The sequence below is a fragment of the Schistocerca serialis genome, chromosome 2 (assembly GCF_023864345.2).
Source record: "Schistocerca serialis cubense isolate TAMUIC-IGC-003099 chromosome 2, iqSchSeri2.2, whole genome shotgun sequence".
NCBI lineage: Eukaryota > Metazoa > Arthropoda > Insecta > Orthoptera > Acrididae > Schistocerca > Schistocerca serialis.
In genome coordinates, this window is record NC_064639.1 from 979,243,856 (window position 1) to 979,388,034 (window position 144,179).

The 144,179-nt window shown below is 45.6% G+C and overlaps 1 protein-coding gene across 1 annotated transcript; it reads left to right on the top strand.

The window, feature by feature from the left end:
• Nucleotides 1-22,980: 22,980 nt before the first annotated feature.
• Nucleotides 22,981-75,569, top strand: LOC126456566 (uncharacterized). Its single transcript, XM_050092312.1, has 6 exons — nt 22,981-23,118; nt 34,632-34,698; nt 37,163-37,472; nt 43,833-44,279; nt 69,669-69,938; nt 75,176-75,569. Exons 1-6 carry the CDS (start codon nt 22,981-22,983, stop codon nt 75,567-75,569), a joined length of 1,626 nt encoding a protein of 541 aa, XP_049948269.1.
• The last annotated feature ends 68,610 nt before the right edge of the window (nt 75,570-144,179 follow it).

Here is a 144,179-nt window from a genome sequence, read left to right on the forward strand (position 1 = left end):
TAGTTGACTTACACCTTCTAGAGCACGTTGGGTGGCATGGGATACATGCGGACGTGCATTGTCCTGTTGGAACAGCAAGTTCCCTTGCCGGTCTAGGAATGGTAGAACGATGGGTTCGATGACGGTTTGGATGTACCGTGCACTATTCAGTGTCCCCTCGACGATCACCAGTGGTGTACAGCCAGTGTAGGAGATCGCTCCCCACACCATGATGCCGGGTGTTGGCCCTGTGTGCCTCGGTCGTATGCAGTCCTGATTGTGGCGCTCACCTGCACGGCGCCAAACACGCATACGACCATCATTGGCACCAAGGCAGAAGCGACTCTCATCGCTGAAGACGACACGTCTCCATTCGTCCCTCCATTCACGCCTGTCGCGACACCACTGGAGGCGGGCTGCACGATGTTGGGGCGTGAGCGGAAGACGGCCTAACGGTGTGCGGGACCGTAGCCCAGCTTCATGGAGACGGTTGCGAATGGTCCTCGCCGATACCCCAGGAGCAACAGTGTCCCTAATTTGCTGGGAAGTGGCGGTGCGGTCCCCTACGGCACTGCGTAGGATCCTACGGTCTTGGCGTGCATCCGTGCGTCGCTGCGGTCCGGTCCCAGGTCGACGGGCACGTGCACCTTCCGCCGACCACTGGCGACAACATCGATGTACTGTGGAGACCTCACGCCCCACGTGTTGAGCAATTCGGCGGTACGTCCACCCGGCCTCCCGCATGCCCACTATACGCCCTCGCTCAAAGTCCGTCAACTGCACATACGGTTCACGTCCACGCTGTCGCGGCATGGTACCAGTGTTAAAGACTGCGATGGAGCTCCGTATGCCACGGCAAACTGGCTGACACTGACGGCGGCGGTGCACAAATGCTGCGCAGCTAGCGCCATTCGACGGCCAGCACCGCGGTTCCTGGTGTGTCCGCTGTGCCGTGCGTGTGATCATTGCTTGTACAGCCCTCTCGCAGTGTCCGGAGCAAGTATGGTGGGTCTGACACACCGGTGTCAATGTGTTCTTTTTTCCATTTCCAGGAGTGTACATGAGGAATCGCGCCACGAAGTCCGAGTACACGAATGTTTCTTCACCTTGTATGCCAAGCCCGGGATTCGAACCAGGTTCTCCCACGTACTAGGCAGATAGGTAGAAGTGCTGTTCACCACGCCACCCTTTGCTCAACTGCAGGAGCTACTCTAGTCTGTGGAGTCGTGCAAATCCACTGTGCCAGGGTGGCGTAGTGGCCAGCACTTCTACATATTTGCCTAGTAAGCGGGAGACCCGGGTTCGAATCCTGGCCATAGTGCAAACTTTCATTCGTCGCTTCAGTCTGTATATATACGACTCGGTACCAGTTTCACTCGTGTCAAAGAACTGAATAAGTATACAATTAGTTACTCTATCCTACACTTGAAGCCGGCCGAGGTGGCCGATCGGTTCTAGGCGCTACAGTCTGGAACCGCGAGACCGCTACGGTCTCAGGTTCGAATCCTGCCTCGGGTATGGATGTGTGTGATGTCCTTAGGTTAGTTAGGTTTAAGTAGTTCTAAGTTCTAGGGGACTGATGACCTCAGCAATTAAGTCCCATAGTGCTCAGAGCCATTTGAACCTACACTTGAAATAAAAGCTCTGTAAAGGGTCGTATTTTGTTAGAAGGTTGATTGATCTACAACCACTTATTCTTCAAAACAGTAATATTCCCTCACCTATAAAACGAGTGCCCTTAAAATAAGTTGGATGCATTTTGTTTGAAATTTTGTGACTTTTAGGATACAACTACTGTTTGATCGTACGATAAAAGTTGTCTTAACATTAAAGTCATTTTTTACATCAGAGAAACTTTGTGGTCAGGAGGAGAGGTTAGTTGCAACTGAGGGCGTTTTTGTGTATCATACAATTCAGCACAATCATAGTTTCAGATCTATGGACTGTACACCGAAGCTTCTTCAAGCGATATTAGAACCTAAAATTTGCTTGTGCACGTACAAAAACAGAGGCAATAATTGAGAATGTTTTAGCTCCTCATGCATTAGATATGTTGCGACGTGATTTAGAAAAAAGTTACATTTATTTCACTTCTAACTGATGCATCTAACCACAAAGAGATTAAGGTCTTTCCTATCCTCGTCAGATATTTTGATTACAAAACTGGTGTAAAAGTAAGATTATTACAATTAAAATCGTTGCCTGGGGAAATATCTACTATTGTGAGTGGCTATTTAACAGACTGCCTCAGAAAAAAACAGCCTGGAAGAAAAAGTTGTTGGACTGTGTGCTGATAACACTAATTGCAATTTTGGAGGTGCTGAAAGAAAAGGTCAGAATAATGTTTTTGCTAAACTGCAAGTGGAACTCGGTCATAGAGTGATAGGGGTTGGTTGTGCTGCTCATATATTGCATAATACTGTTCGAGCAGCTACTGATATTTTGCCCATAGATATAGAAATGGTAGTTTCCAAAATATTTCTGTATTTCAAATCATACACTGTGAGAGTTGAAACTCTGAAGGACATTTGCGGCTTTGTTGAAACAGATTTTGCAATGATTTCGGGCTATGCTCAAACAAGATGGTTAACACTGTTGCCTGTTGTTGGGCGAGTTATCAAAATGTTTAAACCACTAGAATCATTCTTCCGATCTGAAAAAAAGTGTCAATTGTTACTTCAAAACTTCTTTCAAAACCCTTTGTCTGAAGTATGGCGATACTTTGTTCACAGTCAGGCTTCATCATTTCATGAAGCAGTTAAAAAAGTTGAAGGACAGACAGTCACTGTATTTGAAGTGGCTGATCGTATTAGTAAGTTGAAAACACATTTGAAACTTCCCCTTAGAACAATTATACAAGACTGTCCTTCAACTGACACACAATATTTTGTTAGCGCAACGCAATCTGACTTTCAAAATTCCCTACAAAAGAATGGCCCTGACTAACATTAAACTATACCTTTCACAAATCACTTACCTCACAAAAATCTTCGCTGCTCAAGCTACTGCAATACAGCGAGCGCCACTACTGCCAGCTAAATAAAAGATTCAAACTATGGAAGGCACTAACTACTGATAGGGATAGTTAGCAAATGAAAGATATTAATAGAGAACAAACAATGTATTTACCTTAATATCATCACAAGTCATAATATATATATCAGTTCATGACAAATTGCAAAACTCCGCCATCTCTCTCCCCACATCCACCGCTGCTGGCGGCTCACCTCCAACTGCCTTCGTCTTCACTGTCATTTCTCAGTTTACTTTGGAGCCTAGTATTACGTTTTTCACACGCCATTATTGTCACAGTATTTCACACGACAGCCAGTGATTGTCATACAGAGGTGGCGTTACCAATAAAAAACCTAAACAGCCTACTTACATAGCCCCCATGCTCCCCACAAAAATTTTTGGGCACTGGCCAATACAGATTTGCAGTCTGTGTCTGCTTTGCATTGTTGTAATACTCGCCATTGTAGTGTTAGGCAGCTGGCTGTGAACAGCGCGTAGCGTTGCGCAGTTGGAGGTGAGCCGCCAGCAGTGGTGGATGTGGGGAGAGAGATGGCGGAGGTTTGCAATTTGTCATGAACTGATATATATATTATGACTTGTGATGATATTAAGGTAAATACATTGTTTGTTCTCTATTAATATGTTTCATTTGCTAACTATCCCTATCAGTAGTTAGTGCCTTTAGTAGTTTGAATCTTTTATTTAGCTGGCAGTAGTGGCGCTTGCTGTATTGCAGTAGCTTGAGCAGCGGAGATTTTTGTGAGGTAAGTGATTTGCGAAAGGTATAGTTTAACGTTAGTCAGGGCCATTCTTTAGTAGGGAATTTTGAAAGTCAGATTGCGTTGCGCTAAAAACATTGTGTGTCAGGTTAAGCACAGTCGTGTATAAATTGTTCAAAGGGGACGTTGCACATTGCTGTCCAAAACTGAAGACCACTTCCTTCCCTCAAGATTTAAAACAATTCTTGAAACTCTTCAAACACAGGTAGGTCTGCTTCCAGCAGAGGTAAAGAGTTTTCATGGTGCTGTATTATTTTTCTATGAAACTGCTCTATCCTACTTAAAGAAACTGGACTGAATAAAGTTTCCAGAACTTGGACTGCTACAATTGGGTTACCTTGAATCAAATACCTGCATGGGATGACATTGAAAGAACTTCTACTCTAGTTAGCGAAACTGTGCCTTATGTTCAGTTGGCAGAAAAATGTAATGTCTGATGAGTATGTCAGTGTCAAACAGTTTGTAACTACAGAGAAAATCATTGAATGGACTGCTAACAACACTGATCCAGGTCGAAGATGGATTGAGATGATTTCTCATTTCAGCCAGAACCATGTGCCATTCTTAAATGTACTCAAGCTAGTGGAGTTACTTTTCTGCCTTTCTGGCACTAATGCTGCTACTGAAAGGGTATATAGACAAGTGACTACACACAGTTGACTGTAGAAACCATGAAAGCAATCTTAGTAAGTAGAATAAATGATCATGAAACTTGTGTTGAGTTTTTTCATAAGTTGTTGAAAAATACAGACTTGATACAGAAAATTAACAGCACTGATAAATACAGTTGCCCTGATCACACTCATTCATCTTAGAAGGGCTCAAATGAAATGACGTTGTTTCTTTTTTACTTAACCACTCATGCCTTGCATGATACATTGAAGAGCTCTTTACAAGGTTTCCCGGGAGGAACGCTCAATATTCGGGGATATGACAGGACTGATCAGTCGAAGAAAAAAGTCTAGTAAACATGGAATCTAAAATGCATATCTTAAACACTATGAGCACTTCATCTCTGGTACTGTGAAACAAATTTTTTTCATTGCAAGCGCTTTGCTCTCAGTATTTTGGGAAGAAACGGTGTGCACCAAAACGAGAAAAAATGCATACCTGAGGAGCTATGGACATTGATTCAGTAGAAGAGATGTGTTTCACATAGCGAAGGTGATATAAAGTTCCCGTAACTCATAGGTTATGCATTTTTAGAGTACGTGTTTACCAGACAATTTGTGCTTCTTTTGATCCATACCATCTTTCCCCAAAATTTGTAAGGCAAAGAGGTTGCAGTAGAAAAGATTTGTTTCGGAGCAGCAGTATCAAAAATGAAGAAGTGCTCATAGCTGTTAAGGTAATTTTAGAGCTCATGTATATTAGACTTTTTGTCTCAAATGAGCATTGCTGTCATATCCCTGGGGAAGCAGTCAAAGCATCCAGAGGTAAGCCATCTCCTTTGACCGTGATCAGTGTTAATCAAGAAATGGAAAAGACTGTTAGATTCAAACTACCCTGCAAATTGCTCTTTCAAAACTAAGCCTATTAAGATAATATCATCTGAATAAAGCCACATCAAATGACTTATCACGGAAGAATGCAACCTGCAATCACAGCATTAACCAATGACTGGTCTATATGAACTGCCCACCTGCTTATAGCGGTTTGTTTAATTTCAGAATATGTATGTGATGTGAGTACTATTACTGTGTTATCACAACCAGACATCCGTGATTATTGTGGAATTACTGCGTCTGTTTCACTTGCCTCACCTGTTTGTTTCCCCTAAGAAAGTGACGTTTCGCTGTATTTTGGGAACTTCCTTCTTCCTGAGAACACTCTGTATTTCATTAGCGCTGGTTTTTTTCCCCCTGAGCCTTCAACTGATCGAGCCCTGGAGTCCTTGCATTCATGGTTCTGTTTCAATAGGCCTATCCTCAATGTCAAAAAAACAAACTGTGTACAAATCAGCACGAACTCCGCTGCAGAGTGAAAATCTCATTTTGGAAACTGTATACAATTTGGAAAGTTGACTTAAAATCAAGATCTCTGTCTGGTACTGGGCGGAAATGAGTTAGAAAGGGTGCGATTGACAAAACTTGGTGCTAGAATGGCTTATTTTGGTTACTTCCGGTATCTTGTAGGTTATGGGATGGTTTTATCGGCAGATTTGACAGTCGATGAAATCAAATTTTTATGTTACAGGAAAGGGCCATTCGAACCTTGTCACACAGCTCTGTTAGGGCTCACAGCAAGCTCCCATAAAAAAATATGTGTTTGCTTTCTGTACCGAGTTTGTACATATACAGGTAAGTGTTGATAACAGGAACTAGACTTAGTAGTAGCAGTAGTAGTAGTAACTTTATTCATCCATAGATCTCTTTTTACAAGGATATGGGACACATCAAAGTGTTTTCAAATTTAAATCAATTTAAAATAAACTAATTCGTATGCACATTTATATACAGACTTCTACTTAGAAACAATCATTAGATTTACTCCTTATATTAAATACTTTTTTACAAATAACTTATTAAATAATGCAATCCCACACTGTTCACTTATATCTCACTGTCAGTGATGCACACACTATACACACATTGTTTCACAACACTTCACTGACTACACACACACACACACACACACACACACACACACACACACACACACACACACAATCCCACACAGAAAGTGGTGATCTCTGGGCCATTTTCTGTACTGCAACTTCCCATTTGCTATACTGAAAAACTGAGTCAGCATCCCTCCATAATGAGTGAGATGTTGAGTTCTGAAAGAGGAAGTGGTGTTAGTATTGTGCTATGCGTAGCTTGGGGGTAAATATTTCTAGAAAAGAAGAAAAAGAAAGAAAACATAAAGCGAAGGTGTTATGTGGAATGTTGGATTTTTTATAATCATTATTATTATTATTATTTATTTGTATAACATTTTTATCAAACCCCTACTCTGTTTTAGGTACGTAATCCTTCAATGTATAAAATGTATTGCATAACAGGTACTTTTTAGTGCCTTTTTAAATAAGTGTATTTTGCAATTTTTTTAAATCTCTTTTGTTAATTTATTGTACCGTTTTATTCCTTGGTAGAAAATGTTGTTTCAAGTTTTATATTTATTTTTTCTTGGTAAATGTAAGTTGAGTTTATCTCTTGTTGCATGGTCATGGACAGAGCTGTTTGTGCAGTAATTAGCAATGTTATTTTTGATGTGTACAACTGACTGGTAAATGAATTCACAGGGAGCAGCTAAAATCTCCAGTGTTTTGAAGAAATGTCAACAATGAGCTCGACTAGTATTTTGTTATTATTCTTATGGCTCTTTTCTGGAGTTTGAAAATTGTGTTCATATTTTGGACATTTGTTTCCCAAAAAAGAATGTCATAGCTAAGAACTGAGTGTACATACAGGGTGTTTCAAAAATGACCGGTATATTTGAAACGGCAATAAAAACTAAACGAGCAGCGATAGAAATACACCGTTTGTTGCAATATGCTTAGGACAACAGTACATTTTCAGGCGGACAAACTTTCGAAATTACAGTAGTTACAATTTTCAACAACAGATGGCGCTGCAAGTGATGTGAAAGATATAGAAGACAACGCAGTCTGTGGGTGCGCCATTCTGTACGTCGTCTTTCTGCTGTAAGCGTGTGCTGTTCACAACGTGCAAGTGCGCTGTAGACAACATGGTTTATTCCTTAGAACAGAGGATTTTTCTGGTGTTGGAATTCCACCGCCTAGAACACAGTGTTGTTGCAACAAGACGAAGTTTTCAACGGAGGTTTAATGTAACCAAAGGACCGAAAAGCGATACAATACAGGATCTGTTTGAAAAATTTCAACGGACTGGGAACGTGACGGATGAACGTGCTGGAAAGGTAGGGCGACCGCGTACGGCAACCACAGAGGGCAACGCGCAGCTAGTGCAGCAGGTGATCCAACAGCGGCCTCGGGTTTCCGTTCGCCGTGTTGCAGCTGCGGTCCAATTGACGCCAACGTCCACGTATCGTCTCATGCGGCAGAGTTTACACCTCTATCCATACAAACTTCAAACGCGGCAACCCCTCAGTGCCGCGACCATTGCTGCACGAGAGACATTCGCTAACGATATAGTGCACAGGATTGATGACGGCGATATGCATGTGGGCAGCATTTGGTTTACTGACAAAGCTTATTTTTAACTGGACGGCTTCATCAATAAACAGAACTGGCGCATATGGGGAACCGAAAAGCCCCATGTTGCAGTCCCATCGTCCCTGCATCCTCAAAAAGTACTGGTCTGGGCCGCCATTTCTTCCAAAGGAATCATTGGCCCATTTTTCAGATCCGAAACGATTACTGCATCACGCTATCTGGACATTCTTTGTGAATTTGTGGCGGTACAAACTGCCTTAGATGACACTGCGAACACCTCGTGGTTTATGCAAGATGGTGCCCGGCCACATCGCACGGCCAACGTCTTTAATTTCCTGAATGAATATTTCGATGATCGTGTGATTGCTTTGGGCTATCCGAAACATACAGGAGGCGGCGTGGATTGGCCTCCCTATTCGCCAGACATGAACCCCTGTGACTTCTTTCTGTGGGGACACTTGAAAGACCAGGTGTACCGCCAGAATCCAGAAACAATTGAACAGCTGAAGCAGTACATCTCGTCTGCATGTGAAGCCATTCCGCCAGACACGTTGTCAAAGGTTTCGGGTAATTTCATTCAGAGACTACGCCATATTATTGCTACGCATGGTGGATATGTGGAAAATATCGTACTATAGAGTTTCCCAGACCGCAGCGCCATCTGTTGTTGAAAATTGTAACTACTGTAATTTCGAAAGTTTGTCTGCCTGAAAATGTACTGTTGTCTCAAGCATATTGCAACAAACGGTGTATTTCTATCGCTGCTCGTTTAGTTTTTATTGCTGTTTCAAATATACCGCTCATTTTTGAAACACCTTGTATGAATAACATGTAAGTAAAGGACACCGCGTGTTACACATTGATGATAGGTTTCTAAGGGCATAACGTGTTGATGACATTCTGTTTGCAAGTCTTCAACTGAGAATCAATATTCATTCCCAGAAATTTTGCATTTATTACACCGTCTATGGAGGTGCCATCTACATTTAATTTAACATTGTCATTTTTCTTCTTCAAACTGAAATTCATGGCATTAGTTTTCTTTATGTTCAATGTCACTTTATTGCTTACTGACCAATCATAAATTTCCTTAAGAGTTTCATTTGCTTTCTCGGGAAGGAGTTCTCTTGTTTTTTCAGTGACTAGAATATGGCTGTCACCAGCGAAGAGAATTTTTTCACCATGAGTAACACTACTGGAAAAGTCATTGATGCATATCAGGAACAGTATTGGTCCTAATATGCTACTTTGGGGAACCCCTATATTAATATATTTTGGTTCTGATAAGTGTTTTAGTAAATGTTTCGATCTATTTGAAGTATGTGTTATCTCTACTCTTTGTTCCCTATCTGTTAGGTATGATCGAAACCAGTCATTGGCTACCCCTATTATTCCTAATGCTTCTAAATTATTTAATAGAATCTTGTGGTCGACAGTATCAACGCCTTAGAAAGATCCAAAAATATGCCTGTGACACACTCATCTTTATCAAGAGCATCAAGTACAACTTTTGTGAATTCACTATGGCTGACTGTCTTTTTGCCACTTCGGAAACCAAACTGCGATTCGCTTAAAAGATTGTATTTATTTAGGTAATTCATTAATCTGTCTTTCATAATTGCTTCTATTATTTTTGAGAATGGCGACAGCAGGCAAATGGGCTGGTAATTTTCTATGTCTTCAGTATTATCTTCTTTAAGCAAAGTACAACTCTTGCCTGTTATAGCTGTTCTGGAAATGTCCCTGATGTGAAGGATTCATTTATTATATTTGTTAGGGTCCTTGTATAATCCCTATGCATTATTTCAGTACACACATTGGTACTTCATCTAAGCCTACTGTCTTCTTATTTTTTAGTTTTTGAACAGTTTTGTTGACTTCAGTCTCTGTGGTTGGAAGTAACATCATTGTATTTAGTGCAACAGTATCTACGGGTGTTATATTTGTGTGAGAGAATTTTTGCTGTAACTTCTTTGCCATATTTGAAAATGCTCATTTACATAGTTTGCTAAGTGTTGTGGATCATTTATTACCTTATCCCTCTCGCTTAGCAGTATGTTATTCTGCATTTATTTGTCTCTCCCTGGTTTCTTTTTTATATCGTCCCAAACTTCTTCGCTTTTGTTCTCTGCATTATACAGGGCTATTACAAATGATTGAAGCGATTTCATAAATTCACTGTAGCTCCATTCATTGACATATGGTCACGACACACTACAGATACGTAGAAAAACTCATAAAGTTTTGTTCGGCCGAAGCCGCACTACAGGTTTCTGCCGCCAGAGCGCTCGAGAGCGCAGTGAGACAAAATCGCGACAGGAGCCGAGAAAGCGTATGTCGTGCTTGAAATGCAATCACATCAGTTAGTCATAACAGTACAACGACACTTCAGGACGAAGTTCAACAAAGATCCACCAACTGCTAACTCCATTCGGCGATGGTATCTTCTGGATGCCTCTGTAAGAGGAAATCAACGGGTCGGCCTGCAGTGAGCGAAGAAACGGTTGAACGCGTGCGGGCAAGTTTCACGCGTAGCCCGCGGAAGTCGACGAATAAAGCAAGCAGGGAGCTAAACGTACCACAGCCGACGGTTTGGAAAATCTTACGGAAAAGGCTAAAGCAGAAGCCTTACCGTTTACAATTGCTACAAGCCCTGACACCCGATGACAAAGTCAAACGCTTTGAACTTTCGGCGCGGTTGCAACAGCTCATGGAAGAGGATGTGTTCAGTGCGAAACTTGTTTTCAGTGATGAAGCAACATTTTTCCTTAATGGTGAAGTGAACAGACACAATGTGCGAATCTGGGCAGTAGAGAATCCTCACGCATTCGTGTAGCAAATTCGCAATTCACCAAAAGTTAACGTGTTTTGTGCAATCTCACAGTTTAAAGTTTACGGCTCCTTTTTCTTCTGCACAGGACACGTGTATCTGGAAATGCTGGAAAATTGGCTCATGCCACAACTGGAGACCGACAGCGCCGACTTCATCTTTCAACAGGATGGTGCTCCACCGCACTTCCATCATGATGTTCGGCATTTCTTAAACAGGAGATTGGAAAACCGATGGATCGGTCGTGGTGGAGATCATGATCAGCAATTCATGTCATGGCCTCCACGCTCTCCCGACTTAACCCCATGCGATTTCTTTCTGTGGGGTTATGTGAAAGATTCAGTGTTTAAATCTCCTCTACCAAGAAACGTGCCAGAACTGCGAGCTCGCATCAACGATGCTTTCGAACTCATTGATGGGGACATGCTGCGCCGAGTGTGGGAGGAACTTGATTATCGGCTTGATGTCTGCCGAATCACTAAAGGGGCACATATCGAACATTTGTGAGTGCCTAAAAAAACTTTTTGAGTTTTTGTATGTGTGTGCAAAGCATTGTGAAAATATCTCAAATAATAAAGTTATTGTAGAGCTGTGAAATCGCTGCAATCATTTGTAATAACCCTGTATATTATTTTGTCATTAAAAGAGTTTTTTGCAGCAGTCAGCACCTTCCTATAGATCTTTTTGTATCTATGATAGAAATTTAAGGATTCTGGATCATTTATTTTTTATTTATTGCATCTTTGGATAGAGGATTGTTAAGTCTGTGAAATGCCCCATTTCACTCTTTGCAAAGGTTTTTTTTTCTTTGTAACATTTGGTATATGTGATATTTGAGGTGTTAAAATCTGTCTTGTGAATGATTGTTTCAGTATTTTTTAAAGTGCTGGAGACACTCTTTAGACAGGGGAACTTATTGTCTGAATTTATCCTAAAAAAGACCTACTTTTCTTGCCTATGACAACAGGTAGTTGACCATGTGTGGCCCGAGACCATAGCTATAATACTCGCAAGTGTGGGTCCCTCAATACAGAAACAGCTAGTACAACCCCACCCAGACATGTGAGACGTTCTTTATGAGGCTCTGAAACACCACACGAAGAGGTTGTAGTAGGAAATGGCTTTTAGAGCGGAGTTAAAATCATGTCTTGATGATAAGTGTTTCTAAAGTGTAAAAATGATATGTCAGTCTTCAGGATGAATATGCATTCATTCACTGTTGAGTGCTTTTGATTCCATTAACCAATGTACCGTCTTTGCTACTGGTTTCTGTTTCCTCTGTTTCAGATGCAGTGTGCTCCACCTTCTTTGAGAAGGAATCTGGAGCCAGCCAAATTTGATCTATGTATTGTTGGTAAATTTTCGCGTGTCCGTGCGTTATACGTTTCACAGTGCTGTGTAATGTGTTGGTGTGTTTTTGTCTTTGTCAGGTGTCTTTTATGTCAAAGTTTCATGTTTTTCTACATAATTAATTTAATTATTGTACATGCTGTTCTTTTCAGTAATGTTGTGTAATGCTTTCTAGTGTTACACTTTTTCAGTAGTGTTATTATTTCCAAAATTTCTTGTTCGTTGATTTACTTCTTGTGCATGTTGGAGTTTTTGTAGACTATGTATTTGTGATTTCCCTCCCAATCACGTACCGAGTGAGGTGGCTATTCCAGTCTTAATACATTGGACTCGTATGCAGGAGGTCCGCGGTTTATTCCCTGTAGGACTATCCTGACTTGGGTTTTCCATGGTTTCCACAAGTTTCTAACGTGAATGTCGGGATGGCTTCTTGGATTAGGCCATAGCCGACTTTTTGCCCAATCCTTGCCTAAACCTATCTTACTTCTTTAACGTTTCATATATGTATAAACTACTTCTGTAAATATCTGACTTGTCTGATAGTCTTGTACTAAATGGTCTGTGGACGAATAAATAAATAAACGTACAACACAGTAGGGACACATTCTACAACCTAACTGAACATGACTTCGAACAGCACATCGAGGAAGCTTGTCGCTCTCTGGCATTAGCGACTTTACATGTTGTGTGGTCGTTTACAAGGCGCATTGAGTTGTGCATTGTGAGACATGGGCATTCGTTAGAACACCTCACTTAAATGAACATTCCACGATCAGAGCGTCCATCTCCACGTACAGCATTTCCAATTTACCCCTGAAATTGTGAACATTTCTAACTCCCTAACGAAAATTGATAAAAATTTCATTTAAATTGATTTGTACCCATTTGGTTTAAATACATCAGTCACGTCATGGAAAAAATAAGTTTTTTTTCAAAAATTTGTGACTCGTTGCTATGACTCTCCATGAGATAACTTGTTAAACTATGTTCATAACTGTTTAGAAGGAATAATGTTTCTTGCGTTTATCCATCTAAATAAATATTCGTTTTATTTTTTGTTTTGTAAGTTACAGAACTAAATGTGACGCGTCACCAGCGATTCACGATTACACGGTAGAGGACTGTAGACCTCTATGGCCGGCCACCGGCGCAGCGAGGTCCTCTGACTGTGTGGCGTGCTAGTCCTGCCCCAGTGTCCAGAGCCGTAGGTGTTCCCTGAGTCGCAGACTTCGAGCCTCCGCGTGCCGGTGAGTACGTGGGCATGGCGGCACACTGTTGCCGTCACTTTGCTGCGCCGTCTCGTGTACTTGCGGGAACCATGCAAGAGCTCGGAAATATATTGTGAATCGTTTGGGAGTCTCCACTGCCGAGAATCTCGCTGGGTTGGATATGATCTACGCTTCCGAACTCATAACACCACTCCAAAACATTTTGGGTTACGTGAGGTTAAGCTCCTCCGTCATTACGAATAAATGTCAGGTCACTCATATTGCGTAGAGTTCGGGTTAGAGTTGATAATTTGATTGAGAATATAAGCCAACCGTGACCATAATGAAATAAAAAACGTAGCAACAGACTGACCGTTGCCTGAACGTCGAGCTTTGAGCCATATCCAACGTACTTTGTTATAAAAACTGAAACTGCAGGTGAATTCAGAAGACTTACATTAGTTAACGGACAAGTCTGATCTAGTGCATATACCGACGCGACCGATCCCACCCGTCGACTTTGACCCGTGACGTGAGGCTGTTGTGGTGTTTCGTCACTACGGCGCGGAATTTAGTTTGTGAGAGTGGCGTGTTTATAGGTGTTGTTTTGATGCGATCCATGGTGCTGTCTGGTGGATGTTAGGTGATGTTTTGGGTTTAGTTTGCGAGTGTGGCGTCTTGGGTGACAATTTGTAAATTGCTTTTTTTTATGTCTTTAGTAGGTATGGATATGACTGACAGGATCAAGTTTTCGGTTGTCGGCTATGATTGGGGACAGTACGTTGTCTAATAAAATTTCTTCAACTATTCGGATTTTTGGATGAAGTCTAAACCACGATTCCAATATGGCGCATATAAAGTCGTTACGTAAACATTATGAGGACGAAAATACATCGAAAAACACACATAGGTTCCACAAAATGCCTAATGATACTAAAGGGACAAGCCCGGGAAATATGGGGTTTTTGGGTGGGGACAAGCTAAATTTAAACAAATTTAGTCACCCATCCCCATACAAAACCACGCAAAACGACGAAAAAACCGACATTACAAAACTCCCCAAATAAAACTAAACACAATATCAGGAATCGGACACTTCCCTTGACCTTACATAAACTACGAAAAATGTAAGTGGTTGTCCACCAGATAACTTTGACCGAAACGGTAGTCAACTCTCGATAAGGGAGGTCGTATAAACCTGTTTATCCATGTCAAACCACGAATCTGAATTTCTATTGCCTTTCCTTATTGACAAATAGTTCTTGGTTCTTAGAATCTGTAGTCTTTTACCAGACTACACATTTTATTCGATGGTTGGTAACCTGCCTCATGATTTACCAACAGGAGATGTTTTACGTGTGCTGTGGCGGTTATTAGGTTCTTCGGGCTTTCTGTTTAATACGCTTTGCACGTCCAGTTGGTGTTGGGCCCAGTAAGTCTCGAACTGGCAACCAGTATGTGGTTCGTCCGTTCCGCGAGAGACGTCAGAGCGTCTTGCAGCCACACCACACCAATCCTCCTCCCAACCCTCCGACAAGACGTTATTAAGGGGTATATTACGCAGTCGTAATTAATGAACGTAACCAGCACAGGTGAACAGGTTCTTCTGTACTTTCCAGTAATTTCCAAGCAGTATCAATGACATCAAAAACGGTTTTTTTCACGCCCAAAGGGTAGGGACGATTATTTTGAGTTTTTTCCAACATAAAAGTATTTTAAGCCCATCCATTATCGTATAAAATTCATATCGCGATTTTCGACAAAGCGGCGACAAAGATAAACTTTTCTCAGCAGTCTTACCTGAGGTATCTAATGAACAAACTGATTTCATAGTACCTCTGCACTGTTTATCTACTTTCCCATGGATTAGAAGCAATGCGACGTTGCCCAATAAATCATAGATATGGTGGGTGGGAGGAAGAGGGGAGGAGAGCGTAACGGAAATGTTCGACACGCGCTCCGACCGACAAATTGGACGTGTAGGCCTGTTGAATGACCGACCGACTTCCCTTGTTGGGATGTCGGGCGGGAGGGACGACGTGACGACCGAGCCCTTGCACCTCCACACCCACTTCTCACGAAGTGTGGCACGACAAACTGCAAATTGTGTGCCAACCGGCCGACAAAATTCTTTAATCAAGCTGCGGGTGACCACTGTTCTAAGAAACATAACATGGGGCGAGGCGATGTAACTTTGACAAAGTTCCTAAAAAACTAAGATAGATGTTTGGAACAAAGAGTAAGATATTTTATGAACAATCCGTCGACCTTCTGTAGTTCAGTTTTTAGGTTTTTGTGCCGATACTTACCTGAAATAAACTAGAAACTGAAACAGACAAGTCAGATATATTTCCCGATGTGTGTCGGGAGTAAATCCCGATGACGGGAATACTGTCAACGGATCCTAGTTCATAAAATACTTGCTTCATTGTTATAACTGCTAAAGTCCAGCTTATATGTCTTCTCATACGAAAAGCAAAATGTGGGATTTTTAGTTCTAACAGTTGCTAAATATTTAATTTCTTATGTATCTGTTACTAGGTGATGAGCACCACGATAATTTGTAGCATTTATTTGAAATGAGTTTCTTCAATGTACAGGGCATCCTTTATGCTATGTACATAGTTTAAATGAATATCTTTTATTTATTCTGCTTTATCGTTTTCCTCAGGCAACTATAAATAACGTTGCAGTTTTCAGGACTCATTTTACATGCCTTTGGGTATACAACAGCTTTGAGTTGGAGTCCTCTTAACTTTTTCCAGTGGCTGGAAACCGTAATGCAGCTAAGAACGTTTTTCGTTAAGGATAGTTTTTCAGCAGCTCCGATATGGATGGTTCGTTCAATCTTGGGTAATTAACGAAAATAGACTCCCAGCTCCTAAAGTAATAGATCGTGAATGAACTTCTTTCCTTGCATTGACCACTTCTTTGCCCACGCCTTCCTCTAGATCGTTTTCTTTTGGGGATTGTTACCTCGAAAACGACCAAGGCAATCCCCAGGTTTTTGTTGTGTATAAGCAAAGGGACGGTGCGTAAGTAAAAATTATCAACATACCGTAATAAGCAAAGGGCCTCTGGAACGTAAACAACGCACAAAGGATAAACAAATAGCAGCAAGAGAGCGGTGCTGTAGTCGCGGAGTGCGATCGGTCGGGTCGCATGTGGGCTGCCTCGTAATTGGTCGGTCGGCCGATAACAACCGCGTGTGTATGGATGGACCTTCAGACAAGCCCTAGTTGAGAGAGGAGCGCAGCGAATGTTTAAATCCGTTTGTTGCCGTCTCGTGATGTTGTGCGTGGTCGTGTTGTCACGTGTAATACATTAGCCGTGAGTCATTATCAATAACCAGCGTTACTTTCATGGCCGCGCACGCAGTGGGTCTCAGTGAAAATTAGATTTCAGAATATTCGTTACTATAAGTAGTCTGACAACCTTTGCCGCGAGAACGTAAAGTTAGACACTGCCGATATGCCAAAGTGACGTCGCAACCTGTAGTTAGACATGGATGTTGGCGTAACTGTTCATGGCGTACCCCTCAAGTCTAGAAATTTAAAATTGACTTGGTTGAAAGTTGGAGAGGTCTCTTTAATACTGTAGAACGCATCACTACGTCCCCGTTGAAAAGCCCCTTTTTCCCCACTAATATTTTAAATTTTGGAATTAGTTTATATGCTTTAATAGCTTGAACCATCCCCTGAAAAAACGTTCCTTCTGGGTTCAGATCCCCTGATCACAGTCCAGTAGTTACCCTGTTGAGTCACTCGTTAAAACTGATGGCTTCTGCCATGCTCTTCACTTTCGCTGCGAGATACTTCAAGGCCGCCACATTTCAAAACTCCGTTTCGTTCAACGCACTCTTTGCCTTTGCAAGTTTCTAGTACATTCTTTTCATTCGCGTAAACATCCAACCTATGCTTAGAGGTACATGTACAGGTTATCCTGATACCAACACAAAACAGCGTCTTCACACTCCTTTGCGGAGAAACTTCTCATAAGTATCAAAATTTGTTATCCAATTTACTGTAGATCGAGCAGATAATTCTTTGGAATACTAAATGTGGCCACGAGCTGTAAAACGGATCAAAACGTTTCACGTGTTAGGAAATTGATACGCAAGCAGATGCAGTAAAACTGCTTTGGGTCCTGGCTCCTTTTTGCATCCACTCCTTGCGCTTCTAGTAAATAACGAACCACATGAAGTTAAAATAACATCACGTTAAAACGTATAAATTTAGGACGATGGTAAATTACGGCAAATCAGCAACTAATCTCATATTTACCAGAGCCATTGGATCTTTACCTGCGCAGAGACTAAATTTCATATAAACATCCCGAAAGTAGAAGTTAACAGTTCTGTAGTACCTAACTTTATGTACACAATTGAAAGGAACTAGACAGGTCAAGCAATGCGGTGTGGATCTGCACGAACGTCATTCAGTTAAGACTGAATTGTGGGGTGACGAAGTCTCGTGCTTCGTATAAAGTTGGAATTACATCCAAAATAAGGGCCCTGGCACGATTGCGAGCTGTGTGCGAACTGTTCACCCGAAATCGATAGCAGAGCGAGAGGAATAAGGTTGTATTTCGGTCTGGGCTATAAACGACGTTTCAGTTGGGCGAAATGTCAACGCTCTACTGATTAGCTTCTGACAAGGTCGGCGCCTCATTAGAATGAGTGTGTATACTATGAACCACACCAAGTGTTCGTATGTTTTCATTTGCTGCGTCGGGGAAACACGTTGTCACCGGTTTCGAATTTCCTAGCGGCGTCAGTAACAATGATAAAATTTTGCATTGGCTTGCGGCTGCAGAAAGTTAAGGCAGATTAATGCTATCTGCACGCAGATTTCCTTCAACTTTCATAGCAGGCGCTAGTTGGTTTGCGCCGTCGTATCTTTTATTTCTCCCTCAGGTGCACAGCTTTCAGTACATCTGCCGAGAGAGGTGGCGCAGTGGCTAGCACACTGGACTCTCATTCGATAGGACGACGGTTGAAACACTCAACCGTCGATCCTGATTTAGGTTTTCCGTTATTTCCCTCAATCGCTTGGGCGCTTATGTCCTTAGATGTTTTCCTCCCTAAAGCCCCCTCCCCAAAAAACCCTCACTCTCTTCAGGCAAATGCCGGGATGGTTCCTTTGAAAGTGCACGGCCGACTTTCTTCCCAATCGTTCCTAATCACACAGTTTGGTCCCCTTCCCCCAAACAAACCTTCATCTACCTATATACGACACCAAACGGTGCGTGGCGGACGGTACGTTGTGCCGTTACTAGTCATTTCCCTGTTCCAGTCGCAAACAGAGCGAGGGAAAACTATCTACATGACTCCGTAAGAGCCGTAATTTATCTTCGTGTTTCTTAAGCGAATTGTACATTGGCGGCAGTAGGAACGTTCTGCAGTCAGGTTAAAATGACGATTCTCTAAACTGTAATAGCTTCTAGGTTTGTGCTTAAAATCAGCAGTCAATGGACTATCTAAATTATTTTACCAATCTTAAGGCGTGGTACAGTTTTAGCAGACGAAACTCCTGTGCCATCCCTTTACATTGCAATTCATGTTTATTTTTAGGACCTACCCCGTTTCTTATCACGCACTTTCAAACGTGCAGTTGATCCATAGTCAAAATTTATTGCTGTAGGAGTCTTTCTCCATGCTTGCCTTTGTCAGAAGTTACGAAGTCATTGTAAGTACATAAATGTTGGAAGTTAGCAGGGACACGTCCATTCATTTATAGAGTATATAAAGACTTGGTTAATAGGGAAGTTACCACGACACCCTGAAATTTAAATTCGGGGAAATAGTTACGTTCTCTTTAGACCATAAGTTTCCGTAAACCAGTAAAGAGCAGTTTAACTGGACTATTCAGGATAGCCGGCCGAAGTGGCCATACGGTTAAAGGCGCTGCAGTCCGGAACCGCAAGACCGCTACGGTCGCAGGTTCGAATCCTGCCTCGGGCATGGATGTTCGTGATGTCCTTAGGTTAGTTAGGTTTAACTACACTGCTGGCCACCGTAAATGCAACACCAAGAAAGACAAGAGGTAGCACAACAAAATTTATTTTGTAGATAACATGTTGACAAAGTATCAAATGATTAAGTTTACAGACGTCTGTGACATGTGGTTCCTGCCAGAATCAGTAGCCAGAGTAGCCGCCATTGTTGATCACCGCTGCCACACGTCTCGGCATTGAGTCAAAGAGACGTTGGATGTGTTTTTGTGGTACAGCAGCTTAAGCAGCTTCCACACGTTGCCAAAGATCATCTGGTGTGGCAGCTGGGGATGTAATCTGGGTCACTCGTTGAGCAACCATGGACCACATGTTTTCTATCGGCGAAAGATCCGGAGAGCGAGCCGACCAGAGAAGCAATTCAATCTGGTTATTGACGAAGAACCTTTGGACAATGCGTGCCACGTGTGGTCGCGCATTATCCTGTTGAAATATGGCTGTGGCTGAGCCCTGAAGGTAAGGAAGGACAACTGGCTCCAGCACCTCGGATATGTAGCGCCGGCTATTTAAAGTACCGGCAATGCGTACTAGAGGCGTGCGAGTAATATCCAATACCGCCCCATACCATAATACCCGGTGCAAGACCAGTGTGGCGGTGCATAATGCAGCTGTCCAGCATCCTCTCTCCACGGTGTCTCCACACTCGAATCCGACCATCGTGGTGCTGCAGACAGAAGCGTGCCTCGTCAGTAAAGACAACGTCATTCCATTCTGCCGTCCAAATCCGTCTATCACACCATTGGCGACGGAGACGTCTGTGGTTCTGCGTCAATGGTAGACGAAGCAATGGACGTCTTGCGGACAGACCACTCTGCTGTAAACGGCGTCGAATGGTACGCGCAGACACTGGATGATGCGTTACAGACGCAATGTGCTGTGCTATGGTTCGGGATGTCACTGAGCGATCCGTCACTACCATGCGCACAATTTGCCTATCAGCACGTGCAGTGGTGCACCGAGGTGAATGCGATCGACCACGTCGGTCCGTCGTACCCTCCTGCATCCAACCGTCACATATCCGCATTACAGTTGTTTGGTTTCCTCCAACACGACTAGCGATTTCTCTGTATGATGATCCACAATCTCGGTAAGCCACTGTCCTTCCTCTGTCGAACTCGGATACTTGATCAAAAGATGTTCGCTGTTGTCTACGAGACATAACTGATCGTCTTGTGAAACAACCACAAGGTAAACACACGTGCCGAACGTACACTCGTCGAAATCGCCAAGCCTTAAATGGCGCTATGAGGTGGCGCCACAGGCGCGCGTGATGTGCGTCTGCGCTGAAATTCTAATCAGTTGCATATCTCATCGCTGCAAACTGGTGTAAATTTCACTTGATTCGGATGCTTCCTTCAGGGTGTTGCATTTACGGTGGCCAGCAGTGTAGTTCTAAGTTCTAGGGGACTAATGACCTCAGCAGTTGAGTCCCATAGTGCTCAGAGCCATTTGAACCATTTTTATTCAGGATATTAACCACCGTAGACATGTGAGCGTTGTTCTTCAGGAAGTCTCATTATGCTAGGCAGAGTGCCAAATCATGCGTAATGGTGCTTGGCTTCCGCCTTGTGACAGTCAACCAAAAAATTCGAAAAATCTTTGTAGAATGACAGTTACTATTAGGCGAAAGCTACAGTCCAGCAATGTCTCTGCTTGGAGCAGCGAGATAATAAAAGGCCAGTGAGACGAAATTTATCATAGCGATAGTGTCTTCTGTTTCCGCTGGGAGGTAGCTCGATATTTTAATTAACTAGTAGTTTAGTTTTACCAAGAGAAGGCGCCAGAAACGGCCGCAACAGAGCTCGCTTGCTGAGACTCTGCGTTCGCATTCGCGATGGTTGGGCATTTCATATTTCCAGCCATCCAGATTTGTCTTCCTAAATTAAAGGGAGTGCTGGAGTAGACAGTAGAACCACCTCCCCCCCCTTCCCCCCCGACACACACAGCTTTTGTCTCCAACGATCTCGCGTTGACAATACGTTAAACCTTGACCATAATGCCTCCTCGGCTTCATTACTTCATCAATCATAAAATGAAGAGCCGTAAATAATACAGTAAGTTCGAATAATAAGTGTAGTCTCATATTCGAGCGTTTGGGGTTTTTTAACTGCACATGGTTTAATTACTGTGATGGGGTTACTCAGGAGCAGCAGCTTTGAGAACGGAAGAGAACTTTCCAAATCGGAAATACGTGAAGTGCTATCATTGTCAATGTATAGTGTTAACCCCGAATCATGGTCGGTCTTCAGGGATGTGATTGGAACGATCATAAGGAAAAAATCTAGTACATACGGCTTGTAAAATGCGTGCATGAAGAGCTATGAGAATCTTCGCTAATGCGAAACAGCTTGCACTGAACAAGTTCTCATAGCTCTTGCGGACTTGCAGCAGCTGGCGTGGTAATACAGTGACGTATTGTCCGAAAAAAGCGCACAAATATTCAGTGGGATGTGGAAATGCCAAAATGGCGTACAGTTTGGCAACTTCCTTTAATATTCAGAAATGTAAACCTTTGCGCTTCACAGCATTAAAAGTATCATGGTTACGACGTCGGATAGCAACGGGAATCGTCTGACTCGTGCAAACACCTAGCTATAACCATTTGTGCAGATACGAAATGGGACGATCACATACGCTCGCTTGTAGATAAAGCAGGTGGCAGACATCTGTTTTTGGTTGAACACTAGGGAAATGCGATCAGTTTACAAGAGGCTACTCACCGTAGAATATTGCTGAAGTGTGTGGGATGCACGAGACAAGACTAACAGGGGCCACAGAACACACAAGTCCACGAATGGTCGTTGATTTGTTTCTCCAGCGGGAATGTCAGATGCTGAAAGAATTGGTCTGGCAAACGCTTGTCGATAGATAATCCTGAGGAAAACTGCTTCCCAACTTCAGGAAACATTTTAGTAACGACGCTAGGAATATAGCACCACCCTCTTGAGAAGACTCCAGTAGAGGCCACGAGGACGAGGTTAGACTAATTTCAGTGCAGACAGAGGCGTTTAAACATTCTTCCCGCGCCCAATGCGTGACTGAGAAAGGCAGGAGCTACAGTAACTGGTGCAGCGGGAAGTGCCCTCTGGTCAGCACTGCTCTTCAGCTCATCAAATGTGGAACCAAACTGGGCCCAGTGTGCCTTGTGTCAAACTGTCTGCTGTAGCAGTTACACGCCTTCACCAATCCTACATTAAATTACGGTGAAATGTAACAAGAGCTGTTTAAATTTGTGGAAGTCGTGCAATTCTGTAGTACCACCTCGATGCGATGTTGAAAATAGACGTAAAGTTGTGAGAAAGTAAGTTACAAGGAGTGGGGTTGGTAGTGTGCTTTACACACAGTTCCTTTATTGTAACGGAACATATCATCACAGCTGTATTTCCAGTATTGTTTTTGTCTTGTGTATTGGCTAGCGAACCCAGCAAAGTTTCAGAATTGTTAAATACGTATAGCACTTAGAATATGTTCCGATCTGCTCTTCGCTCTGACCTTCACTCCTATACCCTGCCCATGCCTATTTCCTTCTCCCCTCTCCCAATCCATCTCCTTTTCCGCCATCTCTCACCTCGAGCCTTATGTACCAAATTCGTATAACATAATACGACCCCACAAGCTGACCTGCCTGCTTACCGTTTTGCAGCAGACAACGGTGTGAAGCCACCAGCTATGGAAAAACAAGCGGGCCGTGTGAGGGAGGAGGCAGCACCGGCTGTTGAGGAGGCACAACGGCAGCAGCAGTCTCAAGAGGCTAGAGATCTGCCAGGGCCGTCCCGTGAAGGCAGAGACCCAGCTGCTGGGGACCAGGTAGCGTATCACTGTTACATAGCTAGCTCCAGCTCCATATAGGGAAAAATCTTAAGTAACCTCAGTAGTATCAGAAGATGCGGATGTTTCAGTTCTTAATCGGCTTCATTGGCCTTCAGAACCTCCATAAAATTAATGATAGGCTTTCTTGATGTACTTGTCTCCATTTTCCTAAAGTTACCACATGGTTCACGATTTTATTACTTGTTTATGTAATGCAACGAATAAATCACTTCGTGGACCAGACATGTCACCGAAACAGTTTGCTGGTCAGAAGGCCACCAAGTGCTTAAGGCCCACTCAATGACGTTCCTCGTCTTCCTGCACAGACCACCCTTCCCGAAACACCTAACTTCCGTTTGCAGATTTTTAAAACGTCATATTTTTAGCATCTGTATTTCCAAGATACGATTTTGTTACCATGACACAGAAATAGGTTAAAAATAGCGTTCTTTTTGGACTGTCGTTTTGATGGTAGAGCCAATGGTTATGAATAACAGGAGTGGAGATCCTTCCATTGAGGACACTAAAAGCAGTGTCGCAGTTCGAGGACGCCACACATGGACAAAGGTAGCTCTTTTGCGTGTGACAGAATCCAATTTTTATGTCAGATTAATCAGTCCTAAGCATCAAATATTGATGCAAACTGTCTTCTGCATGTCGTAGTGTGTGGAATATTACCTGTTGCGAGACTATTGAAATTTGCACTCATCAAAAACTGAAATAGTTTCACTGAAAACGAAGCAGTTGCAAACACTTGCAAAGGTTACTTGTCTACTCTGCTGAATTTCCCAGATTCCAAATATGTTCCTTCTTTTAGATGTCATCTGTCACTTTTCATGTCTAAATGGCATGACTGCAGTAGTGTGATGAAGCAGCGACCATCTCCTCTAGCACGTCCTTAATACGTTGGTGCAACACTTTAGATGTAATAAAGGCAGCCGCCATGGTTTGATAAGCATCGGCCAACCAGAGCTTATTTAACTCCCCTACTTACAATGTTAGTCATTAGCAACAAAGAATCGTTAAGAGAAAACATTCGTTCAGGTATTGGAGAATCTGTAACTTGTTAACACGCTATTTACTCAGATTTACACTATGGCTGCGGAGGCACAGACTGAAAACTTGACGAGCAATAGCTGTTAGCTTTCGAAGGTTGCTACCTTGCTTCCTGGCGAGTCCAAATGTTACATATGGACTTAAATTGTAACATCATCCAGTTTCCTCACCATTAATAGCTGTTTCTTGTCCTAAATGAACAATCATCTTGCTGTGTGTCCCGAAAACTGACTTCTTGGACGATTCCTGCGTTGAGCTGAAGCGTGTTCGAGCCTTGTTCATATCTCCCGGCAATCTGTTAGGTATTCTTCCAGTGCGACGTGGGAAAATTTCCAATAGATTGCACGGTTCACTTGGATGAATTGAGGACTATGTAAATGGCCATCGAATTTCTGTAGCGTGAAGACCGTCGGACGTGAGTGAAAACTTATCGTAGTGAAATTTCCCCAATCTTAGGCATTAAGGTCTTCCGATAACCACGCTTCCCTGCACAGTGCAAGCCTCCTGGTCTCTGTGAATCTACTGCAATAGACATGCATTCGAAGCGGCTTATAATGAAGCCTCGGCCTCCTAAGCTGCCTCCCATCTCACTACCCCATTACGAAACTGACAGTCCCCGGGTTCTTCCACATGCGGGCTATCAATCTATTCCCTGTGCCATAGCTATTTCCTCAGCAGCAGCTATGAAAACGTTATTCAACAAGTTGTAAAAGGTTCGAAACGATCGAATTTCGTTCACTTCATTAAGCTTCCTATCTATTTTTCAGTACTCTTCCATGACAACACATTACAAAAGATTATAGTCTCGTATTTCTGTAGTCGTTTGCCTCCGAACGACTCTCTCCGAAGGCTTTTACGAATTTATATTCCATGTTAAGATTTAAGAAATTTTCTTGTTATTCCAGTTTATATCCTTCCCTACTTAAAGCACTGTCAACTACATTACAATCAAATAGTGACATATCGCCTTCATCTGGTAGTCTAATTTTTTCACATTAGACAAAATTTCGTTGCCCTTGTTTTGTTGATACTAATGGACTTCACAAGACGCTTTCGACTGGGTTACTGATCGTCTCTCAGAATTGCATGTTATCACGTAACAATGTTTTTTCTATATTTTTACTAAGATGGTTTCTGTTCTTTCGGACATGACTGAAAGATACCATCGGTGACCAAGCGGCTCATTAGAATGAAATTACAATGAAATTTACACCCTTAGTTTCTTACAGGCGGAGACATACGTCAACGGGGACAGATGAAAATGTGTGCCCCGACCGGGACTCTAACCCAGGATCTCCTGCTTACATGGCAGACGCTCTATCCATCTGAACCAGAGGACATCGACTAATAGCCGTCTCTCACGTTTCGCCCTTGTCATGATCCCCTGTCGGTTCTACCTCCATTCTTCCAAATTTTCCCAAAGAGCGAGCCAATTGGGGAGGGTGCCTTATATGGTGCATTGTGTCCATCGTGCATTTAGATCTTCAGCCCACTTTCTCGTCACATTGCAGTCCCCACCCATTCTCCATCTTTTGGGCGAGGACACCTTCCTGCACGAGTTTTTCACCAAGCGCTATGCAGTGCCACTTTCTGCGTCGACGATGACCATGGACTTCTTTGCACCTGATAACCCAGCATGGTAGCCAGTCTGTTGTGGTGGGGCTGCCATGTCCCCTGTTCGTGTAGCCCCCTGACCACATAGGGATCGCTCTGCTGATGCGTGCGCCGTTAACTCCCCACATATGCCACGGGGTAGATACCCACCCCATGGGGCATTGGGACTAGAGGCAATGGCCCTCCTGCCAGGTGGCCTTTGCTGCAGCTGGGTGGCGCGTGTGGGGAGGGCCCCTGGTTGGAGTGGGTGGCATCGCTGGATGACATGCAATGAAGTGTAGTCCATCTCTTCCTGGTGGTGAAACACCAGCAGTCTCTAAGCGTACAAGAGCTCATTTCAATGCACAGAAGTATGACCCCACATTGTTCCCTCCCTGGCCACACCATTGGAACTTCAGCCATAAGGAGGAACGGCAGGCTAAGGATGGCAGCAGATCTTATTTGCCCCAGTACCTTGTATGTTCGAGAGCTGATAGGTAATTTAATGACGATGAAGCCTCAGTTTTTGTTGATTATTTAGAGGGAAAGTTTGGGGAGATGGAGGGCTTGTCCAAAATGAGATCCGGGTCAGTCTTTATCAAAACAGCATCTTCTGCAGTCACGGGCGTTACTTGCATGACAAGCTAGGGGATGTTTCTGTAACCATCACGCCCTGTAAGAGCTTAAATATGATCCAGGGTATCATATTTCACAGGGACCTTCTTTTGCAGTTGGCAGAGCTGTGCACCAGTTTAGAGCGGCAAGGTGTACATTGTCTGGTGCGCGAACTGAGGTCAGAGGGATAATCAGGTTGCCACTGGTGCCTTCATCTTCACTTTTGAGGGTGATACTTTGCCCGAGAAGGTCAAGGTGATGGTCTACTGCTGTGATGTAAAGCCCTATATCCCTCCCCTGATGTGGTCCTTCAAGTGCTGGAACTTCAGCCATAAGTCTTCACATTGTACTTCCAGTGTCACATGTCGAGTTTGTGGACACCCATCACATCCCAATGCACCATTGCCCTGCCTCCCATTTGTGTGCCCCCAGGGGGCTCAGTCCTTTCGTGAGTACATGTGTGATAATGGGGCCCTGAGCTATTGCAGCCTTCCTTCTTTCCCTGGCTGCATATCCTTTCCCTTCCCCTCCCCTCCTTTCCTTTCCTGTCCTTGCTCCTTCCCCTCTGCCCTGCCCTCACCTCTCCCTGTCTTGGTGCCGTTGTTTGTCGGCCCCACAAGCCTCCTGGTTATGTTGGCCACGTGAATTGGTTTTGTTGAGTAATTACCTCATCCTTTTGGCATTCTCTGGTCCCCCTCTGGGGTTTGACCTCCATTACTAAATTCCTATTCTGTAGTGTGAGCCATTTGGGGAAGAGCACCTTACCTATCTCCAGCATGTGCCCTGGTAATTCCATCTTTACCTTCATTGTCTGATGCTAGGGTATATGAATGAAGGGACAATCTGGGAGGGCGGGGTTTTCACTTCGTTTGTCGTGTTCAGAAGGGCCCGAAGGACAACTGCATTGATACTGGTCACTTTATCCTGGCCTTCGAAGGGGATACTATCCCTGAGGTCAAGATTATGGTGTATCAATGTCACGTGAAGCCATACGTCCCACCACCTATGAGATGTTCGACGTGCTTCTCACTTTTCAGACTCATCTGTGGTGACTGCATGTCCGCTTCATGAGGGGAGTTACTGTGCTTCCCATCCTGTGTGTAATTGTCACTGTGATCATTCTCCATGTTAACAAAGCTGCCCAGTTCATAAGAAGGAAAAGACATAGGCGTATTGGTCCCTTGATCGTCTAACCTACAATGAGGCTCATAAGTGTGCCTGTCTTCATCCTGTGTCAATGATGTCTAGCTATACTTTAGTTAAATCTTCACCCTCTTCCTCCCCCTTAATTACCCCAGTCCTGAACCAATCTTCTCCATCCCCCTCCCCTGTGGTTCCCACACTCTCCCCTGTCGGCGCTGCTCCCCCTCCCCAGCTGGAGAAGTGTCCCACTTCTTCGGCGTCTGCTGATCAAGGGCACCCCTCCTGGGAACCTGGCACCTTCCAGGCCAAAGGTCTGCTGCCATCCAACGACCATGAGAACCACGGTCTGTGGGACCAAGGTTGTCTGCTCTTTCTGTTCCAGATCTTGAAGTGGCTCTCTACTTTTTGCAGCACAGACCTCCTCGATCTCAAACAGAAAAGGAACATCAGTTGAGGGACAAGGGGCCTGTGTCGCCAGAGGTCCTGTCCCCCACCTTCGCAACCTGACTCTGACCTGCTGTTCATGGACGTCACCTCCTCCTTGTCAGTGATGGTGACATGGCGGCATGACTGGCTTTAGCCTGTTCACCCCTCCCCCCATTTGCATCATCGTTCTGTGGTTACCCAATGGAATTGTAATGGATATTACAGCAACCTTCTGGAGCTGAAATCCCTTATTTCATTTTAATCTGCAGCTTGTGTGGTTCTACAGGAATCTCATTTTACTGATAACTCTCCGACCCTCTGTTGGTTCCCTGCCTTCTGTCGAAATCGGGTCGGCCCTCTATGGGCCTCTGGTGGCGTTTGTATGTTAGTCCATACGGACGTTACTAGCACGTGGATTACTCTTCAAACAACATTCGAAGTGGTTGCTGTTATGGTCCACCTGGACTCTGGGGTAACAGTCTGCAGTCTTTATCGCCCTCCTGACAGGACTCTTCCACCTGCTGCCTTAACAAACCTTCAGCAACTTCATCCCCTCCATTTTAATACTCACCATCGCCTATGGGGAAGTGTATTTTCCTCTAGTTGGGGTCTTCTCATAGATCAGTCCTTTGTAAACCATGACTTGAGCCTTCTTAGTGGTGGCTCCACGACCCATTTGTCTTGCTCATGGTACCTTTCCTACCATTGATCATTCTTCTCCCTCCATTACACTGGTCGCCACACAAAGACTTTTGCGATAATGACCACTTCACGTTGATTCTCTCGCTTCCTTCCTGCTCTCTGATGGACAGGTTACCTCGTTGGTCTTTCCAACGTGCTGATTGGCCTCTACATACTGCACAGGCCGTTTTCTCCCTCTTTGATGTGTTGTATTGATGTCCTACGTCACATGTATGATGATTGTTCGCGCTGCTAGCGTAACTTGCATACGTTATTCGCAAGTTACTTGAACGGATGGTAGCCTGCCGACTCTATTGGGTCCTCGAGTCTTGGAATCTGTCTCCTTACCAGTGTGGCTTCCGAGGGGGACAGTCTCCGATCATTTACTTCGCTTGTTATCCGCAGTTCGGCAGGTTTTTTCCCAGTGCCGCCATTTGGCTGCAGTATTTTTTGACCTTTGCAATGTCTGTGACACAGCTTGATGCCATCATATCTTACACTCCATGAGTGGGGTCTTAGAGGCCCAATCCAGATTTTTTCCGCCAGTTCCTGTTCCATTGGACGTTCAGGGTTCGGTTTGGTATTGTTTCTAGTTCTCCAGGGATCCAGGAGAATGGTATCACTCAGGTTTCCGTGTTCAGTGTACTTTCCTTCATTGCTATAGATAGACTTGTGGCCCCCGGTCGGTCATTTGGCCACGTATGCTCTGTATGTGGAAGTTTTCTGCATTTGGGTTGGTTCCTCTTCGATGGCCTCTGCAGAGTGGCAGCTCCAGGGTGCTATTCAGCGTGCCTCTGCATGAACCCTCTCACACAGGTTTCAATTTTCTGCTTTAAAATCGCGAGTGGTTGACTTCTGTCTCTGTACTATGGTCAACCCCGATCTGGAGCTCTACCTCGATGCTCGACAATTACCTGTGGTCCCACGTTTTCGTTTCCTGGGTCTTCTTTTCGACAAAAGGCTCACTTTGCTGCCTCATATCACACTCCTGAAGGTTTTACTTTTTGTCCGCCATAGCAATATGACGAAGGCCATTTAATTTTGGTCCTCCGTTTCCGTGTGGTCTTTTTACCCCTTTTTCTAGGTGACAGTTTTTAGGTGTCTTCTGTTGGTTGGGACTGACGTATAGTCGACTTTCAACGCCTGTCTTCGTGTTCTATAGTTTAGACTTTGGCGTGTATGACCCCAGGTTTTGCGCCCTAAAGCAAAACACGCTTGATGGATGGAATTTGCACGCAACTTCCCCAAGTCTGATGAAAAGTATGTTTCGTCGGCAATTTTCTGGAAAGTACTTTAAACGGGCACGAAAAAACATCCATCACGTTGACAGGTTATAGTTTTTTCCAGTCAGGTCAGGAAAAATAAGATGCAGCACCCTGACACAAGGGTGGGCTGTGCGTTAGTAAGACACTGCCTCCAAGTTGAGCTGTGGCTAGCTGGGTGATGACGATACGTGTCAGGGTAACCTCATTGCGGTTGTAGCTATTTAAGAATAGATATCGATCTATACCACTTCAGGTGAATGCTGGTTGGCGGTCAGTGTCTGTGAATCTCGGAATGTACCTTCCTTGGGACCGCTGGGCTTGGGGACGCAGTGCTAGCTGATCATGTATCACCAAGGCCATGTTGCTCCATCGTGTACTCGTATCAGGCTGTCTGGATGGCTAGACGTGTTTCTCCCAGGAGGAACAAAACGTAAGAGTGGCGTGTGGTCCGCCACCTAGTCACTGCCCTAAGGAACCGAGGGATAAGAATAACGTGTTGGCAGTGCCATCTGCCCCTACACAAAAACGGGCTTTATTACGGTTAAGCTGGACGTTGCCAAGTGAACATCGAACCTGGAAACCCAGAGGGCACGCGTCTGAAATTATCACCAAAGTAACAGAACACCGAGGAGGCAGGTGCGTGGCTTGAACTGAGCAGAGCCGCTGCTACTACTCGTCTTTTTCTCAGTCGACTACTCTTGCAAAGTGTCCAATGCATGCCACTAGCGTATTGTTTCCGTCGTCCTGTTAACGCGCCGTCGCCACAATTTCATTTTTTGGGAATGTCTGCGGCAGAAGATGAATTTATGTGGGAGCGAATTTCTCACCAAAGTTCTTGGAAAGATTTTACGCTACGTTCACATTGTTCAGAATCTAAAGTGCGAATCACTCTTAAAAATATCCAGTATCTGGTGGTAACTGATCATGCGGAAGGCAAAGAACAGCTGGTAAAACGGTAAAAGTGGCTAATTTGAACGGTGACTGCGTAGAAAAGTTGTTGGAGTATTAAATCGTATGTAAAATAGTTTAATTATCAATATCTGTAGGAAATGTTTTCCTTTGCAGATGAACCCCGTAGTTGAACGTGCATTGTGCTTCTGAAGTAGTGAGAGTTTAGTAAAGACCGTCCAGAATCTGCTGTACAAATTGGAAATTTTTCACCTCGGACTTTTCACGCCTCTGAACTGCCCGCTGTAGAACTTTGCAGAGCGTGTGCAGCCTCTCAGACCTGCTGCGCCACCATTCAGCAGAGGGCGGCACCTGTGGAAGAACACCTGGACTAGCGCGACGTACTGACAAGGGAACCTCCCCATCGCACACCCTCAGATTTAGTCATAAGTTGGCACAGTGGATAGGCCTTGAAAAACTGAACACAGATCAATAGAGAAAACAGGAAGTAGTTGTGTGGAACTATGAAAAAAATAAGCAACATATACAAACTGAGTAGTCCATGCGCAAGATAGGCAACATTAAGGATAGTGTGGGCTTAGGAGCGCCGTGGTTAGCGTTAGCAGCTGCCTATCGAGAAGTCCTTGGTTCAAGTCTTCCCTCGAGTGAAGTTTCCGTGCTTTATTTTCGCAAAGTTATGATCCGTCCGCTCTTTCATTGACGTCTCTGTTCATTGTAATAAGTGCGATTAGTAGACGGAAGGACGTGCCTCTCCAGTGGGAACCGAAAAAATTTGATCGCAAAGTCATAGGTCAACAGATTCCACAACAGGAAAACACGTCTGATATATTCTAAACGACACTGGTGACGGCATGTGCGTCACATAACAGGAGTATGTCAACCCACCTAACTTGTACACTAGGCGAATGGAGAAAGATTCTACCTTGCCCGATTTAAGTTTTCTTCTGGACGTGATAATCACTCACAAAAAAGTGATGAAAACAGACTTTGTCACACAAACTGCAACAAATGAATGAAACAGTTTCACAGTCGCACACTTTTCCTTATGCTTTGTCAAAACAAATGTTTTTAACGTTTTCAAATTTTTCCGGGTGTAGACCGTCAACTCCTGCATATATCAAAGCAAATCTGAAGATGTACTGGAATTTTGGAGAGCGAAGTTTATTATGTGTGGATGCCTGAACTTTGATAATTGTCTGAAAATAAATTAAAATTTTCATTCGAGGGCAGACTTGAACCCTTCGATCCGCAGTTGCTCACGCTAACCACGGGACCACAGCGCTCCTAAACTCACATTATCCTTGATGTTGCCTATCTTGCGCATGGACTACTGTTTGTATTTTTTGCATAGTTCCACACAACTTCTTCCCGTTTTCTCGATTGATCTGTGTTCAGCTTTTCAAGGCCTATCCACTGTGCCAACTTATAACTAAATCTGAGGGGGGGGGGGGGGTGGTGCGATGGGGAGGTTCCCCTGTGAGATAACGCCTCTGAATGAGACATCTTCTAGTAGTCAAACGTAGCGAAAGTCAGATCGAACAGACTTCACCTATAAAAATGAGCATTTTTCCGAGAAAATACTGATCCTACAAGAAGTAAACAATGATCCAGTACTGATTGTTAACACACGTTTGTGAAATGTGCATGACAGTCGCAAAGGACCAGACCGTGAGCTTCTCGCATGCATTCACAAATCCTTGAACGAAAGGAAAACATAGTAATTAGGAAACTTAAAAACAAAAATAATTTAGATTACGTATTCTTTCTAAAGTGACTATTCCGCCGTTCTTCTTTGCTACAGAACATACTGCAGTTCACTCAGCACAAAATGGCTGTCCTATATCCACCAAATTCTAACTTCGACAGAGGACGAAGGAATGTATTTCAATTCTTTTAGCATTGAGCTAAAGAAGCAGTGGAATGAGAACGACTTTTCTATGCTCGGTGGCATGTAACACCAGGCCAGTGAACAGCTCGTGTTCAGCGAGGTTAGTCCACAGTGCTCTGCAAAGGCGATGATATACTCAGATTTTTGGATCACATTCCACATGAGTTTGTAGCGGTGTTGGTGTAACGATTCTTGCTGTTACCAAGCGAGGGGAACGCAACAGCAAGAATTCCTCTACCTGTTTTTGACTAGCAATAACTGGCCTTGTATTTACTTGTCGCACGTTACTAGTTTGGTTGAAAACGACCGTCAACATGTTCAATGAAACGGACGAGGCATCTCCAGTGTTGTCAAAGCGCACAAGGGTAGAGCTGTGAAATAAAATGGATATATGAAACAGCTGAGCTGTAATTTTAAAGTTATGAACTTCAAACGGTCGTCAGTTCGGAAAGATCAACACTATTTCGAACCAGCTTACGATCAGTGTAAACGTCTTGCATTTGGATGTCAAAAATAGTGGCACGAATTACATTCAACAAACCACAAACCTAGTTCATATTAATGCTTGGAAAGTACAGCAATATACTTCGAAATAAGATCACTTTTATGCAAAAAAAAACTGGTCAGTAAGCAGAAATTTAAATAGAAAAATTATTCCGTTGCTTACACCTCACTTCAACACGTCCTTACATACGGGCACGCATTTATCGTTACCTTGATCCACCAAACCTTTACTACTGTCTCCATGACGATTTAAAGCAACGACGGTAAAAGCAGTTTAAAACCATACATCGATGATAAACTTTTATACATACTTGTAACATACCGTTTGATAGAAGCAAGACTATCAGTTAATTAATAACTAACTTAAGCTGCACTTTGCAAATTATAATAACACGAGCTATTGGTAAAATTCTGTAGTCCCGAGTTATTTTTATCCGTTTTTTAGATAAGGCACAGTATATGGTGTCACCACAAGACACCACACTTGCTAGGTGGTAGCCTTTAAATCGGCCGCGGTCCGCTAGTATACGTCGGACCCGCGTGTCGCCACTATCAGTGATTGCAGACCGAGCACAGACACACGGCAGGTCTAGTCTAGACTCCCTAGCACACACCCCAGTTGTACAGCCGACTTTACTAGCGATGTTCACTGCATACATACGCTCTCATTTGTACAGACGACAGTTTAGCATAGCTTTCAGCTACGTCATTTGCTACGACCTAGCAAGGCGCCATATTTGTTACTATGTTTTGTGAACAGATATTGTGAATCATGTACCGTAAAGAGCGACGTTAATCATTAATGGATTAAAGTTAGGTATCAAACTAAATACGTCTGCTTTCTGAATTCTAATTCCTTGTCATGTTCCAGACCTCACGGCATTAGTCCTTCCCTCCTCAAGCCAGCCCGCGAGAGCTAAAACGCGTGCACTTCGGCCCCCTCCAGTAAGTAACACGGTGTTGGCTCTTCTGCCAACACAACACACTATCTTACGAAGCTTTGGTTGTGAGCTCGCAGTTTTTGGTAATGGTTTTCCCTGTCTTAGTGTTTTTCAGTTCCTCTTGGATGCGGTCTTTCTCCACACCCTACTTTGTTTCAGAGGAAACTCTGTTGAATAGTGGATGCTTTTCCCGCCTTGACTACATTGGAGCAAGGGTGTGTCGGCTGTGGGGTAAGACTTCTACCCCCCCTCCCCACCAAATCACATTCAGAGACCTGTCCCCATCTGTTGCTTTACCTATTTTTCTCCTGTTTTTGTTATTGGGAGTCAGACATCCATTACATTTTAAGGCTTTCCACTTTTGTCTTTAGAGCAAACTAGCACACTTTGCTTTGTCAACTGTCCTAGCCCTTTATCCAGCTAGCAGGGCTGGATGTGGGGTCTGGACTTGGCCAGTCCCTTCAACAACTGTTTTTTTCTTTGCCCTAGGAAAGCGGCGCGGAGCTGGAGGGGCTGCCTGCTGCAGGTGCTGAGTCTCCAGCGCTGGAGAAGGCTGGTAAGTGTCTGCGTGAAGCTGACCTCACAGTGGTACAGAGTGCAGGCATAAGCTCCTCTTGTACACGATCGACTGTCTCGTCTCACGTGACTGCTCGAGGCAAGTCTTAGACAGTGCAGCTGGCATTTAGTTCTGCACAGGGACTGGTCGGTTAAGCGGTGATTCTGCTTTACAGTTGTCTGCAAAAATTGGGTGCCACGTGAAAGCTGTCTGCTGTGCAGTATGGAACCTGAAATGCGAAAGTGAAGTTATGGTTCAAATGGTTCTCAGCACTATGGGACTTAAAATCTGAGGTCATTAGTCCCCTAGAACTTAGAACTACTTAACCCTAATTAACCTAACATCACACACATCCATGCCCGAGGCAGGCTTCGAACCTGCGACCGTAGCGGTCGCGCGGTTCCAGACTGAAGCGCCTAGAACCGCTCGGTCACTACGGCCGGCTGAGGTTATGAGGAACAATTTTTTTTAGGAAAGACGAAATATAATATCTAAACGTAGGTATAAGCAATGTTAATACGCAGTTAATGACAAAACCAAAATCCATAGCGAACGATCTTGTCAAGTGACCTAGTATATTAATTACCGCCCTGAGACGTGGAAGAAAAGTCATCGAAACTCACAATACACATTTGACAGAAAAATATGTACTTGAAAACAATTTCTAGAAAGCAGGAAAGTGCCTTTTCGTTTTACCTTTGTATCCTGTTTCTTTGCTTATAGGAGGTGCCAAATAACCCAGAAAGTAATCTTAGTTGTCAAATAATTCTGACTTCTTGCACTGTTGAAATGATTATTAATGACATGTTTATCTTTGTGTGTCGTCCTTTATGTAAAATGTAGGCTTTTCCTCAGTAACTATTATGGAACACCAGTAGAAACAAGTGCCAGGACCTTGTGTAACCTATCAATATCCCGAACAGTAAGAAAACATAACGTATCAAGAAGGTGGGAAAGAACAATGTTTGTACGACACGGGTGAAGTCGGCCACAACTGGTTCGCCTCAAATGTGAGGAGAGGTCGCCATATCCGCTTGTTTCAGCGCGAGCGTAATGTGCAACATACCTCGAAATTCAAAACTCCGTACTAGGCACAGTTCAGAGCATAAACTTCATACACATTCTCGTGTAGCGGTTGGTTGATTTACATGCGTGCACGGAAGGCGTATGCACTTTGACTAGGCTATTTCCATGAGACAGCGGCTCGTGTAAAACGGGGCCCTGATTAGGTTGATTTCTACGGGAGAAGCATTTGAGAACATTCAGACATATCACTCGCTCCGTGTTCTTGCTTAGACCTAAAAAGGGTTTTTAACCACCAACCGGATGCGAAATTAAGGCCACAGTGAAAGTAGTGTGGAGAGTAGTATAGAAGCAGCGCTCGCTAGTACACCTGTCTATTGCGTCATGTCACAAATTCTGGTTCTGAGTGCACAGTGAACACGAGGATGCCTAGAAAGTGTTTTCCACCAAGCATGAAAGCCTGCTGGGTGTTTGGCCTCATTTCCTGGAGCCGACAGTGTCGCGCATCATAACTGTCGGCCTCATACTGCAGGTGCAACGAAGGTGAACTGTTGGGTATGACGGCAGCGTTTTGGTACACAGCGAGCGGCAGATCAGAGTAGGGAATTGGCGGAAATGAGGTGGGTGACTCCTTTGACAAGGGTATTGGAAACCTGGAACAGTGCTACAACAAATACGTAACTTACTGCTCTTCAGTCCTTTGCCACCTGACAATTCCAATACTATCAGCAAGCCTCATCATCTTTCTCTTGTCTCAGAGCTTAAATTTCCTCTGCAAACATTTTTTGGCTTCCTTTACTGCTTACACAAGGCAGAACCTGAACAAGATTGGGGTATGCTACGATCATTTCTCACTGCTTCCCTATCACGTCCTTAGTTATATGAATCTAAGGTCTGGTTTCTATAAACGTTGTACACATCCCGCCTTTGCCTGTCTTTTCCTCCTGCCACGTTTAGTATTCAAACAGCGTGTTCCACTGACACTGTCGAGAGATTCCCTTACGACAAATGTAGATCTTACTTTAACCTATTTCCTAAACAGCTCTAGCCTCTATACTGCCTCACGTGCCCCACTTTTCCCAAGAGCCCAAACCGATCTTAAGGTTGGTTTCTTTTACCATTACTTCGTAAATTCGTCAGTATTTATTTTGCAGGTTTGGGTACTAACGCAACAGATGAGTACGTAACATTCACACCTGTCAGCACAGACCTTCGTTAAAACAGCCTTACCCAGTTGACTCCTTATGGGAGAGTCACTTCCGTTCTCTGCCTTCATTGCGACAGTTAATCTTCGGATTTCCAGGGTCTGCTTTTCGCCTCCTTCATTTGACTACTTCCGCATTTGCCACTTGACGGATGAAGGGACTGACGACATTGCAATTTAGTCCCTTCCACTCCATACCAGGCAACCAAAATTACTCACCTGGGAACATTGTTCCAGGCACCAGTGGGCTGGAGCGAGGGATCTCGCCGGATGCTTCTCCAGAAGAGCAGGAGGAGCCCCCACGAAAGAAGTCTGCGTCACCGGAGCGCTCCCTGGAGCGGGCAGAGGGCGCGAGCTCCTCCAGCCAGCAGGAGGGGGGCCAACAACCGCTGCCGGATGAACCTTCTCTGGAAGGGCAGGAGCAGCCCCCACCAAAGAAGTCTGCATCGCCAGAGTGCTCCCTGGAGCAAGCACAGGGCACGAGCACCTCCAGCGAGCAGCAGGATGGGGAGGGCCAACAAACCCTGCCGGATGGCTCCAAGAAGAGGTAAAAGCAAGGCAGCGTCTGGGTCTGCGTTCTGTACTCACTGTATGTACGTTGTAGCCATAGACAGTAAGATAAGGACGCATGTCTAATCAGGCATGCCACACACAGGCTGTACTTCACTATTATTAATTAGTAAACGTTCCTTCAGAATATGATATATGGTGTCGTGGAATAGATCTCACTGGGATCGTTACTTCTACATAACGAACGACGATGGAAAAATTGCTTGTAAAAATATCGGTCATTTGATCAGCATTAGCATCAACCTTGAGGTTTTTGGAGAGCTTTGCAACGTTGGCATTTAAACGGCCAACTCCTCACGCAATGGAAAAGGCACTCCCCCGATACAGTGTTAGGAATGTGTGTACGTAGGTGACTTACCAATCTTCTCAATCCATTCTTTTTCGAACAGTCTACGGGTATACTGCCGGTTCATTGTGTCCAACGGGCACAATATTTCAGCGGTCAGACACGTCGCCATCGTCAGGTGCGCTGACGAACTGAACTCCCGAGGGCGGGCAGCCGTTATAAATCCCCCCGCTCCTCCCACCCCCACGGGCCGATCTCTTCGCCGTCCGCGCCCGCGCGCCGGCGGGCGCGAAGACGTGGGCGTCGGAATCGGCCGCCCGCTTTCAGGAGCTGTCTGGGTTTAGAGCGCGACATTTTGCACTTGACCATTTCGTTACTTTGTCATGAACGGTTTTCTGCAGATATCATTGTTACCGTGTTTTTCAATCTGGAGAAGGTCTAAGACATCTTATGGAGAACTAGTATCCTATGTACTCCATACATGTGCGGCTTCCTTGGCTGCCTGCCCTATTAACTTAAGGAATTTTTAAGACAGTTGTCAAGATGCGTGTGGGTTCTGTCTTGTTGGACATCTTTACCCATGAAAACGGTGTGCCTCAACGTTCCGTCCTGAGCGTCGTCGTCATTGCTATCGCCATTAACCCTATAATGGCCTGTCTCCCGCCAGGCATCTCCAGCTCCCTTTTTTGCTAACGATTTTGCAGTCTATTACAGTTCCCTGCGTAGCTGTCTTACTGGACGCCGTCTTGATCGTCTTTACTCCTGGAGTAACGACAATGGCTTTCGTTTTTTCCATTGCCAAAACCGTCTGAGTTTCTGGCGATGCAAGTAGTTTGTCACCATCTTTACAACTTGGGCCTATTGCCGTTCCGTTCGGTAAACCTAGGAAATTGCTGGTTACCATGCTCGATAGGAAGCTCTTGGTTCTCCCATGTGTCTTACCTGGCAGCTCGCTGTACGCGGTTCCTCAATGTAAGTGTCCTCAATGGTACTTCCTAGAGTGCCGATCGAACCACCCTTCTCCATTCATACCTCTCCCCTGTCCATTCGAAACTCGACTGTGGGTGCTTTGTGTCTACACGTCCATCCCTTTCACGCAGTCACAACTCTCCCCACCTTCGTGTCATCTGTTTGGCTTGTGGTCCCTTTTACACTAGCCCAGTTAAGTGCCCGTAAGCTGAAGCTACTGAACTACCACTGCCCTACCGCCGTGACTTTTTCTTCAGCAGGTATGCATGCCAGTTCTACCATGCATGTCAACCCATTCTATGCCTCCTTCGATGACCTTCATCGCCAGTATGGGCCGCGTCCGTCTTGTTACCACCTGGAGTCAGCTTTCGTCACTTGATCTGGTGCGGTAACTTCACACTACTTGCACCTTCCCCTGTGGGTGAGAACCCTTTGGCTTCGTTGAGTGGCCCATGTTAACCTTGGCCTTCATTCGCTTCCAGCCTCGGTCTCACCTTCAGATTTACGACCTGGACATGGAACTTCATGATAGTACCTTTGTGTACACTGATGAATCTCGGACTGCCTGATGTCAGGTGTGCCTTCATTGGCTCCCTTGTCTTTAGATATCGGTTTCCGCCAAACTGCTCAGTATTTTCAGCCGAGTACTTCGCCCTTTATTACGCCACAGAGTACATCTGGCGACACACATTTCAATTGTCCTCTGCTCACTCAGCGCCCATCAAAGACGACGTGCGCTGTACATCGCCCATCCCCTAGTGCAGAGGGTCCGGGAAAACTGTCACTTGCTCATTCTTGGTGGAGCCACTGTGGTGGTCATGTGGGTTCCTGGTCATATTGATCTGCCAGGAAACGAGGTTCTGACGCTACTGTTAAGGCTGTAGTCCTTGTACGTCAGCCCACTAGTTACTATATTTGCTCTGATGATCTGTGTTGCCCTCTGTCAAGTGGTGGTGCCCCTTCATGGGCGTAAGATCAAGCTTATTAAGCATCTCCCAGCATCATGGACGACCACCTCTCGGCCCTCCAATTCGGAGGTCATTTTAACTAGGCTGCGTATTGGGCACTTCATTTCTAGCCATCATTTTCTGAGCGGCGCTACCCCACCATTTCGTACACATAGTGCACAAGTTTAACTGTCCGCCACTTCCTTATGGAATGCCCATTTTTTAACCAATTACGTTCCTGCTTAGGTTTTCCATCTTTCATCGGCTGTTTTAGCAAATGATGCGCGGGCTGTCGACAGTGTTTTTTTATCCGTCAAAACAATATGGCGAACGCCATTTAATTTTTAGTTTTGGACAAATTTCTGTATGGTGTCCTTTTCAGCCCATTCTCCACGTCCCTGCTTTTAGCTTTCTTCTGTCCCTTCGGGCTGACGTAGTTATTAACTCCTCGGTCTTCGTGTACTATAGTAACGAATTGGGTGCGTATGAGCCCGGCTGTTTTTTGTGCCCTAAAGCAAAACCAAACGCATCCAGACGTTGCACGCTGTTGCTCGCTTTGACCTCATGCGTGAGGGGAGATAAGTGGCCAGTTCCCTCTTTCTCCTTCCACCCAGGGACTGCGGTCCTACGCTGTACGCCAACCACCCATCCACCGGTGATGACCCAGTGAGATCGGGGATTCCAGCTGCACGACATGTCTCAACGTCGCCGCAGCATAAGGCAGCACATCGATGCCTGGCAACTGGGGTCAGCACAGATTTCGTTCTGCTCATTCTCTGCGCCAGTAAGACATTGTTAGTCATATGTTAGGAACGACGAAACAATAGTTTCGTGTCACGTGAACTACAAACTGTAAGCGGAGATGGCACCTGTCTCAACAAAGCAGCTTACAGGACAAAGCTGAACAGTCGTGATGACCTTTACACAGGGTTTATGAAGGTTGTGGCATTCTATTCGTGTGGCCGCGATCCTCATGAATTGGCAAGGAATCAATGTATTCGACAGGTTGCTTAGCTTGAAAATTGTTCTTCGTAACCCAATTTGTACATAAGTTTGATTTGACGTCACTTTTGGCCACTACTTAAAACGGTTTGAAAACCATCTTTCATTCTGTATCGATAATTTTTCTCACCAAATTTCTTCATTTGATAGGACTTCTATTTTGGTTTAGCAACGTGTTTGTACGTCAGAACCAACCCCTGTTACCAGTGACATAATAGGTTTGTTGGGGCTAGAATACACACATTTCGCTTACCTCCAGAATTCATGAATATTTAAACGAGCTATTACAGTATGTTGCCTTCTTGAAATCTCAGCTCTAACTTTACAAGTTTAACATGGCCTCTGTACGACGGTGGAATGCAGCATTTTTCACACAAGGCAAACAATTTGAGGTGGTCTGAGTGCGTGAGCATTAGCACTGCAGGAGCAGCGCCAACTGACCGGCAGTGCCCTGGCGCCGCTTACTACATACACCCACTGCCTGACCCAGCAGCAGCCAGGAGGGGTGTGGGAAGCGAAAGGGGATTCCAGAGGTTGGCAGGGTGTGTTGGTATTAGTCATAACAAAATATATTTACAAAGAACTTCCTGCAAAGTACCCTCTTAGCGGAATAACGTTGTCGTCTCTGGACTGAATTCATGTAGATGAGGTTGGGGTGTTAATGCTAACATCTCTCCTGAGGCAAGCTAGTACAAAATTGCTGTAACTGGTCCTACACTGCCACGATACTGCTACTAGGACGAAACAAACATCAGAACTGGTCCCACACTGGTCTTGCTGGAGGCAGATCTGGGGGCCAGTACCTCACAATGGAGATTGCTCATACACAACTGCCACGCGTGGACAATCATTGTCCTGTTGGAAAATTTTCCACGATACTGTGGCATAAGGGGGCAACACATGAAGCAGTGTATTCCTCACATGCATTTTGCCATCAGTTAATTCAGTCATTACCGGCCAGCACCTGAAGTTGTATATGATGGCTTCACACATCATGACACTAAGAGTAATACCACTGTGGGGGACTGTTGGGGACTGTCCCCAAGTCACTGTCTTGATCGCCAGTGGACATACAGGATAGTGCAGAACAGCAATTCATCGCTGAACACAGTGCTGTATTACTCAGTAGTCCACGGTAGGTGGTGATGTGAAGGGTTTATCTGTGCTGCACAATCGGGTGATACTATCTTGGTAGTCGGACGGGGTGGACTGGAACCTTGACTAAGAGCACGCCTGCCGTCACATTCACATCCAGTAAAACACTGGACAAGTGTCATCTGGATGCTCCACAGATCTGAGTATTGCAAGGTTCGAGCTACTGGCCAAATGGATATCCCCAATGAGGCATTCGCCTCCCCCTTCCTCCATGAAAAAGGAGCAGCTCTCTTCCAGTGATCAGTCAGCATCTGCAGCTGTTCTTTATGTACACCATACCTCAGCTGGTAAACACGAGTAAACAGTGCACTGTGGTTTAAGCCCTGCCTGTCATAGAATTGCAGCTGTCATAACGCACGTACACACCTGCAGGTGTGTACAAGGATTTCCACCGACGTCAGATCATGTTTCATGGGTCGTTAACTTTGTCAGGCAGTGTACCGGGAGGGAACATATTCAACACTTTCCGTAAAGTCCGCAGTTCCCATTAAAAAAGGCAGCATTAACTTCAAAAATTACATTAAGTGTGTAAACTGAACGTTCATGCTGCTTCTGTAGTTAGTGTGCCACAATGACTGAGGTAAGTGAGGTTCTCAGACGCCCAGAAATTCCATTCAAATTTTTAGACTTCATGTAAGCGACATCGAGATTTGACATAAACATTGAGGACAATTTTTATAGGTGATGTGTTACGCACAAAATATTCTTCTTTAATCATTTTGTGTTCCACTCTGTTACCGAGGAACTGAAACCGAACATTTCACGGGAGGTGTAAAAATGTATCGAATGCAAAAAATCAGGCAGGGTATGAAATTAATCACTGAAGAGTCGGGCTAGACATTTAATAGGACCCTGCTTATATTTAAGGCAGAGTTTGAAAGAAAGATAATTTGACATTTAAAAGACCCCAGACATATCTGTTCGAAAATTTCAGTGGAGTTCGGTTTTGTCAGGTTCTGTGTCCATCAGCTATAATCAACGCAGCATATTGACAGTGAACACTTTAAGCTATACGGTGTAAAGTGTGAAGATGTTCAGATGGACAAAGTATATTTCAGGTCAGTTGAAATTCAGCCGTCCACGACGACTGGAAAAGGATTTGTATAAAGTGGAACATGAGATGTTTCACGTGTTTGTGCTTAAACACGGAGTTGTTAGCAGTTCAAGATAGCAATTTCGGTAACGCTTGCTGCAATGAATAAAGCGTAAAATATGTAAAGCTTTCAATTATACGAAAATTAAAGTTTAGATAGTTAGCTTCTAGCAAGCATTTGTAGTAAACGCTGAACTTTTCAGTTATTACATGGTACATTGTTAAAACTGTTGAACTAATACATTTAAGATAAACCAGTTTCCAGACACAACTGACAACTTTCATTAAAACTAGAAATTAGTTTTTTGATTTTTATAGTTTCCCAGAGAAACATTAAACACCTTGCCAAACGTTATAGACGTTATGTGCAGGATGGTCAGAAACAGTATGAAACGTTTGTAAGGTCCTTTGCGGTGCTCAGACATAAAGAAAAATGTTCTAACATTCCAGTTAATTAGCAGTGAAATTTGGCGCTGAGGCCAATGTGCGCGCAAATTACAGGGGCCCGTCACAGTTGTACTCAAACGCATTCGTAATTCCGTTCCCTGAAACGGAAAAAGTGATGAAGGAACTGGATATGGGACAGTAACAACAAAACCCAAGCCAAAGGCTGAACAGTGTATTAAGACATAATCGGTGCTATGAGAGCTGACACTAATTCCATAGGCAGGGCACTTGAATTAGTGCACGCAGTTGCCTCCCTGGGTAACTTCGATGCTAGTTAACTTCGAAATGGCGCAACGTACGGAAATACTTTCCTTCAGCTCTCAGCACGACCTACCTTGCAACACTGTTAGTTCCTTCTCCGACAGTTTGACCATTCGGTGTGTTTCCTAGTCATATACAATTACAGTTCGCCAGTGAGGAGCCTGGTCTTGTTCACAGGGCGTTCACCCTGGAGAGCCGCCTACAGGGCGCAGTGAAGAAGCGTCTGCTGCGGCGGCAGCTGTCCACCCCGGAGAGCTCCTCCAGCCCGGCCAGCGAGGGCCAGGAGGGCTCGGACGACGGCAGCTCGCGAGACCTGTCGCTGCACGAGGAGTCCTCGGGAGACACGCGCGACGTCAGGGGGCGCTTAAAGCAGCTCAAGATCGCTGCGCCCAAGCCGCAGACGTCGCAAGCGCCGCCGCAGACGTCGGCGCCGCCGTCCCCGCAGACATCGCCCGCACAGCCGCAGCCTCTGACGTCGGCGCCGCCGTCACCACCGACGTCGCCCGCACAGCCGCAGCAGCCGACGTCGCCCGCGCAGCCGACGTCGCCGCCGTCGCCAACAGTCAGCGACGCGATGCGCGAGATGTTCTCCCCCGGCACCAGTGACGAGATCTGGTCAGCCAGGTGGGTCCAGGGGGCGACACGGTCTGACAGCGATCACGGGACGGGGAGGGGGAGACAGCGGCGCAATCGCTGTCAAATACCTGATGGAAGGTATAGTTACAGCCATCGGTTGTACGTACTCAGTTTCATTCCTTACCATTTTCCGTTTCTACACCGATCTCTGGGAGACTAAGCAAGAACACAAGATTTGTAGTACACACAGACGAAAATAATGAAAAATATAACTGTGCTTGTGTACTTTAAAACCAGTCAGTACTTAAAAAACATTGACAACTTGGAGTACAGCAACGCTTTGGTTCCGGCCCCGGACCTGCCTGCTCCGTGACCTTTGTCAGTTTCCCAAGGATAGTACCCCCCTTCTCTTGTATATCGTCGGGCATTTCCTGCTTCCTGCTTTCTGCGCACAAATGCAGGATGCCACATGTAAACTGACGGCTCAAAAACATCGTTTGGGGTAGGGAGTGCCTATACAGGGTGTTACACAAAGGTACGGCCAAACTTTCAGGAAACACTCCCCACACACAAAGAAAATGTTGCGGACATGTGTCCAGAAACGCTTACTTTCCATGTTAGAGATCATTTTATTACTTCTCTTCAAATCACATTAATCATGGAAAGGAAACACAGCAGCAGAACGTACCAGCGTGACTTCAAACACTTTGTTACAGGAAATGTTCAAAATGTCTTACGTTAGCGAGGATACATGCATCCACCCTCCATCGAATGGAATCCCTGATGCGCTGATGCAGCCCTGGAGAATCGCGTATCGTATCACAGCCATCCACAATAAGAGCACGAAAAGTTTCTACATTTGGTACTGGGGTTGCCTAGACAAGAGCTTTCAAATGCTCCCATAAATGAGTCAAGAGGGTTGAGGTCAGGAGAGCGTGGAGGCCATGGAATTGGTCCACCTCTACCAATCCATCGGTCACCGAACCAGTTGTTGAGAAGCGTATGAACACACAGACTGAAATGTGCAGGAGCTCCATCGTGCATGAACCACATGTTGTCGTACTTGTAAAGGAACATATTCTAGCAGCACAGGTAGAGTATCCCATATGAAATCACGATAACGTGCTCCATTGAGCGTGGGTGGAAGAACATGGAGCCCAATCAAGACATCACCAACAAAGCCTGCAAAAACGTTCTCCCCCCCCCCCCCCCCCAGGGGGTCCACAACTCCTTTGTGGATACGTGCGTGGCGAGCACGGGGCCCCGAGCCATTGCAGCCTTCTTTCTCTCCGGGGCTGCATTTCCTTTCCCTTCCACTCATTTCCCCTCCTTGCTCCTCTCCCCTCGCCCTCTCCTCTCCCTCTTGGTGTCCTTGCTTATGTTCGCCCCTCTATCCTCCTGGTTCTGTTGCTTTTCCAATTCGGCTTTGTTGCATAATCATCTCTTCCTTTTGGCAATCCTTGGTTCTCTTCTGGCGTTTGACCTCCATTACAAAATTTCTCCTCCGTAGTGTGAGCCATTTGGGGAAGAGCACCTTACCTAGTGTCTCTGACGTGCGCCCTCCTAGTACATTCCACCTTTTCTTTCACGTCATTGTCTGATACTAGGGTGCATAGCCAGCACGGTAGCCAGCCAGTGTGGTGGGGTCGCTATGTACCCTTTTGATTGAGCCCCCTGAACACAAAGGGATCACATTTCTGATACCTGAGCTGTGATCTCCTCATGCATGCCTTGGAGTGGTTGCTCGTCATCCTGGAGCATCGGAACTCCCGGCAATGGCCGCCATGCCAGACAGTCCTTGCTGTGGCTGGGTGGCACCCGTGAGGAGAGCCCCTGATCGGAGTGGGTGGTATCAGGGCGGACGCTATGCAGATGAAAAGCATGCGGGTCCAAAACTCTGGCCATTCTTCTGCGGCCGTCTCTGTGTGGAACTGATTCAAGTGCTGCTTGTCCTGCCCCTTCGGCCTTCCCTTCCATGGCTACCCCCTGGGAAGAGGGACAGGCCCGTCGTCTAGGGGCAAAACCTTTCCCCCGTTATCTAGTTTGCACCAGGACTGATGGAGATACTTCCACCAGTGTCAAACCTTTATTTTTTGTGGAACACATTGAAGAAAAGTTGGGCGAAGTGGACTCCCTGAGCAAGATGCAGTCAGGTTTGTTGCTGATAAAAAACTGCTTCAGCTGCCCAATCTGCGGCCCTTCGCGCCTGTACCCATCTTGGCACAATTCCTGTGTCCATTATCCCTCACCAGTCTCAAAGGTGTGATTTTTCACAGGGACCTCATCCTTAAAACTGATGAGAACTTCGGGACAATCTCGGATGGCGGGGTGTTCACTTTGTTCAGCGTGTTCAGAAGGGTCCTAAAGACAATCGTATTGATACTGGTGCCTTTATCCTGGCCTTTCAAGGGGATACCCTCCCTGAGAAAGTTAAGATTATGGTCTATCGCTGTGATGTGAAGCCGTACATCCCACCTCCCATGAGTTGTTTAAAGTGCTTGGGTTTTGGAGACATGTCTTCCCGCTGTTAGCAGGCCCCTCTTTGGTGACTGGACGTCCACTCCATAAGGGGAGTCCGTGTTCTCCCTCCTGCATGTGTAAATTGTCATGGTAGTTATTCTCCACATTCACCAGATTGCCCAGTATATAAGAAAGAAAAAAAGATACAGCAGTGTAAGTCCCTCGATTGTTTAACCTACACAGGCCCGTAAAAAATATGCACGACTACACCCTGTGTCCATGACATCTAGTTATGCCTTGGTTACAACTTCACCCCTTCCTCCACCTTCCTTACCCCATTCTGGACCCCTCTCCTCCCCTCCTCCCCTTCTCCCCTGCGGCTCCACCTTCTCCTCTGGGCGCTGCTCCCCCTCCCCAGCTGGAGAAGTGTCCCACTCCTTCGGCGTCTGCCGGTCAAGGGCGTCTCTCCCGGGATGCCCCTTCCCAGCACCTTCCAGGCCAAAGGTCTGCTGCCGCGCGACGACCGCGAGAGCCGCGGTCTGTCGGCCCCCAGGTCGCCCGGTCTCTCTGTTCCTGATCTTCCTGCAGCTGGCTCCTCTATGCCACACAGCCCTCCTCGATCTCGGCCTGAAAAGAATAAGAAACATAAGTCCCGGGACAAAGAGCCTCTGGTGTCACGGGAGGTTCCTTCCCCGACTTCACAACCGGATTCTGACCTGTCGTTCATGGATGTCGCCCCCTCCTTGTCGGTGATGGGTGGGGACCCGGCGGTATGACTGGATTTAGCGTGTTCAGCCCCCATTTAAACCATCGTTCTGTGGTTCTCCAATGGAATTGTAATGGATACTATCGTCACCTTCCGGAATTGAAATCCCTTCTTTCGTCCTACTCTGCAGCTTGTGTGGTTCTCCAGGAATCTCATTTTACTAATGCTCACTCACCGACCCTCCGTGGGTTCCGTGTTTTCTGTCGAAATCGGGTCGGACCCTTGCGGGCTTCTGGTGGCGTTTGTACGTTGGTCCGTACAGACATTGCTAGCGTGTGGATTCCTCTACTAACTACATTGGAAGCGGTTGCTGTTAGGGTCCACCTAGACTCTGCAGTCACAGTTTGCAATCTTTATTTCCCTCGTGACAGGACTCTTACACCTGCTGCCTTAATTGCCCTACTTCAGCAACTTCCTCCTCCCTTCCTCCTCCTTGGGGATTTTAATGCTCATCATTCTTTCTGGGGCAGTGCCTTTCCATCTAGACGAGGTCTTCTTATATACCAATTTATTGCAGACCACGACCTGTGCCTTCTTAATGATGGCTCCCCTACTCATTTCAGTGCTGGTCATGGTACCTTTTCTGCCATTGATCTTTCTTTCTTTCTTTCTTCTTCCTCTCTCCTCCCTTCATTACACTGGTCGCCACACGACGACCTTTGTGATAGTGACCATTTCCCGTTGATTATCACGCTCCCTTCCCGCTCCCCGATGGACAGGTTACCTCGTAGGTCTTTCCACCACGCCGATTGGCCTCTATACACTGCACAGGTCGAGTTTTCTCCCTCTTTGTAGGGTTGTATTGATGACGTCCTACGTGACGTGTCTGACGCGATTGTTCGCGCTGCTAGCCTTGCTGTCCCGCGCTCATCTGGACCATTTCGTCGCCGGCAATTCCCGTGGTGGAGTACGGCCATTGCCATTGCCATCTGTGATCGCCGTCGAGCTTTGCAACACTTTGAGGCACCCATATGTAGCCAGCCTTACTACCTTTAAATGCCTCCGTGCTAAAGCCCGTTATTTAATCAGAGTAAGCGGATATGTTGGGAACGATTCGTTTCTTCTCTTGGTTCTACTGTCCCTCTGTCATGGGTATGGGCTACACTTCGTTCTCTTCAAGGTTGCCATTGGCAGTCCACCCTCCCAGGCCTTAACCTCCCAGATGGCATTTGTACAGACCCATTAGTTCTTGCAGAACATCTTGCGACCCATTTTGCAGTGGCCTCAGCATCAGCCTCCTATCCAGCTGCTTTCCTTCATCAAAAACAGCTGGCTGAAGCTTCCACTTTGTTTCACCCCTTGTGAGTCAATCTTACAACGAACCTTTTACTGAATGGGAATTTCTTTCTGCTCTATCTTCTTCTCATGATACGGCCCCTGGCCGAGATTCCATTCATAACCAGCTGCTTCAACATCTCAGTGCTCCACAACGGCACCATCTTCTTCGGGTGTTTAACCGTATCTGGCTCCAGGGTGACTTCCCTTCTCAGTGGAGGGATAGCATTGTGGTTCCTGTCCTTAAGCCTGGTAAGAATCCCCTATCTGTTGACAGCTATCGGCTAATTAGTTTGACCAATGTTGTTTGTAAGTTACTTGAATGGAAGGTAGCCCATCGGCTCAATTGGGTCCTCGAATCTCGGGATCTATTGTCGTCTTACCAGTGTGGCTTTCGAGAGGGACGGTCTTCAATCGATCATTTAATTCGCCTGGAATCCGCAGTTCGGCAGGCTTTTTCCCAGCGCCGTCATTTGGTTGCAGTGTTTTTTGACCTACGCAAGGCCTATGACACGGCCTGGCGCCATCCCATCTTACTTACCCTTCATCAGTGGGGTCTTCGGGGCCCACTCCGGATTTTTATCCGCCAGTTCCTGATCCATCGGTCATTCAGAGTTCGAGTTGGTACTGCTTTTAGTTCTACACGGACCCAGGAGACGGGCATCCCACAGGGTTCAGTCTTTAGTGTCTTTTTCCTCATTGCTATCGATGGAATTGTGGCCTCTGTCGGTCCATTAGTTGCCCCTGCCCTGTATGTGGATGATTTCTGCATTTGGGTTAGTTCCTCCTCGATGGCATCTGCTGAGCGGCAGCTCCAGGTAGCTATACGGCGTGCCTCTGCATGGACCCTCTCACACGGATTTCAGTTCTCTCCTTTAAAATCGCGGGTGGTCCACTTCTGTCGCCGTACTACGATCCACCCTGATCCAGAGCTCTATCTCGCTGCACAACAATTGCCTGTGGTTCCACAGTTTCGTTTCCTGCGTCTTTTCGACAACAAGCTCACTTGGCTGCCCCATATCAGACTCCTGAAGGTAGGATGTTTCTGTAAACTCAATGTCCTTCGATTCCTTGCCCACTCCTCTTGGGGTGTGGACCATTCCCTCCTGTCTTTATCATGCTCTAGTTCTGTCTCGCTTGGACTATGGTTGTCAAGTTTATGGTTCAGCTGCTCCTTCCACACTGCACGTGCTGGGTCCAGTCCACCATCGTGGTATCCGTTTGGCCACCAGTGCCTTCCCTACTAGCCATGTTGATAGTCTCCTGGTTGAAGCTGGGATCCCCCCTTTCTGTTTGGTGGTCCCAGCTTCTGGTGTCTTATGCCCTCACTATCCGTTCTTCTCCCACTCATCCTTCCTATTCTATCCTGTTCCCAGACCATGGACGTCGCCCACCTGACTCCCGCCCTCGGGTGGGGTTACTTGTTGGGCTGCGCCTTGCGTCTCTTTGCCGTGATTTTCAGCTTCCTTCTTTGTCCTGTCTTCCTCGCTCCCTCCCCTCCCCTCCTCCCTCCTTGGTTAGTTCCTCAGCCTCGAATTCGGATGGATCTCTGCCGAGGTCCGAAAGATTCCATCCCCTTGGTGGTGTCCTGTTCCCTTTTCCGCCAAATTTTGTGCGAGTTTCGGGATGCTGTTGTTTCTTACACTGATGGCTCTAAATCTGCTGATCATGTGGGGTATGCCTTCACGTCCTCTGTTGGAACGGAAAGTCACCTGCTGCCACCTACATGTGGGGTGTTTACTGCGGAATTGATAACAATTTCCCAGGCCCTTACCTTTATTAAACAGTCCCAACACAACCGCGTTTTGTTACGCACGGACTTGATGAGTGGCCTTCTTGCTATTGACCGGTGTTTTTCGCGCCATCCCTTGGTCTCTGCCATCCATGACCATCTCGCTGATATTCACTGTGCTGCTTGTTCCATTGAATTCCTTTGGATCCATGGCCATGTGGGTATCCTGGGTAATGAGCTCGCTGATCGTTTGGCTGGGGGCAGTTTCTTACCCTCGTTTTCTGTAGCCCCTCCTGCAGCGCATTTACGGCTTCACATCAAATCACACTTCGCACAGTCATGGGCCAATTCTTGGGAGGCTACTGCCCTGTATAATAAACTTCGTGCAATTAAGGTGACACCAGGCCCGTGGCGTTCTTCCTTTTGCATCTCCCGAAAGGACTCGACCACACTGTGTCGTCTCCGCATTGGCCACACTCGGTTGACCCACGGTTTTCTTTTGCGTGATGAGCCACCCACACTATGTGGTTGTGAAGCCTTACAGTCGGTAGCCCACATTTTGGTTGAATGCCCCCTTCTTTTGGCTCGCCGTGCTAAGTACAGGCTCCCCACACTTTACCTTTGATGTTGGCTGACGATTCCCGGATGGTCTCACTGGTTCTCGGTTTCCTCCGGGAAAGTGGTTTTTATTCTCAGTTTTAAGGTTTTTAATCTCTCTCTGGTGTTGGGGCAGGGCGGTGAGTGTTTGGGTGTCTCCCACTGTAAAGTGTTCGGAGATTCCTCATTCACCTCCCTGACCGAAATCCTCTTTTCTTCCCCTTTTACTACGTTTTTACCCTTTTTTTTTTTAAGGCTTGGTTACTCTTTCTATTCCCATACGTACTTTCTACATTATAGCAGTTGTACCTTTTAAGTCACAGGTGGTCTTGCCTATGCTGCTTCAGCATAGTGTTGGGTTCGTTCTCTTGCCGACTTCCCTCATTTTGTTTTTTACCAATGACGACATGACTGCCTTTTTACGTTCTCTCCCTTTTTCCGTTTTATTGTTCTGACTTTACTGAGTTGTCCCATTAGCGGAATGGCGCATAATTGAAACGAGGGACTGATGACCTTGCTGTTTCGTCCCTTAAACCTCAAACAACCGACCAACCAAACGTTCACAGAAAATCTGTGCTGATGACGTGATTGCACAATTGCGTGCGGATTCTCGTCAGCCCACACATGTTGATTGTGAACATTTACAATTTGATCACGTTGTACTGAAATGAGGATTGACATATTGTTGGATGAACCATTCGCAGAAGTGTACCTGTGGTGGCCAATCAGCTGCTGATAGTGCCTGCACACGCTGTGCATGGTACAGAAACAACTGGTTCTCCCGTAGCACTCTCCATACAGTGACGTGGTCAACGTTACCTTGTACAGCAGCAACTTCTCTGACGCTGACATTAGGGTTATCGTCAACTGCACGAAGAATTGCCTCGTCCATTGCAGGTGTCCTCGTCGTTCTAGGTCTTCCCCAGTCGCGAGTCATAGGCTGGAATGTTCCGTGCTCCGTAAGACGCCGATCAATTGCTTCGGACGTCTTCCTGTCGGGACACCTTCGTTCTGGAAATCTGTCTCGATACAAACGTACCGCGCCACGGCTATTGCCCCGTGCTAATCCATACATCAAATGGGCATCTGCGAACTCCGCATTTGTTAACATTGCACTGACTGCAAAACCACGTTCGTGATGAACACTAACCGGTTGATGCTACGTACTGATGTGCTCGATGCTAGTACTGTAGAGCAATGAGTCGCATGTCAACACAAGCACCGAAGTCAACAGTACCTTCCTTCAATTGGGTCAACTGGCGGTGAATCGAGGAAGTACAGTACATACTGACGAAGCTAAAAGGAGCTCTAACACAGAAATTAAGCGTTTCCGGGCACACGTCCACATAACATCTTTTCTCTGTGTGTGAGGAATGTTTCCTGAAAGTTTGGCCGTACCTTTTTAACACCCTGTATTATTGGCGACACACATCGATTTCGGCTTCTCGACCAGTGTTAGGTTTATACTGCGGAGCTTTACGCTGTTCTCCAGGCTGTCCACTACATCCGCGGATACAGTACGTTATCTGCTCAGATTCTCTCAGCTGTCTCCTCAGTCTCCAAGCTCTCTACCCTGTCCACCCTCTGGTCCGCCGGATTCAGGACTGCCTCCACTTGCTCCACTTGGGGGGCGTCTCCGTGGCGTTCCTCTTGATCCCAGGACACGTTGGTATGTGGAAATTAGGCGGCCGACATAGCGGCCAACGCTGCAGTCTTTCTTCGGCCAGCTATTCGCATGATTCCTTTCGGCGATCTACGAAGTGTTTTATGTAGTCATGTGCTCTTTTATCGCACGCACATTGGTCGTAACTTCCCAATAATAAATTGCGGGATGTGAAAGCTCTTCCCTGTGCTTGGACCTCTTCCTCCCGAACTCGTCGTCAGGAGGAGGTAATTTTAACTAGACTCCGGATAGGGCACTGTATTTTTAGCAATCGACATCTTTTATGCGGCGATCGTTCACAGCTCTGTCCCCACTGCTCTAAACTGGACGGTGAGACACCTTTTACTCGAGTGCCCCTATTTTACTCCACTACGCGCCCGTCTACAGCTGTCGCCTGATGTACCTTCCATTTTAGCAGATGACACACTATCAGCCGATCGCGTTCGAGTTCATTAGTGCCAGTGAGATGTCAGTCATTTCAAGCTCTTTTTGGGGACAAACAACCTCCCTTCTATAGTGGTTCTTTAAGCTTTCCTTCTGTTTTTGGTTTCCCCACTTTTTGAGTTTTGTTCCCATTGCTGGTGGTTTCCAGTTTCGTTTTTTAGCTTTTCCTAAGTCACAGACAAAGCGCTAATGACCATAGCAGTTTTGCGCTCTAAAACCGCAACAAAAACTTAAAAAACAGTACATCAGCTGAATCAAAATGCATACTATTCACACATTATTAATTAGCAAATAAAACGTCACACAACAATACGTAAAATGTAAATCAGCCAACGTGAATAATCAGAGCGGCTATGTAAAGGTTGGTAATTAGTGTCATACAAGGCACATGTAACCTAAGATCACGAGTGTCCAGTCTCAGGAGATAAAATTGAAGGATCAATGAGTCCCCCCTGCGGGTCCGGGGTAAGAATAGGCCCGATGTATTCCTGCCTGTCGTACGAGGCGACTAAAAGGAGTTTCAACCGTTTCGGCCTTCCATGTGATGGTCCCCCTTGGGGTTTGACCTCCATTTTTCAAAATTCTACAGAAGTACGAGCCTTTTGGGGAAGGACACCTTACGAGGTGTACCACTGGTCCTAAGTGCACTAAGACCTTGGCACTCAGCATTGTACCGGCGTTGTAACCATGCCCGCTATTCCTCAAATTGGGCCTAAACGCCTGATGGGTTGTACAAGTTACGCCCATAGTGCGTCCCCATCTGCACCAGCGATCATGATGGACTTTCCATGGCACCAGAAATCCAGCACGGTAGCCATCCCGTTGTGGTGGGGCTGTCATGTACCCTCTAGGTTGTAGCCCCCTGACAGCACAGGGATCGTACTGCCGATACCTGAGCTGCACCCTCCCCACATCAGCCACGGAGTAGATGCCCGTTTCCTTGGGGCATCAGGACCCCTGGCAACGGTCATCCTGCCAGGTGGCCCTTGCTGAGGCTGGGTGGCGCCCGTGGGGAGAGCCCCTGGTCGGAGTGGGTGGTATCGGGGCGGACGTTTCGCAGATGAAACGTCAACACGTATCAGTCGCTCTGTGGCCGAGTCTTTCAAAAGAAAAGGTACCGTTTCTAGTTCTGGTTCTCCTGCCCTTTCCCCCTTGGCCACTCCCTGGGAGGAGGGACAGGCCCGCCGGCTTGGGGCGAAGTACTTCCCCCGCTATTTGGTCTGTTCACGAACCGATGGGGGGACGTTCGCCACCTCCAAGCCCATGTTCTTTGTTCAGCACATTGGACATCTAAGGGGAAATTGAGGCTCTCAGCAAGATGCGTTCAGGGTCTGTTCTTATAAAGACCACCTCCGCCACACAGTCTGCAGCGCTCCAGGCATGCGACCGCCTAGGGGACATCCCAGTGTCCATTGTCCCGCATCTGGCACTAAATCGGACGCAGGGGGTTATTTTTCATCGTGACCCCCTGCTACAATCTGATGAGGAGCTCAGGGCCAACCTGGAGCGCCGAGGCGTGCATTTCGTCCGGCGAGTCCAGCGCGGCCCGAAAGACCGTCGCATCGACACCGGGGCCTTCATCCTCACCTTCGAGGGGGACATTCTCCCGGAAGGTAAAGGTGATGTGCTACCGGTGCGACGTGCGACCTTACGTCCCGCCTCCTATGCGCTGTTTTCGGTGTCTGCACTTTGGGCACATGTCGTCACGGTGTGAGGCTGAGCCCCTTTGTGGCGATTGCGGACGTCCTCTTCGTGAGGAACATACATGCACCCAACCACCTCGGTGCATTAATTGCCCTGGCCTCCACTCACCTAGATCCTCAGACTGCCCTGCATATCAGGAGAAGAAGATACAGGAACTCAAAACTTTGGATCGGCTCTCTTATTCTGAGGCCAGGAAGAAGTATGACCGCCTCCATCCCGTGCCGTTGACCACTTCGTTTGCCTCAGTTGTGTCCACTCCTTCCGCGGAATCCTCACCCCTATCCTGTCCCCCTCCTCCTCCTCCGCGCATCAGGGGCTCTGCCTCCGGCTCCCAAATCCCTCCCTTCCAAATCCTCCTCCCCCGTGGCCCCCGCCCACTCTGCCCCAGGGGCCACCCTTCCTCCTCCTCCTCCTCCTCCTCCTCCTCCTCCTCCTCCTCCTCCTCCTCCTCCTCCTCCTCCTCCCCCCACGCCACCTGAGAAGCGATCCTCTTCTCAGGCATCCATCGGGGAAACGTTCCGGACCCCAGCTTCAGAGGTCCGGCGTTCCAAAACGGACCCTGCGCGTGAGGACCTTCTTCGGGTCCAGCCCACCATCCCTGTGCCTCCTCGGCCTTCCAAGAAGGCCTCAAAGAAGAAGTCTCTATCCCCCTCTCCACCGCAGCGCCTTTCGTCTGACGCTCCATCCGTGAGTCGCTGCTCCCGGCCGTCCTCAGTTTCGCCGGGATGCTCTGCTGCCAGGCGCTCAGCTGGCCTCTCGTCGGCAAATGATACTGCCCCTCCTACACAACCAGGGACAGCGGCCGCAGCTGGCGACGACTCGATGGAACAGGATCCGCCTCCTGCCGGTTGTAGCGTTGTTCCCTCGAAACCTGGGCCTCCGTGGCCATCAAGGTGACCAGCTCTTCCCCGTCTCGTTCCCCCTCTTTTTTGACTAGCGATGGCCTTGTTACATTGGAACATAAGAGGTATTCGATCTAATCGTGAGAAATTACAACTGCTGCTCCGCCTGCACTGTCCGCTAGTCCTTGGTCTCCAGGAAACAAAGTTGCGCCCGACTGACCGTATTGCCTTTACCCACTATACCTCGGAGCGGTATGACCTCACCCCTGTGCACGGTATCCCAGCTCATGGTGGGGTCATGTTGCTCGTTTGGGACAATGTCTATTACCATCCCATCCCATTGACCACCCCACTCCAAGCAATAGCTGTCCGCATTACTATTTCTGCTTTTACTTTTCAGTTTGTACCATCTACACTCCATCGTCGTCTGCTGTTAGTTGGGCTGACATGATGCACCTGATCATTCAGCTTCCCCCGCCGTTTTTATTGTTTGGTGACTTCAATGCCCATCATCCCCTTTGGGGCTCTCCTGCATCCTGTCAAAGAGGCTCACTCTTGGCGGATGTTTTCAACCATCTCCATCCTGTCTGTCTCAATACCGGCGCCCGCTCTCGGACTCTACTCATACCTACTCCCACTTGGACGTCTCGATCTTTTCTATCACTCTTGCCCGTCGGTTCGAGTGGTATGTCCTTTCTGACACCTATTCGAGCGACCACTTCCCCTGTGTCGTTCGTCTCCTGCACCACACCCCATCCCCACGTCCTTCGAGCTGGAACATACCGAAAGCTGACTGGGGACTTCACTCCTCCCTGGCGACCTTTCCGGACCACGATTTTCCCAGTTGTGACAGTCAGGTCGAATACATCACGGCTGTTATCATCAATGCTGCCGAACGTTCCATTCCTCGTACTACCTCTTCTTCACGTCGCGTTTCCGTCCCCTGGTGGAACGAGGCTTGTAGGGATGCTATCCGTGCTCGACGACGTGCTTTACGCACCTTTCGCCGCCATCCTATGTTGGCGAGTTGTATTGAATACAAGAGACTCCGAGCACAATGCCGTAGAGTCATCAAAGACAGCAAAAAAGATTGTTCCGCCTCTTTCACCAGCTCCTTCAACAGTTTTACTCCCTCTTCCGTCGTTTGGGGTGGCCTGCGCCGGCTGTCGGGCATTAAGGCCCACTCCTCGGTACCTGGCCTGACCTCAGGTAATGAGGTCCTTGTTGATCCTGTGGCTCTCCCCAACGCCTTTGGCCGCTTTTTCGCAGAGGTTTCAAGCTCCGCCCATTACCACCCTGCCTTCCTTCCCAGGAAAGAGGCAGAAGAGGCTCGGCGACCTTCCTTCCACTCGCTGGATCTGGAAACTTATAATGCCCCCTTTACTATGCGGGAACTCGAACGTGCGCTTGCACTGTCCCGGTCCTCTGCTCCGAGGCCAGATGCCATTCACGTTCAGATGCTGGCACACCTTTCTCCGGCGGGCAAAAGCTTCCTTCTTCGTACCTACAATCGCGTCTGGACCGAAGGTCAGGTCCCCATGTGTTGGCGTGATGCCGTCGTTGTTCCTATACCCAAACCCGGGAAGGATAGACACCTTCCTTCTAGTTACCACCCCATTTCTCTTACAAGCTGTCTCTGTAAGGTGATGGAGCGCATGGTTAATGCTCGGTTAGTCTGGATTCTTTAATCTCGACGGCTACTTATTAATGCCCAATGCGGCTTTCGTCGCCGCCGCTCTGCTGTTGACCACCTTGTGACCTTGTCGACATTCATCATGAACAACTTTTTGCGAAGGCGCCAAACAGTAGCCGTGTTCTTCGACTTGGAGAAGGCTTATGATACCTGTTGGAGAGGAGGTATCCTCCGCACTATGCACGGGTGGGGCCTACGCGGTCGCCTGCCCCTATTTATTGATTCCTTTTTAACAGATGGAAAGTTTAGGGTACGTGTGGGTTCCGTATTGTCCTCAGTCTTCCTCCAGGAGAATGGAGTGCCTCAGGGCTCCATCTTGAGCGTAGCCCTTTTTGCCATTGCGATCAATCCAATTATGGCTTGCATTCCCCCTAATGTCTCAGGCTCTCTCTTTGTCCATGACTTCGCGATCTACGGCAGTGCCCAGAGAACATGCCTCCTGGAGCGCTGCCTTCAGCGTTGTCTAGACAGCCTATACTCATGGAGCGTGGCAAATGGCTTCCGGTTCTCTGAAGAGAAGACGGTTTGTATCAACTTTTGGCGATATAAAGCGTTCCTTCCGCCATCCTTACATCTCAGTCCTGTTGTTCTCCCATTCATGGAAACAACTAAGTTTCTAGGGCTCACGTTGGACAGGAAACTGTGTTGGTCTCTGCATGTCTCTTATTTGGCGGCCCGTTGTACACGTTCCCTTAATGTCCTCAGTTCTGAGCGGTTCATCTTTGGGAGCGGATCACACTGTCCTGCTTCGCTTGTATCGGTCCATAGTCCGAAGCTGGATTATGGGAGCTTCGTCTACTCGTCTGCTCGGCCATCCCTCTTACGCCGTCTCAACTCCATCCACCATCTGGGGTTATGACTTGCGACCGGAGCCTTCTACACTAGTCCTGTGGAGAGTCTTTATGCTGAAGCTGCCGAGTTACCATTGACATACCGGCGCGACGTACTGCTGTGTCGGTATGCTTGCCGTCTGTTGTCTATGCTCGACCACCCCTCTTACGAGTCCTTCTTCGCCGATTCTCTCGACCGTCAGTACGGGTTGTATGTGTCTGCCCTGCTGCCTCCCGGAGTCAGCTTCAATCGCCTGCTTCGACAATTGGAGTTTGCCCTCCCTACCACCTTCAGAGAGGGTGAGAGCCCGACACCACCTTGGCTCCAGGCTCCAGTTCCTATTTATCTCGACCTCAGCTCACTCCCGAAGGAGGGTACTCCGGCTGCAGTGTATTGCTCACGGTTTGTCGAACTTCGTGCTAGACTTGCCGGTCACACCTTTATTTACACCGATGGCTCCAAAACTGACGATGGTGTCGGCTGTGCCTTTGTCGTCGGGGCCGCCACCTTTAAATACTGGCTCCTCGACCAATGTTCGAGCTTTACGGCCGAGCTTTTTGCTCTCCATCAGGCCGTTCAGTATGCCCGCCACCACCGCCATTCATCGTACATACTCTGCTCTGACTCAGTGCTCTTCAGAGCCTTGGAGCTCCCTATCCGGTCCATCCCTTGATTCAACGGATACAGCAGTCCCTCCATTCTTTCGCTGCTAATGGTTCTCCTGTCAGCTTTGTGGGTTCCCGGACATGTAGGAGTGCCTGGGAATGAGGCTGCGGATGCTGCAGCCAAGGCTTCAGTCCTCCTGCCTCGGCCAGCCTCCCACTGTGTCCCGTCATCTGACGTTCGTGGGGATGTATGTAAGAGGCTTGTGTCGTTGTGGTGGGATGCTTGGTCATCCCTCCAAGGAAACAAGCTCCGGGCAGTCAAACCGCTCCCAACTGCTTGGACAACCTCCTCCCGACCATCTCGGCGAGAGGAGGTCTTTCTGACCAGGTTGCGGATTGGGCATTGCCGGTTTAGCCACCGCTACCTGCTCTCTGGTGACTCAGCCCCGCAGTGCCCTTGTGGTCAGGCATTAACAGTGTGCCATGTTTTATTGTCGTGTCCCTGTTTTAGTCAATTTCGTGTTCTCCTGTCCCTTCCATCTACTTTACCAGATGTTTTAGCTGATGACGCTCGAGCAGCTGTTCGTATTCTGCGTTTTATAACTTTAACTGGCTTGTCCAAAGACATTTAACCTTTTTACTTATTTTATCTGCATCCTTGTCAGGTCCTTCTGGTGTCCCCCCCCCCCCTCCCCTTGAGTTTTACTAGATTCCATGTGCTCTCACAACAGTGACTGGGCGCTAATGACCTCAGCAGTTGAGCGCCCTTAAACCCCACAAAATAAAATACAAATGAGTAAAATTCGATGAGTGAAATGGATGAGTAAAATTTTGGCAACATGTTGTGGTTATCAAATGATAGAGACTGTGGTATAAGAGCAACCTCCAATGACACTGCTTACGCTACTCAGTGTGCTGTTTGTAAACTGTAGCATTTTGTCAACGTTGTACTCGTCTGAGCCCTTTTGCTCTGAGCCATTTCCCTGGCACATGGCTTGCATACCTAGCTCACTCCTGCTGGTGGTCGTATGGCTTCAATAGTTTCTTCAGAAGGAAAGTAGTTCACTGCAGAGGTACAACTTCAATGTTTCCTTCCTGACTTTACCGTGCCAGGAACATAATGGTAACAGAGAAGTAGAGGCGTACTCCCCCAAATTCCTGTATTGTACAAGGACAGAGAAAGATTATTTTTTGGCCGTAGAGCCTAAACTCTTTGCAGAGAATATTCAGGACAAGTTGGGGGACGGTGCAGACATCTTCAAAATGACTGGGTCACTTCAAATGAAAACAGCATCCCCCCACCCAGTCATGGGCGTTCCTTGCTTGTCATAAACTAGATGATCTGGTCACTCACTCGCCATGATGGTCTAAATGTGGTTCGAAGCACTTCACATTAAGACGACCACCTTAGTCTGACGATCTATTCTCAAACTTCGAGAGCAAGGTGTAGATTTTTTATTTGACCATAGGTGGCCAGTTTTAATCCCTTTAACCACAACCACTAGCCAACCATCTATTAGTTCACGAGCCCACTCGATGTTGTAAACTGTTAAAAAATACAGCTGTTGGTAATAAAGACCCCTGACGAACCCCCCAGGGGGTCCACAACTCTTTTGTGGATACGTGCGTAGAAAGCACGGGACCTCGAGCTAATGTGGCCCTCCTTCCTTTCCGGGCTGCATACCTTCCCTTTCCGCATCATTCCCTGTCCCCCATCTTCGCCCCCCCCCCCCTCACCTTTGGCTCTTCCCTTCCCTTTCTCCCCCTCTGAGAGTATGGTTTGTGCCTATGTCCGGAGACGGACGGTCGAAACTGTTACAAATTCCTTGCTTTTTACACTTGCAAGTCTTCGTCCTTCCTCTGTCCTTCTCTTTTCCTTAACTCTTCTCTTTGCCCTTTCCTCCGCTGCGGCGTTTGAGACCCCCTCTTCTTTCCTTTCCCTTTCTCTTTTTTCCTCCCTGTGCGTGTCTGAAGGCCGACCCACGCATTTCCATGCGTAGCTGGTGACGGGGTAACGTGTAATTCCCCGCCCCTGGTAGACAGGTAGGACACGTACGTACCCCCTGGTAACGGCCAGGCCCAGGGACGGGTGATTACCCGAGCTGATACCTTCCGAAAGTGCCGATTGGTCCCTCCGTCCGTTTGTCGGGAGGTGTGACCTGAGGTGTGAACAATCACCTAAGGCGGGAGTGCCCTCAGAGAGGGCCCCCACAAGGGAGGAGCGCGCCATCGGAGACGCCGGTAATCATGGGGATTCTTCCGCAATGGTTTCCTCACCTTCCACTATGTCTGCTCACAAGCGTAAGTTCACGGAGTCTCAGCCACACAGTTCTTCCATCGTTGCCACAGTTCCTTGTTTCTCGGTCTGACGAAGGTCACGACTTCTCCACCGTCAACCCTTTCATTATTCAGAAAGGTGTCGACGCAATTGCAGGTCCTGTAAAGTCTTGTTCCAGATTACGGAATGGCACCTTGTTAGAAACAGTCGGTGCCCTCCAGGCACAAAAATTGCTGCGTACTTCACAGCTCCACACGTTCCCTGTCCGGGTTGAAGCACACCGCACTTTAAATTCTTCGCGTGGAGTCGTTTATACACGCTCCCTCGATGGATTGTCTGACGAAGAAATTCAGCACTACCTGTCTGATCAGGTCGTGACGGCTGTTCAGTTATGAAAAGGGTTGACACGAACATCATTCCAACCCGCACTGTCTAATTGACATTCGACACAGTTCAACTCCCATCGAAAATCAAAGCAGGCTATGAGAATTTCCGTTCTTCGCCCTTACGTCCCAAACCCTACGCGTTGCTATCGGTGTCAGTGGTTCAATCACACCAGCCAGTCCTGTTCCAATCCGGCCAAATGTTACGTGTGGCAAGGATGCCCGTGACGGTGCTTGTCCACCTCCATCCCCTCGCTGCTTCCTCTCGAGATTGCCCCGTTTTTAAGGACGAAAAGCTCATCCAGGAAATCAGAGTGAAGGAAAAGGTGTCGACCTTTGCTGCTCGAAAATTTATTCGCCAGTCGACAGCCCACCGTGCCTGACAGGAAAATACAGCACTGTCCTTGCTTCTCCTCGGCCAACAAAGGAGGCGGCCACGCAGACTTGCGACCTCACCTTTAGTGCCACGGTCGTCAGGTCGGCCAGCGCAAAGATCGCCCGTTCAACCTCACCACTTTCACCTGCCCACTCTATGGCTCACCCTTCATCGGGTTCTGCTAAATCTCGAGCTCAAAAGTCAGACACCAAGACTTCGAAAAAAGAGCATATTCGTGAAGATTTTTTACGCACCCCAACTTCACACCCATCGGTTCCTCCTTCATCTAATCATACTTCCAAGAAGGCTACAAAGAAACCCAGTTAATCTTCTCCGCCAAGGCGTGTCCCGTCTACAGCACCACCTGGCGGACATCGCCCTCGGCCGTCTTTTGTCGCTGAGGCGCACTGCTGGCGGCCGATCAACCGGCCGATCGCTGGTGGCAGGAGCTGCTCCTGAACAACCTATGGATCAGGATCTTCTGCCTTCGGCTGAATGCCATTCCATGCTGTCGGTCGCAAGCTCTGAGCAGTCGTTGAGTTGACAGCAACCTTGGTCACATTTCTCAATTTTCTGTTCACCCTATGTCCATTATCCACTGGAATATCCGCGGCATTCGAGCCAATCGGGATGAACTGTCGATCCTCACACGATCCTACTCGCCGGTCATCTTCTGTCTTCAGGAAACAAAGCTGCGTCCCATGACCTATGTTCTCCCTCATTTTCAGTCCGTCCGATACGATCTCCCTTCCGTTGAAGGCACTCCAGCCCATGGAGGACTCAGGATTCTTCTCCATGATACTCTCCATTATCACCCAATCCACTTAAACACTTCCTTCCAAGCTGTCGCCGCCCGTCTTTCCGTTTCTGGATACGCGTTCTCTCTTTGTACTGTATACATTCCATCGTCCACAAAAATGGCACGAGCTGATCTCCATCTTCTTGGTCAGCTTTCACCCCCTATTTGCTAGTTGGGGACTTCAATGCCCACCACCCGCTTTTGGGATCTCCACATCCTTGTCCACGTGGCTCACTATTGCTAGACGTCTTCCAAGCGGATCGAGTTTGCCTCAACACTGGGGTTCCTACATTGTCTGCCTCCGACAGCTTTCTCATTTGGACCTTGCGGTCAGTACTGTTCCGCTAGCTCGGCGCTTTGAATAGTTGGCCCTTGATGATACACACTCGAGTGACCACTTTCCATGTGTCCTTAGACTGCAGTCTCACCTGCCATATATGCGCCCGCAACGCTGAAAGTTTGCCCAAGCCGATTGGACACTTTTTTCGTCTCTAGCGACATTCGATGACCGTCACTTTCCCAGCGTCGACGATGACGTCACACACATTACCGACGTTATTCTTACAGCTGCGAAACGTTCAATAACACGCACCTCCGAATTGCCCCGGCGTCCCCCAGTTCCTTGGTGGAACGAGGCATGCCGTGATGCAATAAGTGAGCGGCGACGTGCTCTCCGCGTTTTCCGCAACTATCCTACTTTGGCCAACTGTTTCCGCTATAAGCAGTTCCGAGCGCGATGCCGTCGTGTCATCCGCGATAGCAAGAAGGCAAGCTGGAAATTTTTTATTAGCTCATTTAACACCTTCACTCCCTCCTCGGAAGTTTGGAGTCGGCTTCGACGTTTCTCAGGCGCGCCTAGTTTCTCCCCGGTCTCTGGGCTCACTGTTGCGCATGATACATTAGTGGACCCTGTCGCAATTTATAACTCATTGGGTCAGCACTTTGCTGAGATTTAGAGCTCTTCAAATTACCCGCCAGCGTTTCTCCCGGAGAAACGTGCAGCGGAAGTGCGACATCTTGCTTTCTCTTCCCAAAATCGCGAAAGCTACAATACTGTTTCCTCCTTGAGGGAACTCCAACATGCACTCTCTTCTTCTCGCTCCTCCGCCCCAGGACCGGATGGTATCCACGTCCAAATGTTGCTGCATTTATCAACCCATAGTCTGCGTTACCTCCTTCGCCTTTATAATCGAATTTGGACCGACGGTACTTTTCCCAGACGATGACGGGAAGCTATCGTCGTTCCTGTTCCGAAACCTGGAAAGGACAAACATCCCCCCTCTAGCTGTGACCCCATTTCCCTCACGAGTAGGGTCTGTAAGGTTTTAGAGCGTATGGTGAATTACCGTTTAGCGTGGTGGCTGGAATCCCGCAATGTAACACCTGCCCAATGCGGATTCCGACAGCATCGTTCTGAAGTTGACCATCTTGTTGCTCTCCCCACTTGTATCATGAACAATTTTCTCCGGAAACGCCAAACAGTAGCAACGTTTTTTGATCTGGAGAGGGCATACGACACCTGTTTGACAGGCATCCTCCGCACACTGTTCTCTTGGGGCTTTAGAGGTCGGCTGCCCCTTTTTCTTCGCCAATTTATGGCAGAGCGCACATTTAGGGTGCGGGTGAACACTACTCTCTCCCGTACTTTCTCCCAAGAAAACGGGGTACCCCAGGGCTCCGTGCTGAGTGTTGTACTGTTTGCCATTGCCATAAATCCAATTATGGATTGTCTCCTTCCTGATGTCTATGGCTCCCTCTTTGTGGACGATTTTGCGATCTACTACAGCTCTCAACGGACCAGCCTTCTTGAACGACGTCTTGAAGGATGTCTCGATCGCCCCCACTCTTGGAGCATCGAAACCGGCTTCCGTTTTTCTCCCAGTAAGACCGTTTGTGTTAATTTTTGGAGACGTAAGGAGTTTCTTCCGCCCTCCTTACATCTAGGTCCTGTCAACCTTCCGTTTTCAGACGTCGCTAAATTCTTGGGTCTTATGTTTGACAGAAAACTGTGCTGGTCCTCCCATGTTTCCTATCTTTCGGCTCGCTGTCTGCGATCCCTCAACACCCTCCGTGTCCTGAATGGTACCTCCTGGGGAGCGGACAGAGTGGTCCTTCTCCGCCTCTATCGCGCCTTAGTGCGCTCGAAATTGGACTATGGAAGCATAGTCTACTCCTCTGCTCGGCCGTCTATTCTTCGGCGTCTCGACTCTATCCACCACTGTGGATTACGTTTAGTGTCTGGAGCTTTTTACACCAGCCCTGTGGAAAGCCTTTATGCTGAGACTGCTGAACCTCCGCTGTCCAATCGGCGAGCAGTCCTTCTGAGTCGTTATGCTAGCCATCTGTCTTCCATGCCGGCTAATCCAGCCCATGACATTTTTTTCGACGCCTCCTTTCATGTAGGGTATGCAGGCCGCCCCTCCTCCCTACTACCACCGGGAGTCCGCTTCCGTCAACTGCTCCATTCTCTTTCCTTCCGCTTTCCTAAAACCACCTTGACAACTTGGGGTACAGCACCGCCTTGGCTCCGTCCCCGGATCTGCCTGCTCCGTGACCTTTGTCGATTTCCCAAGGATGGTACCCCTTCACTTGTTTATCGCCGGGCATTTGCTGCTCTATGTGCACAAATGACGGACGCCACATTTATTTACACCGACGGCTCGAAAACATCGTTAGGTGTAGGGAGTGCCTATATTGTTGGCGACAACCCAAATCACTTTCGGCTTCCCGACCAGTGTTCGGTTTATACTGCGGAGCTTTACGCTGTTCTCCAGGCTGTCCACTACATCCGCCGCCATCAGCGGATACAGTGCGTTATCTGCTCAGATTCTCTCAGCTCTCTCCTCAGTCTCCAAGCTCTTTACCCTGTGCACCCTCTGGTCCACCGGATTCAGGACTGTCTGCGCTTTCTCCACCTGGGGGGCGTCTCGGTGGCGTTCCTCTGGCTCCCGGGACACGTTGGTATCTGTGGAAATGAGGCGGCCGATATTGCAGCCAAGGCTGCAGTCTCTCTTCTTCGGCCAGCTATCCAATCGATTCCCTTCGCCGATCTACGGAGCGTTTTATGTCGTCGTGTTGTTCATTTATGGCACGCACATTGGTCGACACTTCCCCATAATAAATTGCGGGACGTGAAACCTCTTCCTTGTGCTTGGACCTCTTCCTCCCGAACGCGTCGTCGGGAGGAGGTAATTTTAACTAGACTCTGGATAGGGCACGGTCTTTTTAGCCATCGACATCTTTTAAGCGGCGATCCTCCCCCACTCTGTCCCCACTGCTATCAGCTGTGGACGGTAAGACACCTTCTAATTGAGTGCCCCTATTTTACTCCGTTACGCTCCCGTCTACAGCTACCGCCTGATCTATCGTCGATTTTAGCAGATGACACGCGCTCAGCCGATCGCGTTCTCGAGTTTATTCGTGCCAGTGAAATGACGTCAGTCATTTGAAGCTTTTTTGGGGACAAACAACCCCTTTCTGTAGTGGATTTTTAAGCCTTCCTTCTGCTTTAGTTTCTCAAATTTTATGACTTTCGTTCCCATTGCTGCTGGTTTCCATTTTCGGTTTTTTACTGTTTCCTAAGTCACGGACCGGGCGCTAATGACCATAGCAGTTTTTATCGCCCTAAAACCAAAACAAAAAAAACAAACCCTGACGAAATAGGGCATCATGACAGAAACGGGAATTAGTGACAACATGGTTGTTGGAGCGACACATTCACCAAGAATAAATTCAAATTATACACTTCCTTAAATAAGCAGAATTTCTTGACGCTTTCCTAGGTATCATATCTTTACAAACTAGCGACATAAACGTAAAAATCTAGCTTAGATTCAAAATCAGTATCGTTGGCGATTGAGATTTATACCAGATAACTTAAGAGAACTGATCCATGATACGAAAAGCACGCCGGATTTAAAAGAATACCAGCGGTAAATAAAAACGTCCACTGTGCGACGGGAATGGTCGTACCGACGTCAGTGCCACTAGGGTGGAGTTACTAAACATAATTTTTAGAAACTACTTGACCAAAGACGATAAAGTAAATACTTCATAATTCGAATCAAGAAAAGCAAGCATGAGTGAATTAAATACTACCAGTGTAACGAAGCAACTTGTGATTTAACAAAGGCGAGTCGACCAGACCTTATAGCATACCAGAGTATTCTCGCTTGACGAAACAGGTCACAGGTCACACCAGTACTAAAGAAAGGAAACGGGAGTAATGCGCTGAATTACACCCGCACATCACTAACGTCGATTGGCAGTAGGGTTTAGGAACAGACACGGTGTTCGAATATAATGAATTACTTTGAAGAGAAAGATGCACTGACAGTCAGCAGAGATTCAGAAAATACCGTTCGTGAGAAACCAACTAGATCTTTACTCACGGAGCAATGTAAGCCATCGACAAGGATCTCTAATAGTTTTCCAAATCTCCAGAAGACTTTCGTCACAAGAGGCTTCTAATTACAAAGTCTGTCTTCAGAGTAAAACCTCATTTCTGCGACTGAATAAGTGATAACCTATGAGGTAGGTCAGTCCGTAGCAATCGATAAATTCAGCGAGTAAAACAGAAGTCACATCTGGTGGTGTCCAGAACAGTGTTACTGGCCCTTTGCTGTAATAATTTATAGAAAGGATAACAAGGAGGTTTAACAACCCTATTAGTGTCTTTGCTGGAGATACTGTTATTTACTATCTATTCGTCATCGGAATAAAATTGAGAAGATAAAGAAAAAATGTGTAGTACCATAAGTGGCAGTTGACTGTAAATAATTTAGGTTATCCGAAGTAATAAAAGGAATCCACCAGATTTCGGTCACAAGAGAAACCAAACAAATTGAAAGCTTGTGAACTCAAATACCCAGGAACTTTAACTACTGATAAGGTAATTTAAAATAAAAACATAAAAATGTTCTGGTGAAGTTACCAAAAGACTGCATTTTACTGGCAGAACGCTTGGAAGCGATTCTACTAACACTGCCTCCACTACGCTTTTCTTCATTCTAAGTGTTTACTGCTGTGCGTTATGGGATACTAGCCAAATGGGATTGACGGAGGCTACCGAAAAAGTTCTTACAAGGGCAGCTGGATTCCTACTAGGGCGAAAGACGGCAGTGTCGCGGGTGTATGCGATTTAGGGTGACAACCATTAAAACAGAAGCGTTGTTATAGTGAGGCATTTTCTCGATATTTATTACAAATTATTTACACTCCCTACATTCGGAGAAACGACCATCGTAATAAAATAAATCCTAGCTCGCGTGGAAAGATGTTAGTTTCTGCCAGGCGCTGTTCACGAGTGGAACCGTAGAGAAACGCCTTGGAGGCCTAGGGCCAAGCATGCAAGTATGAACTGCAGAAAGCTCATGTAGATGGAGCTATAGATGAATTCATTACATGTGCTCTTTTGCAAATGTTCTGCGAGAGTGACCCTGTGCATGTGTGGATTGCCTGAGTTGTGGTGATACACAATGTGAAATGTGCTGTGTAACAGCTACATGCTAAGTGTTTGACGTACACGTGTGGTTGGCATGGTGCGGGAACCTGCTCTGACGGGCGTCGGCGTGTTACATTACACCAAAGTTTGTCTGACGCAGGGTATAAAACTATGAAGTGGAACAACTGAGCCATCAAATTTATTAACAGTATAGTAAATAAAACTGCAAGACATCAAAGTTGGCTAACAATTAGTAAAGTCCTAAACGAATTAATATGGTCGTCCCATATTCTAAGCATCCATAAAGTACTCAGCATTTGCAGACGACTGTAGTCAACTGTAGAGCGCCCAGAAACGCGTGCTGCTCGTAGATAACTTGACACTGGACACTGTTCACTGTTGAGTTGTAGCGCCCCCCCGAAGAACCCAGCGAGTGGGGTGGTACTGTCACACTCCACTTCACAGCATGTGCCTGCTGCTGTAAAATTGTGCAGCCACATTGACATGTGGTCTTGGCGGCATCCTCTGGTCTTGGCACGTTCCGTGAGCCTGATCGGATCTGCGTTGTCATACTGTTTACGCCTGCCTTGCAGCCACGGCTGTACCGTCTGAGACCGCTATGTCCCTTGGATGCAGAACCGCCACCAATAGTGGACGACTCCGTATGGTGACACCTGGGCCTGTTCCATGGACCATGGTATTTGGCATGTTTCAGCTGCGTTGGATAAGTTAGGAATGGTGTTGGAAACGAATCTGATAAAATCGTTGCAGCAGCTAGGCAGAGATATGTAAAGCAGCAAACTAAAAGCTTATGGCAGTAAAGGCAGTGTACTTGTGACACTGCTGCTGGGCAAGAGTAATGATATTGGCTGTTGCATATGCGCAGGATAGGCAGACGATTTTTTAAATCGTCTGACTAAACATGCCATGGGCTACAGGAACACTGCAGAAGCATACGCACTGGAGTTCTTAGACGGTCAGATCGTTGGCACAGTTTGAAAACCAGTGACGAGCCTTACGAATTAAATTACCAGTCTCAGCCGACTATTCTTCTGATAAATGCGAATAATAGCTACAGGAAGATCCGGAAGGTTGTTTCATACTGTACAATACAGGGCGTACAGTGGAAGTATTCCTGTCACCCTGAGTGCCTCACAATATTACCTACGTGAGTTTGTTCACAGCTCTGTGAACTGCTGCCAGCGAGTCTGCATTGCTAAATGGTTCGGTGATTGTATCGGACTCGTTCCAAAGATCGCTCTCAATTTCTTGTTTGACTAAAATTGAGCCACCATCTGCCAAAGCAGTGGGAACTGTCCAGTGTGTGTACATTGGTTGGAATTGGTCTCTCCAGTACTTCATCCCATTAAACAGATATTTAGCTAGCAACTACGAGGTATCCCCTGTATTACAGCCGTGCTATAGTATCTATAGTATAAGATAGTAAGCAGATGTAAGGTATAACTTGGTAAGATATGGTAGGATACAGTAACAGCTGTTTTCGGAAGTGGTCAGCAGTCAGTACAGGCTAGTCTCTCCTGCACAGCGCCCCTTGTTCTCGGGAGGGCAGCATGCCGGGTTCCAGGCCATCCTCCAGCGCCGCCTCCAGCCCCTCCAGAGCTGAGGGCCGGAATTTGCGGGACGTGCCACCAGAACCTGAGATCCCTCAAGAGGGCACTGAGGGGAGAAGCGTGCTGGAGGAGGAGGCGGACAAGGAGGCCGGCCTCTTCCCGGGGCCTGACCTTGAGGGGCTGTTCACATGTTCCGCGACAGGCGTCTTCCGGTCATCCGTCGGCGAGACATCGGCATTCAAAGGGTAAGTGAGCAGTTTTCCTCATAATTATCCACAAATTGACTAACTGTATTCAAGCTATTTAATCTAATCACATTTGACCATTCAGGACACCTTTCATACTGAACAAGCATTTCACGCACGAGTCGTCTTGCACGAGTTTATTTCAAAAGGTGTCTGTTGCTGATAACGACATGGAAGCTAGATTTCAGAATACATTAGATTGTATAGGATCCCTGACACACACAAAGCCGTAAGGATTGTGACAGTTATTTACTTCTCAAAGGGACATGGGTGTATTAACATCTTCAAAGAACGTAGTACACTGGAGCGCCGGAGGAACTGGTATAAGAATGCGTATTCAAATAGACATACGTAAAAAGGCAGAATATGGGGCTACGGTCGGTAGCCCTTAAATGAGACAACTAGTGTCTGGCACAGTTACTGCTGCGAAAATTGTGTATTATCGAGATTTAAGCTAGTTCCAGCGTGGTGTTAAAGTTCGCTAACGAACTATGGGATACAGGATATTCGAGGTACCGCTGAAGTGAGGATTTTCCCGTACTATAGTTTCACGAGTTTACCGGAAGTATCAGGAATCCGGTAAATCAGATCCGGACATAGCTGAGGCCGGGAACAGATCCTGCAATAACGGGACCAACGACGACTGAAGAAAATCGTGTCAGAAATGCAACCATTCTGCAAACTGCTGCAGATTTAAATGCTGGGCCGTAGTGTCAGCGTGCTAACCATTCGACGAAACATCGATATGGACTGTCGGAGCGGAAGGCCCACTCGTGTACCCTCGATGATTGCACGACACGAAGCTTTACGCCTCGCCTGGGCCCGACAATGCCGACATGGGATTGTTGACTGGAAACATGCTGCCTGGTCGGATGAGTTTCGTTTCAAATTGTATCGAGCAGACTGATGTTTACGGGCATATACACAACCTCATCACTGTGTGGACTCTGCATGTTAGCAGGGGACTGTACACGTTGGTGGAGGCTGTGTAATAGTGTGGGGCCTCGGCAGTTAGATACGGGATCCCTGATACGCCTAGGTACGACTGACGGGTGACCCGTATGTAAGGAACCTGTCTGATCACCTGCACCCATTCATGTCCATTGTGCATTTTGACGGACTAGAGCAATTCCAGTAGAGCACTGCGACGTCCCATGTCTAAAATCGGTGAAGAACGGCTCCAGGAAAACTCGCCAGGGTTAGAACATTTCCTCTGGTCAACGCTCCCTAGACATAAACATTGAGCATATCAGCGATGCCTTGGAACCTGCTGTTCACAACAGATCACCACCTCCTTGTACTCTCACGTATTTACGGACAGCCCTGCGGGATTCATGGTGTAAGTTCCATCCAGAACTACTACCGACATTACTGGAGTCAATGCTACGTCGTGCTGCGGCACTTCGGCGTACTCTCGAGGGTCATACACGGTATTAGGCAGGTGTAACAGTTTCCTTGGCTCGTTGAGCACAAGAAAAGGTACAAACACAGGATGGAAGATAACACTGTTTTGGGCCAAAAACTGCTCGACCTGACGGGACAAAAGTTGCTTTCATTAAATTGTACTACAGAAATGTTATGTAAGGTGAAATTACGTTTGCTTACGAATTGTTAGACAACGATGAGTCGGCCGTAAACTGAGAAGTTAGAGAAGCAGCTACCGAGCTGACTCGTGCTTCCAACCGTCCTGGTACGCTACACAAACTCCGCTTGGGCCTAGCGTGCTATTTAGCGACGCCAGACTTAGGCAAATATAACGCCTGACAACGCAGACTGGAGGTAGAATCAGCATTGGAGATGCGGTGCAACAGGAGTATGTTTAAAATTACTTTGACTTACACTGGAAAGACAACATGGATAATACTGTCGCTAAGGCGAAACAGACTGCGCGTTGTTGGCAGAACACTTGGCAGGTGAGACAAACCCACTAGACAGCCTACATTACACTTGTCCGTCCGTCCTTGGCTGGAATATTGCTGCGCGGTGTGGGATCCGCACCAGGTAGGATCGACAGAGGATATCGAAAAATTGCAAAGGGCAGCTCGTTTCGCGCGTTAGTGTGTGTGTGTGTGTGTGTGTGTGTGTGTGTGTGTGTGTGTGTGTGTGTGTGTGTGTGTGAGAGTGATACGATACGAGTTGGGGTAGCAGTCACTGAAACACAGTTTACTTTGCGGCGAGACCTATTTACGACATTCCAATCACCGTTCTCTTATGAATGCGAAAATATTTCACACCCACCTACGTAGGGAGAAATGATCATAATAAACTACAGAAATGAGAGCTCGAACGGAAAGATTTAGGTGTTCCTTTTCCGCACGCGCCATTCGAGGGTGGAATAGTAGGGTAGTAGTATGAAAATGGTTCGATGAACCCTCTGCCAGGCACTGCAGTGTGAACTGCAGAGTAACGATGTAGAAGTAGGTAGACGTGAGCACTCGTCCGCCTGTGGTCTCGGGTTTGAAATCGCAGCTACTCGGTGTAGGCTGCCAGCACTGCTGCATCTTCTGTTCCACTTCGAGGTGGCACCATAATGCTTTTCGTACTCCCAATCTCTCGCTTAACCTCTTACGAAAAAACTTTTAGCTTGTTTCATCATAAATATTTGATACTCTCGGCCTGTGATCTGAGATACAGCTGCTGTACAAACAGCTGAGTGTACGGCCGCTAGGTGTTGCTGCACGTAAGCACTGTCCTCAATGGCATATTTCAAAGAATGAGATGATACTCAACCTTGTCAGTCCTTGGTACTTTCTGGAGGAAGAAATTTTAAACATCTGATGCTCTTAGGCAACTCGTTACTGATTTTAGAAGCAAATTTTATACAGATTTGTACCTATTCTCAAATTAAACTTCGTTCGAATGGTTCCTTTTTATGGAATAAAGCAATTTTGAAACATTCATTCTAACAAAGCTATCAATAAATACCACGTGACATAACATTCCATTAAGTCACCCGTCTTCTGACCATTTCGATGCAGCTTCCTCCTAATTCCTGTCCCGCCAGCCACTTCTCGGTATAGCACATGCATCCTACATTCTCAGTTACGTGCTGCATGTTTTCGAATCACTGTCTTCCTCTCAATTTTTTGCCATGTACGGCCACCTTCTAGTACCTTGGACGTTATTTGATGTATTAGCACATGTTATCACCCTGTCCTTGTTTTCAGTGTTTCCCGTGTCTTCCTTCCTTGGCCGACGCTGTACAGAACCACCTCATTTATCAGGCCACCTAAATTTAAGCATACTTCCGTTGCACTACATATCTAGTGCTTAGCGTCTTCTGTTCCATCAAGGAGGAATATAACTAACCAACCGCTTCCGTGTATTGAGACAAACTCCTCCACATTTCGCATGTCAGAGATGCATAACAATGGCAGCGCTCTTGACGATGAAAAGTTTACGCATTCGCGAACTTAATCAGGTTTTTATTGAGGAAAAAGATTTGTTCCATCTAAGACAGTAAAAATTGATGTATACAATTGTAGCTAGCATATACTGAGTTAACACTGTACATAAAGCGAGACAGGAACAGTTAAAAATGTAAGAAAGAAAAAATTAGAGCTTAAAAATCGGTCGACAACAGTAAGTTTGTAACTACTAGCTTCGAAATAGGTATCAGCAGTACATAATGAAATGGTCTGGAAGGAGCATATCGAAACACGAAGAATTTCGCTCTTAAAATAGAGAAAAAATACTGTTCTGTATAGACGATGTGCCAAATGGAAATGCATTTGCGAAATATACATTTGTATTTCAATTTTTACTCATTTTTTAAAAATAGGAAGGTACCCATACGTGCTCCAGTTGTTTCAAAATTTTCTGTATGATCTAAGAGGACGTGTTCATATAAAACGTTCACTCACTTCAGAAAACTTCTACGTCGTATGTCATAAACTGCAATGACAGTACAATTCTCGTAAGTTTTCGAAGAGGTGGAATAAAAAGATTTTAAAATATTCGTTTTTGTAGTTTAAATTCCAACCTCCTACAAAGTTTTTCCACTACACCATTTCTTTTAGAACTCTCCTCAAATATTATGCATACTTTCTACCTCATAGTTTCTTCAGGTAATTTTCCAAATTTCCAAATAATTAAATTTGGATCCAACTCTTACAGCTAGTTCTTAACATAACTAAGTTCACTGGGGCAACTTTTCTCTACCCAGACCAACCCCCTCCTCATGCCACATCTACCTTGCGTGTGGAAACCCCTGCAAGTAAAGGTTGAGACAGAAATGTTCAATGTTGTCGTTGTCTAGAAAGCTGTGTATCTTGGTAGTAGGCCGGATGTTGTCTCTTGCAGCAGTCTCTTCGCCATATTTTCAGAAATTTTATAAATTATATAACTCAGTACATATCTCGAAATCTCTTCTTATCTTACCGATTCCTAAACTTTAATATACGATGATTATCAATGCATAGTAGTTCAAAGCCCTATTATTCCTTGGAGCGTGCATTTACTCCATGGAATAGCTTCTCTGTTTTCCCTTACGAAAAGAATGTCAGATCCTGCCGATTAGCTGTGAAAGAACGAAGATGTATATGTATGTACTGTTGAGCTAGTCGCCATCTTCATGAGATTCTGTATGAGAAGGAATTTAATACATGAACTACACTAAAGTGTGTTCGCGTATTATTTAACTGATTACTATTGACAGTGTCTGCTTACTACGCTGTGTTGCACGGGATCAGTGGGGAACGTCTGATTTACACTGGACGAACCTGCCATTTTGTACGCTCAAGATATCAAGTTTATTACTTACAATAAATGGGCTAACACGGTCTTACCAGCAGATCTCCGGTCTTCCCCATGTGATCACCGAAAGTTAATATTTATTACAAATGTTTTCAGGAGATAGACTGACAATTTTCGTCACACCGAGACCTGGAAATAACTTCAATGCCTTACGGAATTTAAGCTAAGCTCAATTTAATCAGGATAGAACAGTATTGAACTGTGTGAATGTGATAAGCCTGCTTTGTGAATGAAAATTCCTTTAATATACGCAGGGTTTTTACTGTCCTGATCAGTGAAGCTAAATCAGGCCGGTGTGTGAGGTTTTTAAATTTCAGATCCCACAAAATTATTAAAATGTCATTAAGCCAAAACAACCTTAGCGGACAGTTCCTGTAACATAAAGTACTTAATTCAGATCGGTTTCATACAGGAGCGAAAATCTCACCAGTAGCTACATGTCCAAAGTAATGAAGTGTTTCGTATCGTTGCTCTTCCTACAGCATCCCAGAAGAGCCACCTGAAGAGCAGCAGAAAGCGTCAGAGCATCCAGTGTGTGAAGAGCCAGGTGAGGGCCAGGGACAAGAGGTGGGCCCCCCTGCTTGGACACTCGGGCCTCTAGCCGCGGTGGCCTCCTCGGCGTTCGGCGGGCTGAAGCAAAAGCCACAGCAGCAGAAAGCTGAAGGGGAGAGTGCGCAGCTGGTGGGGCAGCAGACAACACAGGGCGGGGCAGCGCTGGCTGTGGACAGCGGTGAGCAAGAGCCGGGGGCAGAGGAAGAGGCAGAGGAAGGGGGGCCACTGGGGCAGGACTCGCCAGGGCCGCAGCGGAGGCGGGCCTCCAAGCGGAAGAGCACAGCCGGCCACTACGGGCTGATGCCGAAGAGGGGCCGCAAGTGAAGGCTGCGCACTAGTTTTAGATGTAAACCATCAATTTTTAAAATCTCATTTAACTTCACTCTAAATTTTTCAGTAAGTTAACGAAGCTTTTGGCAAATATTGACGATCATTACCACAGATGAAAGTAAATTAATTTTGAGCCCATTTGTCTGTCACATTCTAGAAAATTCCAAAAATGTTAGTTTTAATATGTCAGTACCAAGAGCACGAAGAAAGAAACAAAACTTTATCAAAATTTTTAATGGCTTAATCCTTTGCAGATCTGTTTAATAACTAATTATTGTACTTCATGTGTAATTTACAACTTGTCTGTGGTGAATAAACATCTATAAATTTTTGTTTACTTAACTGAGTGGTAATATTCCTAATAAAACATTCCTTGTAAGTTACCCCAGTACAATGAACTGCAAAGTAAAGGTACTTCAGAGAGCCGTTTCGATGATACAGGCTCACCTTGCTTCCCGTTTAAACTCTGTATATTCCTTTACCTTCATGAACTGTAGCTGAAGTTGGCTCGTAAGTACCTAGGTTGAGAAAATGACATTAGTACAGCTGTCACTCAAATGGAGTCAAACACTGTCCAAACCAGATTACCAGACAACTGACGACCGGCGGGACAACCACAGCCTTGTTCGAATAATCTTCTTCCGTAAAAATTTGTTACAATATTTTGAAAGATCGTATCTTTGCTCCTCCATTGGGATTAACTCCTTCAGATTGAAAGAGCGATACACATACTTAACTCCCGGTCAAATTTAGTTATTGTGATGTGTCATGTTTACTAATTTGATGCCTCTGTAGCACTAATACCCGATTTGTCTTCAATCTTAATTACGTTGTACCTTTCGCAAAGTCTCGATTTTTTGTGTCCTCACATCCGGCGGAAGACATCAGCGATTAAATGTAATTCGGTATTTTGTACAACGTTTCAGCTACTCTCCCCTTTTAGCTCTGCGTCCTGCACAGCTGCCTTGCTTTGAGCTGTGTGTTTGACTACGTTTGGCAAATAGTTAACCCACCCCCTCTATCACCTTCATCCTTCAAGATACCCAGCTAATTGGTGAATATAACCTGGAATATCTTTGTATCCTCAAGTGAAGATAAGAAGCTCGAAATGTACATTACAGCATCTCTGAAGTCTTATTTTCAATTCTGCATTTGTTTTTACTCTGAATTTCAACAGCCTCAATTAAAATTCTGAATTAATATAGAACAGTTTAATACTGACCACCTGAGATAAAATGATCAAATTTTTCTATGTCATTGCTAAGTAACGTTTCTGCCGTAGAAGACTATGCTGGAATGAATGCTGTAAGTTTCATAATGACCTAACGCCATTTTTGATATAACAACCGAAGTTGAGCCGCTAAATAATCCCCACGTAGTTGACGTGCAGTTCCTGCAGTACTGCCCATGCACTGTCGGGATTAAGAGGCGAAAACACTCTTACCCAGTGTTATCCTAAGACTCCACTTTCATGGCACGTGTCAGTTTTAACTCATTTCGCATCCTCTACCTCAGCCTTCTTGGCTTGGTCTTCTCGTAGTGTTTGATCTCAAGCTTACTACATTTCAGTGAAGTGTGGGCCGCTAAGGACGTCGCAGGTTGTGTATAGTGCACCCACCACTTGCTGCGATCCTCTACACATTAGAATGGATTATGTTCACATCCAAATCACAGTATGGCAGCGTATTCATCGCAGGGCATTGTCAGGTATCCTCAATTTTAGTCCCACCTGAAAATGGAGGATCACAATGCTGGTGTAAGAGCTGTAACCTCAAGTGTGTGGAGGATAGGTAGCTGCCCAGTCTGGTGTACCAAGACTGGACAACGGCTGCTATGACAGTCGCTGCTATAGTGTGGTGACACTCAGGGCAAAAGTCTCCAGTTAGTGACATAAAGGTGATTTCTGCTGAGTCAGAGCAAATTCATCCATACTCCCCTCTCTCCAGCATCTCAGCTTCAATTTGCAGGGTACAGGCTTTGTGATCCTGGGTTCCTGAGCTGGGGACTGGTAAATACATGTCCTGTCACTCGAAGTTCTGGACGTGATTCAGTGCCCATCATGTGGTGTAGTGGTGGAATGTTGCGCGTTTCGGAGAACAAGAACCTTGACTTTGCTGCCTAGCTCGTCAGGAACGTGCACCTATCTATAAAAAAAAAACCTCAACCTCAGTGTGCTACATGCTGACGAGGTGAATGGCCATTGAGGTTGTCTCTAGTGGACCACCTGCCGCTGCCTCCCTCCCGCCCACAATATAAGGCTTGCTCAGACATGCAGGGCTCTACATGGATCGACATTTGTTTCCCTATCTGGTCGTGGGTCCCTATGTAACGATCTCATTAAACTACTGATGGAATAGTTCACTGCCGGGCAGTGCCTATGCCCACTCATCGGAGCTGTGCCATAACACTTTCATTGTAATAGAGAACACAGAAGCTTTCAGGTCTCCCGTTTCTACATTCATAAGGCGCTGGAGGGTACTGTTGAGTACATTCCATTACAAACGACTTTGTGATGGAACATTTCTTGTTGAAACTGCTAATTCAAAGTAAGATTATCTAAGCTTCTGGGCTCTGAACCTTTAGGTGGCTACTCAATCGAGGCTGCGTTGTGTAACATCCTTAAATTTATCAAAGGTGGGCTTACCTGCTATGATGATGGTTAGGGACCCTGCAGACTTACGTGAAGGACGGAAAATACAGGTGTCGTGGAAGTGCAGAACTACACTGAAGCGCCAAGGAAACTGGTATAGGTACGAGTGTTAAAATAGACACGTAACAGGCAGGATACATATCTCCGGTCGGCAACCCCCTACATAAGCTAAGTGTCTGGTGCAGTCGTTAGATTGGTTACTGCTGCTAAAATGACAGGTTATCAAGATTTAAGACTTTGAACATTGTGTTACAGTCGGCGCACAAGCCAAATGACATTGAATCTCCCATGTACCGATGAAGTGGATTTCCCCGTACGATCTTTCACGAGTTTACTGTGAATATCACGAATCCGATAAAACATAAAATCTTGGGCATGGATGCGGCCGGAAAAAGATCCTGCAAGAAGGAGACCAACGACGACTGAAGATCGCAGTTCAGCGTGACAGAAGTCCAACCGTACTGGAAATTGCTGCAGATATTAATGCTGGGCTATTGAAGAGAGTCAACCTGCATACCATTCAATGAAACATAGATACGGGCTTTCGGAGACTGTGCGACACAAAGCTTCATGAATTACTTGGGCGTGTCAACACCGATATTGGACTGTTGTTGACTGGAAACATGTCTGATTGGACGAGTCTCGTTTTAAATTGTATCGAGCAGATGGACATGTACAGGTATGGAGAAAACCATAGAGCCTGCATGTCAGCAGGGGACTGTTCAATCTGGTGAAGGCTCTATAACGGTGTGGAGAATGTGCAGCTGGAGTGGTATGGGACCCCCTGATACGTATAATACGAGTCTTTCAGGTGACACGTAAGTATCCTTTCCGATCACCTGCATCCATTCGTGTCCATTGTGCATTCCGATGGACTGGATTAATTCGTGATACTCCACACGTCCAGAAATGCTACAGAGTGGCTCCAGGAACAGTATTGTTTAAACACTTCCGTTGGCCACCAGACACGCCAGATGCGAACATTATTAAGCATATCTGGGATGGCTTGCAACGTGCTGTTCAGGAGAGATATCCAGCCCCTTGTACTTCTACGGGTTTATGGACAGCCCTGCAGGATTTATGGTGTCTGTTACCTCCAGCACTACTTCAGACAGTAGTAGTCCATGCCACGTCGTGTTGCGACACTTCTGCATGCTCGCAGGTGTCCTACAGAATACTAGGCGGGTGTAACAGGTTCTTTGGCTCTTCAGTGTGCAATAGGAGTCAATGGCACATTTGAACAATATGCAACATTCATTCTAATGTTTAGTACTCCAGAACTACCTTAACACATCCTTGCAGGCTATGTCCATATCAAGGTTCACACATTCGTTCCTAACCTAATGGGATGCTCTAAATGTCGGATTTGGCCATTAAAATTACTACACCAAGAAGAAATGCAGATGATAAACGGCTATTAATTGGAAAATTATATACTAGAATTAACATGTGATCACATTTTCACGCAATTTGGGAGCATAGATTCTGAGAAATCAGTAACCAGAACAGCCACCTCTGGCTGTAATAACTGCTTTGATACGCCTGGGCATTGAGTCAGAGCTTGGATGGCGTGTACAGGTATAGCTGCCTATGCAGCTTCAACACGATACCACAGTTCATCAAGAGTAGTGACTGGCGCATTGTGACGAGCCAGTTGCTCGGCCACCATTGACCAGACGTTTTCAGTTGGTGAGAGATCTGGAGAATGTGCTGGCCAGGGCAGCAGTCGAACATTTTCTTTATTCAGGAAGGCCCGTACAGGACCTGCAACATGTGGTCGTGCATTATCCTGGTGAAATGTAGGGTTTCGCAGGGATCGAATGAAGGAAAAGGAATAAAGGAAAAGGCCCACCGTGGTTTAACAGCGCAATTCGGAGTATGCTCAGGAAGCAAAGGCAGTTGCACTCGAGGTACAAGAAATATCGGGAGAATGACAGGCAAAAGTTAGATTCGTGCTGCTGCAAAAAGAGCGATGCGCGAAGCATTCAACCACTACCACCGTCATACCTTAGCAAAATATCTTGCTTAAAACCCAAGGAAATTCAGGTCTTAGGTAAAATCGGTAAGCGGGTCGAAGGCTTCCATTCAGTCACTGATCCGTCTGGCCTGGCAACGGAAGACAGCAAAACGAAAGCTGAAATTTTAAATTTAGCATTTGAGAAATCTTTCAAGCAGGAGGATCGTACAAACATACCGCTGTTTGAGTCTCGTACAGATTCCCGTATGGAGGACATAGTGATACATCCCTGGAGTTGTGAAACAGCTGAATGGGTTGAAAATAAATAAATCTCCAGGTCCTGATGGGATTCCAATTCGGTTTTACAGAGTACTCTACTGCATTGGCTCCTTACTTAGCTTGCACTTATCGCGAATCTCTTGCCCAACGTAAAGTCAAGAGCGACTGGAAAAAGCGCAGGTGACGCCTGTATATAAGAAGGGTTGGACGGATCCTCAAAATTACAGACCAATATTCCTAACATCGGTTTGTTGGAGGTTTCTTGAACATATTCTCAGTTCGAATATAATGAATTTCATTGAAACAGAGAAGTTGCTGTCCATGCATCAGCACGGCTTTATAAAGTATCGCTCCTGCGAAACGCAACTCGCTCTTTTTTCACATATCTTGAGAACCATGGATGAAGGGTATCAGACGGATGCCATATTCCTTGACTTCCGGAAAGCGTTTGACTCGGTGCCCCACTACAGACTCCTAACTAAGATATGAGCGTATGGGATTGGTTCCTAAGTATGAGGGTGGCTCGAAGACTTCTTAAGTAACAGAACCCAGTACGTTGTCCTCGATGGTGAGTGTTCATCGGAGGTGAGGGTATCTGGAGTGCCCCAGGGCAGTGTGGTAGGTCTGCTGTTGTTTTCTATCTACATAAATGATCTTCTGGATAGGGTGGATAGCAATGTGCGACTGTTTGCTGCTGATGCTATGGTGTACAGGAAGGTGTTGTCGTTGAGTGACTGTAGGAGGATACAAGATGACTTGGACAGGATTTGTGATTCGTGTAAAGAATGGCAGCTAACTCTAAATATAGATATATGTAAATTAATGCAGATGAATAGGCAAAAGAATCCTGTAATATTTGAATACTCCATTAGTAGTGTACCGCTTGACACAGTCACGTCGATTAAATATTTGGGCGTAACATTGCAGAGCGATAGGAGGTGGGACACGCATGTAATGGCAGTTGTGGGGAAGGCAGATAGTCGTCTTCGGTTCATTGGTAGAAGTTTTGGGAAGATGTGGTTCATCTGTAAAGGAGACCGCTTATAAAACACTAATACGGCCTATTCTTGAGTACTGCTCGAGCGTTTGGGATCCCTATCAGGTCGGATTGAGGGAGGACATAGAAGCAATTCAGAGGCGGGCTGCTAGATTTGGTACTGGTAGGTTTGATCACGTGAGTGTTACGGAAATGCTTCAGGAACTAGGAGTCTCTAGAGGAAAGGAGGCGTTCTTTTCGTGAATCGCTACTGAGGAAATTTAGAGAACCAGCATTTGAGGCTGACTGCAGTACAATTTTACTGTCACCAACTTACATTTCGCGGAATGACCACAAAGATAAGAGAGATTAGGGCTCGTACAGAGGCATATAGGCAGTCATTTTTCCCTCGTTCTGTTTGGGAGTGCAACAGGGAGGGAAGGTGATAGTTGTGGTACGAGGTACCTTCCGACACGCAAAATGTGGTGGATTGCGGAGTATGTATGTAGATGTAGGGTAGAACCACAGGTCGTAACACATCTGAAATGTAACGTCCACTGTTCAAAGTGCCGTCAATGCGAACAAGAGGTGACCGAGACGTATAACCAATGGCACCCAATGCCATCAGGCTGTGTGATACGCCAGTATGGCCATGACGAATACACGCTTCCATTGTGCATTCACAGCGATGTCGCCAAACACGGACGCGACCATCATGATGCTGTAAACAGAACCTGGATTCATCCGAAAAAAATGACGTTTTGCCATTCGTGCACCCAGGTTCATCGTTCAGTACACCGTCGCAGGCGCTCCTGTCTCTGATGCAGCGTCAAGGGTAACTGCAGCCATGGTCTCTGAGCTGATATGCCATGCTGCTGCAAACGACGTCGAACTGTTCGTTCAGATGGTTGTTGTCTTGCAAACGACCCCATCTGTTGACTCAGGGATCGAGACGTGGCTGCACGATCCTTTACAGCCATGCGGATAAGATGCCTTTCATCTCGACTGCTAGTGATACGAGGCCGTTGGGACCCAGCACGGCGTTCCGTATTACTCTCCTGAACCCACTGATTCCATATTCTGCTAACAGTCATTGGATCTCGACCAACGCGAGCAGCAATGTCGCGATACGATAAACCGCAATCGCTATAGACTACAATCCGACGTTTATCAAAGTCGGAAACGTGATGGTACGCATTTCTCCTCCTTACACGAAGCATCACAACAACGTTTCAGCAGGCAACGCCGGTCAACTGCTGTTTGTGTATGAGAAATCGGTTGGAAACTTTCCTCGTGTCAGCACGTTGTAGGTGTCGCCACTGGCGCCAACCTTGTGTGAATGCTCTGAAAAGCTAATCATTTGCATATCACAGCATCTTCTTCCTGTCGGTTAAATTTCGCGTCTGTAGCACGTCATCTTCCTGGTGTAGCAATTTAATGGCCAGTAGTGTAATATACTATGTGTGGGAATTGTGGAAGTTCAGCTCACTACTTAGCAAATTCTTGTACACTTCTTTGGAAACGGATACACTGCCCCAGGGATCGTACAGTATGGAGCAGAAAGTGATGTTAAACGAAGAAAGAAATAATTGAGTAGTTGTAAGTCAAGACAAACTATGGTGAAGCTTAAAAAGCTTGTCATGCATCCTTTAGTAGTTGCTACTTTTGCATAGGCTCTTAAGAAGCCAATCGCAAAGTGAGATGCCTCCATACAAACTCAGACCACAGATCCAAATGAGAGCACATGCACGTGTTTGTGTACCTGTGCAGAAAACTCTACACTTGAACCAGATATCAATTGGAAGCCATTGCCGATGAGCCTCGGTCAGATATCACTGCCCACCATCAGAAGCCTGCTAAGCCATCCTCACAACCCACGCAACAAGCAACCAGCTCCTCTCCACAAGTAAGGAAAACTTCCTTGAAAAAGTACACTCCTCGAAATGGAAAAAAGAACACATTGACACCGGTGTGTCAGACCCACCATACTTGCTCCGGACACTGCGAGAGGGCTGTACAAGCAATGATCACACGCACGGCACAGCGGACACACCAGGAACCGCGGTGTTGGCCGTCGAATGGCGCTAGCTGCGCAGCATTTGTGCATCGCCGCCGTCAGTGTCATTCAGTTTGCCGTGGCATACGGAGCTCCATCGCAGTCTTTAACACTGGTAGCATGCCGCGACAGCGTGGACGTGAACCGTATGTGCAGTTGACGGACTTTGAGCGAGGGCGTATAGTGGGCATGCGGGAGGCCGGGTGGACGTACCGCCGAATTGCTCAACACGTGGGGCGTGAGGTCTCCACAGTACATCGATGTTGTCGCCAGTGGTCGGCGGAAGGTGCACGTGCCCGTCGACCTGGGACCGGACCGCAGCGACGCACGGATGCACGCCAAGACCGTAGGATCCTACGCAGTGCCGTAGCGGACCGCACCGCCACTTCCCAGCAAATTAGGGACACTCTTGCTCCTGGGGTATCGGCGAGGACCATTCGCAACCGTCTCCATGAAGCTGGGCTACGGTCTTGCACACCGTTAGGCCGTCTTCCGCTCACGCCCCAACATCGTGCAGCCCGCCTCCAGTGGTGTCGCGACATGCGTGAATGGAGGGACGAATGGAGACGTGTCGTCTTCAGCGATGAGAGTCGCTTCTGCCTTGGTGCCAATGATGGTCGTATGCGTGTTTGGCGCCGTGCAGGTGAGCGCCACAATCAGGACTGCATACGACCGAGGCACACAGGGCCAACACCCGGCATCATGGTGTGGGGAGCGATCTCCTACACTGGCCGTACACCACTGGTGATCGTCGAGGGACACTGAATAGTGCACGGTACATCCAAACCGTCATCGAACCCATCGTTCTACCATTCCTAGACCGGCAAGGGAACTTGCTGTTCCAACAGGACAATGCACGTCCGCATGTATCCCGTGCCACCCAACGTGCTCTAGAAGGTGTAAGTCAACTACCCTGGCCAGCAAGATCTCCGGATCTGTCCCCCATTGAGCATGTTTGGGACTGGATGAAGCGTCGTCTCACGCGGTCTGCACGTCCAGCACGAACGCTGGTCCAACTGAGGCGCCAGGTGGAAATGGCATGGCAAGCCGTTCCACAGGACTACATCCAGCATCTCTACGATCGTCTCCATGGGAGAATAGCAGCCTGCATTGCTGCGAAAGGTGGATATACACTGTACTAGTGCCGACATTGTGCATGCTCTGTTGCCTGTGTCTATGTGCCTGTGGTTCTGTCAGTGTGATCATGTGATGTATCTGACCCCAGGAATGTGTCAATAAAGTTTCCCCTTCCTGGGACAATGAATTCACGGTGTTCTTATTTCAATTTCCAGGAGTGTAGTTCAAAAGTCGAAGAAAGCGCATTTAAACCTTCAGATTGGCGAGCTCTCACCCCCCCCCCCCCCCCCTCAGGTGGGTACTTTACGATATGGATATGGATTTCCAATTGGAAGAACCAGAGAGCTGGGCATATGCTAACGTTCTCCCTGTCCACCTGTTTAATTCAACGCTCCCAAGGAGAAAGACAAGGCTAACCGTAGGGACTTCCATGTTGTAGGGTTAAATGAATATCGATCACATTTGGCAGAATTACAGTTCCTGGTCCAGGAGAAACCGTTCCACATCTGCTTGCAAGAAACGCGTCTTAGTCGCTGACACATCTGCATTAAGGTGTTACCACCCCTACAGGAAGGACCATATTACTGGAGACAGAGCTAATGGCAGAGTGGCTGTTTTCATGGTGACAGATACCATTCCTCTCCTGTCCCTCTTACCACGACCATGCAAGCAGCTGCTGTAAGAGTCCTAGCACCGTTTCACATCAATGCATTCTTTCCACCTCATGATCCTCTGTATGCAGATGGACAGACAGAACTCTTGCGAGCACTCCCACGCCCATTCCTCCTCGTGGGGAACTTCAGTGCACACACTGAGCTGTTAGGCTCGTCTACCACTTGCTCCAGGTGTTGGATGATCGAGCTTTCTGAATGTAGGTCAGAAGACACACTTTTCCACAACTGCAGGCCCCTTTTCAGCAATTGATCTTTGTTTTTGCTCCCCTGCTACTGCAGACTCGTTCAATGGGAAATGACCATACAAATTTACATTCTAGAGAGTCCTTCCCAGTGTAGATTCGTCTGCTGACTAGGGCGGTGGCTGACAGACCACAAAGATGGACGGTTGAAAGGGCAAATTGGTTGCAGTAGAGTCGACAGTCTATTTTTTCACAAAAGGGTTCTTCACAGGAGACGGTGGCCCATATCATTGTGAGATCGAACAGGCTGCCTCAGTCCATCCCCCCCCCCTCCCCCAGTCTAGCAATTACCTCAGACGATGGCCTGTACCTTGGTGGAGTGACGACTGTCGATTGGCAATCATGGCCAGATGAACAGCTCTGTGGAACTTCAAATACTATCCAATTACAGAAAACCTTCATGTCCTTAGATCTGTAAGAGCATGTGTGAAGTGAGTGATAAAAGAAAGGAAGAGGGATTCCTGGAAGGAATTCACAACTTCCATTAATCAGTCCACTTCCAATGTAGAAGTTTGCGAACCAATAACGTGCATTTCAGGCAAGGCCGTACACATCCCCTTACATACAGCCTTGACGAGAAATGGAGTTTGTGTGGACGCGCCTAAAGACATGGCTCAGATTTTGGCTGAACACTTCAGTCACTGCGTCATCCAGACAGGTTCCTGCGTTTTAGGGTGCTCTGAAAGACTGCAGACATGAGGAAGCTCCATTTCTTCTCGCGTAACGAGCAAGTCGGCAATATTCCATTCGTCATGTGGGAACAGGGATCAAGACACTGCTCCAGGACCTGTTGAGATTCATTACGCCATGCTCCATCTGCGCGCTGAAGCTAAAGACAGCTCCTCTTGTTTCAATCAGGTATCGTTTGATGGACATTACCCATCAACTTGGAAGGAGGCAATATTATTTCCATTATGGAAATCAAGGGAAGACCGTAGTGCCCCTGTCAGTTAGTAGAGTGTAGCCCCTACCAGTTGTATAAGACTCTCGAACGCATGGTCAACTGCTACTTTGTATGGCTGCTCAAATCCCAAGGTTACATGAGCTGCTCCCAGTGGGGTTTCAGGCGCTACTGGTCCACCCTTGACAGCTTAATTATACTGGAGTCAGCGATACGGGAGTCCTTACGCCAAAACCATTTTGTTTGTTTTTTGACCTCCAAAAAACCGTTATACTCCTTGGAGGTAGATCATCCTTCGCCAGCTTCATGCATGCGGTCTACGTGGACAGCTGCCACTTCTTATCCAATCCTTCCTCGAGGACTTGCGCTTTCGATACTGCGTTGGTGATGCTTTGTCTGACACCTATGTTTTCGAGAAAATGGGTCCTCGAAGGCAGTGTACTCAGTGTCCCACTGGCTGGCATTGTTATCAAGGGATTTCATCATCAGTCAGCAGCCCTGACAAATACTCTCTGTTTGTTAATGTCTCTGCAATCTTCTACTCTTCCTCCGATCTTGCAATGACAAGGCAGCTACAATTGACCTCTAGGTGGCTGGAAACCTGGGCCAGGATAACTGGTTTTTGGTTATCACCAGAGAAGACTACATGTGTCAGTTTTAATTGCGCTCATAGAAGTCTAACAATGAGGGGGGAGGGGGAATATTTTACGTTTTCGGTGAACTGGGCTTTTGGGTTTGACTCGAAATTAACTTGGCTCCCACACCTGAAAGACCTACGAGCAAAGGGCTTCCAGTCATTGAATATTTTGAAATGCCTTAGCAAAAAAGTATGGGAAGCTGGCAGGTCCTGCCTCTTGCAATTTAATAGGACATTTGTTAGCTCATGTTTAGAGTATGGCAGCGTGGTCTGTGGATCGACTCCTAGGTCCTACCTCAAGATGTTAGGTGCTGTCCGCCATGAGGGCATTCAGATATCGGCTGGAGCCTTTTGGACCAGCCCAGTTCAGGGTCTGCGTGCAGAGGCTGGTGAACCACCACTCTAGGTTCAGTGACATAGTATCTTGGCTCGACAGCCACTGAAAACCTCACTGGCACCTCAGTTCTTGGCATTTGGTGCAGTGGACTAACACAACTTTGAATGGCTGTTCAGGAATAGGCTCCGCTCAACCAAGCCATTTGGAATATGCGTTGCTGAATGTCTCAAGAACCTGGATCTAACAGACCTCCGAATACACAGTCAGGGATGGAATCCGTTGACACCTTGGTGTCTTCAGAGACACAAAGTGATTTTTAGCAGGACACAGTATGAGAAAACGTGTACTCCAGGTGACCTTTTTTCAACTTTTTCTTCTTTAAGTGCCATGTTTGCAACATTGGTCATATAAATGGACCCCAGCAAGAGAATGTCCTGAGTTGTTACGCTGTTTTCCCTGATGGCACAGGAGGATTCAGACATTACTGTACAAGGTTTCTTGTCTGTACCGACCTATTTAGTGCACTACAAGCACTTCACCAAATGTATCCAGCAGACCAGTTGATTTAGCTTATCAGTGACTCCTTACAACGGCTCCAACGCCATGGCAAGGACATGATCTTTTTGCTGGGTACCTGGCCACATCAGGATACAGGGAAACAAGATGGCTGATAAACTTGCCAAAGGAGCATGTTGTGATGGTGTTGTCTGTCAGTGCCCCATTCCGTTGCACATTGTCATCTCATTTTCTACCAGATGACCACACAGGCATGACCAACTTGTCAACCTCAAAGCTGGAAAGAGGTTCTGCTTGCCTGGCTGTGCATCGGATACAGCCCTTTAACACATGGCTTCCTTCTCTCATGGAGATCCACCACACTGTGAGGTTTATGGTATGCCGCTTTCAGCTCAGAAAGTTGTCTTTCATTCTGAAATCATGGTGGCTCTGTCTCGATGGAGATCTGCCCACCATACTCTGATTCCAGTGTTAAGAGTGGTGACATTTTGTGAACAGTCAGGCCTCATCCCTAAATAGGTGAGGAGGCAGACTTTAATGCATTATAAACTGCAGTACATGGGGTGGCTACCTTCGTCCCGATCTGTGAGATTGGTATGCTGACTTTTCGTCAGGGTGGTGGTGACCGTGATGTTGAGTGCACCTCACCTAAAATCGTCAATCACTCTGGTGGTCATGCCAACATGGGCGCCTCAGTAGTTACAAAACATTTGTATGCAGAAAACTTAAATCTCTTCCCATCTGATGTCTTGTCATGGGATGAGTCAGGCAAAAAGATAGCTTGCCCACTTTTTGGTATGCTGCAGAACTGATGGAGAAGCTTTAGCAAATATGAAATCTCTATGTTTGAAAATATTGAGGATAGGTTCGCAGAAGTTGCTGCAATTGATAACAAGGGATAGACCTATTGATCAAAGCTTTAAATGTTATAAAACAAGCACTATAAACCTGTGAAAAGCTAGATGATATAAGTTCCCATAATAAAATGAACAGGGTTCAGTCTCGCCTTCCAAAGACTTTGGATACATCCTGCTGCAGTAACGAGGCTTCTTGTGTGATGTACAGAAGGATGATGCACGAGTACGGATTTGCGAACAACCGTCTGCACGTGTAAACTGCTGAGAACACTACCTCCCTCGTTCCCTGATATGTTCATTTTTCAAGTGGGAAAAGAATATACAAGCTCATTAAACACTTGACATTGTTATATCAAGATGTTATGAGGAAGTATGACTCCATTTCCGAAGAGCACGAACCCCACATCTAGTCCGATATCAAGGTCTCAGCCTCTCTTGGCGCTGGCCAAATGTCAATTACTATTTTTCAGTCAGGGAGAGGACACCAACTCTCTCGACAACCAATACCATAGAACTGGTTGTAAACACCCCATCGATGTATTGCCTTGTCCTCCTCTAGCAACGCTCCTGTTCTGTGGAGGATGTCCATACAGGAAACACCTCACAAGGATAAGGATAAACTGAAGGTGTAACTGAATCCTGCTGATCCAGTTTACCTGACAGCCCGCACCTGCGATGTCAATTGAACTGTGAAGGCTACAATCGCTAATTATCCAGACTTTGTCAATGGCTAATTTCTCTTCAGTTGGCGTGGCACTTGAGGAGTGAAAGTTCTCAGAAACCAAACCCTCTACAATGAAAAATGACGTTGTCAGACAGGGAGCATTTGGAGGAGTCTGCGTGCTCATATGCTCTTAGCTTTGTCTGTTCATGCACATTTATAAGTTACCGTAACAGTATGTACTACTTACATGCACAGGTCTGTAATCTACGAAGAGCTGGTATAGCAGATGGAAAAGCTGCCTCCACCCTGCCTCATACTGGGGGACTTCAGTGTCCACCATCTTTTGGGCGATAGCAAAAATACATCTAGCAGGGGTCAGGTAATACAGCAATTAATTTTAGTTCAACCCATTGAACACACTCAACCATAGGCACTACAGCCTGCAGTGCACGTATCTCGTCTTTCATCCAGTGTGTGTCCAGGGCGATCACTTTGATATAACTTTGTCAGATCATCAACCACCAACCAATGCACCATATGATAGCTTTGAAGAAAAAAAAAGTCCACCTCCAATGCTTTTCCTCTTGAAGCCAGTCAAGAGCACATCGAAGAAATTGGACAAGATATGCTCTTGACAGTTTTTATGCCAACTGCAGAAGGAATGATGACACATTCTTTAGGTGACCGCTTCCAGAACCCTGAGCTATGGTGGTATGAAGAAATAGCTTAAAGTATATATGTGGCATGTGATTTTATTTAAAATCATGAAAGCATTATTAAAATGCTTTAATTAGATGTATGTATTATTTATTCGCTCAAAATATTCTAGAGAATTATTAAAAGTCAGTGAACTGGTAACTGCAGTTCCCTTTGGTCAGCTGGAAACATGGTCTTGGTTTATTTTCGCACGTAGAATCCTCAGCCTGTACAAGTGGAATTATTGTAATCAGTTGACGATGGATGTCCTTGCTGGATACCTTGATTTTAATGTAGATAAGAGTGGGTTAATATTTCTACTGATAAATTGACTGTGATGGCAGATTTGCTGGGAAACAACCAGAACTGAAAGTCCAAGAATTCTTTGGCAGTACTCAACATATAGAGACTTTGGATAAAAAATGTTTTATACCTTGAAATACAGATACACTCACGCACAGTAGTACACATAGAAGAAACTGAAATAGCAGACATCAGTTGTGTAGTATATATGACCTTTAATTAATGGAAGCAGTAATGGCAGCAAAGAATAGAACACTTATTTAACAAAACTGTTGTCAAGTACAGGAGTCAGTGCTAGTTGTGCTCCAATCAAAGTAAAGTTACAATAGTTGCATTATCTTATTACAAGTCACTTTCCAATGTGAAGTGATACAGCCACAGCCTCTAGCTTGGTGAGGCGTTCAGTGAAAACTTTTCATAATACCGTTGAAAAAGTCCTTTAAACAATTGAAAAGGTGATTCACCTTTTCTTTTGACGTATGGTAATTTTGTAAGACTGTTGTGCTCAAAAGTATTTTGTTTGTATTGATTACTGAGTAGGACTGTAGTGTGCTGATTAAGATAACTGCAGCCTAACGGGTAGTTAGTGAGAGTGGCTAGCACTTGTGAACAATGTTGTAAACTATGGTTACAAATTGCTTTAAAGAGACTAACGCTGCAATGGCCTAATAATCGCAGATACCTTTCCAACACGCGCGAAGGCTCTAAGAAAACACGAAAACCCAGAGCAAAACCTTTTAACCATGTTTTCCATTCAGTAATTTATAAAGGCCTTGATGCGGATATTTAAACAGATGACATCCATGTTTACCTAAAACAATACTATTGCAATGTGACATATTGAACAAAACATCAGATCGTCATTTCATTAACACACATAGATATGTAAAATTATTTTGTCACTTCATAATATAATTTCATACATGGTTTACACAAATATTTTTTGGAACCAGATCAGTCTCACAGGTGTGGATGTAGGGGTAGGAGAGGAATGGGGCTGATCCTGAGATAGGATTGCAGCAAGGATTTGTGAACAAGAAAGAAACCACAGATTTATAACTACTGTTTACGGACAGTTTTCCAGCAGAAGAATAGGGTTCGCACATCATGTTGTCGAACCTCTCTCTGGTCTGAATTTAAAGATTCAGAAACAGTAGTTACAAATATCCATATTTCTGAATTCAACTTGGGTAACTATTGAACACTAACATTCTAGTTATTCGTCACTGTGAACTGTAGATAACCTGTCTTTAGTTGTCACTGGAAGCATGATACACACTTCTGAACCACCCTGAGTGTGAATATTTATAAATGAATAGGCTGATAGTTGTGTGATCTCTATTTAAGAAGGAATAACTTGTTCATGGATAATGAAATTCACCATAGTATTAAACGCATATAACATAACGTTATTTATCACAGATTCATAGACAGAAGTTGCGTTTGTGATTACACGTAGTTGACGGGACAGCTACCCTGAGAACATAAATTTCTTGTACAGAAAGCAAGATGATACCAGAATGCAGTGCCAGTACCAGTGGTTTACTGCTTCCGGTAAACGTATAATATATATCTATTGCACAATAAACACTCCAGATGAGAATATGCTAAATGCTATCATCAACTGCATATTAGTCATCTACTGCATATCATACGTAGAGTAGTCTCAATTGAGTATTAATAACTCATTTCAGTTCAAAGGTGATTGTTGTGTAAAAAAACCTTATACTGTGAAACTGCTTAATATTATACCGTATAATAGATACAAATGATAGTTTTGTAGATAGATTAGTATGAAGTATGTCTGTATGCCACTAGATAATAGAAAATCATTATTTCAACGAATCAGCACATAAACATAAATCAACTGAATATAAACTGTGCAAGAAAAAGTAATAGCACATTTCGAAGAAGCAACCACAAACACCTTCAGAATGGATATATTACTCATTAACAGTACAAATAATACACACACACACACACACACACACACACACACACACACACACACACCACATCTGCAGTCTCAGGCAGCACCAATGCATGATGGGAGTGGCTTCTCGGTGGATGAAAGGACGAGACTGGGGCGGGGAGCAGTGGCGGACAGTTAAATGCTGCAAGTTAGATGGTGGGTGAGGGATAGGTAGGGAGTTGGGGGGGTAGGAGTAGCGGAAAAAGAGAGAAGTACAAAGGCTGGGTGTGATGATGGAATGACGGCTGTGTAGTGCTGGAATGGGAACAGGGAAGGGGCTGGTTGGGCGAGGACAGTGACTAATGAAGGTTGAGGCCAGAAGAGTTACGAGAATGTAGGATGTATTGCAGGGAAAGTTCCCACCTGCTCTGTTCAGAGAAGGTGGGAAGGATCCATATGGCACAGGCTGTGAAGCAGTCATTGAAGTGGAGGATGTCATGTTTGGCAGCTTGTTCAGCAGCCGGGTGATCCACTTGTTTCTTTGCCACTGTTTGTCATGGCGATACATGGGACAGAACGGTTGTTGGTTGTCATGCCCACATAGAATGAAGCACAGTGGTTGCAGCTCAGCTTGTAGGTCACATGACTCGTTTCACAGGTAGCCCTGCCTTTGATGGGGTAGGTGATGGACTGGAGTAGGCGGTGGTGGGAGGATGTATGGGACAGGTCTTCCATCTAAGTCTATTACGCGGTATGAGCCATGAGGTAAGTGGTTGGGAGCAGGGGTTGTGTAAGGATGGACTAGTATATTGTGTAAGTTCGGTGGGTGGCAGCATACCACTGTGGGAGGGGTGGGAAGGATAGTCCGCAGGACATTTCTCATCTCAGAGCCTGACGAGAGGTAGTAGAAACTCTGTCGGAGAACGTAATTCAGTTGCTCCAGTCCTGCATGGTACTGAGTTACGAGGGGAATGCTTCTCTGTGGCCGGATGGAGGGACTCTCAGAGGTGGCGGGAGACTGGAAAGATGTGGCATGGGAGATTTGTTTTTGTACAAGGTTGGGAGGATAATTACAGTCTGTGAAGGCTTCAGTGAGACCCTCAGTATATTTCGAGAGGGACCACTCGTCACTGCACATGCGACGAACATGCGTGGCTAGGCTGCACAGAAGAGACTTCTTGGTATGTAACAGGCATCAGCCGTCGAAGTGGAGGTATTGCTGGAGGTTAGTAGTTTGATATGGATGGAGGTACTGATTTAGCCATGTTTGACAACCCATTACCTCATGGCTCATACCCTTGTAATAGACTTAGGTGTAAGACCTGTCCCATACATCCTCCCACCACCACCTACTCCAGTACAGTCACAAACATCACCTATCCCATCAAAGGCAGGGCTACCTGTGAAACCAATCATGTGATCTACAAGGTGAGCTGCGACCACTGTGCTGCATTCTATGTAGGTATGATAACCAACAAGCAGTCTGTCTGCATGAATCGCCACTGGCAAACTGTGGCCAAGAAACAAGTGGACCACCCGGTTGCTGAACACACTGCTAAGAATGACATCCTTCACTTCAATGACTGATTCACAGCCTTTGTCACATGCATCCTTCCCACCACGACAGTTTTCCTGAACTGTACAAGTGGGAACTTTCCCTGCAATACATTCTACATTCCCATAACCATTCTGGCCTCAACCTTCGTTAGTCACTGTCCTCACCCATCTAGCCCCTTCCATGTTCCCATTCCAGCACTACACAGCTGTCATTCCAGCATCACACCCGGTCTTTTTACTTCTCTCCTTTTACAATCCCCCCCCCTCCCCCACCTCTCCCTTGCCCTCCGTCTAACCTGCAGCATTTCACTGTCCGCCTCCTTGTTGACAAAGGCCTTAATGGCCAAAAGCTTTATTTGTGACTGTCATTTTTTGTGCCTATCTGCGACTCAGCATCTCCCCTACATGGTGAGTAGCTTTTCATAATATTGTTGCATTCCATCATGGATTTTAAATTGTTTCATTATATCTAACATTCATATTATTCTTTCACCATCAAGAGTAATAAATTGAAAACTTAAGATAAACTACACATTTGCATATTTACAATAAGAGCCGCACAGTGTGGCCGCGCGATTAGAGGCGCCATGTCACTAAACGTGTGGTCCCTCACGCCAGAGGTTCGAGTCCTCCCTCAGGCATGGATGTGAGTGGTGTCGTTAGCGTTAACTTAGTTTAAGTAGTGTGTAAGTCTAGGGACCGATGACCTCAACAGTTTGGTCCCTTACGAATTCTCTCTCTCTCTCTCTCTCTCTCTCTCTCTCTCTCTCTCTCTCTCTCTCACACACACACACACACACACACACACACACACACACACACATTCACTTCCAGTAAAATAACAGATTTTTGCCTCTTGGAGTTGTTTTTTCTTTTCGGTACTCCTGCTACTCCCCCCTGAAGGTTAAAACTGTTCAATATCTGTACATTAAGCACAGGCTGATACACAATTGTCTGAACATTAAGAATAATACTTCTTGATATCCTGGTGAGGGTGCAATCCTCTCACCCTGTGTGTTGCAGGATACCCCACAAAATATGACTCCAGATGCTGTATTTGTAGAATTTCAAAGGGACCGATGTACAACTGCTGCCAATTATTGTTCTTTGTATGTAATGATGATCATGGGTGTGTACACAATAGCACCTTTTCTCCAGTTTGTAAATTCTCTTCCTGTTCTTCAATTTGTAAATTCTCTTTCCCACCTTTCAGTTGTGCTTACAGGTACTATTCATGCTTTATTTTCCCACTGTATCTCTTCATTTGTGGTGTTTGGTAGCCTTTCCAATCATTCATTTCTTTCTTCTTTCTTGAATACAAGTTCCACTGGTGTGAAGTCAGTTGAATTGTGGGGCAAGTTATCAACTGTTTGCTCAAATTCGCCTAAATAGTTAATCGCCAGAGTTTGTCTATTAGAGCCGTAAGACTTTTTGAAATGATACAATATACAAAAAATGCATTTAGTTGGATTTTCTTCTGGATGACAGTGTGAGAATGATATCTAATACTGGCTTTGTTCAAAGCGTTTCTCCAGCTGTAGCATGTAAAGCTGGGTGCATTACCAGCTAATATTGCCTGTCTTACCCACATGTGGAATACGATCATCATTTGGTTAATAACGGATTTGCTTGCGACAGATTTGTCTGGATGTAAATTAACATATTTTGTGGGTATTTCCAGAAAACCTATGTTTCCATCTACCTCTTGCCCTAGACAAAGGGCCACAAATGTCAACAGATACGAGGGCTAAATGTTTATCAGGTAAAACTGAGTGTAAAAACCCTTGGCTATCCCTATTGCTAGGTTTTGTTTTCCCAGACACTACATGTTTTTAGTACTCTCAGGTCTTTCCTAGATAGGTTATTTATTCACATATTTAATTACACTGAAGTGATCCCATGCGTAATGTGAATACAAATAACTTTATCACATATTCTCCAGGGATACACATACATCTTTTGTGGGTATTGTCGCTCTGTCAATGAAATAAAACTTTCTTAACAATTTCAGGTACGTTGAATCCTTTCTTGATTCTGTTGGGCCGGCTGGAGTGGCCGAGCGGGTCTAGGCGCTTCAGTCTGGAAACGCGCGACCGCTACGGTCGCATGTTCGAATCCTGCCTCGTGCATGGATGTGTGTGATGTCCTTAGGTTAGTTAGGTTTGAGTAGTTCTAAGTCTAGGGGACTGATGACATCAGATGTTAAGTCCCATAGTGCTCAGAACCATTTGATTTTTTGCACTTGCTCAGATAGTCAAGGTACTTTGTCTACTTGGGACAGGCCGGCCGGAGTGGCCGTGCGGTTCTAGGCGCTACAGTCTGGAGCCGAGCGACCGACACGGTCGCAGGTTCGAATCCTGCCTCGGGAATGGATGTGTGTGATGTCCTTAGGTTAGTTAGGTTTAATTAGTTCTAAGTTGTAGGCGACTGATGACCTCAGAAGTTAAGTCGCATAGTGCTCAGAGGCATTTGAACCATTTTCTACTTGGGACATGTGGGCATGACAGTTCTCCTTTACTAACTGTGTTTCTGTCCCTCGGCAGTACTGATCTTGGTTACCTTCTTTCCTTAGCAAATATACATGACCAAGAACTGACATTGCCACGAAGAGAAATCTATATGCAAGTCCTTCTCTCAGATTGTGTCAAGCCCTGTGTAGATTCTGCTAAGAATTTATTCACCATAATGAATACACATCTTATCACTACATTTACTGTATCGAACGCTAACATAGCCTGTATCCAGATATTCTGCAGCCATGTGCCAACTGCTCTCACAAATCTGAACAGGAAATGTAGGTAATGTGGTCTTCTATGGCACTTTTCGGAAAAAAATGCTGCAGATAGCTAGACCGACACACCTATGACAAGTACAGTCTTCAGGGGAATATTTTCTACTGTGGCATAGATTGCTGAAATTTGTGCTGAAGGACAACTTCCTGTATTTGCATTTGCATCTTCAGTGACCTCTTTGATCGTATCATATCTTTCGCATCATTATACCTAAGGGTCTGAACTTCTAGCACATAACCCCTAATCAGTTCCTCGACCTATCCTTCAGGGCATAATTGTTGAGTACAGTTTAGTCTCACTGACGTTGCTCACCTCGATGGGCAACATCATCAACTATACTGAAATTGTCGGTGTCTGTTCCTTCCAGTCATGAATACTTGAGGGCTGTGGATCTATCGAATTTTGATTGCATTGTGGACGATTATTACTAGAGTTACAACCAGGATTACACGTACATTCATATTTACGAGGTGCATTCAAGTTCTAAGGCCTACGATTTTTTTTCTCCGGACTGGAAAGAGATAGAAACTTGCGCATTGTTTTAAAATGAGGCCGCTTTCATTGTCAATACGTCCCAGAGATGGCAGCACCATACGGCAGATGGAATTTTACCGCCAGCGGCGAGAATGAGAACTGTTTTAAATACTTAAAATGGCGACGTTTTCCTTACTTGAACAGCGTGCAATCATTCGTTTTCTCAATTTGCGCGGTGTGAAACCAATTGAAGGAGACATGTGGTGATGGAGCTATGGATGTGTCGAAAGTGTGTTTGTGAGTGCGACAGTTTAATGAAGGCAGAAAATCGTGTGACAACAAACCGAAACAACCTCGGGCTCGCACAAGCCGGTCTGACGACATGATCGAGAAAGTGGAGAGAATTGTTTTGGGGGATCTTAGAACGACTGTTGAACAGATCGCCTCCAGAGTTGGCATTTCTGTGGGTTCTGTGAACACAATCCTGCATGACGACCTGAAAATGCGAAAAGTGTCATTCGGGTGAGTGCCACGAATGCTGGCGGACGACCACATGGCTGCCCGTGTGGCATGTTGCCAAGCAATGTTGACGCGCAACGACAGCATGAATGGGACTTTCTTTTCGTCGGTTGTGACAGTGGATGAGACGTGGATGCCATTTTTCAATCCAGAAAAAAAGCGCCAGTCAGCTCAATGGAAGCACACAGATTCACCGCCACCAAAAAAATTTCTGGTAACCGCCAGTGCTGAAAAAATGATGGTGTCCATGTTCTGGGACAGCGAGAGCGTAATCCTTACCCATTGCGTTCCAAAGGGCGCTACGGTAACAGGTGCATCCTACGAAAATGTTTTGAAGAACAAATTACTTCCTGCACTGCAACAAAAACGTCCGGGAAGGGCTGCGCGTGTGCTGTTTCACCGAGACAATGCACCCGCACATCGAGCTAACGTTACGCAACAGTTTCTTCGTGATAACAACTTTGAAGTGATTCCTCATGCTCCCTACTCGGCCTGGGTCCTAGTGACTTTTGGCTTTTTCCAACAATGAAAGACACTCTCCGTGGCCGCACATTCACCAGACATGCTGCTATTGCCTCAGCGATTTTCCAGTGGTCAAAACAGACTCCTAAAGAAGCCTTCGCCGCTGCCATGGAATCATGGCGTCAGCGTTGTGAAAAAGTCTACGTCTGCAGGGCGATTACGTTGAGAAGTAACGCCAGTTTCATCGATTTCGGGTAAGTAGTTAGTTAGAAAAAAAATCGGAGGCCTTAGAACTTGAATGCACCTCGTACATTGCTTGTTTTTCTTTTGAATGAAACTTTCCCTTTTCTGTTTGGTCTTTAGTTATAGTAGTGTCCATTGTTATTAATATTGTGAGATACCGAACGATTCGCATTTGTCCCTTGCACAGAGTGATTGTTACCATTTGCATAACCATTGTATTTGTTCGCAGCTTGCACATAAAAATTGCCTTGGTGTGTTTTCGACCACCAGTCTTGTTGGATTAGGCCCATAGGGTCAATGATGGACAGGAATTCCTCTAAATAATCATCAAAAGCTTGTATGAACTTCTCTCGGATTTCGACTGGTAACATAGCCTTCAAAATTAGAAAGATATCCTTATAGGTTATCGGTTTATCTCAACATCTAGTTTTTGAGGTATTTTTCGAAATTCCCTTCCTAAATGAGTAGGGTTCTGGATTGAAAACTCCCTTTTTAAGATGATCCTGGAAGCCTTCTCAAAGTCTTCGTGTGTTTGACGTACATCCATCACATTGGTTGTCCAGAAGGCTCCTTTCGCTTGGATATATCCTGAGACAAATCTGACCTTCTGCTGCTCAGTCTGTGACCTCCATTGTACATCATTAAATCCTGTAATAAATACCACTAGATCAACTGTTTTTTTTCTGGCGAAAAAGGTTGGAGTTGATGCTTTAATAATTTTTCCTGCAACATGTTCGTACCGATGTTCAGAACGTTTGCATGTGTATTATCTAAACAACTGCCATGTTTGTTGTTACGGGCGAATGTATTGAGAAAGATTGATTTGAAGCCTGAGGTTTCATTCCTCTGTTCCCCTTGAATCTTAGAACGGCCTTCTTTAATAGCCCCCCCCCCCCCTCCCGCCTAACTATTACTAGACGTTTCGAGAAAGCTTCCACATATTGTGTATTCTTCGATTTCCATTTGCACATTCCTCAGTTGCTTTCAAAGTAGTAAACCATCAGCTGGAAGGTGTTGAACAACCTCCTTGTTGATCCAATGAATTACTTACTTATCCTTAGCCCAATTATCTGGCTCACCTGAGTGTTTTTGCAGTTGTTCATGAAATTTTTATTGCAGAAGCATATCGCAACCTGTAGATAATTCCTTAACTGAGTTTTCTGTGTCATATTCACTTCTGTCCTCACACTTTCGAAATCTTGCTTTGTTGGAAGATCCTCTATCTTTAATGGCATCTCTGATCCTGAGTAGTCACACTGCTAATTGTCGTTGATAAATTAGTTGCTGTGATTGACAAACGTCCTAACTGATTCAGTATTACCCCCCATGTGATCTGCAACATTTTGATTTAATGCTGCAGGCTGCTCCAGTTCAAGTACCTTCCAAACAGGCTGAACATCGAGCTTCTATTCGCGTTGCCTCTTGAAAAATGATCTAGTCTTGACTATACCCTAATGAAAACCCTATCTCAAAGGAAATGCTCCTGCAGGGGACACACTTATGTAATAATAATAAAATTATCGGTATCACTGTAAAAAAATTGAAATGAATTGCTAATACTATCGGTAAATTACTTTGCTGTCTCAAGCTGTTGGATAGAGAAACTGAAAATCTAATTAGTTTATACTATTATTGAAGATTCTTTACAAAGAAAGCAATGCTTCAATTAAATGAGCCCTTGCCTGAATACTGCTTAATGACACCATGAAGTTCATGTGTGACGTATCTGTCCAGCTTAGCTCTGCAGTGTATCTAGCATCATTCACTCGAAATGAAACAACACAGTAGTAGCGTAATACAATAAAACACTAATCAATGATTTACAAGTCCTTTTATGTTCAGTCCGCTTAAAATATTATGAAGTGGCAGACGATTTTATTTAAAATGATTGAATTATTGCTAAAATGCCTTATTTAGCTGTTTGTATTATTAATTATTTGAATAATTAGACAGTCCTTTTATTTCCTGCGGGCTCAATTAATTATTCGACGATGTCCTGAGTTCAGAGTATTTTGAAGAGCTCTCAGTATTTCAGAGAATTGCTAGAAGTCGTTGTACTGTTCTCCGACGTTCTCGTAAGTCAACTGAAACTCTGCTAAATATTCCTCGGAGGTCGAACAAGAGCAAATATAGTACTCAGTTGACTATGGATGTCCTTGCCGCGTACTTAAATGTTCACAAGGATAATAACGGGTTAATAATTCACCGGACGAACTGACCGTGACAGCAGATTCGTTGGGAAACGTCCAGAAAGCAATGTCCGAAAATCCTATGGAAGTACTCAACATGCACAAACTCAAACTTTTGGAGAAATATATCTTGAAATTCAGATGTTCTCTGGATGTAGGACACTCAGAAGAAATAGAAAAAAATATTTATAGTCATCAACAGTCTCGTTATAAATGACTTTAAATTAATACAAGCCGTAATGACAGCCAACAATAGAACACATACCTAACAAAACTGCTCTTAATCACTATACGCGTCCAGACTAGTTGAGTGCCCGAACAAAACTGACGTCACAATAACTGCATTATCTTGTTACTAGATTCGCATTCCGAGGAGAAGCTCTACAGTCACAGAGCGTCTAGCTCGGTCTCGCAGTCGGTAACAACTTGTTACGATACATTTCTGAAAGTCATGTACATAACTGAAAGCATCATTCACCTCACGTATTGATATACGCGAATTTCTAATAACTTTTCCTTTAAAAGTGATTAACACAAATGCACGCTAAGTCGCACTGAAAGCTGCAGCGATCATTGTTGATGGGGGCCTTCTTTCAACGAAATATTTAATAGGTTTCATAGAGACTGCGAGCGGAGGCTCAGTTTAACTAAACAGGAGAAAGAGTTGGAAGCTGCATGTATGATACAGAACAGCCGACACCTCATCGTCTCAAGTGTGGACTAAACTCAGCCGCATTTGTGGCCACCAACCGTCCACGATAACTCCCCACTTCTCCATCAATGGCAGCATCTGTACTGATCCGATGATTGTTGCTGAGTTCTTCGGCAGTCTATGGTAAATGTGCTCATATACTAATTTCTATCTATATCCGAATCCCGCTCCAGCTACTGCCGGGTCTGGGTGCTGATGAGTCCTCTCCATTTGGTTTGGTCCTCCCACCACTTTTCTTCCTCCACTTGCTGCCACGTCACACCTCTCCTTTTTACAGATATTCTCACTCCCATTTTCCACCGTGTTCTCGGGCGCCCTCTAGGTCTTTTCCCATCCAACTTTAGTTCTTCCATAATTCTGGGGAGTCTCTGCCCATGCATCCTCTTAACATGCCCATACCATCTTAATCTCTTTCTTTCAATTTCTTGTCTCATACTTTCTTGTTTGAGGTCCTTTCTAACCTCTACATTCCTTACCCTGTCCATTCTTGTTTTTCCCTTAACTGCTTTGAGAAATTTCATTTGCCCTGCTTGCAGTCTGCTCCAGTCCCTTTCTGTCAGTGTCCATGTTTCTCCACCATAGGTGACAATAGGGATGTAATAATTCTTATACACAAGGAGTTTTGCTCTTTCTGAAACTTCATTATTCCAAATCAGGTGTTTTATTTTTTGGTAGAAATTGCCTCCCTTCTGTAACCTCCTATTTTCGTTTGTTATTCTTCCATCCCTAGATACACTAATTACCATCCCAATTTCCTGACTGAAAAACGGTTAGCGGACCCAAGGCCTCGAATCCAACGATGTTCCACTTGGTGTATGGGAGTTCCGCAGGCCTTTAGCAGCTCCAGGACCTGATCAAATTCAGAAACAAATGTTTAAACACCTTAACACCGACAGCATAAAGCACATCCTCGGTGGCTATGGCGTTAGAGCGCCTGCCTAGTTACCAGGAGATCCCGGGTTCGAATCGCGGACGGGCACACATTTTCAACTCTCCCAGCTGATTTCTATCAACGTCTCGTACACAGCTGATGTTTGTAATTCACTGAAATTTCAAATTTCATAAAGAAATTCGCCTTCAGTTGGTTTCTAAGGACGTTGCTTCATAGCTAAAGACCAACCATCGCAAACTTCACCCCACATGTTCTATATTTAGGGGGAGACAAGTTAATCTCTCGCACATCAGACATTGAACCACACAGAGATGCTGATTCAGAAGATGAATGTAAGAGTATTTTCTTTCTACAAAGGTGACAAGTACCGTAAAAAAAAGGCAGCTCGACCCACCATTGATCCTCCCTAACGCCCTCAGACGTCCACTAAGTTACAAAGCGACCTGATTTGAAGGAGCTTTGGAAGCAGGTCGCTCTGTGTGTATGCCGAAACTTTCGCTCACATGATCACGATATCACTTCAGGTAATGTATTCTAAATCTTCTCGTAATTGCAGTAAAATTGTAAACACCTAGTGCAATCGAGTTATTTTTCTGCATGTGATGATGTGTATCGGTTTGTTATTGGGGGTGGGGAGGGAGGGAGGGATGACAAATGACGCTGGAATGTGGATTCACCTTCAGACTCGCCCTCGCTACCCCCCCCCCCCCCTCTTGACCTATTGTATGTTCACCTTCGAACCCTATCCCTGATGTAACGCATGGTGGATCCACCTTCAAAACCTCTTTAAAATGGGCTATGTGTGTATGTATAGGGAGCTATGAAAGCAGAACGCTTTGTAACGTGGTGAATATCTGGAGGGGGTGGGGGAAGCGCACCTGTGAAAGTACGTAGCCCAGTCACTACTATTCTACTATTTTCTTTTACAGGTCCGTGTTGATCACGCAAACGTTTACACTTCAGTATTACCGGTTTCGGCTACTGCCATTTTCAGATCTGTTACAAACAGAAACAGTGCGTAACCAACTAAGTTCAGTTTGCTGACGTCAAATATAGAAAAGGCCTGCTGCTACATAAGAAAGATAAACAGTGTTTACATGATCAACAGCCATGTTTACCATCGATACATACCATGCAGTATCAACGTCAAACTAAACATGTAGATACACAGTAAGTGCTGGTGATGATCAGAACGCATTTGGTATTTGTACAAAGAAACTGAGGTCAGTAGAGGGCACTATAGCTAGGGTACATGTTTAACCAGTATTCCAAAAATGGTTAAAATGCGGTATGCGCAGTCATTAATTAGAATTGCTTCACACGGCAAAAAGAGCGTCTTACAACAAAACACGTACTGACATACTGTACGTGGAATTAGATCCATGCTTAAAATCCACATAAAAAGTGCAAATACAAATAATGTGAAGCTCATAGCCTGGCAAAGTAAAACATAAAATTGTGGAAAAGCCAGTATAAGAAGAATAAGATCAAAATCACATCTATACAACGAAATCTTTCAGCATGACAAATCAATTACCGTAACCGTGATTGTAAGGTAATTAACGAAACAGTGATTATTAATTAAAAACTAAAAAAATGGATAATACATTCGGAGTGGGATCTCAATGGCGGCGCATCGCATCTCCCCTGTACGACGTCCTTGTTTTCCTGCGGCGGAACTTGGCGGATGTAATGGTACTTGAATTACGTAACCATTACGGCACCTCAGCTGAACCTCTAGATACCAGTAATATTCTGTCTTTCTGTAAAGTAGTTGACATATTTCTGAGACAACATTCAGATTTGATTTCATTAATGTAGAGGTATTTTGATTCATCGATATGTTTATGTTGCAATGATATTATTCTTATGTGTATTCTTTCTTTTGTCACTATGATCTATGACGTACTTGTAACTCTGATTTTTGGGCGCGTGAGCGATTATGAGTCGGACCTTGAAAGAGTGAAGTGTTGGACGTCATGTTGGAAAGACGCATATTGTAGCCAGTTTATAAAATGTGAACTTTAACGGTGAGGAAGATGTTTTCAAGTAAGTGATGGCTCTGAGCACTATGGGACTTAACATCTGAGGTCATCAGTCCCCTAGAACTTAGAACTACTTAAACCTAACTAACCTAAAGACATCACACACATCCATGCCCGAGGCAGGATTCGAACCTGCGACCGTAGCAGTCCCGCGGTTCCTGACTGAGCGCCTAGAACCGCTAGACCACCGCGGCCGGCAAGTAAGTGATGTTTTGTGTGTTACGTGATATTGCAACAAAAGCAATAAAAGAAGTGTAACTTAAATTCGGAGTGCTGATTATTTTTTTACATCACCATTGTGCTAACTTTCTAAGGTTTAATTTTCAAGAATGGTTTGTGAGACACATCTATAAAACTTTTGAATATAGCAGAATAAAACCTGGGCCTCTTTGCATCCGAGCTTAGAATCATCACCACCTAGATTTTCGACGATTGAGCCATGATTTTACAACAAGACCATCGTGGGAAACACGAAAAGATGAGTGCCTAGTTTATTAATTATTACATGAAATGACTTTATTAACTGTGCTCTAGTGACATCTGCCACATAATAACTTTGTTGTTGCCCGAAAATGCAGTATTTAGCAGCGTGAGCAACACTACAATCATTATTAAATTTTGATCGGCAATGTCATCAGTCACCTTGCAGTCTCGACGTATTAGGTCTACAATGGTGTGCGCCAAATTAAACTTGAGCTCAAGAAACATGTGCCGTCCTATTTGAACATGGGTGGCTGTCGTGCAATCATAATGTACGACGGTCAAACGCACACCTGTTCCGGATGTGGGCAGGATGGCCATGTTTGATCGAGCTGCTTACAACGTAGAATTACGCAGACACCGGTGGGAGGCTCCGTTTCCCCGACGGGAACGACAATCCTGCCCCTCACGTACGCTCAGGCGACGATGCACACCATAGATGAGGACGACACGGGCGATCGGGCGCATCCATCGACGTCAGAAGGACCAAGGGAGGAAGAGGAAGGACCCCAGATGCCAACCCATACGTCGCCTCCTCCGCAGCAACAGCAGCAACAGTCCCACGGACTCCAGACGCAACATAACAGTCAGAACGAGATGGACGTGGACGCGAACATTGTCCCGATCGCGGCTTTCCTAGCGGAAGGTGATACGACGCTGGATTGTCTCCCGCATTCGGATACGGATGTCCACGTTTCGAAAGCGCCTCGACGACGCAAGCGACGTCGTCGGACCCCTTCTGACGATTGCCTCCAACACACGGCAGGTCAAGAACGTGACATCTCGTCAGACGGCATGGATGCTGCGCCTGTTGAGGATCTAAGTGGTGTAGACGGTTCACTTGCCCATACTACGAGTGCCCAGTTACTTCTTGCACCACAAACGCGGCAGGTCGCGTCGAGGGATGGCGCTCCGTCTATCTCTACCAAAGACGACGTGCGTGAGAGAAATTTAGGTGCCGATCAGCTACACAGCATCGTGTTGCACCCACTGTGGTCGGACGATGTTGAGGCACTTCCTGGAGAGGGCACAAGTGACAGGGGAGGGGGTGGCATTGGGGATGCCACTCCTGGCGTGAAAGACTCATAATTTGTCACGGGTTTGGTGGGTCTGGCATCTCTTGCGGCTATTCTCGATTGCCATGGCGTCTACCCTAGGTGAAGAGGCTAGGCAGCACACCTTTCGCCTTGCCACAATCAATATCAACGCGATAAGGGCACCACACAAACTGACAATGCTACAACGCATGCTCGATGCGGCGGACATCGACGTGGCCCTCTTGCAGGAAGTATGTGTCGCTAGTTTCCCTGACTTCTGCGGATATGCTGCCCACATCTCCCACGCCTCTTCTACCGATTGTGGTGTGGCTGTCCTGCTACGGGACGGCTTCGCGGCTACGGACGTACTGTACTTACCGAGTGCAAGAGCCATGGCAGTAACTGTCAACGGTGTAAGACTCATCAATATATATGCCCCTTCAGGATCAGGGAGACGGAGAGATCGAGTCCGCTTTTTTTCGGAAGATATTGCGCCCCTATTTCTGGGTCGCATAGACGATATGGTGATCGGAGGAGATTTCAACTGTACATTATCTCCGTCTGACCAGCAGCCACATCACGTCCCGTGTGCGGAATTGGAAATGCTAGTGCGTGATCTCCACCTGATCGACACGTAGCGCCACATCCATGGCCCAGCTCCTGGTTACACCCATTATACAAGTCATTCATCAAGTCGGTTAGACAGGATTTATGTCACAAGCACCCTTTCTACGGCGACGAGAGGAGCAGAGCTCTGGCTTACTGCATTCACCGACCACACAGCCTATATTTGCACCATTGCCCTCCAACCTGCACGTGTGTGGCGCAGTAGGCCCTCTGGAAACTGAACGTCGCCCACCTGGACGATCCGGCATGTAAAGGTGCTATCGAAGAGTCGTGGAACGCGTCCTTACAGCGTCGTGGTCGTCACCGATCGACCCTCAGTTGGTGGATTGAATGTGCGAAGCCTGCTCTTAGGCGCACCTTCATGGCTTATGGCCGGGAAGCAGCGGCATGGAGGAGGAGCACGGAAAACTTTTATTACAACGTCCTACGAGAATGTCTTGCTATGGAGCCCTCACCTGACAGGCAGATCATAGTCAATCGCGCGAAAGCGCAGCTCGTCTCCTTAGCACGCCATCATTTACAGGGCGCTGTTATACGGTCACGTGCTCCAGACGTGATACAATCAGAAAGGCCATCTCTGCACCACGTGCTCCCAGAACGCAGGAGGCGCCGTAGGGCACTGGTAACCGACGCGATAACGGACGACGGACGACACGTGGCAGAACAAGCAGATATAGCAGAAGCCTTCTATGGGCATTACGCTCAACTTTATTCAGCAGTGCTCCCTGATCTGGCGACGGTAGACACCGTTTCAGCACATGTCCACGGTACAGTTCCACCAGACATGGTACCGACTTTACTGGAAGACGTGACAGAAGAGGAAGTGCTCGACGCCATTCGTAAAGGTGCTCCCCATAAATCACCAGGAATCGACGGAATACCATTAGAGTTCTATCGAGCCTTTAAACAACTGTTCGTACCGTGTTTAATTGAAATTTGTCAGGAATTGATGTCCCCGGGTATAACATTGCCTGCAACGTTCTTGGAAGGTCTGATTGTCCCCATCCATAAACCGAAGGGACGGAATCATGCCTGCGATTATCGCCCCTTAACGTTATTGAACAGCGACTTCAAGATCTTTTCGAGGCTGCTATCAGACCGTATTCGCGGCACGCTATTGCACCTCCTGTACAGCGATCAGACGTCCTTGGGGGGACCCAACAACATCAGAACAGCGTTATGTCGTTACAGAGATCTCATCTCCCTTGCACGGGTGAGACGTTTGCCGGCAGCCCTGGCGTCTATCGACTTTAGCCAGGCTTTTGACCGTGTGGGCCACACTTTCCTCACGGCTGTTCTACGGCGCATGGAATATCCCGACCCCTTTATCACAGTGTTGACACGCCTTCTGCATGGGGCTACTTCTCGAGTTCTTGTTAATGGAAGACTGACGGCACCCATGCCGATCCGCCGATCAGTACGACAGGGATATCCATTATCAACATTGTTATTTGCATTGGCCTTAGAACCTTTGTTTTGTGGTCTCCGAGACAGGCTCACTGGGATACAGTTAGGCGGCTCCAACTATCGCTGCACCGCCTATGCGGATGATTTGATGATCGTCATACGTGGAGCTGACGACATGGCTGCGGCTTTGGACTGGATTGCAACCTACGGTACAGCTTCTGGTAGCCAAATCAACGTTGACAAGTCCGTCGCCTTGAGCATCGGGATTGGGCTACCGCAGGAACACATTGCCCCCTTACGCTTCAGTGGTACTGTACGCTGCTTAGGCTTAGATTTCATGAACTACATGCGACGCGCGACGACGCTCAATTATCGACGCCTTCTTCACCAAATTAGGGCCGGAATTACAAATCAGCGCTTGCGATCCCTCAACATCGTTCAGCGGGCGTATTACGACAATGTATTCCTTGCGTCCCGCATACCGCATGTCGTCCAAACGCTACCCATTCCGAAACCCTTGGCTCGTAGCATTATGGTAGCGGTGGGATACTTCGTCACCGCTAGTATGTTACTGAAGATCAGATACGTATCTCTTACCCTCCCCAAGGAAAAAGGTGGTCTCGGCCTAGTTAACGTCCATGATAGGGCCATTGCCCTCTACGTTAGCTCACATTTATGTCTGCTGCGCCATTGTCCTACGAGCCTCACGAGTCTGCTTCTGACGGCGCTGCGACCTGCTTCACTAAGAGCGCCCGTGCCATTACAGGACATCCCAGCGCCCCTCTTTTATATAGGACGTTTCTATTTAGAACAAAGTTATTGCAGTGTAGCGCTCACGAGACCGCAGATGGCCACAACTCGACGCCTATATCACGACATGCAGCAACGCCGCCCCCTCAATGTGGTCGAACTAAAATATCCTGACGTACGGTGGCGCGTGGTGTGGAAGACTGTACACGATGCCATGCTTGATTCCGATGATGTTTCCCAATGGTACGTAGTCGTTAATGTGAAGCTGGTGACGCAAGAACGTCTCTACAATATTCACATGGCAGAATCTCCCAATTGTGTGGGTTGTAATAAGGTAGATTCTGACGAGCACCGCCTCAGCTGTGGAGAGGCGGAACCGGTTTGGCACCTAGTGCGGCAGATGCTGGCTTATCTCTTGCGAGTTAGGCCGGAGCATATATCTGCACGCACGTTATTGTTTCCGGATGAGACATTTTACCCCACTACGCGGACCAACTCTGTCACCTGGATACGTGGACATGCGGTCCATTACCCCTGTCGTGACGGACACAGGAATTTACTTGACTTCTGGCTCTATTTGCAAGAAAGACATCATGCTATTTCCGGGCATACCAGATATCGACAATGTTTCGCAAACTACCTATGGGGTGCCTTTCACAGCCCGCCGTGTAGCTGAAATGTTCCAGGCAGTTGTAGATGAGGTCAGAACGAACTGCAAACGATCATATATTGAAGAATCTTTATCAGTGGGCGCAGTCGCTGGGAAGCCTAACTACGAAGTGGTGGCTTTATTTTCATGTTATTTCTGTTTACTATCTTCGATAGTGTCATCATTCTGTTTTAGTTTTCCAGGCTTGATTAACTATGACTGTTCGCACATTGATATCTACATCAATAAAAAAATTTAAAAAATGAGAAACAAAAATAAAAATAAAAATAAAAATAAAAAAACAATTTAAAAAAAATACCTTCCGCACCCTACTAGAAATACCCTTCCCCCATTCCTTTAATAGTGTTTTTGTGGGTTGATACACACTTGTGAGTCCCGTATAGTGTAGTTTCTACACATTTTCGATGGGGGGTGGTTACGTACAGTTAGGAAGGCAACGCCTGAAGAAGTAAGAGTTCATTTTTGTTTTGCAAGGACACAAGTGGCGGTGCCCCGTAGGGATGGCTATGATTTTGTTTTATTTCTTTTGTAAGGAAAACAAAATTTTAAAAAAAGGGGTGAAGAGGTAGAAAAAAATAAAAAAAAGAAAACTAGAAAAAAGAAAAGAAACAAAAATTTTTTAAAAAAATAAAAAAGTTGGTAAAGGCTTGTCATGCAGCGGACCCGGTTTCGATTCCCACTGGTTGCAATTTTTTTCATTTTTTTCATTCCCCGCAATGTTAAACTATTAATCATAAAATTTAAATATACTTAAACAGGTCATGAAGTATAACGTAACTGTCAATAAATATATATATATATATATATATATATATATATATATATATATATATATAAATGTATGTATGTCTGCCCTCTGCGCGTTCCCAAACCATTCATCCGATTGCGATGAAATTTTGGTGATTTGTTCTCCGTACGCCCACGAAGGTTCCTAGCCGAAAAAAAAAGAAATAAGACACTTTCTTGAGAAGATATGACGTCATAAACAATGAGATGCCACCGCGGGAGAATTCCCAGATTTATGCATCCACTATTTGAGAATGAGAGCACTTAGCGACTAGCAACAAACGTTACATACAATTTCAAACCTTTACGAAAATTTTTGTCGTTGACACCCCCCACAAAATAATGAAAGAAAAAAAGGTTGCCGCTTACTACATTTTCTCAGTACATACCGTAAATCTGCCGCAGTAGGCATGGCGTTTTAATGTATTATTTCGTTACTATTAACTCTAATCGCAACATATTTGGCATACAGTATCCACATATATCAGTAAATGCGCCGGCAAATTTATCTCTCTTTACGACATATAATTCAGGAGATATGACGTGGTAAACATCGAGATGCGTGAAAAAGTGCCGCGTCAGACATGACGTTTTGTTCTATTATTTCTTCACTACTAACACTATTCGCAACACGTTTCGCAAACATGTTAAAAAAAGTATATAAAACCACGGGCGTATTCCTAAAAAAAACTCCTGAGATGGGACAGCAACTGCCTCTTCACTCATTTTGATAATGTTTAGCACAACTGCACTATAAAAACACGAACAGTACAGTGCAAAACAATAACGAAGCAGACGACAATGGCTACCTTGTACAACACAGTCAGCTACGTAATGTTGGCAGCAGTCGAAACTACGTGCCTACCGAAGCCTCCCGACGTATACCGACTTCTACCGACTCAGGACTAGGGAGAGGTCTGCCATCTAAAAGTTTGTACACTGTATGTGGCTGGTTGGACTCATTGTTGGAATATTCGCTTGTGTAGTGTTGGGCAGTTGGATGTGAACAGCGCATAGCGTTCTGCAGTTGGAGGTGAGCCGCCAGGAGCCGCCAGCAGTGGTGGATGTGGAGAGAGAGATGCCAGAGTTTTGAGAGGTTACCATAAGCGGACGACCTGGACGTGTATCCGCCAGAAAAAGGAAATATGTAAAGATGGATGTCATGAAATTATATATATATATATATATATATATATATATATATATATATATATATATATATATATGATGACATTTGAACATTATTAAGGTAAATACATCGTTTGTTCTCTATCAAAATCTTTCCTTTGCTAACCACATGTCTATCAGTAGTTAGTGCCTTCAGTAGTTAGAATCTTTTATTTAGCCGGCAGTATTAGCGCTCGCTGTATTGCAGTAGTTCGAGTAACGATGATTTTTGTGAGGTGCGTGATTCATGAAAGGTATTGGTTAGTGTTAGTCAGGGTGTGGTGCGCCTACTATGAGTCCTTCGGTACACACACCATCAGATTATTTGACTTGTCGCTCTAACGAAGTAGGCGAGTGTCAGCAATATGTCTCATGGTCTTATCGTGGCGTGTTTATCTTCTGCCGTTAGGTCAGACGATAGAAATGCCACTTCCACACTTAGAGTAGTAGATTGACGGTGACCAACTTTAAACAGAACTTGATTAATTTTCACACACATTTATTAAAATAATAACAAGCATAAAATTACTTAACTTGGTTCTGGATGCTGTTTACAATTGACAATCTGAAGTTCCTTTGCTCTAGGTACGTTCATCTTATTCTCACATATCTCTGATACTTGACAAAGTGTCTATACATTTATCTTCATGGCTATATACAGGAATATGATAATCTTCTTAGGTGCAGACTGAAACTTAACTATAGACTGGTACAGACTAATGTAGACTGGTACAGACTGGTGCAAACAAATGCAGACTGACTAATCGGAGGTCTGTACACTCATTATAATACCTCGCGCGTTCAGGTATCACTGCGCGAGGGTGATCCACGAGGAGAAAAGGTTCTACGTTAGCAGCAATCTCATTGGCTGCGTTACATATTAATACGTGGATCGGCGGAAGCAGAATTTGGTCCGTCTCTAAGGCAGCGCCATCTCGTAGTGCAGAGACGGACGAGCGCTGCGCCTGTGCTGTTGTGCTTAGTGGGGCGTGCTCTAGTGGGAAAGGAAAGTTGTGTACGCACTGACTACGCGGAACTATGTACACAACACAGGGCCATTCTTTTGTGGCGATTATTGAAAGTCAGATTGCGTTGTGCTAAAAATATTGTGTGTCAGTTTAGTGATGATCAGAATAAGTAAAGAGAGAAATGTCTGAGTACGTTCAGGTTTGCTCAGCTGTTTGAAAATCAAATAACGTAAGAGGTTTCCCAGCACTGTGATTTTTAAATTTTTCTAAGGGGACGTTTCAACAGTCTTGGCAGCTGATCTTATGCACACCAGATTCCAAATATTTGTTGTTGCTGTTGCCAACTTTGTGGCGTAGCCTAGAACCAATTGCACTTTTCGCTTGAAACCTAATTTTGATTTTCGTATTTCTGAAAGCCTCTGCGATTCTGTCGGAAAACGCACCATTGTACGACATAGCAACAATCTGGTGTCTATAAGGTAAGTTGCCAAGATTGCGACAAGTTTTATATCGCTCAAACAGGAAGGAGTTTCAAGACTCGTTTTCGAGAGCATACATATAACCAAAATAATAACGCTTTCGGTGCACATTTGGACAGAGAAGAACGTTCGGTAGGAAACATAGAGAATAACACGAAAGAGTTGCATAGGGCACCAGTAGGACCTATTCCAGGAAATGGAGATTTGTGTACACAGAAAAAGGCAACCGCAATTACTGCTGAATGAACCGACTGAATTTAACCTGAATGCTTATTTTTTATAGATTCAAAAATCTACTAGTCTGAGCAGCGTCCAGCGCCGCAGCCGCCGCTGGAAAACAAGAACAGCTCGCAGTTACACCACACATTTAAAGTGCGGGTGAAAAGTTCGATTTAAGGGAGACGTAGGCGCGCTGCAAATTTCTTGTCGCTGCGTGTCTTCCTGAAAAAGTGGCTTTCTAGGGATAAAATCGACAAAAATTTTAATAACTCTAAATGGTGTCGTATGCGGGTGTGCTTGCAGATTTTAAGCTGTGGTGTCAGATGCTACACATTTAAAGCTCCGTATTTAAATGTGTCTTTCGGAACAAGTAGGTATTTGCGGAATTTAGAGGTGATGTATAAGCTTTGATGGTTTGATACTCCCACGTGACATTACTGCACCGCCGCAAGCATTTTTTTTTTTTTTTTTTTTTTTTTTTTTTTTTTTTTTTTTTTTTTTTTTTTTACACTGCCGCTTGTACTAGCCGTGAAAGGCTTCGCAGATTTTCTGAGAAAGTTCTCCATTTTATGGTTGAGACGCCCTGCTAAACCGCAGGACAGGACAGATAGAATAAATTGTGGAAAGGGTCCAAAATAAGGGGCTGTCAGTTACACTCGAACATACAACTTTATTATTTGATCACACATTACAAGAGCCCAAAAAAGATTTTTAAACACGCAGCTTTAATCTCTGGGACTTAATTACCGGCTGAAAGCCTCTTCAATTTAAAAACGGCTGAAGGCCAATAACTTAAAACGAAGTATCATCAGAAATTTAAAAGGCAAGCCTTATGTTAAAACAGTTCTTTAGTTAGGCTAAAGTAAACAAGTTAAATTCAAATCGGTTGAAGGCCAAAGGCTTAAAAGTTAAAAAAAAAAGTTTAAATGCCAAAGGGCTTACGTGAAACAGTACCTTAAACTAGGCTGAAGGCCTCAAGAGTAAAACAACTCTAATCTAAAACACAAAACCGGCTAGAAGCCATACAAGTACCAACAACAAGAACAAATTAAAAAAAAATAGGGCAGTCCACACAAGGGCACCCAGATGTTCGAGAGTCGGCCTATAATTCAAACACTAATGCTCCCTTAGGTGAGACAGGCAGTCGGGCCAACCATTCACGATCCGACGACAACCCAACCGACCGACAGTCAGCGGACCCTCCAACTTCACCCGACCGGGGCACAACAGGGAATTCACCGGAACAACGTAGAAGGTATTGGCGCCCACAACCAATCATACACGAAGCTATCAAACTACACACTGTGCTGGACAGCAACAACACGATCTGGAAACTACACTGTCTGAAATTTACGTCAACACCCGAGGCAGGTAACCGGAACGTTAACGGCCACAAGGCAAAAGATTCCGCTGGTGCACTTCAACTCAAATAACCAAATACATTAAAACTCCACCGGAGGGTGGCTAGAATTTTCCAACTTGAAAACCACGTTATTGCTCGTGGGGATGTCCCGACAGCCGACAACGACCTCCAAACGACACAATGTGAACCGTCTTGACTTGCTGGTACACTCAGTCGCAAAAGTATTCGGACAGCACGTAACGGCGCATAATTTTGCAGTTTGCCGCATGAACAAATACAGAAATTACACTTTGTAATGTATTTGGGACTCTGGGTACGATGTCGCAACGTGAAACATGCGTCAAATACGAAGAATTGTTGTTGGACATGTGTCTCTTACGTAATATTTCCTGAAAACGGCATGGGAAGGTGCAACAAAAGTATTCGGACAAAGGCGGACAATGTGAGAGAATACTCGTAGTTCATTCTGAGACGCACAGAGGGTGAAGCGACTGCAGTGTGTCCGACATTTCCGCGAGACGAGAGCGATGATTAGTAAACACGTATCGCGAGCCCGTGCAGGTCGACGATGGGACGCAGAGGGAAGTGTTCTACGTTCGAGCAAAGGCAACTTGTCGTTTATCATCACGCGAAGGGGAAAACTTGCAGGGAAATTGCCGCAGTAATGAAAATGAAGAAAAGTACAGTTCACGACATTATTAAACGGTTCAAGAAAGAAGACCGATTGGAATTCCGTTGCAGTACAGGACGGCCACGGACATTTTCACAGAGAGATGAACGTGTGATTGTGCGAAAGGTACAATAGAATACGAAAATATCTGCCACACGAATTGCAAGTGAGGTGGAGGGAGACCTTGGTATAAAAGCTCATGCCGAAACCGTGCGGAGAGTACTACGACGGTCGCAGTACCCGCGGTTCTAGGCGCGCAGTCCGGAACCGCGCGACTGCTACGGTCGCAGGTTCGAATCCTGCCTCGGGCATGGATGTGTGTGATGTCCTTAGGTTAGTTAGGTTTAAGCAGTTCTAAGTTCTAGGGGACTGATGACCACAGCTGTTAAGTCCCATAGTGCTCAGAGCCATTTGAACCATCGCAGTACCATTGTCGAGTGGCACGGCGAAAGCCATTCATAAGTGCAGTGAACCGGAAGAAACGTATGCAGTTTGCGAGGGAACACGCCGAATACGATCAGGCTTGGTGGAATCGGGTGATATTTTGCGACGAATGTAAATTTACATTATGGCACAGCGACGGAAAGGCAAACGTGTGGCGAAAGACCAATGAAGAGCTGAATCCCAGGAACCTCAAACCAACAGTAAAGTTTGGAGGTGGGATCATCATGGTGTGGGGATGCATGTCCGGCAATGGTGTGGGTGAATATACTGCGAGGACATTTGAAGCAGAGTGCACGACATCTAGGTATTGCGAACAACTTTCATTTTTATCAGGATAATGATCCCTAGCATACTGCGCATATTGTACAAATGTGGTTGCTCTTCAATTGCCCGGAAGTGTTGCACCTCCCTCCCCAATCACCGGACCTTAACCCAATCGAACATTTGTGGGATAAATTGAAACGGACCCTCCGCGCGGACAACATCTGTACGAAGGAGACCTTGAAAGAGAAACTGCGCCAAGAATGGACAAATATAGGCCCAGATTTCACGAAAAACTCGTGGAAAGTATGCCTAGTAGATTGGAGGAGGTATTGAAAATGAAAGGTGACCCACAAGGTATTGACATTTTCGTCGTACAACGTATGAACATTTATTGGACAGTGTCCGAATACTTTTGTAGCAGCAGGGTGTGCAGGATGTTTCATTTTTGTTGTTAATTTTTCTGTTATTTATGTTTTGGAAACGAAATAATACAATAATTCTTTTGTAATTAATGTTGTTACACACACACACATATATATATATATATATATATATATATATATATATATATATATAATGCTAATAAATATGTTTGGGCTTCATAGTCAGTGTTTCTCGAGTACTCATTGTGAAACTTCCCACTGTCCGAATACTTTTGCGGCTGAGTGTAGGTGAAATCAAAACTCATCTTTCGTGTCCAGGGTCGGTGAGCCACGGACCTCGTAGCAATCGGAACAGCGCCACACATTGCGACACCGCGTAGCGTAGAGGTCCCAGCGGGCCCCACCCAAACTACGCCCCGCCGAGAATTCCTCGCTGCTCCACGCCAACCGACTGACTGCTCAGAGCCAGTACGTCGACAACAGTTAAAATAACTTGTTAGCCAAAATCACACAAACTACACACAGTTTCACAAACACTTGCACGAAGAGCTAGACAATGCTAACGGCAGTGACTGTACAGTAACAGGGACGAATCACGCGTCGGCACACACAGCCAACCCATAAGCCTCCGCCAGCCAAATACACGTCGTCCAGCAAGACGACCGACCGACGACCAACCAAAGTCGTCCCCATTCCAATCAAGTGTGTTGGCAACCTTCGTGCGAGTCATGACGGTTATAACGATATGTTTACGTAATGTGTATACATAAACATACAGTTATAAATGTCCCCGTTCGTAGTCGCTAATTATAACAATATGTTTACTTTTGTGCTGTAACATATAGCTATAATCAGCGGTGGAAATATATTTGCGAACGCCGACCGTGTGCGGCGGTTTCTTGTTGGATCGTCTGATCAGTCGGAAATTGCATTGCAGAGGAGAGTAAATTCCTATTCAAAATATAATTATTTTTGGACAGCTCAACATGAATTTCCTAAGGGACCGTAGTTTATCATCCATTTACCAGTAGAATAGTAGCGGAGAAAATATTTCGCCGCATACAACTTCCGTCCGATTTCGACGAAAGAATTTGTGACTGTGAACTCTCTATTTGGCAGAAACATAAAGTAAATTATATAACTTCATGAAGGAGTAAGACATAAATTCTATATTACATAAATAGTACATACACCAGTTCCATTTAACTCTGAATTTATGGCAATTAATAGATGAACTTACACTGCAATGAAGGATTTAACATGGATGCCGTTTTGACTGGCACTTCTCATAATGGAAATAATTCCTTTGACGTTTTCACATGCACGTCGCACAATAAATCTACTGCTATGCAGTATTGCACTTTTAGTATTGCACATTTACTTTACAGTAAATTAATATTATTTTTAACGATAATAATACGGCGGCAAGACATGCGCGTCCGACACAAGTTACAAGAGACAAGAGAAGAATGAGTAACTGTTCATCGAGAATATCTCGTACATAAAAAAATGTGTAAAAGTGTTCTTCTTCTGTCCGTTTTTCGCGCCGCGGTATTCAAAGTCAATAAGTCACTGCATCTCTGACGGCGCTTCGACAATACACAAGTTACGTCACAGGTCGTTCACCTTTTACATTCTCGCAACATTATTTGCTGACTGTAGCTGTTGCCGAGCGACTACTCGATTAGTGAATGATTTCAAATGATAAGGCAATCACATAATGTTACACGGTCCGGACCTCACGACTGCCGCGCCCCGACTGAACTTGTGCCGCGTACCAACTCCAACACTGTCAGGTCCGAACTAACTGCTGGCACGTTCCAACTGACTGGTTGACACACGACGACCAGGAAGTAGTAGCAGTCCAGCAAAGATAATACGGCAAGGCCTATATCGATAAGCGCTGCTGCTGCCGCTCACGGGCAGACAAGGCAGCAACTCAGACACCAGAAATTGAAAATTAACATAACGAGGTGGCATTACGGTAAAAACAGGGTGTTAAATAAGAGATGGAACGAACATGAGCCTCGCACGGCTCAATGGTCACTCGGAGCAAAGCGTAAGGACTCAACAATCACGTCCATTCTCGGAATACTGATTAAACTGAGTGAAAACGCGCACCTATGCGACTGCTGACCCTTCCTCGCCCCCACGCTAGGACAGTTGATAGTTTTAAAAATAGCAGTGAACCGATATATCGATAATTAGAAGGTATCTTAATCGGATCACGGTATTTCGAAAAAGGTATCGATGTATCGCCAGAAGAGATATCGACATACCTGCCTATAAAAATGTCGTCTGTACATTTTAGATACACTGCCGGTTTTAGAGTTGTATATTTAAGTACTGTTTTATTATTATTATTATTATTATTATTATTATTATCATTATTATTGGCCGGCCGCTGGTGGCCGAGCGGTTCTAGCCGCTTCAGTCTGTAACCGCGCGACCGCTACGGTCGCAGGTTCGAATCCTGCCTCGGGCATGGATGTGTGTGATGTCCTTTGGTTAGTTAGGTTTAAGTAGTTCTAAGTTATAGGGGACTGATGACCTGAGATGTAAAGTCCCATAGTGCTCAGAGCCATTTGAACCATTTTATTATATTTGATATGCTGTAAATCAAAAATCTTGAAGCGTGCCTATACCGCATAGGGCAAGAATTGAAAGGAAAACGATGCACGTTCACGCTTGGCGATACCCACCTTGCTATCAATGGTAACTGCATGTAAGTGGAACAATAAAAGGTGTCTGATGGGCCCATTGTTCGATTTTGTCAGATATCGGATTTGTCCGGAACACTTCATGTCGACTGCTCGGTTTTCTCATTTCCGCAAACGTGAGCGACCTTATAGTTGTAGTGTCAAAATTGTGTGGTGAAGACCAACGTTGCAGTTTCTGTTGGTAGCGTCGAGCGTCTATTACGTCAACATTTCCCCTCACAAGTCTCCGCCCATCGCAACTACCAGTGTTGTAATTTAGATTTTTGTTCACCATTTTCGACAACTGCTTCTGAACAATGTCGATGTGAAAAAATAGCACACTAGTTGCGTTAAAAATTGTTTCCCCACATCGGATATCTTGTTCCTCCATTCACCTCCCCCCCCCCCCCCCCCCCCCCCTCAGTGCGATCGGAGTTCTTCTTTTGCGTCACATATACTTGCTTCACACAGTCAAAGAGAGAGGTTGGACGTCAAGAAAGCTCACAAAGTAGGAAGATTCATTCAGACAGTGAAAGTAAAATTATATTGTACTACAACTTCAAAAGAGCAGCTTCAAATATTTATCGAAATGTGAAAAAAAAAATCATATAAAATAGAAATATCGGCCCCTGATAATGCCGTTCTGATATCGATTTATCTCGGGAAAAGGCGTCTCCGATGATGTCGATATTTTATCTACATCTACATCCATACTCCGCAAGCCACCTGACGGTGTGTGGCGGAGGGTACCTTGAGTACCTCTATCGGTTCTCCCTTCCATTCCAGTCTCGTATTGTTCGCGGAAAGAATGATTGTCGGTATGCTTCTGTGTGGGCTCTAATCTATCTGATTTTATCCTCATGGTCTCTTCGCAAGATATACGTAGGAGGGAGCAATATACTGTTTGACTCTTCGGTGAAGGTATGTTTTCGAAACTTCAACAAAAGCCCGTACCGAGCTACTGAGCGTCTCTCCTGCAGAGTCTTCCACTGGAGTTTATCTATCATATCCGTAGCGCTTTCGCGATTACGAAATGATCCTGTAACGAAGCGCGCTGCTGTTGGATCTTCTATATCTCTTCTATCAACCCTATCTGGTACGGATCCCACACTGCTGAGCAGTATTCAAGCAGTGGGCGAACAAGCGTACTGTAACCTACTTCCTTTGTTTTCGGATTGCATTTCCTTAGGATTCTTCCAATGAATCTCAGTCTGGCATCTGCTTTACCGACGATCAACTTTATATGATCATTCCATTTTAAATCACTCCTAATGGGTACTCCCAGATAATTTATGGAATTAGCAGCTTCCAGTTGCTGACCTGCTATTTTGTAGCTAAATGATAAGGGATTTATCTTTCTGTGTATTCGCAGGACATTACACTTGTCTACATTGAGATTCAGTTGTCATTCCCTGCACCATGCGTCAATTCGCTGCAGATCCTCCTGCATTTCAGTACAATTTTCCATTGTTACAACCTCTCGATATACCACAGCATCATCCGCAAAAAGCCTCAGTGAATTTCCGGTGACATCCACAAGGTCATTTTTGTAAACTGTGAATAGCAACGGTCCCACGATACTCCCCTGCGGCACACCCGAAATCACTCTTACTTCTGAAGACTTCTCTCCATTGAGAATGACATGCTGCGTTCTGTTATCTAGGAACTCTTCAATCCAATCACACAATTGGTCTGATAGTCCATATGCTCTTACTTTGTTCATTAAACGACTGTGGGGAACTGTATCGAACGCCTTGCGGAAGTCAAGGAACACGGCATCTACCTGTGAACCCGTGTCTATGGCCTTCTGAGTCTCGTGGACGAATAGCGCGAGCTGGGTTTCACACGACCGTCTTTTTCGAAAGCCATGCCTGATTCCTAAAGAGTAGATTTTATCATCAGCCCTATACAATGTCTCCGCCGCAGCAAAGCATGTGTCACTGGCCACAGACCGTTGCGATTACCCTGCAAAGCGCTCTTGATTTTTCAATCAGTATGGCATCGATAGAAAGAAAATTAAATAAATTGCCTTCGAAACCAATGACATAGGGTTACTACGGTTCTGTTTGATCGCCAGAAATTTTTTACTAGGTAAGGAGACGCATAATCAGAAAGACTGAAAAAACATGGATTTAGAGAAAAGTTGATGGTGTGGAGACGTTCGTGGACTTACTGGACCGAAGAAGGCCACCCAGTTTCATTCAAACAAACTACGCGCGGTTCGTTTCCCTTTTGTCTGCGCAGTATTAATCGGTTGTTGTTGACCGCGAATGACCACCACGAGACCTACCTTCAGTGTTTTGTGTCTCACGATAGCGGTTCGTGCATCGAATGACGTCTGTGTGGTGTGCAGCAATGCGACGGGCAGTTTACCGAGCAGAGACCGCTTCCTGCCATAAAACGACTGGGAGCTTCAAACGACTCACCGAGACTTTTTCTGTGAATGGACAGTGTACAAAAGCGACGTTGTACCATTCTCGATTGACGATGGAGGTATGCAGTTGATGAGAGTGGAGAAAAATAGTTTTGGAGCAGGCTATATTTAGGGATATGAAGCGGAAAGACCGCATCGGTTCAGTAGGATCAACGATGGGCAGCGATCCGTTGATAAACTGCAGATTGCCCTACATACAAGATTGCATAGCAAACATTTCTGTTCCTCGTACTTAAATACTTCTCAGATATACGAGGTGCGACAATAAAGTAATGAGACTGATGTGAAAAAAGTGTTGCTTACCGTTTTAGTCAAGTTTAGTGTTGCCTCCTTCAAAGTAGCTCCTTTCTGATTTCACACGCTCCTGCCGTTGATGGTAACATTTCTGGAACTCATTTTCCGTAATATTCTCCAAGGCCCTCGTCACAGCTTTTTCGACATCTTGTGTTGCTTGAAAATGGTGTCCCTTGACCGCCGTTTTGACTCTTGGAAATAGAAGAAAGTCGCACGGAGCGACATCTGGTGAAAAAGGTGGTTGTGATAGTACCGAAATTTGTTTTGAGGTTAAAAATTAGTGTGCTGACAGAGCAGTATGGGATGGCGCATTATAGTGATACCAAGGTCTTCAGTTATTATTAGACGAACCGTTTCTAGATTGATGTTCAGTTCTTCTGCAATCATTTTCACGGATAATCTTCGATCAGATTGTATGTGTTTATGCACCCTGGCCAAGTTGACATCCGTCCGTGAGGTTGATGGTCGTCCACTGCGGTCTTCATCTTCAACATTCGTTCTGCCATCACTAAACATTATATGCCAACGAAAATCTTGAGTTCTTGACATAAGCTCCTCTCCAAAAGCCTTCTGAAGCTTACTTTAAGTTGTCGTCGAGTTTTCACCCAATTTAATGCAAACAGAAATGGCATACCATTGCGCGATATTATGCGGCAAATGTTTAGCAATAAACAACCAGACCTTAGTACAACTTGGGGTGCAAGCACCAGGAAAAGATTATCTCAGTGCGCTAAACTTAGAAACTACAAAGAAAGGTAGCTAGAACGTCAACGAACTACTTCAGTACGTTGCTCACAATAAACCGCTCCACAATGACAATCAAATGTAAATTTATAACATTGTCATGGACTGGCGGAATTACTTATTATGACGCACTAGGCGGCACCTGGATAACGTTTGTAATAAATCTATTGCTGGTGGCAATATGTGCTGAACAGCACATCGCACTTGCAGGGGCATCATCTGGCGTTGCAGCCATACTTATGGAAGGAAGACGAACTGCGCAATCCGCCGTACAACTGCCGTTGAATATAGCGGAAGAACAATTCCCGGTACATAAAATCTCAAAAGCATATGGACGGGGTCAACTTCTAAAGCAATCTAAAATTATCTTCTGGGACGAATGCACAATCCATTGAAGCCATGGACAGAACATTACAAGACTTACGAGTTGACAGATGTGAAAATTACCGAACTATCAGCTTAATAAGTCACAGCTGCAAAATACTAACACGAATTCTTTACAGACGAATGGAAAAACTAGTAGAAGCCAACCTCAGGGAAGATCAGTTTGGATTCCGTAGAAACACTGGAACACGTGAGGCAATACTGACCTTACGACTTACCTTAGAAGAAAGATTAAGGAAAGGCAAACCTACGTTTCTAGCATTTGTAGACTTAGAGAAAGCTTTTGACAATGTTGACTGGAATACTCTCTTTCAAATTCTAAAGGTGGCAGGGGTAAAATACAGGGAGCGAAAGGCTATTTACAATTTGTACAGAAACCAGATGGCAGTTATAAGAGTCGAGGGACATGAAAGGGAAGCAGTGGTTGGGAAGGGAGTAAGACAGGGTTGTAGCCTCTCCCCGATGTTGTTCAATCTGTATATTGAGCAAGCAGTAAAGGAAACAAAAGAAAAATTCGGAGTAGGTATTAAAATTCATGGAGAAGAAATAAGAACTTTGAGGTTCGCCGATGACATTGTAATTCTGTCAGAGACAGCAAAGGACTTGGAAGAGCAGTTGAATGGAATGGACAGTGTCTTGAAAGGAGGATATAAGATGAACATCAACAAAAGCAAAACAAGGATAATGGAATGTAGTCTAATTAAGTCGGGTGATGCTGAGGGAATTAGATTAGGAAATGAGGCACTTAAAGTAGTAAAAGAGTTTTGCTATTTGGGGAGCAAAATAACTGATGATGGTCGAAGTAGAGAGGATATAAAATGTAGGCTGGCAATGGCAAGAAAAGCGTTTCTGAAGAAGAGAAATTTGTTAACATCCAGTATTGATTTAAGTGTCAGGAAGTCATTTCTGAAAGTATTCGTATGGAGTGTAGCCATGTATGGAAGTGAAACATGGACGATAAATAGTTTGGACAAGAAGAGAATAGAAGCTTTCGAAATGTGGTGCTACAGAAGAATGCTGAAGATTAGATGGGTAGATCACATAACTAATGAGGAAGTATTGAATAGGATTGGGGAGAAGAGAAGTTTGTGGCACAACTTGACCAGAAGAAGGGATCGGTTGGTAGGACATGTTCTGAGGCATCAAGGGATCACCAATTTAGTATTGGAGGGCAGCGTGGAGGGTAAAAATCGTAGAGGGAGACCAATAGATGAATACACTAAGCAGATTCAGAAGGATGTAGGTTGCAGTAGGTACTGGGAGATGAAAAAGCTTGCACAGGATAGAGTAGCATGGAGAGCTGCATCAAACCAGTCTCAGGACTGAAGACCACAACAACAACGAGGAAACTCAGAAGTGATGGGAGGATGCCTACCCATACACACAGGAGGTTTTCGACAAACACTACCAGTTATCCCCAAGTCAACACCAGCAGACGAGATACGAGTAAATGTGTGCTTAAAAAAAATCACTTCTGTAGCCACATATAGAAACACTGTGACTAACAAAAAATTTGAAAGCGGAACTATCGAAAGAAGAAACAACAGCACATTTTGCTCAACGACTTAATACAAATAGGTGAAGGCGCATGTCCTACTGACTAGATGACCGGCCTCATTAAACTCAACAGTGATTTCTGCAACATAGCCGCTGCTGAAAACGAATTCATCGATCAAAATTGTCCAAACCTTGTTCACAACTATACTAATCCGAACTGACTATTGAAACGGCAATTTTGGCAACTAAAAATAATAGTGTTGACGATGTCAACTTTAATATTTAAAAGAATATTCCCGGTGAAAAGAGAATACATAATTCGACCGAGACGATGGTAAAAGGTGAAGAAATTGTGAACTTCCCTACAGAATTTCTAAACCCTTTGCAAGTACCAGGACTGCCATTACACAGCCTTCGAATTAAAATTGGATCTCCGATCATACTACTCTGAATCATCATATCACCAAAACTATCTAATGGAACAAGGGTGACCACCAAACAAGTATCGAATATCATAGAAGCCTAACATATGTCTGGAAAGCACGAAGGACACTCACTATTTATCCCCAGAACACCACTCAAAAATGGTTCAAATGGCTCTGAGCACTATGGGACTCAATTGCTGTGGTCAACAGTCCCCTAGAACTTAGAACTACTTAAACCTAACTAACCTAAGGACATCGCATACACCCATGCCCGAGGCAGGATTCGAACCTGCGACCGTAGCAACAGCGCGGCTCCGGACTGGAGCGCCTAGAACCGCACGGCCACCGAGGTCGGCCCAGAACACCACAGACCTCCACTGAACTGCCTTCCAGAAAAACTGCAATTTCCAATCAAATTAAGCTACAGTTGAACAGTTAACAAAACACAAGGACAAACTTTATGATATAGCAGCATAAAGCTCAACGACTCGTGCTTCTCTCGCAGTCAATCATACGTAGCTCGCTCTCGAGTAGGAAATTCAAAAAATTTGTACATGTACATGTAATAATAAAATGAATAATATTGTTTATAAACAAATAGTGTAAATAGTTAGAATGTGTTTTCAATAAAAATTTTACATCTTATACCTTAACAAGTATTGTAAACAGTTAGTATATGTTTTCAATAAAATATTTTACCTCTTATATTTTAAAGTTTTTTTTTTTAACTACACTCCTGGAAATGGAAAAAAGAACACATTGACACCGGTGTGTCAGACCCACCATACTTGCTCCGGACACTGCGAGAGGGCTGTACAAGCAATGATCACACGCACGGCACAGCGGACACACCAGGAACCGCGGTGTTGGCCGTCGAATGGCGCTAGCTGCGCAGCATTTGTGCACCGCCGCCGTCAGTGTCAGCCAGTTTGCCGTGGCATACGGAGCTCCATCGCAGTCTTTAACACTGGTAGCATGCCGCGACAGCGTGGACGTGAACCGTATGTGTAGTTGACGGACTTTGAGCGAGGGCGTATAGTGGGCATGCGGGAGGCCGGGTGGACGTACCGCCGAATTGCTCAACACGTGGGGCGTGAGGTCTCCACAGTACATCGATGTTGTCGCCAGTGGCCGGCGAAAGGTGCACGTGCCCGTCGGCCTGGGACCGGACCGCAGCGACGCACGGATGCACGCCAAGACCGTAGGATCCTACGCAGTGCCGTAGGGGACCGCACCGCCACTTCCCAGCAAATTAGGGACACTGTTGCTCCTGGGGTATCGGCGAGGACCATTCGCAACCGTCTCCATGAAGCTGGGCTACGGTCCCGCACACCGTTAGGCCGTCTTCCGCTCACGCCCCAACATCGTGCAGCCCGCCTCCAGTGGTGTCGCGACAGGCGTGAATGGAGGGACGAATGGAGACGTGTCGTCTTCAGCGATGAGAGTCGCTTCTGCCTTGGTGCCAATGATGGTCGTATGCGTGTTTGGCGCCGTGCAGGTGAGCGCCACAATCAGGACTGCATACGACCGAGGCACACAGGGCCAACACCCGGCATCATGGTGTGGGGAGCGATCTCCTACACTGGCCGTACACCACTGGTGATCGTCGAGGGGACACTGAATAGTGCACGGTACATCCAAACCGTCATCGAACCCATCGTTCTACCATTCCTAGACCGGCAAGGGAACTTGCTGTTCCAACAGGACAATGCACGTCCGCATGTATCCCGTGCCACCCAACGTGCTCTAGAAGGTGTAAGTCAACTACCCTGGCCAGCAGGATCTCCGGATCTGTCCCCCATTGAGCATGTTTGGGACTGGATGAAGCGTCGTCTCACGCGGTCTGCACGTCCAGCACGAACGCTGGTCCAACTGAGGCGCCAGGTGGAAATGGCATGGCAAGCCGTTCCACAGGACTACATCAAGCATCTCTACGATCGGTTCCATGGGAGAATAGCAGCCTGCATTGCTGCGAAAGGTGGATATACACTGTACTAGTGCCGACATTGTGCGTGCTCTGTTGCCTGTGTCTATGTGCCTGTGGTTCTGTCAGTGTGATCATGTGATGTATCTGACCCCAGGAATGTGTCAATAAAGTTTCCCCTTCCTGGGACAATGAATTCACGGTGTTCTTATTTCAATTTCCAGGAGTGTATAACGCAATCTCGTATCAACTTCCTGAGCGAATCGGGTACCCCAGATAGTTAACAATAAGTCAAAATTCTTGCTACCCTTATTACAGTATAATCGTTGCCTGCTATCGGCATGGTTAATCACGTGCATCCCACGTGGTGTACTGAACACGAGTACTTTGTGTGTTCATTGGTACCGCAGCAAATAGTAGGCTGCCAGAGTTAGTAATACCAGTTCACTTTTTATCACGAAGTTTGTTGTGAAAGTGTTCATCACGTTGCTTCAAAGTGGTGTGCCGTGGCGTGCCCCATACTTGGATTATCGATGCTGCGATGAGTAGGCTCATCATTTCCGCACCACGACAGTGGTTCCCCGTCGCAATTCACGTATTTCGGCGATCGAACCCAACTCGACATTCAGCGCTATGTCGATATCTGATCGGTCTCTTTTAAAAAAGTCTATCGTCCCACAAATCTACCGAGTGTCGAAACATTTTCCTTTTGATAAGCACTTGCACTTTTTTTGCCTTGACATACGGGTTCGTAAGTTTGCTGCATTTGTTATGCTTTCTGAGCCGTGTCACGGCGCAGCTCATTTGATTTACCCGCGAGATTATTTCACTTGTTTTCGCCGCAGCGATAGGGGGCGCGATCGCTGAGCGCTGTGGGCGCTGATGCGCGAAGCAACAGTTTTGTCAGGACGGCTCGGTCGGTATATGGCGACAGGACGGAAGCGGCGGGGAATCAACTGGTGCCTGCCGATTAAGGACTGCGATGAGTGTGGTTGTTTGTGACCATGTGGGGAGGACGGAATGCTCGCTTGCTTAGCGTGGTTCTCCATGACCAGCTGTTGATTGTTGAGCCTAGCACTCGAGTGTAACAGGAAACTGCATTGGAGTTTTAAAAAGTTTAAAATGGCTCTGAGCACTATGGGACTTAACATCTATGGTCATCAGTCCCCTAGAACTTAGAACTACTTAAACCTAACTAACCTAAGGATATCACACAACACCCAGTCATCACGAGGCAGAGAAAATCCCTGACCCCGCCGGGAATCGAACCCGGGAATCTGGGCGCAGGAAGCGAGAACGCTACCGCACGACCACGAGCTGCAGATTCATGTGCCAGGAGTTTACTGTGAATAATTCTTAATTTGTTTCATAGTGTATGGCACGGTATCCACTATCATCGATCATTTTATGAAAGTTCTGTCCAAATTATTATTACGTTAGACCGTCCAAATTATTATTACGTTAGACCGCGTTAAAATTGGTGATTTTAAATTGCAAATTTCTTAATTCCACAAATAGCGCTTGGGATAAACCTTTCTATTTCTTGATATTGCCATATTTGTGTATTAAGTTGTTTCTTCTCGAGAGTGACTGAATTGATTTTGGAACATGTGGGGCGAGTATTTAAATGAAAATTTGGTAGATAACACAACCGTCGTGGAAGTGAAAACTTGACAGTGTTTACTCATGTCAGCAGTCGTTAATGTTACTTCTGTTTTGTAGCTTACTTTCTGATATAAAATAATTTAGCAATTTTGTGTATTTGTCACGAAAGGTGAACTGATGTCACATGAGAGAAAAATAAGTAACATTTGTGTAGGGTTTACGTAAGCCTAAGTGAAATCAGGAGGTAAAAAAAACTGATTACCATTGCCACATTTTTTTAAGCCGGCAGTAGGGAATTTGTTGCACTCTTGCCAAATTGGACTTTTTTAAGGTTTGATTTACATGTAGTGCAAATCACAAGTTCAATATTTTTCTGGTGTAATTGTTAATATTTGTACACGTTGCACTATTATACGACATAATATACCCTTTACTAACAGTACCTTTATGTAATGTTTCAGAGTGGGGCTGCATGTTCTTCTAGAGAATGTTTTTTAAAAAAAATTATTGCTTAAATTTCCTTTTAAACTGTTAAGTGTATTAACTTGGATATATAACCATTTATTGTTAAATAATAAATTCGTGACAACAAGGCTTGTACCAAATAAATGTGCCTACACCTTCCCCATACTGGCTCTGCTACCGTCTGTACACCACACTTTCGTATAACTTAACAGTCCTTTTTTGAGATCTGATCCTTCAACATAGTCTTGGTCTTAGAATGGAATACATACAAATGAATTTTACTATACATCATTACTGTCTCTGTGGTGTCCTCGTCGCCACTGTACAGTCTTGAACTGTAAGGAAGCGAGGGAGAGGATGTTGTAATGGGTGGCCAGTATCCTCTTTCTACAGCACAAATTCACACGTGGATTAATACGAATCTTTATTTACATTAAGCTGCTGCTTAACTTGAATAAAGTCCGTGAGGTGTGGTAAAAGCTCATCAGTAACAGTCCACTAGCAGACAATATCGGTAATCTTGCTATGGTCCCAATTATGGTCGCTATGTACTGTCGTAACCTGCGATGTCAACTGAGCCCACACTGCACTGAATGACAGACGCCAAACTGGAGCATGGGTCAGTGAGGCCCTCCAGTGAGCGGCGGCGGTCTAAATACTTGCTGTCGAGAGGGCGTTGGCGGCGTGTTGCTTATCGGTGTGTCTCTGGCCCCTCTCGTGACAGGCCTACTATCGATCTTCGTGCTACATCTTTTCTGACCAGTGTGCTGGCGATAGCGTATTGCAGCACATTCCCCCCCCCCCCCCTCGTAATGCCGCACTGTTGTCGTGTGGGGATGGGCAGACAAGGTGCTGGATGTAGTGATGAGCCGGGAGCCGTGACCGTGGAGGACGGCGTACTCTGGACCGTATCCCACTGTCCGGCTTGCAAGGCAGCAGGAACATGCTCCAGAAAACTGCTGCCAGAGCATACGTTCAGGCCTGAGGGCGTGTCCTGAGGAGATGGCAGCGGCGGCAACGACCATGGCGGGTTCAGGTCCAGCGAGTCGGAGAGCGGAGACGGCAGGAGCGAGAACACTTCCATCCACTCCTCCTGGGTTGCCATGGTTCAAATGGTTCAAATGGCTCTGAGCACTATGGGACTCCACATCTTAGGTCGTAAGTCCCCTAGAACTTAGAACTACTGAAACCTAACTAACCTAAGGACATCACACACATCCATGCCCGAGGCAGGATTCGAACCTGCGACCGTAGCAGTCCCGCGGTTCCGGACTGCAGCGCCAGAACCGCGCGGCCACCGCGGTCGGCGGTTGCCATGGTGGCACCAGAGCGTGCCTGCGAAGGTCGCGTGGTCCCGTGAGGCCGTGAATATTGGGCTAGAAAAGCAGCAGAATCACGGGGCAATTGACACTCATGAATTTGGTTCTGATGGCAGCGCTGCAAACCGTCGGGACCTGCAATCTTGTACATAAGAGATCCAATGCGTTCTTGGTTGACGCCTCTTACCCAGCGCCCACTGTTGCCATAAGCCCCGAAAAGAACCAGATCGGGCGTCGCAAAACTATACTTGCGGACCACTGGTGGCTCCAGATGATGCGGTGGGTATAGACAGTGCAGCAGCGTCCAATGGCGGTGGCCATGCAGAAATTTCGCCAGTGATGATCCATCTCGTCGGTGGGAACGATAGGAGGCGAGAAAGAGTTGCAGCGACTGTTCCCGTGCGTGGTTAGTGCCAAACTTGGCCATCTGGTGTTTAAAAGTACGTACTTAGCATTCTACTTCTCCATTGGACTGGGGGTGAAACGGAGCACTTGTTAGATGAAGAATGTCATTTCGTTGACAAATCACGTGAAATGTGTGGTCCATTGCCCTACACAAGTCCTTCTGGCAAATGCAAAATATGGAGAATAACGCCTGAATGGTGCTGCGTGATGTGGTAGAAGCCTTAGGCACCGCAAATGGGAGCTTGCTAAACAGCCGACCACTATGAGCCAAAGAGTATTCCTAAATGGTCTACAAAGTGGATGTGCACTCGTTGGCATGGGGATTGAGTCTTAAGCCAAGCTGGGAATGTCTGTGGCGGAACGGATTGGTTTTCCGCGCATGCGCGACACTGTGACGTCATCTGTTTAGTATGGGCTGTCCATACCCAGCCAATTACGGTGCCACAACGCTAACTGTTTAGTGCCAACAATTTCCGGATATCCTTGGTCGAGCAATCGCTAACCTCCAACTCTATGCTGGTGTGGAAACCTACGTTTATTCTGATTTATAAAATTTAAGCAAGTGTTTAGAAAGCATTTATGTAATTTGGCAGCTCTTTTTAGCAATACTGGTATCATCAGCATTACCTGTTCTTCATAATCTTCCTTGTTGCACTCTTTACAATATCACATGCAGATTTTGATTTTTTAAATGATGTCATCTTGCTTTCAGCTGTTAGTGTTTTATTTTATGATGGCAATTGCGGCATTATGTCACTTTCAAGCATAAAATTTTGATATATAGATTTACATTAGACACGAGTAACCAAGTAAACCTATGTGTCAAAATCTTATGCTTGAAAATGGCGTAATATCAAAATGGCAATCGTGAAGTAAAAGACTAACAGTTGAAAGCAAGATGGCATCATTTAAAACAACATAGAAGCTGTGGCCCTATATCGCAAGAAATTAAGAGATTTTTGATTTGTTGCCCGACATTTTTATTACGTTACACAAGGCAGGCAGGAACGTAAAACAAACGAGGTTCGGTCCCATACCGATATCGACGTGGAATAAGATGGCATAGACATCCGATAAGTACAATCAGCAAAACAAAACCGTTCGCACGAAAATGGCTAAGTCCCACATACCCACCCTCAGTGTTTAAAACCACGTCACATGTTGCGTTATAACGGAAACATATTATCATACCAGCGAGCCGGCCGGAGAGGCCGAGAGGTTCTAGGCGCTACGGTCTGGAGCCGCGCGACCGCTACGGTCGCGGGTTCGAATCCTGCCTCGGGCATGGATGTGTGTGATGTCCTTAGGTTAGTTAGGTTTAAGTAGTTCTAAGTTCTAGGGGACTGATGACCTCAGCAGTTAAGTCCCATAGTGCTCAGAGCCATTTGAACCATACCAGCGAGACGTACTACAGACAGTTTTGGAAATTAATACCAATTAAATATTATACACGGAAGTATAGGATATCGACAGCGATCGCGAAATGTGTACTGATTTGAATGGTAGCGCCAGATGCAGTCGGAAGCAGATTTGGCGTCGCCGTGCAAACAGGTCGCTGTCGGAGTGCCCGACCGACAGTCGTAGAACCAGAGTTCCGTTCCCTCATCTGGCCAGTATTTCATGGCAGCGACCTTTCTGTGGTAGCTTCTCTTGTCTTATGACTACCACACTGGTGCATGTTATTTGTAGTCGTTAAGACAGCTGTTATCGTACGAGCTAACAATAGTTGTATCCTAAAAGCAACAAAATTTCAAACAAAATTCATCTAACTTATTTTAAGGACACCCGTTTTATAGAAGTGAGAGAATATTACTGTTTTGAAGAATGTGTGATTGTAGATCAATCAATGTTCTAACAAAATACGATATTGTACAGAGCTTTTATTTCAAGTGTAGGATAGAGTAGCTAATTGTATAATTATTCAGTTCTTTGGTACGAATGAAACTGATACGATTATGTATACAAATAAATTTATCAAACGTAATATACCATAACACGACGTAACTCAAAATTCAATCTGATATAATATGGCGCACACAGATGACAAATGGTAGTATTCCGGAGACTAGCATACACCGAGTTGGCGACGCCAAAGTCAACGAGAGGGTTTGTTACTGTTCGTCTGTTCGAGTTAGTTTGTATTTCGTCTGCATGTTTGCCATAAAACCTCCTCTGCCTCTTCCATGGCTATCAGAAAATATGCAGATTTCTTCGTCCTTCTGTTCGAGTTATGGTTAGAACCGTTTCGACCGCGCGAACGCGTTCCAAGTTGCCGTGGTCTCTGACTGCCCATTAGCTGTTCGAGCTGCGGCCAACACGTGTTTGCACAGTAGAAACAGTTTGATAACGGTTTCGACAATTTGTCGTACCCTCTTGTCAAACAATTTCCCACCACAACTAAAACTAATAATAAAATATACCGATACAGGTGAAATGAATGTCTAATTCAGGACAAATTGGGTCATAATTGTTAACTTCGGGACAAAGAGGTGTCTCGAATTACCTTAGAAAAATTCGGGACAGACACACAAAAATCGGGACTGTTGCAAAAAAACTGGACGGATGGTCACATTAGTATGTGTCAAAATCTTATGCTTGAAAATGACGTAAAAAGACTAACAGTTGAAAGCAAAGTGATATCATTAAAAAAAACCATAGAAGCTGTGGGTTTATATCGAAAGAAATTAATAGACTTTGATTTGTTGCACGACACTTTAATTACGTTATACGAGGCAGGCAGGAACGTAAAAACAAACGAAGTTCTGTCGCCTACGGATATCGACGTGGAATAAGATGGCAAAGATATCCGACAAGTACAAACAACAAAAGAAAACCGTTCGCACAGAGAACGGCTGAGTCCCACATAGCGCAAGGTCGGTGTGTAAAACCACATCAAATGTTGCCTTATAACGGAAATGGTTCAAATGGTTCAAATGGCTCTGAGCACTATGGGACTCAACATCTCAGGTCATAAGTCCCCTAGAACTTAGAACTACTTAAACCTAACTAACCTAAGGACATCACACACATCCATGCCCGAGGCAGGATTCGAACCTGCGACCGTAGCAGTCCCACGGTTCCGGACTGCGCGCCTAGAACCGCGAGACCACTGCGGCCGGCTATAACGGAAACATTATCATACCAGCTAGACGTGCTATACACAAATTTGGAAATTAATACAATTAAATATTGTACACGGAAGTATAGGATATCGACAGCGATCGCGGAATGTGTACTGATTTGAATGGTAGCGCTAGATGTAGTGGGAAACAGATTTGGCTTCGCCGTGCAAACAGATCGCGGTCAGAGGGCCTGACCTATACTCATAGAATGGTTCAAATGGCTCTGAGCACTATGGGACTTAACTTCTGAGGTCATCAGTCCCCTAGAACTTAGAACTACTTAAACCTAACTAACCTAAGAACATCACACACATCCATGCCCGAGGCAGGATTCGAACCTGCGACCGTAGCAGTCCCACGGTTCCGGACTGTAGCGCATAGAACCACTCGGCCACCCTGGCCGGCTTCAAGTGTAGGACAGAGTAACTAATTGTATATTTATTCAGTTCTTTGGCACGAGTGAAACTGGCACTTATATATACAGACTGAAGCGACGAATGAAAGTTTGCACTATGGCCAGGATTCGGACCCGGGTCTCCCGCTTACTAGGCAGATATGTAGAAGTGCTGGCCACTACGCCACCCTGGCACAGTGGATTTGCACGACTCCACAGACTAGAGTAGTTCCTGCAGTTGTGCAAAGGGTGGCGTGGTGAACAGCACTTCTACCTATCTGCCTAGTACGTGGGAGACCCTGGTTCGAATCCCGGGCTTGGTATACAAGGTGAAGAAACATTCGTGTACTCGGACTTCCTCAGGTATAAGCAAAACAAAAGTGCATGTCACAAAATTTCGTCCGGCGCATGTTTCCTGCAATAAATGGACGTTAAACATTGGAAATCTGACAACGTTGAAATCTCATGTAAGGTAACTACCGCTGTCACTAGATATCAATAGTGCTGTGTAGTTGGTGAAGCGAATAGCGTATTGTGTGAGTGGTGCAGAAGGACGAGGATTCGAATCTAGGTCGCGGATTATTTGTTCTTATTTGCTAAAAGTGGTATGCGTGGTACGGTTTCTGGCGTCTTCACCGTCATACAGTGACTGCACTCGGTCTTCTACAAAACATTTGCATTTACGAAGTAAAGCACAGAAATGGAACTACAATCGTTTTCAATGGCCAGCCTTTAAAGACTTTTGCACGTCGTGGACGCGAACTGTTTCGCACCTCAGCATCTTGTAGGTTCTAAACACGTTTTGTGGATACCCTCCCCCAATGGTCGCATCGATTAGAACCAACTATTGTTCTTGCCATGTTCAGGTCCATTACACATCGTTAGGGCCTTATGCATTGGTACACATATCGTATTTTCTTCATGTGTTATTCTAAGACAGTGTGGCCGACGTATGACATGCACAAACGATGAATACGTGGATATGCTTCCGGTCTTTGGCGCATCTGATAATCGGACAGGTGTTGCCGCTCGTGAGTATGCTGCTAGATATCCTGGTCCTCGCCATCCAGATAAAAAAGTGTTTCGGCGTCAGGACCTTCGCCTCCGGGAGACAGGTTCTATCCTTCCACTGTCGCGTGACAGAGGTCGTCCACGGACTCGCCGTACTCCAGCTACTGAGGGAGCTCTTCTAGAGGCCATACGCTAAGAACAACAGCGAAATACACGTAGCGTAGGAAGGTAGCTGCGTTTCTCGCAAAGCACTGTCGTTTTCGTGCTGCAGGAGCGTGAGCTGCATAACTGTCGCTATTCTTTGACGCTACACCTGACCACCTGCAACATGCAGACCGAATGCAATTCTGTGAATGGTTCCAACAACAACAGGAAGCCAACGACGACTCCATAAACACTGTAATATGGTCGGATGAAGAAGGGTTCACTCTTGAGGGCATCTTCAATGTGTGCAACGCCCACCATTGGTGTGACGCTAAGCCGCACGTCACCCGCAACCGAGGATATCAAGTTCGCTTTGGCATCAACGTCTGGGCAGCAATATTGAGAGACAGAAGTTTGGGTCCCTACTTGTTGCCCGGCCGGCTGACTGCACGAAGGTATGCTGCATTTCTCTCTAAATATTCCTCTCAAAAATTGTTTAAGCCAAAATTACGATTTGAAATAATGGTGTGTGTTGAGTGTGAAAAGACGAGGAAAAAGAAAACGTATGTGAAACATTATGTAGATAGATACACACACACATAGACTTAATTAATTTCAGGCATAGAAATAAGTATTTCAAATCGTAATTTAGGCTTAAGCTATTTATCTACATTAAGGTGTAACAAAACAGTCACTGTAGAAACACAACACATCAGAAAAACCACACCATGTGGTAAAGACGTATGAATTCATAATTTATGTGTTTTTTTAAATATCTGTTATTAAGATTTAAAAACTAACAGTTAAATGTATACAAACAGTAAAGAACATTCTTTATCTTTAACAGATGAGAAATGAAAGCACACTGAAGATGCTGCAACTGCAGTGAAACATGTTTGGGTTAAAAAACGAGATTATGTTTTGCTAAAGGCGGACCCTCTCCAATAACACACGTATAGCTTGGAGAGTTTAACCGCATCTGACCCACGAGGTCCATACTAGCTAAAGAGGCATGCACTTGTGTGTCCAATAAAAACTTATGCTTTCTACCCTTCACTATTCCGACTGTATTACATTCCGCCTGTGCATCCGTGTTAGTTGCATCGACATTTATCGACAACTCTGCACTGCGCACCTGTGGTCCCTTTTTGCGTTTAACACCTGCTTATTCGCTCCCTGTTTCCCCTTACCATTCCCACAGTCAGGTTGGTGGTGTCTAACCACACCATATCTACCACAATGAGCTTGGCAACATTGTCTCTGGACGTGTCACACCCTCCCACGTCTGTAACACCTCATATTTGTGGAGAGTACCCTTCTCTTATCCAACATTCCTCTTACTACGTCATTTTTCTACGATTCCTTTGTGAATCTGACTGTAGAGTGTAAACCTTCGGGTTGTCCGTTTTCGCCTCTTTTCACATTTCAGATGGCAAGCCCCTTAAAAATGCGTTGAATACCTCTGCGTTCTGCTTCATGTAGAATGATTCTATCTGCCTCGTCACTCTTCCCTAATTAATATGTCAGCACATGCACTTTCCGCATTATGTCCGCAAAATTCTCTACCGACTCATTATGCTTTCTGATATACTACGCAACTGATAGCGAAAAAACCTTGCGCCGTTTCTCTACTTATACCTTTGTTGCAGGAGTTTTTTTTCAATTCATCAGATGTGTGCACACCTCTTAGTCCTACAAAAGGTATTAGTAAATTTTTGCAATACATCTTTATTTATTTAATTTTTTCGAAGCAATTTCCGCCACATCGAATACAGCTCTCCATCCTCTGAAACCAATCCCTAAACCAGTTGTCCCAAATTTCCGTGCGGAGTAAGGCACACTCGTTGTCTCAAGCCCTCAGGAGGTCCTCATCACTTGAAAACTGCACTTCTTTCAGCTCACACGTGGCAACAGTGCAAAGTCACAAGGGGTGAGGTCTGGACTGTAAGGAGGGTACTTGTTGCGTTCATAGTTCTGCACAGTCAGCATGCACACAAGTTCCCCACTAGAGTGCACACCGCTAAGCACAACAGCTCAGGCGCAGCGCTCGTCCATCTCCGCACTACGAGATGGCGCTGCCTTAGAGACGGACCAAATTCTGTTTCCGCCAATCCGCGTATTAATATGTAACACAGCCAATGAGATTGCTGCTAACGTAGAACCTTTTCTCCTCGCGGATCACACTCGCACAGTGATACCTGAACGCGCGAGGTATTATAACGAATGTACAGACCTCCGATCAGCCAGTCTGCATTAGTCTGTACGAGTCTGCATTTATCTGCACCTGTCTGTACCAGTCTACATTAGTCTGTACCAGTCTATAGTCAAGTTTCAGTCTGTGCCTAATAAGATTACCATATTCCTGTACATAGCCATGAAGATAAATGAATAGACGCTTTGTCAAGCATCAGAGATATGTGAGAATAAGATGAACGTACCAAGACCAAAGGAACTTCAGATTGTCAATTGTAAACAGCATCCAGAACCAAGTTAAGTAATTTTATGCTTGTTATTATTTTAATAAATGTGTGTGAAAATTAATCAAGTTCTGTTTAAAGTTGGTCACCGTCAATCTGCTACTCTAAGTGTGCAAGTGGCATTTCTATCGTCTGACCTAACGGCAGAAGATAAACACGCCACGATAAGACCACGACACATATTGCTGACACTCGCCTACTTCGTTAGAGTGACAAGTCAAATAATCTGATAGTGTGTGTACTGAAGGTCTTACAGTACGCACACCACAGTACTCAACAAGTTTGAGTCCTGTACCCCGCAAATATTCGGTGCATAGTGCATATGGCAATTTAATCTGAACCTGACTAAACCGAGAGTGACAGCGAATTTTAGTGTTCCAGAATAAAAGAGTAAAAGGATTGCTTTCGAGCTTGGCGCCTAGATTTGAATATGTAATCTGATAAAAGGTATATCGCTACCAATTGAAACTATATGGACCCAGACACTTTTCCAAGTCTCAGATATTTGTGATGTATGTATACAGACTGAAGTGACGAAGAAAACATACAGGGTGATGAAAAATTAGCGTACTCGGACTTCGCGGCACGGTTCCTCACGTACTAGCAGTACAAAAATGTCTCTCACAAAATTTCATCCTGCTCATATTTCCGGCACTAAATGGACATTAAAGACTGGAACTGTGGGAACACTGTAGTCCCTTGTACAATAACTATCTCTCTCAGCATACAGCAGCATTGCTGTGCCGTTGGTGCAGTGGATAGCGAGGAAAGCCTCCTAAACTCACTGTAACCCTGTAAGAAGTGCAAGTTAATACGGTAGTCCTCATTCTTACAGCCAAGACCCCTTCTAAATGTGGACACAAAAAATCCAATTTTTAAGGTAGTCACTACGATCTTGACTGAGCGAGGTGGTTAAATCCCGCCTCCGGCCATCCTGTTTTAGGTTTTCCGTGATTTCCCTAAATCGCTCCAGACAAATGCTGGGATGGTTCTTTTGAAAGGGCACGGCCGACTTCCTTCCTCATCCTTCCCTAATCCGCTGAGACCGATGACCTCGCAGTTTGGTCTCTTCCCCCAAAGAACCCAACCTCAACTAAGATGGTGACAACGACAAACCAACCTGAGAAATCTACACCTTGGGATGGAGCATATTCACACCATCCTAGTACACCTGAAATCTACATATGGTGAAAGGTAACTTGATTGGACTATTTAATTGATTGAGAATGTTGGCAAAATTTAGTGTACTAACAACACTTATTTTACCAATCAAGACATAAATTGGACTAAACAAGTTATAGATTGAATTCCCTAAACGACTAACAGATGATTAAACACTCCACTGGGTGTCGCCTGGTTGGCGAAGACAGTTTAACTAAGTGATCAGTGAGTCAAGTACTCTGGTCCTAAAAATGTGGGCAACGCAAGCTGAACTGATCTGACGCTGAGCAGACTTTGACTGATCAAATATACTGAAGTTTCTCTACGTAGATGCAGTTGACAGCAAGAGTCGATTGAGATCTGTACGCTTTGACAGTGCCGGAGCGGCAGTATGTTAACCTGAAATTACAATGAAATGAAAACCCTTACAGGCGTTGACATCCGTCAACGGGGACAGATGAAAATGTGTGCCCCGACCGGGACTCGAACCCGGGATCTTCTGTTTACATGGCAGACGCTCTATCCATCTGAGCCACCGAAGATACAGAGGATAGTGCGACTGCAGGGACTTATCTCTGGCACGCCTCCCGCGAAACCCGCATTCTCAACGTATTGTCCCGCACTACAATTCGTAGTGCCCCCGCCCATTATACTCATTACTCGCGGCGCGTTGCCGATTCCCGTAAGAGTTCGGGCACTGTTTGTGCATTCGCACAGAAGAAGAAGATAGTCAAGTGGCCGGTGAGCACTAACTATATATATACTAAGATGGTATCTGTTCTTAGGGCATGTCTGTTTATTTGTGCGGCGCCGTGACTTGCAGCTGGCGAGATGTATGTGATGGCGGAGGTGAGACATGGAGGCGGCACATATGAATCGATCGCGGCCATGAAAAAAATGCAAAAAATCTCACGGTCTAGCGATCAGGCACACGGATGGCAATTTACTCTCTACCATAGCCCTGAAATCACGGTTGACTTCAGTGTGTGACACACCCGTTCGCTGGTCGTGACAAGGATCAATTTGGATCACTTATACGACAGAGCGCACAAGGATACCAAACGTCATTACTGGGAAACCAAAAACGAATAAGTGTGTCCTCGGCAAACATGTAGTCTGAGATGTTTGAAGCCACACTGTCGATACAGTACAAACTTTACCACAGGCTCCCCAGTCCAAACTACTTGTAAGAGAAGTCAGTCTCAGGACAGGTCCCAAGTACCAACCACACATGCCAGAACTTCGACCAGAAGTGCTTACCAGACCAAAGTCCCGCTTCCGAGCGCCCCCCCCCCCCCCAACAATCCAGAAAAAAATTCCGTTCTCTCGCAAAACGCACGAATAACACCGCCTTCACACCGTCTTGATCCTGTCACAAGGCTCTAGAGGCGCTAAATCTCCCCTCCCAGACGACAGCACAAACTCGTCTCGAACCAGGGCAAGAGTTAAGAAACCTGTGTCTCTGGAAAAAAAAAGAAACCGCCAATTACTGGCTATTCTTATGTTTTCACAGAGGGGGAAAGATGATTTTCTCCAAGGTCGCGCCTCTTCCCACAGCAACAAACAAACAGATACAATCTCAAAGATCTTTATCGAAATCGCCTGTTCCTTGAACCTCATTAGTCCTAACTATGAAGTGTAATAAAGATTCCATCTCTAAATGTTTCTCAGATGCCGAAGTTTTCTTATACAACAGGGATGGCCAAGTGTTCACTGGTCTTCTTGCAATATCGGCGAACGTAGAAAAGTGAATTTTTATTATGCGTGGCTCTGCACACAATGCCCAGTTTATGACTCCATTGTGTAGACGCACCCCTTTTCACCGTCGACACAGCCCAGGCGTCTGCTGGTGCTGTGGCAGGTATTGCGGCATTGTTATGCTGGAGACCAGTTGTGACGAGGGGTATCCCTGTCTGCCTTGTACGGCTGTAGACCTGTCGTGCAAGATTTGCTAAGGAATGGGCCCACAGACAATTGCTTTCAACTCCCAACAAGTCGTTTCTATGAACTAAGAATAATAAAAATACTTCATGCTTTTAGCACTCTCCTTGGCTCCATCAAGGTCTGCTCAGGCCGTTAACTTTCTGGAATCTCGCTCAAGGTGTGTCAGGGTGTAATAAAACCTTTAATGATTTTCCATATGCGAAATGTAGTTAGGAACTTGTCCTCCCTCAGTCTTTGAGATTGTATTTGTTCGCTCGTTGCTGTGTGAAGAGACACAACTTCAGAGAAACCCGCTCAGTAAAAACTTAAAAAAAGCCAGTAATTGGCGGTTTCTTTTTCAGAGACACAGGTTTCTCGACTCCTACCCAGGTTCGATATGAGTTTGTGCTGTCATGTGGGAGCGGAGATTTAGCGCCTCTAGATCCCTGTGATTGGCTCAAGATGGTGCGAAGGTGTTGTCGTGAACCGTTATTACCTGAATCTGACAACGCGAGGGGATACCGTGACGATCGTTTGGGCACGGATACACTGAATCACGCGCTGCATACGAGAGGGAAAATTCGTATGGCGGATACGTCGAACCTTTCAACCTCAAACTTTTCTTGACCATCCAGAATCAGACAACGCATTACATTCAAAGACCTGCACGGCACAATACGCTCACGTGCTACCAGAATCTTGGCCACTGAACTACGAGTTCCAGTTTATCTGTGGTTTCTTAGAATGGTCTGTTGCAGAACATATGCGTGGAGTTGTGGAGAGTTGTCGCTCCTGCCAAGAATTTAAGGACGTATACCTTAGTATATACTGGTCGCAAGACACACAGGAAAGGATAAAACAGGATATCATGTCAGGAAAGGACTTAGAAGCGTCAGTACTCCGCAGTCCTGTCAAATTCTTCGAATTCCTGGTCAAGAACCACCGATTCTTGGGATCAATCGTACAATCCCAAGAAAATTATAAGGCACTGCTATATTAAATTACCTTTACGTTGCCAGCAACTGCTCATCGATGGATACAGCCATTCAATACAAGCTTTCAAGAGTGCGCTGTGCGAACTCGATTACGTGAATGACATTCACAACTCCTGGGAAAGAAGTAGAAATAATGACCGTAACTGACCAGATTCTCCAGGGAGGAATGACGATGGACGAAATGGGGGAAAACATTGATCGAATCGAAACCAAAATTCAAACTTCAATTGCAATAACCAGCCATCATGGGAAAATAGAAGAAGACGAGGAAATTATAATCATAACAACAACAACAACCACCGACTAAACGGAAACTGGAGAGAGCAACAGAACTCGAACCAAGGCCAACAGGATTCTAGGAACAAACAGCAAAGCAATAGCAGGACATACAATGGTCAAGGTCAATGGAATGACCAACGTAGCGAGTATGTGGAACTGAGGTCACCTAACCCATCGCCGGTCGGTGTGGCCGAGCGGTTCTAGGCGCGTCAGTCTGGAACCGCGCGACCGCTACGGTCGCAGGTTCGAATTCTGCCTCGGGCATAGATGTGTGCGATGTCCTTAGGTTAGTTAGGTTTAAGTAGTTCTAAGTTCTAGAGGACTGATGACCTCAGATGTCAAGTCCCATAGTGCTCAGAGTCATTTTTGAACCAAACCCATCGCAGGGGTCATGCGAAAAAAAATTCAAACAGGAATTGATACAGGACTCAGATCAAAACAATGCATCAGAAACTATCGGAGCGAGCGATATCAACCTGTTAGAGTACGAATATACAGGAAACTGCTACGGGACGAGAAGGAGATCATGACAAAACCGGATTTACACCCCACCATTCACATCACAGTCGGCAAGGTCAATCCAACCGGAACTGTGGACACTGGAAGCCAAGTGACGGCGATATCGGATTCGGCATAAAGGAAATGCACTGTGAATCATTCTTGGCCGGCCCTCATGCCGAAGAAAACCAAAATCACCGGTGTTCTGGGAGGGAAGCATAAAGAAATGCAGTTACAAACCAGGTTGACGTTCAGCTGCCAAGGGCACACCTTAGAAGCGAACTTTCTGGTCGTCCCTTCTTTGGAAATTGAGATAATATTTGGCATGGATTTCCTAAATCAACAACAGGCCGTATTGGACGTAGGGCGACTGACTTTACATAAAGATGGCACCATGAAGATTTCCTTTCCCGACCACGCATTACTTGCGCAAATCCCTGCCGAATGCCTCGATCTGAATTAAGCAGCAAAAAGAAGGGAAGAAGAAAAAGTCAATCGTGGCACCATGAGTGTGATGTTGAGCAAATTCGACGAGAGGGTCGCGATGCTATTGACCACATGCTAGGGAATATAGTAAACATCCCGACACAGGAAAAAGAAGAGCTAGAACGAATGTTAAAGGAAAACGCGGATGTCTTTCTACCGAAAACCGGAGCAATACGAAATTTCATGTATGTGTTTCTGGTGCGGGAACACACTAAATTCGTCGTGCCTCCCTACAAAATCGCGCCAAATCAATACAATCATTAAGCCAGAGACAGATCGTCCAGAAAAACTGGAGAAACTCCTGTAGAATTTCCATGGTGTTACGGCTTTTTCATCTCTTGACTTGCGGTCCAGTTTCTGGCAAATTATGCTCTTCCCAGACTGCAGGAAATACACGGCGTTTCTTGCATTCGGGAAATGCCATTGATTTAAACGTCTATCATTTGGGCTAAACGTGTCTTCATCTGCCTTCATCAGAGGACTCGGTAGCATCTTAAAGGTTTCCATTAAGCAAAGGATCACCACCTACGTGGACGAACTCTTGATAGCGGAACGGAAGTGGAGAGGACACAATGCGATCCTCAGAGAAATCCTACAGACCTTCAAAGAATGCTGCGTAATCGCCAACATCATGAAGTCATGCATAGGAACCTCACGAGTAAAATTCCTCGGACATACCATTACCGCGGAAGAAATCACACCAGACCCAGACAAGATAGAGGCAATTACGAAATTTGCCACGCCAACAACCAAGAAACAGCTACGTGTTTCCTTGGCATCGCAAATTTCTGTAAATGATTCGTCCAGGCGAAGAAATTAGCGACACCGTGGCTATGCCAGCTCACAGGAAAAAAAGACGCCATCCAAATTACGTTTTTTCTTCTATGGGAGAAAAACAAGAGTATACACCGACCACAAAGCCTTGGAATTCCTACTCTTAGCGAAGCTCCGAAACAAACGTCTAAGGAGATGGGCACTCTTGCTCCAGGAGTATGACTTCTCGATCACACACATACCAGGGAAGGAGAACATCATTGCGGTTGCGCTGACACGTTCACCTGTGGAGCTAGAAACAAGTTAGGACAACCCACTGGAAGACGAACACTACAGCTTGTTCTATATGAGGAAAGTTTCATTTGAGAATTATGTAGCCTCGAGCCTCAAGGACATCAGCAAGGGGCAGGACTAGGATGCAGGTCTACTTGCTCTAAAACAGAGGGAGAAGGACAAGAGGGATTTAAAACTGAGGCATTTTTACTTGGTACGAAAAGGCATTCTGTTCTTTCGAAGTGATGGAGAAGGAGCGCCCTGGCGCGTTTGCATTCCAGACGAACTGGTACACAAGATCATCTGGCACACGCACCTGAGTTACGCACATTTTGGCCCAAGGAAGAGCTACTTAAAATTATGCACACTGTGCCATTTCAAGAATATGGACAGAAGAATCCGGAGGGTTTGGGCTGCCTGCAAAGCGTGTCAGAAGTCAAAGCAAGTCACTGTGACAACGCAAGTACCTCTACCTACCATCATCCCATCCAAGTTGAAGCACCTTGCAGCAACAGATTTAATGGGTCCACTACTGCGAA

Coding starts and splice junctions, on each gene's coding strand:
- LOC126456566 (XM_050092312.1), top strand. CDS start 22,981: ATGGAAAAACAAGCGGGCCGTGTGAGGGAGGAGGCAGCACCGGCTGTT. Junction 23,119..34,631: donor ACCCAGCTGCTGGGGACCAG/GTAGCGTATCAC, acceptor TCTTTGCCCTAG/GAAAGCGGCGCGGAGCTGGA. Junction 44,280..69,668: donor GACGAGATCTGGTCAGCCAG/GTGGGTCCAGGG, acceptor TCTCCTGCACAG/CGCCCCTTGTTCTCGGGAGG.